Below are 143523 nucleotides of genomic sequence, written 5' to 3' on the forward strand. Positions count from 1 at the left end.
TGGAGGAATGGGAGGCATTCCGTGGTTCAGCAGCCCTGAACGCTCAAGCTCTGTTTTCATACTGTTGTGTTGCGCCATCTCCACTGTCTAGCTTCTGCGAACTGCTGTCTCCATTATGAGTTCATCAAGCTCTTTCACTAGGAAAGGGTGTTCCCTCCTAGAGTTGGTCTCTGGACAAAGCTAAGAAGTCTCCTTGGGTTTATGAAGGGAATTTCCAGCTTGGAAAAGCAGTGCAGTTTCCTTGTGAAGGTGTCTGCAGTTGTCACACAGATCTTGTGGTTAAGTAGTGTCCATCTTGTACTTGGCTCCTAGGGTCTCCATTCCTTGGGATTTTTGAGAATTTCAGTCAAATTTAGGAAAAGACTCAGAACTAGACATTAGACGATGAATCAAGGTATGCAGTCCATGAAGGTCATCGCTAAGAGGTGACCAAGAGTCAAGGACTATAAAGGTACAGCCTATCTCATCTGCACATTGTGACATGCCCATTGGAGAAGGTGGGGGTGGCTTGGAGGTCAAGGGTGTGCACACTGAAGACGGACTGCCGGTTCTTCTTGAAAGGCTTACTGTATCGCATTGTGAGTGCTCAAGGTGACGATGGACGTGAAGTGCTACAAACAGCATCTGGCATATTTTGAGCGCTATGCCAGCCTCATTGTTATTAATATTAACTGCTATTGTTATCAGTTAATATTAATGCCTTAGTCATCGTCAAGAACAATGTTTTAAGAATAGCAATGTACTTTCCTAGTCTCTTCTCAGCTCAACACAGAACAGTTTTGTGACCCCCCAAATTTTGTGTCTGCCACATAGAAGCCGAGCAATTGATTCTCTCAGATGTTATTTGGGGATCATAGCCTTCCATGCTTTGTCTACAGCATCAGCTCCCACAGCTTGAAGGACTCTGTTCCACAAGACTGCCTTTGCTTCAGGTGACGTTTGTAAATAATAGGTTGCCACTTGCACTTCTGATTGTAAGGTGGGGTCCCTACTCCTTTCTACTTGGTCTTGACTGAAGTGTTAGGGGCCTCGTAGAACTCCAACAGGCCTGTATGTCAAGAGAACAGCAAACACATGGGATCATTTAATTTAATCAAAATAGTCCCACTTTATGGAAGACCAAGCACTACCAAAAGGAAGACTATGTAAATTCCTACAGATTTTGAGGTGGCTTTCCTCTGGCATTTGAAATGGAACGAGTGTTAAGCTTGCAAGTTGCTGTGGCATGTAAATTCTACTGTAAATTCTACTGTAGCTTGAATTGTATTCTTTCCCCTGTCCCGATAAGAGCACCTGTTGCTGGCAGGTCGCTCTAAGAGAGGTCATCTTTTTCAATAACTTCATTTGTGAATGAGGAGGTAGATGCTTTAGAAGGTTAAAGTTGACTTTGGTTTTGTATCACACACTAGTCTTCTGTGAGAACTAAGGAGAGAGCAGGGGAGAGGGGAAGAGGAAGAGGGACAAGAGAAAGAGAAGGAAGAGGAAAGAATTACCTCACTCTTCAGAGAAACCTAGAGAAAGAATGGTCGAAAATTATCCTACTTTTCAGAGAAACATAAGCACTACTGAAAGAACATACTCACTGCACACAGATACATGCTACACACTCTACACATACATATATATCACTACACGCACACAGTACACACACAATACACACATACTACACGATACACTACACACACACTACACATACATCAGACATACAATACACAAAATACACCACACACTACACACACACAATATACACACACTACACACACAATATACACACACTACACACACACATACACAAAGAGTATAGTTACTATACTATAGTACCGTTTATACATCTTACTTCTTCTTACTAACGTTATTATTATTATTACTTATAATAACATTACTATTATTTTACCAAGACAACCCTTTGATTGCCTCCATTGATGAGTGTCTACATAAAGTTTGATACCTTCAGATGAGCTCAAGACGCCAGAAAAACCCCGAGAGATGTTCTAGAAGTGGCCCCGGTCTAGAACTTCCTTGCTCTTTGCATCTGCTTCCCTGTTAGCTTCACAGCTGGTATGGAGGAAGAGAAACTTCCTCTGTCAGAGTTGCTTTCCAAGAATAGTTTCTGGGTAAGGCAGTCACAAAGCGTGGGTCCCCACACTAGCCACCTGGCTTGCTATTTGCTGAGGGCTGGGAATGAAGAGTTTCTTTTCAATTTCATCATGCTCTATATTGTATGAATTAATTAGACTTGTGAATTTCACCCAATGACTCCTGAGGAAATAGATATTATTTTAGGGTTTCTATATGAAATAAAATGATGAGAATTCTGTAGGGTTGACTCAGCACTCCCTATAAGCTAGACCTGTCGTTCTGCTAAGAGCACATACTAGGGTTATTTTCTAGGTTTCTTTCCAAACACAGGTCTGCAGTTAACTTAGGTCTTGCTCTCCTTTGTGTATGAGGCTTTTCCTTCAGCATCTCCAGCCACCGGCAGTTTGGCTGATACACAGAACACTGTCTGTTTTATAGAACCAGCCCTGCTTGATTAACCCTCCCTGTGATTTCAAGGCTCTATCACCACCTTGAAATCTTTTCAGCCCTCCACCCTCAGGAACAGGTCCAGGTTGCTCATTAATTGCATTCTCGAGGCTTAGTAACAGCAAATGCAGTCTGGGAAGGCAGGCTTGCTGTTCAGCCATGTGACTGGTCACATCCACAGATGGGAGCACCTTGATGGGCAGGGCCAGCTACCTCAGGTAGTCACCCAACCATCAGCAGTGCCAAGGTCAGATGATTTTGTCCTCATTCAGGGCTGTAGATCCCACCCCCTTAGTCCTCTCACAATACCCACTGTGAGAGCCAAGGGAAAACCAAGCCTCAAGGATGCCTGTTTCTACTCCTGGGCTTAAAGATATGTATGCTGATTACTTATGGTGGCAAAGGAATGCCCACTTCTTACGTAGAAGGCAGTGAGCTTTTCTGTACGTAGAGACATAGGCATCTCCCTTTCTGTACTCCAGCCTCTCCGAAGGAGTTCCAGGGTCTTGTCCTCTGCACTGAATTTTATGAGTTGACTCAGTCTGAAGCCCATTCCTGCTCAAGTCCACCCTCAGCTCTTTCTAGTCTTTGCCCTCACCCCTCTTCCTTCTCTAACTACACATCTGACCCTTAAATACACCCTCATGGTTTTAGTTATTTATTCCCCTCTTTCCCAAATGCCAAATGCATCGTCTTCTCAGTTTTTTCACCAAGCACCTGTATAACCTTGGATGAGCCAGCTGAGCTCCAATATCCTTGGGTTTCACATTACGACACCTGGTCTCCCTCTAGCACGCTTGTTCTCAAGGCCGTGCAAGCCCTCAACACTGTGCCAGTGGGAGCACTCAGTACAGCTCTGAGTCCGAGTTTTCTGGATGACTAAAACTGGGTCTTCCTGTTTGGGACTTACATCAGTTGTGCTTTGTCCAATCCCAGCGAGAGGGCATTCTCAGTAAGAAAGGAAGGAGGGAAGGGATGCGTAGAGAAATGGAAAGGGGGTCTGGGCTGTAGCTCTGTGGGAAGCGCATGTGCAGGGTGTTTGAGGTCTTGGCTTTAAACTCTAGCGATACTCTCTCTCTCTCTCTCTCTCTCTCTCTCTCACACACACACACACACACACACACAGAGAGAGAGAGAGAGAGAGAGAGAGAGAGAGAAAGAGAGAGAGAGAGACGGAGAGAGAGAGACACACCTAGGCAATGCACTCCACACACTCAACACACACAAATAGACTGAAAACTTTTGTTCATTTTTGTGTCCTATTTTCCTAATTATCCTTTTCTTCTTCCCTATCACCATATCATATTTTCATATGCCTAGATTATTTTTGCATGATACAGCAGGCTGATGTTTTGTTTTTCTTGAGAAGTTTAAATAGTCTGCCTCTGTACTTATTTCTTCTCTCAGCTAACTTGAAGGGCGAGGTGGCATCTAACTTGTTATTTGATTTTACGTGTGTAAGAAAAAGTGACATTGGTAGGTACACCTCATTATACAAGAGTGGTCAGCCAGCCAAGTGAGTAAGCACAGGGTCGTTAGTAGTCAAGCAAGGATGAGAACCCAGATCTTCATTCCCTTAGGCAGGGCGTAGCTGACCCTGTAGATACAGTGTCAGTGATCAGTTACTCCTTCCTGCCTTTCAGGGTGCTTTAAGGTTTGACTAACACCATCAAGTTCTTTCCTAGGTCAGGGCAAAGGAATTTGTGTTTTTTATAGATTTAGGGAAAGCGCTGCTGTGGCAGCATCGTCGCCCCTCTCTGGACCCCAGACTAGGAGTTTCTCTACAGACTTTGCTAAATTGAAGCCACATGCAGAATGAAACCAGCTGCATCCCATGGCAAGTTTAACAGGTGTGTGTGTTAGGCATTCCGAGGGGCTGGGTAGGGAAGTCCAGCCCTGTAGCCGTCCTGCAGGGTTCCAGCAATCTGCATGCGAGTTCTGACTTTAGTGCTAGAAGTATATGGATGCAAATTAAGTTCCTTAATCTCTCCAAACTTCAGGGGCTTTCCTGGAATATGAATGATGGTGATCTGATGGTTTTTTTTTCTTACAATATATAGAGCATGATCTATATACTATAAGATTGGACTCGGGGAAGGGATTAGAAGAAGATGAAATGGCTATTTCTTTTCAGACTCTTCCACCGAATGCACATCCAGCCAATGGACTGCCTTAATTAACTGCTTCTCTTCTCTTCTATAGCACACACATACTTCAGTGTTATTAGTGGTTAATAAGGCACTCGGATTTTCCTGCAGAAGATTGCATGCCTCCTTGCCATTTGTCATTTAAGTTTCCAGCATTTGGTTGGGAAATCTTTAGAAAAGGAAGTGTATAATTATTCCTTTGGGCTCAGCAAAAGAAAAAGAAACCTACCAAGCTGGACATCATTTTTAGCTTCGTATTGCCTTTTTGAGAACTGTGGTTCAGTTGGTTTCAAACCAATGAAAGTTTCTTGGGGATAAATGTAATGTATATTTTCAACCCTGGCAAAGATTATGTCATAGTTCTGAGCAGCTATATACGTTTTTTCCTAATATGGCAAAAGCTTGGAGGAAAGTTTCTCACTTTTTGAGTAGAAAAAATATTTTTTGGAAAAAAAAGAAGAAAGTTCTGACCTTTTGGAATAACATAAAATGCGTGTGGTACTTTGGTGGAATTTGGTACAAGGTCACAGAACATGAAGGGGCAGACACAGGTCTGGCACTGGGGGATTCTGGGGAGTCAAACCTGATGTCTTCACTTCCAGAGGAGCATGGGTGAATGGAGACAGTAAGTAAGCAGACAATCACTCTATAATTAAAAGCTCTAGAGACCATAGTGGAAGAGATGCCAATGTAATTTGTGAGACGGGCTAGCCTCATCTTTCCAAAGAAGGCAGCCAGCTGAAAAAAGTACATAGATGTTTAAGGAGGTCTGAATGGGCCTTGCAGTAGAGGGAGCTAGATATCTCAAAGGAACAGAGGTTGAGAGGTAGGGTTAAGGCACTTCAAGGAATCACATAAAAAAAACAGAGAGGAAGGCTCAGGGGCAGAGGCAGGGGCCCAGGGTACCCCTGGAGGCTGGACTGCTGTTTTGAGGCAGTGAACAGTCATCAAATGTACCTCCTAGGAAGGAGCCTTAAACGGAGAGAGGACCCTAGGTCCGAGCCCACCACTTTATTAGATAAATATGGAAACTCTGCCGATGGAGAGGTTTCTCATGGCTGCACTGGTCATGAGGGGTTGATGGCATCCACATGTCTTTATATATTGGAGTGTCGGGCTGGGTGGGGGAGGGTGGCCATCACAATGAAATTCAACGTTGACCTTTGAAAGGCAGATTCTCATAGGAACGTTTGGCCAGAGATTTATCACGGGGACTGTACTGTTTGCGCCAATGACCCCAGCATGCCTCTTTGCATATTATTGCCTTTAAAGGAAAGGCCATCACTCCGTAGAACACGCTCTTTGGTTATTTTTAAACTGTGTGGTAGGGGGAATTAGTGGAATTCCTAAGGTCATCTCCAGCTGTTTTTCTCCAAAAGACCAGCTGAATATTTCATGAGATTTGCTCATTAGGACTTTCATCCTTCTGTGAAGGATCATACTGGGTCTGAGTCAGGGGAGACTGGGGAACAAGCAAAGGGAGGGAGTTTGAGGGAAACTGAGCTGTTGCTGCTGCTGCTGCTTTTGGCATTCAATACTAACCTTAAATGCAGTTCTGCATAAAGGTGGCTATTTCTCTTACCTTCTCATATGCAGAGCATATCTTTCTGGCAAATGACCATTTCCTTGAAGGATGGCTGGAACTTGAAGGGTCAGGGACCAGCTCAGGATGATGATGTCTGAGCAAAAGTCCTGACCAAATTCCCAGATAGTTCACACCATGCAACAGTTACCATTAACACAATCGCACTTCTGACTCGAGAATGTTACTCAGGCCAGATATTCCTTAAGACTTCTAGGAGGTTTCCAAATGGTATTTGAGAAGATCTATGGCTATAATACTAGTCCTTTTGGGAGCTAATTGAAGGCAGATGAAGAAAGCGTTCTTCATTTCCTCTACAGGGTACTGTGAGCCCTTCTGTTAGCCAAACTAAAGGGCATCTGCTTGACGCTCAAGCTGTGTTAGAAAATTAATAGGTACATATAATTGTGCAGCCCTTTGTTTACAAAATGTCTTCGGATATGTGCTATTGGCTCCCTGCAGTGTTTCGGCAGGGGAGGTTGGCAGTGGTTCATCTCAGAGTGGAACAAATGGAACCTTAAGTGAGTACCTTATTCCTGGTCAGAAAGCTCTTTAAGTGAGTGACCACATTTCAAACAATATGCCGTGGATTTAAATCACATGATTTTCCTTCGTGACGTAGCCAAATGGATTGAGAAAGTGGGGTGAGGGGGCAGTTTTCTTTCTCACCATAGAAGTGGTTTAAGGTTATCTTTAAAGGGAGGAAATTCTGCTGCTCATATGTCTGAGCATGGATGGAGAATCCATCTCATGGCTTTTTAAACATGACCAGTCAAAACATCTTTGTCTTACCGCTTCTGGAACAATGGTTATTGTTTGAAGTAGTGTTCAATGATGTCACAATAGCAATGCACAATTATACGCATGAAAACAATACCTATTTATGACTCGGCTGGGGTAAATCATGGGTTAGTAGCATTAGCTGAAGACGGATTTCGCAAAGTGTCCATCTTAAATTTCAATCAGGGGGGCTGGAGAGATGGCTCAGAGGTTAAGAGCACTGGCTGCTCTTCCAGAGGTCCTGAGTTCAATTCCCAGCAACCACATGGTGGTTCACAACCATCTATAATGGGATCTGGTGCCTCTTCTGGCAGAACACTGTATACTTAATAAATAAAATCTTAAAAAAAAAATTTCAGCCTGGCGGTGGTGGCGCACGCCTTTAATCCTAGCACTCGGGAGGCAGAGGCAGGCGGATCTCTGTGAGTTCGAGACCAGCCTGGTCTACAAGAGCTAGTTCCAGGACAGGCTCCAAAGCCACAGAGAAACCCTGTCTCGAAAAATCAAATAAAAAAAATTCAATCAGGGAGAAGGAGGAGTTGGCTCAGTGGGTAGTGGGCTTACCATCCGAGCATGAGGATCTGAGTTTGAATCCTCAGCACCACAGCATAAAAAAGAAAACAAAAAGCAAAACCCAGGTGCAATGGCCCCACTTGTAATTGCGGTGTGGGGAGGGGGAGACAGGCAGATAGCTGGAGCTCACTGCCAGCCATTTGGAGTGACTCCATCTCCAAAAAGTAAGGAGGAGAGCGATTGAGGAGGACACTTGGCATTGACGTCTGGCTTTTCCACACACCACTACACGTATGCATATGCCCATACATGCGTGTCTGTGCATATAGCTACATACATGCAAAAGAATTCTAACACCGAGGCTGAGAAATCCAATTTCCTTATCCTCTGCTCTGAAACATCTGGAGGTGAGGTCCTCCTTGTCCAGGTGGGCAGGAAACTTAGAGGAATGCTTCAAAATGCTTTTAGTACCTTATTTAGCACTTAAAAGATTTTTTTTTCCACTACCATGGACAAGAAGCGAAGTGGCTTTTAAAAATGGGCTAAGAGAACTTGTCCTTTAAGGAGCGTGTGTGTCAGAAGTGCACTGAGAAGTGACAATAAAGCTGATGTATTCACTAGTGAGCAGCTAGCCGTCTGGACACCGTCTGTTGGCTTTATTCTTCTTAGCAACATAGTAAGGTTGTTATGACGTCCACTCTACAGGCAGGTCTGAAGCTCAGGGAAGCGAGGCGGCTTTTGCTGGGAGAGTGCACAAGGCTTGTATCGGTCTACCTGACTCCAAAGACTGTGTTCTTTCTTTCTAGATGAGATGCAGCAACATCCCAAGGGCACGGCGAAAGAGTTAATATTGCCGGATCGTGGTGGGGGTGTTGGTGAAAAGGAAGTGGGTTGTAGGAGCAGTTTCGTGGGGGAGGTGTCGTTCAAGCTGGGACTTGACAGATAGAGAAGGTTTGACTATATGAAGATACTCGAAGGTGTTCTAGATGAAGGAAGCAGCATAAACAACCACCAGGCGATGGCTCGAAGGGAATGAGTGAGGAATGGGTTGGCTGGAATTCAAGGGCTAAGAAGAGGCCTATGGGAAAGTTGACTACCGGCCTTCGAATAAGAATGTCGTTAATACTAGGATAAAGAATCTGGCTTTTGCATCAGGGAAGCTCTGAAGGGGGTGTTTAAGAAGGAGCAGTGGCATAACATAATTACATTGATGGTTTTTGAGTCTGAATCTATTGGATTACTTAATAATCCAAGACCAATGGAGGAGGAGGCTGGAAGTAGAACTGGAAAGAAACCGCAGAGTTCACTCCGCCCCAGGAACAATTAGACACGGGGAGAAAAGTGTTGGTTGTTTACTTTGGAGGCTGTATTTAGTCAGGGTGCTGGGGAGGTGACTTAGTGGTAGAGATCTTGCCTAGAATGTGTAAAGCTCTGGGATTTATCCCCACTCCTGCAAAACAAAACAAAGCAGGACAGAACAACAACCAAACACTAAGCACAAAACAAAACAAAAGCACCGGAGCTTAGGCAGCACTGGGGATCCAGAGATGCGCAAGCACGTATTGCTGCCGTGCTCAGCTGGGTGGCATAAAACACCTCAAGTGTGAATTACAGGAGTCGTGGGAGCTAAAATCAAGGGGTCAGTGGAGCTGAGTTCCTCCTGAGGATTTTGTGGAGAATGTTTCCTCGTTTTCCCAGCTTCTGGAGGTGGCATCCCTGAGTTCTTCCTCCAACTCCACAACCCAGTATCACACCCACCCCCGCCTCTCCTGGTTGTCCTCTGCCCTTCATAATGACCCCATTGGCTCTACCTAGATAATAAATCATGGATGTTCTCCCTATGACAAGATCCTTGATGCCATTTGGAAGATTCTTTTTGCTACATACTTATAACATATTTACAATTTCTTTAAAATAGCCTGTGGAAATATTTGAAAGAACATCGTTCTGCCTACTGTAGAGTTAACAAATACATATGTGGACGATAACAAGAACATTTTTATATGCCTCTTGTGATACAACTTGGCGTGTATGGGTGTGTTTTGTGTGTGTGTATGTGTGTGTGTGTGTGTGTGTGTGTGTGTGTGTCTTTGAATTGGCTTGATTTTCCTCTCTACCCTCTTTCCCTTTATCCTTTGATTATGCAATGAATGAGGTACCAGCTATGTGTCAAGCAGCATGCTACACTTTGGGGGCACAGTAATGCCAAATAAAACAAAATGGTAGACTCAATGAAGTTTAAAATGTAGAACCAGAATCCAAGATATCATACTTTTGACTTATGGTATGCTAAAACGGGGTCAAAGCCTAAATGGGAAGACTGAGAAATTTTGACACTTTAAGAATGAAATCCTCTCACCCACTTTTTGTTTATCCATACCTTCAAGTTAGAAGACCTTTTTTTTTTTTTTTTTTTTTTTTTTTTTTGGTTTTTTCGATACAGGGTTTCTCTGTAGCTTTGGAGCCTGTCCTGGAACTAGCTCTTGTAGACCAGGCTGGTCTCGAACTCACAGAGATCCGCCTGCCTCTGCCTCCCGAGTGCTGGGATTAAAGACATGCGCCACCGCCGCCCGGCTGAAGACTTTTTTTTTTTCCCAAGTTAGAAGACTTTTGAAAAGTCTCTTCAAAGACCTCAGTGGTGGGGTCTGCGTGCATATGTCCATAGAAACCAGCAATTTACTCCCTAAAATGGGTGGGAGAGTGGGAGAGGGAAGAGCATCCCCTGAGGTCAGAGGAAAAGCAGTGGCAGTCATGTTCGAGCCTCAAGGCAACATGGAAAGGGGAGAGCTAGGAAAATGCCGGAGCCTCCTTGCAAAGGGCTGTTTACGGGGGCCCTCACTACTATACCTTCAGTTTTACCTATGACCAAATATCAGCATCATGATAACCTTGTCCAGTATGCTGACTAACCTGAAGTAGAGACCAGGAAACTAACCCAGAGTCCTTAAAGGTGTCTCCAAAGACTCACAAGAGGACGGTTGTCTTCCAAGAAGAGTCAAGTCAGTACGTTCAGCTACAGCCTAGCAAGGCTTTATGGCAGGGGCATAGAGAATGCTCATGGCCGACCCTGGATTGCAAAAGCTTCTGTTTAGAAAACAAGGAGGGCGAAGGGAAACCTTGCACATTCTAGGAGCTGGTGTATCTTTGATGGGATGAGGGTGGGGAGCCTGAGGTGCCCTAGGACATCATAGCTTTTGAGGCAAGGTGCTATGTGTTGCTGATGACCTGGCAACATCTTTGGTGTCTTCTTAAAACTTGTGTCCCGGCAGCTCTTAGGGAGACATTCATCTCAGGGTGCCGGTGCACAATGCTGGACTCAGTGGCCTAGCTTCATGTTTTGTGCCCTGGATACTTCACTTGCTTCATTTTTTTCCATACTGGATTCAAGCAGGGTTTAGAGAGACCAGTTAGTTCAATGGTCTCATCTCTCCCTCTACATGATAGTCACCTGGAGCCTGTAACCAAAATCTCCCAGGTTGGGTCCTACGTCTGACCTGTTACGAGAGACTCACGTGGGGGTGGGTAGGAGCAGGGAAAGAGAGTATAAAGAAGCCTAAATGGCTTTCTTTCTTGAACATTGTAAAATTAGTATGCAGAGTGAAGGGTCTCACGGTTGCAGTCTCGTATGTGTGTCGTATTGAATCTTGTTCTGATTTAGCCATCTCTCCATTGCCCGTGTCCGTGTCTCCCGAGCATTCTTGATAGGGCCTTGCCTTCCCCTGGGAATTTTTTTTAAAGTTTTTCAGGTGATATAGTAGCAAGCTTTGGGAACCCCAAGTTAATACATAGGGAGAGGGTCCCTCACTCCCCGCCCCCCAGCCTGGCTGGAAATGGACATAACTCTATCCAAATGAGGCTTTTAAAGTCTCAGCTATCGACAGCTCCAGCTGAGTGAACTTGATATTTCTGAGCTAATTCCAGTCTAGTTAATGAATCAGTGGGCTCCTCCACTCTGTTCCTTTAGCTATGAAACCTTGCAAATAATTAAATCTAGAATGCCTCTGTAGTTCCTCTGTCAGGAATGCTGTGGAAAGGCAGGCCGGCTCATCTAATCAGCCGTGCTTCCGCCGGAATGGGATACGGCCTGTAGGAGAAAAGCTTCCTTGGAGAGGCCTGGCTCTGATGCTAGGCAGCTGTGCAGCCCGAAACACGTGTCTAACTCATCCTCTTTGTCTCAACTCCCTTGTCTGCTCAAAGAACTCGTGAAGAGGCTGTGAGGCAGCTGTGACCGCTGGATGGGCGTGGGCGCACCCTCTCTGTAGTGTAGGGGCTGCGGGCCGGCTTCCCGCCACCCTGCTCCCGGCCACTGGCTAGCTTATGCCCCGAAATAACAACACACAAATTGTATTCTTTTAAACACTGCCTGGCCCCTAGTTTCAGCCTCTTACTTGCATCTTGACTAACCCATATCTAATAATCTGTGTAGCACCACAAAGTGGTGCCTTACCAGGTAGATTCTAGCGTACGTCCATCTTGGGCTGGAGCTTCATCGCGTCTGGTTTCTCTCTGAGGAGAGGCACGGTGGTCTGTCTAACTTAGGAGAGGCGTGACATCTGACTGAGCCATCTACCTCACTTCCTTCTTCCTGTTCTGTCTACTCCACCCACCTAAGGGCCAGTCTATCAGATGGGCCAGGCAGTTTCTTTATTAATTATCCAATGAAATCATCAGATAGATAGAAGACACACCTACATCATTTCCCCTTTTTCTGTTTAAACAAAAAAGAAAAGCTTTCACTTTAACATAGTAAAATTACATATAACAAAACAGTTATCATGCAAAAATTAGTTACAATATTTATATCTACTTTATCTTTTATCATAACAAAGGAAAACAACTATAACTAATCTATCTATTCTTCTTCAGCTCCATCAAAGACTCCAGAAGGACACAATATTACCTAAGTAAATAAGAAATATGCAATTTCCAAACTCTAGAAATGATAGAGACATCTCGCTGCCTGGACAGTCACCCAAAGTTCTTTTGTACTGTTGGGGCATCCATCTTCAGCCTTCAGGCCCATAGTATCCAGAGACATTTCCCATGAAGCAGGAAATTTCAAAGACAGTTCAGTCACTATCTGCTGTGTCCTGCAGAATGTCTCGCAGACTCTTTCATGAATCGGGAACCCAGAGAGATCATCTCACCTATAGGCAAGTTCAGCAGTCCTCTCTCTGAGGGTTCTCTGTGTCCAGTTTATGCAATAGTCCAGGCAAGAGCAATTTCTTGCCCAAATGGCTATCAAACTCCATAAGTAGCCTCTTCGATGTCCATCTTCCTCTTGAAGTAGCTGGTGCTGCCAGGAGCAAATGTGTCTCATTGTCATGAAAAGCCCTAAGTTATTAAAACATTTAAAATGCCATATTCTATAGTCTTTGAAAGATATGAAGAATGCATATTTAACTTAAATATATCTCTATATATCTAGAAAATCTAACTAACATGACTACAAGCTTTACTATTATTGATGACTATCCATTAACAACCTATATACATTACATTTTTAAAATGAACTACACAATCACAATACCTTAATCATTATTAGAAATACATATACATATAAAAAATTGACCTTAAATTTAAATCACTAAAGCAAAATCCATATCAATGCAAATTATTCATCTCCATATCATATCCCCCTTTAAATGTAAAAGAACATTTATAAACAATATTTGGGAATATGGGCGCAGTTATCTCTCTCCAAACTGCTTCCTGCTGAATGGGGACGCTGTTAATCAGATCTTTCATGGTGTAACCTGTGTGCCAGGTTCATCTCAGTCATCAGTTGGGTGAAGTAATTTTCTGAAGGTGTTCACAGCAACCTTTCAGGAGGTCGTGGTCTATCATACCATATTGGAATAGAAGCAATCCATACGGTCTCATTTTCTGTAAAAATAAAAGAAGAATCTCTTTTCCAAAGTATCATATCCTTAGATCCAAATTCTAAAGTCAAGGTATTTTCAAAATATCTATCTTGGATTAGTTCAGCAGCATTTATAAACAAATATCTTTTAGCAGCTGTTACTTCTTCCTCAGCATTCAAACAATTCAAAGAGAGCATAATAGCATACAGTATCAAGATTCTCTGTGTATTTTCCATCTTTATGCGACTTTACTTTAACCTCTATTTCTTTTATTTTTACTTTTATTTTTTGAGACAGGTTCTCTGTATATCTTTGACCTAGAATAACTCTTTAGACCAGGTTGTCCTTGAACTCAGAGGTCTACTTGCCTCAGCCGTGCCAGTACTGGGATTAAAGGTGTGTACTACAACACCTTGAACTCAGAGAGATCTGTCTGTCTCTGCCTCCGAGGCATTGGGATTAAAGGTGTGTTCTGCCACACCTTGAAGTCTCACAGAGGTCAATCTACCTCTGCCTCCCAAGTGTTGGGATTAAAGGTGTGTACCGCCACAACAAACTACTTCCTTTCTTTTTACTTTTAAGAACTTTAACCTTTAGCTTGCATATATTTTTAACACATAGTAAACCATTTAGACATTTTCTTCAACTTTGAATCTTTCTTTTACTGTATATCTCTCTTTTTTTCTGACCACATGAGCCTTTAATTTACCAAACAATATAGGTAGGATTAAAGCCGTGGCTTTGACAGCAAGATCCAGCCCATTCCTTAGCTTTCCAGCCTCATGGCAGAGGTACCGGCTGTAGCCTTGTTTATCACCACAACTCTGTAGCGGTTCAAGGTCCCTGCCAGCAAGCAAGCTGCAACAGTGTTAAACAACACTCAAAAGCTCCATAGTCAGGACCGCCTGCTTGAAAGAGTCAGAGTTTGCCCTGGTGGGACGGCCAAGAAAGCTGGCATTTTAAAACGGCACAGCTTTTTTCCTGCTACGGCTGAAAACTGAAAAACAAGCATTCAGCTTTTCATCAACACCATTTAAGTGTTTCGTGGCAGGACCTCTTAAAAGAGCTGCAAGATTTTGCAGCTAAAGCTGAGTCAGGAAGCCTCTCTTAGATGAGAGTGCTTTCTTACCTCTAGCAAGCAAAGCCAAACCTGAGAAATAGCTGCTACCAAGAAAACATGCTTTACTCTATTCTTTCCCAAGCTTTCTCAGGCTTTCTGTAGATTCAATTATCCACGTGGGCGCCATTCTGTAGTGTGGAGCTGTGGGCCGGCTTCCTGCCACCCTATGCCCCAAAATAATTACACGGAAACTGTATTCTTTTAAACACTGCCTGGCCCATTATTTTCAGCCTCTTATTCACATCTTGACTAACCCATATCTAATAATCTGTGTAGCACCACAAAGTGGTGCCTTACCAGGTAGATTCTAGCGTACGTCCATCTTGGGCTGGAGCTTCATCGCGTCTGGCTTCTCTCTGAGGAGAGGCACGGTGGTCTGTCTAACTTAGGAGAGGCGTGACATCTGACTGAGCCATCTACCTCACTTCCTTCTTCCTGTTCTGTCTACTCCACCCACCTAAGGGCCAGTCTATCAGATGGGCCAGGCAGTTTCTTTATTAATTATCCAATGAAATCATCAGATAGATAGAAGACACACCTACATCACCCTCTCCTCTCGCTGCAACTGAAAATCAGTTAACATGTAAAGGGGTGTTTTCAGCTTTTAGTAATTGTTGAACTTTTTAGCCAGTCGTTGGCTAAGTTTGACCTCCTAGAGGGATCTTTTATAGTGATCCCAGGCCTGGTCAGACAGACACACCATGTCGGGGCATCTGAGAAGCTGCGGGTCTCTGGACCTCCGCACCTGCTGTCAAGGCTGATGATCAGAGCTTGGCCACCTGGCTGAGGGAGCGAACTAACTGACTTCCCCAGGCTGTCTTCGGACTTCTACATACGTGTCTTGCCATGCTCATACACCCACGCATACACCCACACACGCACACACACAAAGAGAAGGGGTACGGGAGGGAGAGAGGGTTTAAATAAATAAACTCTGCCAACTTTGCGACTGAACTGGAAATGCTCGCAGAAGCCGAATCTGAAAGCGATGCTGAGCTCTAAAGGAAAAACTGCTCCCTGGAAAGAGCTCCAGATAAAACCCAAATGAGTACCCAGACCAGTGGATGCACAAATCTCAACACAGAGACAGAAGAAGCTTGAAGACCGAAGCCGCGTGGCTTCTCCAAAAGAGCAAGCTCCTTCACAACAGAATTCAGAGATACGAACATGGGTTAAATGCCAGATACAGAATCTAGACGTTTACTTAGGAAGATGGCCCAGAGGTTACAAATAGGCAGACGAATAAAGCTAAGGAAACCAATCCAGGACCTGCAGAAGAAAGCCAGAGGCAGACGAGAGAGGCAGCAATGCGGGTGTGAAAGGGACCCTGAGATAAATGTGGTTCCAGACGGCAGAGCGAAATGAAGCCCACCTGAAGAACGGCAAGCTGGCTCCACCTTGGTGCAGGCGTTCGTGTTCCTGCCTGGTCGCACACGCCTGCGCTGTAGGATATTCAGGGAGGCCTTTCTGCTGGGAGGGAGGCAGGCAAGGACTCTGAGGGTGCTGACTCCATCCTCCGCGTCTCCTGCAGCACCTGTGGGTTGTTCCATGCATCCTTCAACACCGCGGTGCTTTAGAAAGGTTATGAGGCGTTTAGCTCTATGTTCCATGGGGCTTGTATTACTACCAGGAATGAGAGGGCAGAGCTCTTCTTGTTTTTGTTTTATTTTTTTTTATCATATTTTTAGTGAAGTTCCATTCTCTCCTGCTCAGCCACGTTTGTTTCTGTTCCTTTTCAATCATCCAGTGGGTTCCCCTACCCTTTTTTTTTTAGCTCTCATTCTTGATGTCATGGGGCAGCCAGAACAATTTGCTTTTCTTCTGAATAGCTCATCATGTGAGAGCCATTGCTGATGTGAGTTTTCAGCCCCTTGACTGGGGCGTGCGGCCTTGTTTGATACGACAGCTTTTCAGGCAAGCAAAGGATGGGTTCTGGCTCCTTTTTTGTGGCAGAGCATGCTGGGAAAGAGAGTCTTTAGCTACCCAGGCTTTAACCAGCCCGAGTCAAGTCAGCAAGGTGACTGAGGTTGAGGCTGCAACCCCCCCCCCCCCCCCATTTCCTCTTTGCTTTCAGCAAAAGCAAGTGCTGCTGTGGTCTAGTTTCTCTCTCTGGTTCAGTTTTTGACCGCTGATGGGAGGGGCACTCCTTTTACAGATGAGCCACGGCAGGGATGACACACAGAAAATGTCACACCGTCCACATTCAAAGCTCTCCAGTTTCCCTTCTGTGCCTAGGACTTTGAATGTGCCCAAGTTTGGTTTCTGCCTCTTTGAACAAAAGCAGCTTGAGGAAGAAAAGGTTCATTTAGTTTACACAGTTTATCACGGAGGGGCAGACAGAGCAGGAGCTGAAGCAGGGCAGGAAGCTGGAGAGAGAGGCTGATGCTGAGATCATGGGGAAAAGGGGTGTTTGTTGGCTTGTCTCACATGGGCTGCTCAGCCTGCTTTCTTACAGAACCCAGGACAGTGTGTGTGTGTGTGTGTGTGTGTGTGATAGGTGGCATGGTGCACAGTGGCCTGGGCCTTCCCACATAAATAGTTAATTAAGGAAGCCCTTGTTGACATACCTACCAATATCCACCATTCAATCTAATGGAGGCAAGTTCTCCATTGATGTTTCTGCCTCCCAGGTGACTCGAGTGTGTGTCAAGTTGACAACCATCACACTGTGTGTCATCTATAGTGTCCTGCATTCTCACGAGAACTTTTCAATAATCTCCCTAAAGTAAAGAATGCACTCACTCATCCTACACAGGATTCTTAGATTCCTCTCTAAGACAGGAGTTGCCGAGGAGACAGGTGATATTCAAATCCAGATCTGGATAACACGGATTTGCGTGCTTACTCCTGGGTCCTAAAACTAGGTTCATGGGAAGTGGAAACTCTACACCCTCCGCCTGGGCTTCTTTCATTTCTACCAATGCTTTCATTCCTATTTGAGTGGCAGTTGCTGTGGACACAAAACTCTCAGGAATCCAAACCATACCTCTAAGCAGGTGGGTGGCAAATGAGCAACCTTGAGTTTGAGATGGGCTGATATCTACGGTGACACTCTGAATCAGATGTTAATAGAGCACACAGAGGGACTCCAACTTGGTCTAGAGCTGTTGGAGGTGCCTAGTACAGGAAGTAGCATGTAAATCAGAACCTAGAAAGAAAGACTAGACTGTGTGAAGACCCAGTGGCCAAAGGAACTATAGATGCTCATCATAGCTGGTTCGGAAGGGAGAGAGCTTGAGGAAGAAAGGGGTGTGATTTCCCAGGCCACGTTGAGGACTTTTAGCTTCAGTAATTGGACCATGAAAAGACAGCAAAGGGTTTTCAGCTTCACATATGTTTTTGTTGGATCTGAGTCATACATAGAACAATCACTTGGCAGCATGCTAAAGATGGGTGGGAGGCTGAACACAAGGGTAACTTTCTGCTCACTGCTGGGCTACTTCTGGGGATCACATGAATTAGCTACCCCCATGAATACAAGAATTCAGTCTCTGTGAAAACACAGGACTAACCTCAGCATCACTCTATGGAATGAGTACTAGACATGCTGGGTCTCAGCATCATTCTATGGAGAGGTTGAATGGGTATCAGGCATGCTGGAGACACTCAGCATCATCCTATGGAGAGGCAGAATGGGTACCAGGCATGCTGGAAGCACCAGGAAACATGCATTCCCTTCTTCCTTTATCTGCCTTTTTTCAACGCTGCTCCATTTCAGACTGAGAGCCAGAACCTACAGTCCTTACAGCACCCAGTGCAGTCTGGACCACTTCCTCTCTGACCTGCTCTTCCTGTTATCCTTCCTCACTCTCTGGTGCCCAGCCCTAGACGGTCTGTGGGTTTCCCTCCCACCTCAGGGCACTCTGATATCAGCAAGGCGTATCTCTTCATCTTTCTCAAGTGTTGTCCAAATGTCATGGCAGTGAGGCCTACTTTAACCAAACCCCCTTCTCTCACATGGTTACTCGACTTACTCGGTAAAATATGGGGTCTGAAAGCAATTATCGTAGTGGATCTCTCTCTCGGTAACATAAAACACTATTATAATTATATATAGATAAAGGACATAAATATCCATATGTATTGATTAAATATATTTATATATTATATATTTACATATAGTTACACATATATATACATACATTTGTATGTGGTAAAGGAGGTGGCTTTTGTATCAGCTAGGCTTCTGTTGCAAATGTGAAACTTTAGCGGCTTCTAGCGATAAGCATTTGTTTCTTTCTTTTGTAGCTGTGGGTCCGCCAGAGTGATCTTGAATCAGGTGGATCAGGTTCAAGTCTATTACAGGGATGGCACGAAAAGTTAGGAACAACAATAATTTAATGCATTCTAGGTTTTGTTCCTGGTTATGGAAGTTAGTGAAGGCTCCATGGAGGAGATAAGTTTGATCTTCCTTGAAGGACGAGCAGATTCCAAGGTAGACAGGAAGGGTATAGCCTATGCAAGTATATGAAGATTTTAAAGAGAGACTTTTAAAATAATGTAATATATATATATTTTCTGTAATAAATCAAAGGACTATAGGAAAATGAAACAAAGTCATCAGTTTCTGTTTATGAATCTCCAAATTCATATTACAAAGATAATTGGAAAACAGATAGCCAAGCACAATATTGGTGTGGGTGAACATTTACTTTATCTTTTAAAAATTTGTATTAAAATTGTTTTCATACAATATGCTCTTATCATATTTTCCTCTCTCCCTATGCCTCACAGATTCTCCCAACCTCTGTTGCCACCCAACTTCATGTTCTCTCTCTCTCTTTACCAACGAAACAAGAAAAACAAAAAAATGAAAATCAAAACAAATTTAAAATAATCAATAAGAAAAAAATACAAAACCAAGCAAAAAGTGCACAAAAAAGTTGGAGTCAGACTTGACCAAGCACGAGCTTACTTAGCAACAAAAGCATGGGCTCCAAAGAAAGGCAAGAATTTCTTTAGTGGCTACTTTTTGTACGGAGTACAAGATGTGTTCTATTCCTAGCCACCGCTTTGCTTAGCCATTGTGGTCTGCACAGGACACACTAATGCTGAGTATAAAGGAGCGTATAAAACCTCGGGTAGAACAACTTGATCAGTGGCTTTTAGCTAGAAAGCCAATGCTCATGGTAGCTGCCCGGTACTGTTTTGCAGGGTACCTATGCATAAAGTTAATTCACTTGTGTACACATTTCCTCTTCTTCTTAAATGGGCATACTTTAAGGATGACTTAAACCCATGGCTTTGAGTGTCTGTTCCGCATATGCCGCTCTAGACTTGTTAAAAGGAGCCATACCCCAGTAAACCATCCCTAAGATCTTTCCTCATAGCATTTCTTTAAACTTCAGCCTCTTATTTCACCCATCTTTTGGATGCTTCTAGCAAAATAGGATTCTTCCCTATCTTGTGACTCACGAGTGCTGACCCGGGACGGTGGGGGTGTACTGGAACTGTATCTCTTTCTTCCTTTACCCCAGTTTTATGTGTGCCTAGCATTAAGTGTTCAGAAATGAAGAAAGACAAGCTTGGCAGGTTCCTCCAGGCCCTGTGAAGGTCAGAGGTGCAGTTGAGCCGACAGTAACTACAACATGCTGTAGATTTGACCAGGGTGAGCTCTGCTGCACTGCCAAACACAGATCTACGCCAGCGAAATGCTCCCATCTGCAAAGTGGCCAGCCCTCAGACTCTCTATTTTCCATTTCTTTCCCATAATTCCTTGACGCCTGCAGTGGCGTCTCCCTGGGCTGCTGAGCTCCGGCATCATATGTTAGGCAGGAATTTCTAGAGAGGGAACGCCTGCCGCTCAGGTGAGTTGTTAAACACTGACAGGCATCTTTGCACGTCCCATCCCTGTGGTCTAGAATTGGGTGGAAGCATGCTTCTGACACATAGACCTTGAGCTCAGGAGGCTGACAGAACTGGTTTCCTCCTCTCCAAAAGCATCACCTCTGGCCACTTTAAAACGTACCACCAAGTGGTTCTTACAGGCAGGTATTTCTTCTCATTGATTGGTGTTTGCTGTCTTATGATCCTCCAGGTCAGGAATGTCCCAAAGTGGCTGTCTCTCAAGATGGTGATGCTCATGGAGCGTTTGTGTCTAAGACTGGTCCAGAGAGGGTGTGCTCCAGGAATATTGATGAAGGCACAAGCAAGGAACGCTTCTTCTTGAGACCTGCTCATCATCCCACAGACTGCTACTACCTCGAGGGACCTTATTTTTAGGATTTTGATGTCATCTGTTTAAAACTTTTGTGGAGCACGGACAAGACTTTTTAACCCACAAATAAGATATTTCATTTTCACATCCTGCAATCATCTTGGTTATAGCTTTTCTATAACTGTTTTTCCCCTGAGAGTCCCAAGCCACATTCGCTACTATTGTTTTTTTTTTTTTTTTCTGTGTACACTTCAAAATGATTGACTTAAGCTTCCTGACAGAGGAGGAGCAAGATGCCATCTTAAAGGTTCTGCAGCGGGATGCGGCCCTGAAGAGGGCTGAAGAGGAGAGAGTCAGGTAAGAGGCCAGACGAGCGCTTGGGCGTGAGGGAAAGAAGAGGCGGTCCACAGAAAATAGGGCTGTTTTCCTTTTCAGCCGTAACTGGTAGTTTGTTTTGTAACCTAAATTTACACATTCCAATTTTAGGTTAACTTCCTGGACAGAACTTTTCTTCCTGATCTTTCTTTTCTTTTTTTTTTCCTTTTTTTTTCCTTTCTTTCTTTTTTTGTTTGTATTGGTTTTGGTTTTGGTTTGGTTTGATTTTTCGAGACAGGGTTTCCCTGTGTAGCTTTGGGGCCTGTCCTGAAACTTCCTCTGTAGACCAGGCTGGCCTTGAACTCATAGAGATCCACCTGCCTGTGCCTCCCAAGTGCTGGGATTAAAGAGGTGTGCCACCCACCACCCAGCTTCTGATGTTTCTTAATTTACCTACTATGTGCCTGCGGAAATAGGATCTCTTGAAAACTTTAGCCAGGCATGTGGTGTGGACCTGGAGTTTAAGCTACTCAGGTGAGCTGGGACCTACCTCTTCAGCTCACAGTTTGAGATCAGATGAGATCAGTACGGGCCGATGCAGCGAGATCCGACTTCCCCAAACAGAGAGAGAGAGAGAGAGAGAGAGAGAGAGAGAGAGAGAGAGAGAGAGAGAGAGAGAGAGAGAGAGAGAGAGAGAATTGAGATTGAGATAGTGTTGCTATATAATCCGATCTGGTCTCAAACTCAGGATCTTCCTGTTTCAGACTCATGAATAGGGATTTATGAGCATGTGTTACTATGCTAACTTGGCATGTATTTTTATATCTACTGTCTTATTTTTTATTTTTATGTTACCTGAGTTAAATTTTCATTTTTAAAATTTAAAAAAATAAGAGAAGTAGTTCATATTTCTGAATCCTTTGTGAATTGCTCTAACTGGTTTTCAGAGCAAAATGGAAAGTGTTCTCCAAACAGGTCAGGCTTCCGTTTGACTTGGGTCCTTCAAAGAGAAGTGTCAACTTGACCCGCTATCCCTTTCAAATATAACGTACATGTTCCCTGTCCACACCCCTACCACTTCCGCACATCTCCACGGTAGAAGGCACCCTAGAGCCTGGTGTTGCATGACTGTTCCTCATCGTCCCTTCTAGGGTCTGGGTTGGGCCTCCTCCTGTCTCTGTAATCATGGGCTTTGTAAGCCGTAAAATGCTCTGGAATGTAAGTTCGCAGTATTAGCTTAATGGCCCCAACCCCAGTTTTCCAGAAAGGAAAATAAGCTGTGCTCTTATTTCCTGGAGGGCTACAAAGGATCATTTATCTGCATTGACTCTGAACACGAATGCTTTAGAGAACAGCTCAGTTCAGGCACTGTGGCATGTCTGATGACTGCTACCAAGGACAGTAAATGAACAGCACTAGGCAAGTCACAAAGGGCTTCATTTGCTCATCCTTTCTCTTGATCCTGCACTCTTTTGAGCCCTTGAGTGATGGAGCCGGATATGAAAGCCCCAGCTGACGACACGTGGAAATTTGCTATGTGACAGGCGGGTGATTTGCCCAACTAGTAGATGTCACAGGTGAGAGTCGGATCCTGATGGCTACTGACTTCTTTTCTCCCCGAGACATGCTGGTGGAGAATGGGGTGTCAGTTGTGACAGGGAGCTGTGATCCTGCATATGGGATCTCCCATGTCGGCCTGCAGGGCTCTGTGGCGTCTCCCCAGAAATGCGGAAGACTCATGCCAGTTCTGCTGTCAGAACTTTCCAGTAGCGTGAATGCTCCACCCATTCACAGTGTGCAAGCCTTTCGCTAAACTTAATCCTTCGTGGTTCTTGTAACAGCCCGAGCTTTGGCAAGGCAAGGACTGTACCATCCACTTAGAGCCAGAGGACAGCTAGGCCACAGCATCTGCAGTAGTGCCAGGTGTCACGGGAGACCAGCCTTGGGGTCTGCTGTTCCTGAGGGGCCTGGCAGGTTTCTGAGGGTTCCCGGCATGCTGACTTATTGTTATAAAAACATGATAGGAAGAAGCCTAGAGGTGGCAAAAAGTCTTGTGTCAGCCCTAGCTGCTAACACCTCTTGGAAATCTTTTTACCTAGGAACCAAGAATTTCTTGTGGACTTGACCACAGGTGGGACCAGGACCTTAGGACTAGTGACAGCATACACTAGAAAGGGCAGATGGCCGCAGGACTGTGGATTCTACTGGAAGAGCCTCATTTGATGTGTCCCACTCAAGAAGATTCTTACTCCCCAACCAAACTGCTTGAGGGCCAAAGGGGTTTCTAGGGGTGGTTCTCGGTCTCGGCCGGGACAGAGTTTCTGAAAGTGATCCTCCTAGGGCTTTGGCTCAGCAGCCCCTCTGTAATCCTTCACAGTTTGTCTTCCTTCTTTGGTCAGTTATGGCTTGATAGCTCTGGCAAGACACGCCATTGTTAATCTGTCTCAGACATTTCACAGAAGGCAAGATGGCAAAGCAGGCAGGGGGAAATGAATTCCCAGGATCACATAGCTGGTCAGGGACAGAACCACGATCTGGTCTAGCGCCTTACGCCTGTCTCATGCTGCTCACTGAGAGTTTTCTTTCGGAACTGAACAATGAGAGTCCGGTCACGACACAGGGACAATGGAGTCAAATCCCAGCACCGGTAGTTAATCAGCTGTGGCTCATTAAGGCAGGTCACTTAGCCTTCTTCTGAGCTTCAACTTGGAGACTGAGCATGACCAGGTCCTGACTAAAATGCTTCTTAATCTTCCCAGCCTGCAAAGGGCGATGGGACATTTGAATCCTCCTTCCCGGCACTCAGCTTGTGCCTCTCGCAAAAGACATAGAGAATGCTGCTTAATAGTTATCAGGGGATTACTCCTCAAAGTTTCAACTGTTTTTAATACGGTGACATTTAATTGTTTATCTTATAAGTAAGAAACTGCTCTGGATGGGGATGGATTGGTATTTGAAGATGATCGCAGAAGCCACGGTTCCAGCCCTTAAGGAATTTACTACCCCACGACCTTTTATCCATTTAAAGGATTATCGATTGGAAATTTGAAAATCTAAATTTTCTTCTCCTAACATGGTTTTACAATTTCAGTTATCCTTCTTGTCTAAGCCAAGCCCTGGTGATATATTAATTATAGTTAGCATCATTAGGAAGGCAAATCTGCCACAAATATCTACTCTGTGTGTGTGTGTGTGTGTGTGTGAGAGAGAGAGAGAGAGAGAGAGAGAGAGAGAGAGAGAGAATATGCAGGCATGTATGTGTATCATGGTATACATGAATAGGGCAGGGCAGAGGAAAACCTTGGGTATTGGCCCCGCACTTCCATGGTTCTGCGACACAGTCTCTTTTGTTCCCCACTACAGGCATGAGGCTGTGACCTGAGTGATCCTCCTGTCTCTGCCTCCCACCTCGCCGCAGGAGTACAGAGATTGTAGATGTGAGCTGCTGTACCCTGCTTTCTGCTGGTTCTGAGGATGGAAGTCAGGTCCTCATGCTTGTGAGGAAAGCATTTTTCTCACCCAGTCATCTCTGCAGCCTCTGCCCCAACCTCATTGCGTAGCCCAGGCTGGCTTTACACTGTGGTGCTCCTTCCGCCTCAGCTCCTCATGCGCTAGGGTTTCAGTTGTGAATGGCTTTCGTGTGTTAATTGTTTGGGTATTGGGAATAAAGTCATCTGGTAGCCATGAGGCTGTCAATGGAGGACTCTTGCACGGTGTTCTACAAAGCCCAGCACTGATTCAGCGTCCTTGTCAGTGGGGCTGTAGGCAAGGTTTATGTTCTCATTGAAGCTGGTTTGCTACTTTCTGTACATCTAATGCTTTCAGTTGCTCATGTTCAAATCCATGCAAGACACTTTGGGGATGGTGTAGGTTTGTATGTGGCCTTCCGCCCTGATTTCATGGGTGATAAAAATGAGCATTATGTAGGAGACTTGCTCACTTCCTAAACCACCCAAGCCATCAGTGGTAGCATATGAACATGGACCCAGGAGAATATCTTCGCAAGGTCTCTAGGGTGCACATGGGGAGGCAACAGCTCCAGGCTACCCTTGATGCCGCCGCCTCTGTCTTCCGTGCTACAAGCATTGGGCTCAAGTCATCTTGTGTCCCTAACTCTGTCCTGAGTGGAGACGTTTGATAGGTCAACAGAGAAGCAGACATCAAGATAGATGTTTTCCTCTTTTCTACCCTGGCCCCTTTCCTTCCTTGTGGGGAACATCACTACACACACGCGTGTGTAATTTTAGACTTTTATGGTTTGAAAATGACATGCTGCCGAGGTGGCGTTTCCTGGGCTTTGCGTCACCCTGCCAGCAGGAAACTGATGCACACATCTGTGTGCTCACCACACCAGCGCCACGTCCCGGCCCCCACATGCAGATAACCACATCTGCAGCGATGGGCGTGTTTGCAGGAGATACCATCTCAACCGCCACCACATCTTATGATTCTCAGCCGCCTCTTTAGGATGTTGCTTCTTTTTAAGTGAAGGCAGTTTTCACTGAAGGACTGGCTTCCAGGACCTCAGCTGGTGTTTTCCATGAGGGCAATGCAAAAAGAAACCAGGGTTCATCCCCGGGACTGCTGCATGCAGGGAGTCTCACATGCACTTTCCTTTTGTTCTCAGAACAGTGCAGTTCAGCCCCCTCCAGTGGGTGGGGAAATAGATTGGGAGAGGGTGAGCAGCCTGCAGGGTGACCGTCTTGCTGCTCTGACTCCAAAGCCTCAGCAGATTACGGGGATCTGAGATGCGCCCACATCTCGAAAACGCATTTCTTATCTTTAGTTCATTTTCTTTCCAGGTCTGGTGGTTTCCCGATTATCCATCAACGCTTGAGAGAAAGAATGGTAGAAAGAATGACTCGTGGTAACTGCCTTAGAAACCAAAAGCTTGTTAGGCGATACCAAGCAGGGCGGGATTGCTGAGAGCCAAGCTAACTTCTGGGTCCGGCTCCGTGTTACCCTGGGCACGTCTCTTATGTTCTCTGGGCCCACATTATTTTATTAGACAATGAGGCCATTTTCAAATAATTCAATCTTATCATCTTTCCCAGAAGATATTAGGGGGTTGGGAGCGAGGACGGGACTAACTCTGGAGAATAAAAATGAGCATCTCTTTGGCTGGTCTGCTGAGATTTCCTACCCATGTCTGAGAAGGTATTATTGATCAGGTCTTGTCTGTGATGTCAGGCCTTTATCGATCCCATCAAGAAGCTGGAAGTTGGAGTGCATGCATGCACACAGTGAGAAGGAGGTGGGCTGGGGACAACTTCAAATCCAGTCTGGAAAATGCCAACGTTCTTGTTTTCTGCTGCAAGTCTGCATATTCCTCATGCACTGAAAAGAATGGCCACTGGCCATCAGGGCTGTAGGATGATTTTTATGCCCAATTCCCAGAATATGCCTGGTATATGTTAGGAAATTAAAGAATAAGTGAACAAAAGATCATGAAAGGTTAAACATGACAGGGCACGATGGCCACCCCTTGCTGTGGACTAAATCTTCTGTAGTGAAATCAGAAGGAAGAAATGCCATGCACAGGTTAAGTGTGTGCTCACTCAAGCAGAGGTTGTGCAGATGTTGACGGACAGAATGGGGGACTGGGCAGAAAACCACTGGGTGCTTGGTCTGGAAGGCTGGCTGGACAGTGGCATTTTTTTTTTCTTTTTTCTTTTTTTGGTTTTTTTTCGCGACAGGGTTTCTCTGCAGCTTTTTTAGAGCCTGTCCTGGAACTAGCTCTTGTAGACCAGGCTGGCCTCGAACTCACAGAGATCCGCCTGCCTCTGCCTCCCGAGTGCTGGGATTAAAGGCGTGCGTCACCACCGCCCGGCCATGGACAGTGGCATTTTTGGACTGGGTGATGTCTTGCTGCCCACCAGGGTTTACCGGGTGCTCTCTTTATGTTAGGTTAAACATAATGTACGTGTGCAGGATGAACAGTGTCAGTCCCAAGAAATGTACCACTTCCCACTTCAGCTAGGCAGTGCAACAAGAAAATCCAGCGCTAATACTGCTCACTCAGTTTTAAACCAGAAGGAAGGAAAGAGCTATTGGAAGAGACTTTAGCACGCACCACAGGGGGATTATGCGAATGACTGACATCTTTACAAACTTGGTCTTCGATGTCACACATATGGAGTCATTTGCAGAATATTACAAGTGGTCAAGGTATAAAAATCAGAAGTTAGTAAACCCAGCAGAAACAATCATATTAAGAAATACCCAATGGCCCTCACTACATTTGAAAGAATTGTCATTCGTTTGCCGCTTTCAAACAAAAGAGTCAGGAACCCTGTTCTTACCACAACGCTTCCCACCCTCCTCCGGGGCCGCGCCTCTCCACGGACATGACTCATGTAGCCTGTGCTATTTGTGCGCTCACCAGGGCCTTGCAGGCCGTTATTAAGATGAGAGAGTCCAAGAGTTGCAAAGACCTCCAAAGGATCTATTGCACAGTACTTTCCAGCTAAAAAAAAAAAAAAGCAGAGAAACCGGGAGTAGCTCAGCCGTGAGGGTTTGTGGTATGCTGACAGGTGACCGTATTTCATGATCTGTTTTTTTCCTGTTCTGATGAGAGATGAGCAGTCCTGCCTCATCAGAAACCCTCCTGTGATGGTGGAGTCTGGTCCCCAGGAACTTGGCGCAGTGGTGGGATCTTTGTTATCTCTTCTTACTCAGACTAGGGTGGCTGCTGGGCACATAACTGCTGGATGAGTTACTCACTCAGCAAACAGTTACTGGGTATCAGCCCTGTGGCAGTCTCTGTGCTTCATGGTAAGACTATAAATGGTGATAAGGATGTAATCCTTGTATTCAAGGAGTCTGTAGAATCCACGGTTGCCTGGGCAAAACAGATGCGCAAACAGCCTTGGGATCTGTGTGAGTGAGAAAGGGAGCTTTGGTGGGAACAAGGACAAGGGAATCATGCCTTGTGATGCTCAGGCTAGGCCTGCAGCAGCAGGAAGAGGAATGTGCTGGACAGAGAAGCCAGGGGAAGGCATCCAGAGGTCATTGGTCTCTTTATAAAAGCCGGGCACTGCTAAGTGTTTCCAGGCAAAACACTTCAATGAATTATCTCAAAAGTCTTCAAGGGTAGGTCTTACTTCCTCCATCTTTACAAGCAAGGAGACTAAAGTACAGACTAGTTCAGTAACCTTCCCATTGTCATGTTTAGGTAAAATTCAGACGAGGCTTTGGCCCTTTTTGGGAGAGCCTCCCGAGCCCACAGTCTTTCAGTCAGGATTTCCTACCTCTAAGACCTACAGGTCACAGAAGAGCGGTTTCAAGGGCAACAAGAAGTTGAATGTGCCCGGTGAGTGGGGCTTAGGAGAGTCTGCTGGGAAACAACCCCCAAAAGCCAATCTGAAGCCAGGAGGTCAGGGCCTTGTACAGCAATCCCTTCACTCTTCGAGTACATTGCTTTGTACAGCACTAAGCAAATATATATGAAATAAAAACCTTCCTTCCTGGAGCCCCATCTGACCAAGGAGAGAGGTGGATTTTTTTTTCCTTCTGGAATTGGGCAGAATCTTGCTCCTATTGGAAGAAGAAAAGAAAAATAAGAACTACAGCCAGTTGCCCAGCGTGGACTGCCTTCTTAGTCAGAAACCTTAGGCAATAAGCAAGGATTAGCAGCATTTAGTAAGAGCCACAGTCTTTTGGTAGCTGGGGACTGTGAACCAATGATGCTGTGCCTGCCAGGATTTGGACACAAGACGGCGACAAGCACATTGGGAACAGAATCACTTCTTCCCAGGTGACTGGGAGAGGAGGGGAGACCGGTGAAGAGTTTGTAAGCGACAGATGAAGAAGCTGTCCCCTCAGGCATACTTAGGGAAGAGGAGCAGCCATTGCCGGGCCTGGGCGACTGCCCCTCGGGCTCCTTCTCCACTCCTGGATGTGCCTGTGTTCAGTACTCATCCCCTGCCTGGCCCATTCATATTCTCTGGCTAATCCAGACTTCCTACATAGACAAGGAGCATCTAAGCTTGAGTGAAAATCATAAACCCACTTGGTGTTGTCCAACACATTATCTTGCAAGAGTTCAAAGTTTCCCAAAGGCTTTTTATCGGATTTTACTGAGTATTATTATCTCCAGGAGTAAGAAAAGATAGGTTTGAGATTCTCATTGTATTGCCTAGAGAGAGGGGTGTGGAGATTAAAAGACTCATTGATTAGAACATCGTTTTCCCCAACCAGTCTCAACTAGGGATGTTTTAGGAGGGCATCAATTGGTTTGCTCTTTAGGTTTTAGTTATTCTGTGAGCATGAATGATTATGGCATCCTTAAAAGCAATCTCAGCACTGATGGATCTTGCCTGTACCTCCTCGCTTTAGGCCCCTTCCTGTAAGGCTTCCAGTAAAGTCTCTGATAAACTCATTTCACTGAAAAGAGTAGATCCAAGGAACTTCTTATCTCACAGACTAATTATCCATTAAATGCTTAATAGGCCCTTGGCATATGCAGAGTGTGGTTTAAGTGTTGTAATCTAATTCTCAGAGAAACCCTACGAGGTGGAGTATTTAACCTCATTTTACAGATGAGGAAGTGGCCAGAGCGACATTCTCCATCAGTCCTCTCTGGTGTGTCCATCTGAATGGTGGACATAAAAGCCAACAACTAAGAAGTGAGTCTGCCCTTGAGAAGTTTCAGACAGAGTAGTTAAGAGCACTTGCAGATCTTGTGGGGGACCTGGGTTCAAATCCTAGCACCCACAGTTCACGGCCGTCTGTAACTTCAAATCTAGGGGATCCTGACACTCTCTTCTATGGGCAATGCACGTCTAGTATGCATTTACTTACAGACAAAATATTCTTACACATAAAATAAAAATAAAACCCTTTAAAAATCATGCTTGGCATCACTTGATTAGTTTTTCAGTGAAAGCAGAACATTTGTTAGACATCTAGGAGGTTTGTGGCACATAAATTATTAAGAGCTTCATTGTCAAATTTCTTCAGTGTCAAAGTGGGTTGTTTATTTACTGTGGGTTCTTGGCAAGTAAAGCTCTTTTCCTTTTGTAGACATTTGCCTGAAAAAATTAAGGATGACCAACAGCTAAAGAACATGAGTGGCCAATGGTTTTATGAAGCTAAGGCCAAAAGGCACAGGGACAGAATCCATGGCGCTGATATCATCAGAGCATCCATGAGAAAGAAGAGGCTCCCTGTGGCAGGTGAGGTCACAGCCAACATGTGTTTGGGAAGGAGGGAGGGGAAGGATGGGAGACTGGACTCTGCTGAAGGACATCATTTGTGGGGGGGGGGATGCTTTGCATTGAGTGTGTCCTTCTCACTCAAAATCCTCTTGCCTTGGATTTGGATGGGTGAGGATTGGGTTAGGTGACTGGCTGTAGATGAACGCAACTCTTAGGCACTGTGCTTAAATGTAGTAGTATTAGTGGTTGAAGATTATGAGGAATATGCATATCTTTTTTGGCTTTTTCAGTGTGCACATATATACACATGGGTATATATGGATACACATGTAAGTATATGCCCATGTGTGGAGGGCAGATGTCATCCTCAGGTAGCTCTTTTATGATAGGTGCTGGCTATCAAACTCAGGTCCCAATATTTGCAAGGCAAACACTTTATCAACTGAATCCCCTCCCTGGCTCCTTCTTTGACTTTTAACTCTGGAAATATGAAGCCTTCTGAATAGCACAAAAGGTTTAGAGAGAAATCAGGTTTCATGTTCAACATGCGCTTCTTCCATCGCCCAGTACAGTATTTACTGGACTCTTAAGAGTTTATTTAGGGTTCTGTTTATTTTACCACTTTGTTTTTGCCTGCCTGCTTACAGATAGTCAGTCTATCTGACTCATGTCTTATTAATTCATGACTGGTCATTATAAACCTCTAGGTCTAGCTTGCAGACAAAGAAGAAAGACTATCTTTAAAGCATTTAAGATAGAGCAAAGGTTAACTATCTATTTTTAACTGTAGCAGCAATCTGTAAGGTAAGTTTACTTTGCCTATTGGCTTTATTGGGCAGCTTGAGTTAACTTGCCTAAGGTCCTATTATTGCTAAGCAGCAAAACTGGGATTGCAAATCTTTTGACTGCGTCACACGTATTGCAGATAAAGGTTGACTCCTAAGCATGAACAGAGCATTGCCTGAAACTCTTTTGCTTTTCAAACATTCCTAGGCCTTAAGAAATCTTGGGTGGTACTGGTTAGTACTATGGACTCCATTTGCAATTGAAGACACTAGACTGATGTGTGCCAAGACCGGTAGCGGTACATTCCACTTGGCAATACATTTAGAAATTAGAAGCCCCAATATTGCCCATCTTAATACTGATGAAAGCATTCTTGGCACTTATCATGTGACCTTAAGCAATTTGCTTGAACTTTTTGATTCTAAACTTCTAAGTTTATAAACATAGAAAGTACCTCCCACCACATAAGATGGCGTCCACAAAGAACTCAGCGTAGTTCTTGGTCACCGCTCACCACTTGGCTGATGCTAAAGGTGACAGAGATGCAGGTAAGGAGAATGCTGGGTATTTGGAGGCAGAAGAGATTCCTGAAGACACAGCACAGAGGCTTTATGGGGGCAATGACACCTGAGCAGTGTGTTGCAGTGAATTTAGAATTTGGATTTGTAGAGACACCCATGGGATAGGAGGGGCACTGGAGGGGGACCTCCTAAATTAGGATCATTCCTTTGTACCCCAGAGTTGACCATTTTGTTTGGCCCATTGTAGGCATTCAGTAACTGCTTGTTAAGGGTCTCAATGCTTACTCCCACTCTGAGTATCTCTTGACTAAGTAGTCCTAACTCCAGTGTAGGTCAGATTAACCTAGAGGCAGTTAGAACTTGGCTTCAGCATTCTCTAGGGTTACCCACATCTATAAGGGCACATCTATTCTTTCAGGAGACTGTTTTAAAGGCAGGGTTCTGAAATCAAGCAAATCCCCTGTCTTCTCTCACAGCTGTCATTTGGGTCCTGAGACCCAGCTGTTGGTAACCTTGGTACTTATAAGGCCCAAGGCTCAGATCTGAGCCTTTGCTAATAGGAGCCAACGAGAAGGGTATAGATTGTAGAAGTGATAGATAACCTTTCTGTCTATCATTTTCTGTTTCAGCAGAGCAGAGTAAGGACACAGCAATGAGGGCAAAAGAAAGCTGGGTGAATAACGTCAACAAAGATGCGGTCCTTCCCCCAGAGCTGGCTGTTGCAGAAGAGCCGGAAGATGACACAGCTCCAGTAGGCCCAAGGTAAGCCGGAACTTGCGGGTTTACTGCTGTGCTCTGTAGGCAGATGTGGGCTTGGGGTACAGATGAAGGACTGGAGTCACAGGTGTGGAGACGGGTAGTGTTTGGGGGACTTCTGAGCTCCCGTGAGAATGGAGCCTGAACCAGACGCTTCCCTAGCTTTCAGAATTTCCAGATCTCCACTGTGGTATCAGGGTATTACGTGGTTGTTTCTTCCAGCGCCAGGAGTGGTGGTTTTTCATTCGTGTGTAGGATTTCCCTAGAGTGGGCTGAAGAGGTCTGTGCAGGCTACCGTTCCTCTAAGGGGACAGAGGAATGGCAATCATACCGTTATGTCTAGTGTGATGGGAGAAGCTCAAGGACGGGAGCCAGGCAGGACAGATGGGAACAATAAAGACCGGTCAGAGCTGGTTCTCATGTATGCAGGACAGTGGGCACATCGTAGATAGCAAATGCCTCTTTAAAACGCAAGGTGTCCTCTGTATTTTTGTTTTTGACTTTTTGATGGTTTTTATCGGCCGTTTGTCCATCCTTTCCAAGAAGCAGCCACCTGGGAGGCTGTGTTGTTCCACTTGTGAGGCTGAATCAGTTGTTTCGTGTCCTTAAAGGTTTTCTCGTTAGCGCGGCTCTCTTGAGGGGACAGTTACTGCCTTTTGGTGAGGAGAGCTGTTGCATTTCACCGCGAGTGCCTCAGTGCAGACAACTCACTTCAGAACCTCCTACTGGCGCAGAGTCAGTGTCTTCGACAGTGGGGCATACTGAGTCAAGGCCACGCGGGAACAGAGATACTTCCATCGTTTAAGGGGAAGGAAGGGTGTGTGTATAATACAGCTACCAACAGGCATTTCAGAGTCAGTTATGGGTAAAGTTATGCCAATGGGTATTGGCGTACTGACTCTAATGAGGTGTGTCTGCTAATCGCCTACTTCCCGTGAGCAGAGGGTGTTGGTCTCCCCAGGACTATTTGTAACGTTCTGTTTCCTCTACGCTGGTCTGCCATGTTGGCTCGAGGTTGAGGCACCTTGTTAATCACTTCTGGTTGGTATCATGACCATAGAGTAATGCCCACTTAATTTCTTCAGCCTCTACTTCCACTGCTATATAATGAGATTGATAATTGGCTAACGGAGTTAGTAGGAAGCCAAATAGCTAGTAAACATAGAATTCTTAACATAGCTCATAGCACGTACTAGGTACTAGTAAGTAGAGATGTGAGCTCTTGAATGTAGCATTTCGAGAAACTCAGGACACTCTGTCATTTCTCTCGGTGTCCTCCCGCCCCTATCGCCATTGCCTGCTCTGCCCCTGATGGGTAAAGTCCTCATTTTCCTTAAAAAAAAAAAAAAAAAAAAAAAAAGATGAGGCCTAAAATATTAGAAACCCTAGTAGGAAAGTCATAGTATTAAGCAGACATGACCAAGAAGCTGGGAGCAAATCTTAGAATCTGGGCATGATTGGGGCTAAAGAGCATGGGGCATTAACCAGCAAGGGGAATAAACATCACTGTAGAAGAGGCAAGAAGACACACTGGGAACTCAGAGGCAAACAGCTCGGTCCACAGTTTGAGCAAGCCCAGACTTCCCATCTTCCCTCCAGGCTCTCATTACATCTCAAAGGACTTAATGGTGCCCAACTGGGCTTCCTCATGCCCCCTAGGCTGGTGGGCATTCCTCAGGCTTCCTTCTTCCCAGGCAAATATAACATCTGGGATTTGAATATGCACTGTCATCTGTGTGGCTCTTTTTGATCTTATCTGTTAAACTGGACTGGGATTGCCTTACTAGGATGTTGTGAGATTAACTGAAATTCAGTGTGGGAACCGGCTAGCATTTCTCAGGAAGAACAGAAATCGGCAACTTCCGGGTAGCATTACAATTACACTATTATGTTACACGGACTGTGTGATTGGGAAGGCAAGCACACAGCTGTTCGTCGTATCAAGCATGCTTTGCTCAGTGAAGGCCGGTTCTGGGAGGCGAGGCACGGGTGGTAATCAGTCAGCTGTACAAGGAGTTACTTTTGACTTCCTCCTTTTTGTGTCAGAGGCCGCCATTTCTCTTGGTATCGATCTCGGGCAACGCTTCTCACTTATGCTTTCTTAACCTTTGTGAACTGGGTGTGCTAAGTGTGTTTTGGGGCCCGTCCTTCTAGACAAAGTCGTTTGCTATCGAGTGACTCAACACCTGTCAATATTTTCTTAGCCAGGAATGAAAACTGGGAGGATGGAAGGCTGGATAGCGCAGTTTCTTAGGCAGGCATGGTGGCAAGGTCTTTAATTTTGTTATAGCCATGAGACCGTGGAGGGCTCACCTATAAATTAAAATGCTATGGGTGACCGGCAAGCAGTCAGATGTGGGCAGCCACCTCCGTTCTTTCTGAACTCACCGTTGTTTACAGCTGTAGCGCTGGGAGAAGCAGGAAGGTTTATAAACAGAAAACACTGGTCCCTGAGGGCAGCGGACAGAAATCTGGTAGCCAGCAGCTGTAGTCCTGATCACTAGCTTAGCTGCATGGTCTCTGCTGAACTTCATAAACTAACACAGAGGACCTGCTTCATTTTGCTTTTACACTTTGATTTCTAAACGTCTCAGGCTGATGCTTTCTGTCAAATGCAGAAATGAATACAGAAGGGAAAAATGGCACATATAGATCATTGTCTACTGAGCATTTTGACAAAGGGTCCTTCACACATTTTGACAATGGTCCTTCACACAGGCTCTCAGTCCCTGTACTTACATCACCATGGATCAGTGATAAACACTTTATGGATTGCCACTGGTCCATGAACCCCACACTGATGACGTATCGTGTACCCTCCTAAAGTCATCATTGAGCATGTGCACAAAAGGCCATAGAACATGGCTTAGTCAATGTGGGGCATACAGAATGCAGACCAGGGATGCTCTTCCCTCTGTGTCAGACAACTACCCACAATGAAGTGCAGCACATTCTGTCTGACATGGGAAACCATCCTTTGTTATCTGAGAAGCAAGTATGGGACCCTGGGTACCATGGAGAGTCTAAGAGGCATCTACTGACCAGGACCTTTGATGTCTCCGCTATGGCACTTCTTTGGCTTAAATAAACCTAAAAAGGACAGACCTTTAATCTGCCTCTGCGTGTCTGTTCCTGTAATAGCACTGTTTGAGACTTACCCTCTGATAGCCTCTATTGTTTTATCTCTGGAACGGCAGAGAGGGTGACAGAAACATCTAAAATATCAATACTCATCCGGGTGCATTGTCAGCTTCCAGTCCTTTCTCCATTTTGTCCTTTCTCCTCTTCCTTGTCACACACCCCTCAGATGCCTGGGAGTGTCATCTTTTCTCATGGAAGGCTATAACATGAATTTGATAATAAAGAATACTTAACTGTCCCCCAAGGACTCAGCCTATGTGTTTCGAAGTTTCCATTCTTTTGTTTTCTTAACCATCACCTTCCTGAAATGTGGCCCAAAATGTATCTGTGCCATCCTGACAGGTAGGCCAGGTGGTTCCCAGCTGCGATGTAGCACAAAGAAGGTCTAGCCAGGCAGGGATCAGACATTTGTTCCCTGTGTACTGTGTCCTATGTAAGCTTAAGTAGGAAACTTATTAGGACTGATGGCTTCTAAAAGTTATGAGTTACTTTGTGATAAGCATCCTCTTAAAGCTCGTAGTCTTCAGCCAAACTAGTCAGGAGGGCCATTGGGGGTCCTGGTTACCTCAGTGCCTTGGTAAGAAAGGGGCCTAAAAATTAAATGTTATCAATAGAAGTCAGTGACTTCATTAGAGCCAAGGAAATACTTCGACAAATCTAAACCACAGAGAAAGAGTAAGGAAAAATAACAGTGGGAAGGTGAACAAACAGATGAGTAAAATGGATAGTTGATAAGATCATGAATTTTTTTTAATATTTATTTTTTATCACGTATACAATATTCTGCCTACACGTATGCTCGCATGCCAGAAGAGGGCACCAGACCTCATTACAGATGGTTGTGAGCCACCATGTGGTTGCTGGGAATTGAACTCAGAACCTTTGGAAGAGCAGGCAATGCTCTTAACCGCTGAGCCATCTCTCCAGTCCCAAGATCATGAATTGTTAACTAAAGAATAAATGATGAGGGAAGAGATGAATAAAAAAACAAATCAGGAAATAAGTTAATGAACAAATGAAGTGGTTTGGACTCCAGAGAGTAAGTAATAAAAAGAAAAAGAAAGAAATGGAAAGAAAAAAGTCCTAATGGAACCAGCAGCCTCCAGATCCCAACGCTTTGTTTCAAGAATGTCTTTCTTAAGAAGTGGAATGGAGAGAGGGTCAAACATGAGACCACTCTGGGTCAGCTAGACAGACACTGTGGTCCTTGTAAGGATGCAGAGATGTCCAATAAGACAGAATGGATGTGTTGTTTGGATGTGTGGGTTCTCAAGCACTGGTGATCAGAGAAAGGCGGAGGAGGCTTGGAATGCATTCCGCAGTCGACAGAACCCTGGGATTGGAGCACTGAGGATGGAAATCAGGAAGGCGTGGCGTCAGGAGGGAGGCTGGCTGCTGTCAGGATGTGTACTGCCCGCTCGCTAAAATCTCTCTGGGGCACCTTTCCAGAAACTAAACTCTTCACCGTGCTATTTCATTCCCTGACCCTGCCGTATTTTCTCCTGAAGTGGTCGGGAAATGAGGAGGTTAACTTCCCAGCATCCCGTTTACCGTTGGATCGGGGGGAGGGGGGGGGGGGGGGATTAGATGCTCTTTTGCGTATCAGCATGGGGAACCAAAATGGTTCTTCAGTACCTGCGTTTCACTTATACTTGCTCTACCACCAGCCTCCCTCTTGCCCTCTGTGGAGCAAGAACCAATAAATCCCGACTTCGTCTTGGCCTCTGAAATAGCATTGCTTTTTATACCAATGACCTCTTTCCTGGAAGGCTATCGTTATACCTATCTAGCGTGCTCTACCAGAAGAATCAGCTATTTTCTAGGACCCCCAGTAACAAGGTCGGTGGAAGCTGCAAGCTTGCCCTGGAGGAAGATGGTGGGTTGTTGAGCCAGTAAGCAGGACAACCCATTTGAGAATACTCCCCCGAAGAATTGATAGGAAATCCGGTAATGGGAATTAACTTCATTTTTAAGCTGTCTGGCCCACAAGATTATTTCTATTGAGCTCTCAAGAGAATATTTAATCTTATCAGATCTTTAGATTTGCTCCAGTCAAGGCAATAAAAATGCTCTAGGCCTCCTGCTTGGATAGGGACACTTGTGCTCAGCGGGTCTGTAGTGTGGACTGCTGTAGTGTCTCAAGAAGTGTGTGTGCTCACAAAAATACTGCTGACTTGAAGGGCTTGAAGTATATTTTTAAATTCACTCCATGTTTTTTTTCCTCTGGGTCATCTCTTCCTGTTTATTTGTTGAAGCGCCATGGAAGACCCCGACATGCTGAGCGTAGAGCCAGATTATTGGGGAGAGACACAGCAGTAGCCTCCAAGGAACTTAACAGCTCCAAATGAGATCAAAATAATTAAAAAAAAATAAAAATAATTACTTGCAGAATTTCTTTCTGGTTCTAGAACAGTATTGACATCTAGTGTTTTAGTTATCTTATTCTGCTAATTTTGTCCTAAGTGTGACATCTGATATTACAGGTCCTTTTTGGAGAATGTGGGAAAGAAGTTACAGAGCTCAGGCTCTTCCCAGCTTAAAAATCTTATCGTGCAGCTCGGTTTGGTGGTGCACACCTTTAAACCTAGCACTTGGGAGGCAGAGGCAGGTGGATTGTGAGTGCAAGGCTAGCCTGGTCTACACAGAGAGTTCCAGGACTGCCAGGTATATACAGTGAGACACTGTCTCAAACACACACACACACACACACACACACACACACAGAGAGAGAGAGAGACAGAGAGAGAGAGAGAGAGAGGCTTGTCATATAAAATATATTGAGTATCTTTTATTTTCATGACGCACTCTGGGAGGAGTAGGATTCTAAGGACGAAATATACACAGTCTCTGGTCATAAAGGACTATATCCCTAGGAAAGATACTGCTTCTTTGTAAAGATCTGTTGTCGTGATAGCAAGCAATACCAGGCAGGGAGCAAATTCTCAATCCAAAGGGCTAATAAAAAGTGTCGTGATGGGAGGGGCAATTTGGATTGGACTTGAATATGATAGGACTGATCTCAGCAGACCATGAGGTGGGGGTTGAGTGGAAACAGCCAAGAGTCACGTGCGTAGGCCAGCTGCTTTGTTGGACTTGAGAACCCTGCAGACTTCTGTAAGGGAGAGACAGGTTTCATCTATAGTGGGGACAATCACGATGCACAATTTGGCCCCCTGGAGCCTGGAGGCGTAGGAGCTGAATTTCCAGGTGTGGAGGGCTTATAGTATCGAGGTTCTGCTTATCCTTTGGGTAGGGAATAGATGGCAGGAAAGCATGGCTGTCCCTTGAGGAGCCCTAACCTCTGTAATTGACTCAGATCCTCAGATTATCCAACTGCTTTACTTACTAAGGGAGCTCACTATTCTGAGCTAGGCATCTGCTCTGTATGGTTCATCATAGTACCTACTGGCTCTTTGTAGAATGAAGCGGGGCTTTACACAAAATAATTACACAGAAACTGTATTCTTTTAAAACACTGCCTGGCCCATAGTTTCAGCCTCTTATTGGTTAATTCTCACATCTTCCTTTAACCCATATTTAGTAATCTGTGTAGCACCACGAGGTGTGGCTTACCAGGAGAGATCTTAACCTGCGTCCATCTCGGAGAGGAGAAGCATGGAGACTCCCTATGGCGACTGCCTGAAGCGTCTCCCCACTCCTATTACCCAGCATTCTGTTCTGTCTACTCCGCCTACCTAATTTTCTGTTCTCTTAAAGGGCCAAGGCAGTTTTCTTTATTAATTAACCAATGAAAGTAACATAGACAGATAACTCTCCTCCATCAGCTCTTTTTCTAAGTAATTTCAAAACATTTTTCAGATTATAATATAATTACATTACTTTCCCCTTTCCTCCCTCACAATGCTCTAATGTAACCCCCTTTGCTCCCTTTCAAATGTGTGACCTCTTTTTCAACTGTTACATATGTGCCCGTGTTCCTAAACACATAACACATCTGTTCATACTGTTTAATGTTACTTGTATGTGTAAGTTTTCAAGGCTAACCATTTAGTATCGGATAACTAATTGGTGTACTCTTCCCTGGGGAAGGCTAACCCTCTTGTTCTCAGTATTCCTTGGCTGCCTGTAGTACTTTGTGTAGGGAAGACATTGTAGGGATGGGCTTTCCCTTGTCAATGCTATCATGTCTATTGGTGCTGTTCTTGTTCAGCTCGTGTTTAGGCAGCAATGCTGGTGAGACTTCATGGGTATCATATCTGACGTTTCTAGGAGGCAGAAGCTCATAGCAAGCTCCCTCTCAGTCTCTTACAGTCTGTATGCCCCTTCTTCTACAATGATCCCTGATCACTGATGTGGGAGTTGTGTTGTAGATATTGCATTTTGATATGTTATGGCTTCCTGTAATGGTCACTGTTGCAAAGAACTTTGCTTGATGATGGATGAATGCATTTTTCTTTGGGTATAAGAGCAAATACTAGGAACACAGTTAGGGATTGTGCTAGTTTAATGCAGCAGCAGTTGTAGGTTCTTCTCCAAGATTCAGAACTTCACTAACACTGGATAGTTGGCTCCCTTTTCCCTACTGGCCTCTAAAAATGGCGCTGGAAAGAAATGGCTTCCTGGTTCTGAGCTGCTGGCCTTCCATTGTATGGACACCAGGTTCACTTGGTGGCCATGCTTGTTTTTGATACTTTGCTGCGGCACAACTTGATTTGACTTTGTGTTCATCTAGTGCAGGGATAGATTTCCTGTAAGGTCCTTCTGTCCAAATTATGGTTCCATTATAATGTCTTCCCTTGTTTTCTATTTTATACAACCCTCCCTTGCCTTTTTTTTTTTTTTTTTTTTTTTTTTTTTGCCTTCATGAGCTCAATCTGGAAATGACACCTCATCTGCCCTACTTTACCTTTGGATCAATAGAGAAGGTGGTGGAAGGAAGAGAATGGCTTCCTTAAGAGCTTAATGGTTTTTCTGTGGAAAAAAAAGAATTAGCAGTTCAAGGATAGAAATAAAAAGGGGAAACCGCAAAGTATCTAGCCCTGGGGTTTAGTGGCAGTAATCTTGGGTGAGGTTCCATGGCTCCAGGGTGAAATATCTCCTTGCCTGGGCTTTCTGTTCCTCCGCCATGTGGTGAGAAGCCATCTCCTTCAGAGGATTTTTCCAAGCTCTTGACTCTGATGTCATTTAGAGCTGGTGGAGATTAACAAAGGAACTGTGGTTCCAGCCAACAGTGACTTCATCTTTTATGTCTAAAGCGAGGCTCCTGGAGCGGGCCTTCTCGGCAAGCTGATTTTCCTCCTCTCCCAGGATTCTGCAACCTACTTTTCTTCTTACTCATAGCCAAGGGAATGACCTGTTCAACTCACCATTTGACTTTCGCCCTGGGACTGCCCTGCCTCTGGATAGTGCATCAGGCTTTAGAGAAGCCTCTGCTCTTTAAACCAGCCGTAGGCATCTCCCAACCACCACTTCTCAATGCCCTTTGGTATTTGTCTCTGTGTCTGAGTAAGACTGCATCTATTAACGTGTTGGATTGGAAGGTCATAGGGAATTGCCACAACACATCAGCCTTTGTGTCCAGCTATCTGATCTGGTCATACTGTCTCTCAGCCAGGTGGCTTTGCTCTACTGAGCCTTTGCTTCTGTTATGTCCCGTATGCATTAGGGGAAACTCTGCTATGGAATCAGGATTTTGTGACTTTATTTCATGCATAAAATCCATTGCTCATTTTCTCATCCATATCTGACCTTAGATTTAGGTTTGAAATGGGTTCGTTTCTGCAAGTTTAAATGGTGAACCTCTTGTGTGCCTGTAGCCTGGAGATCTTCAAGGGTCCTAACAGATGGTCCTTTCTGTCCTTTCTTATGATGTGATTACATCCTTCGCTCCATCATTGCCTTTGTGTTTGTACCTTATCATGGCTGGACTCCAGTTTCTTCTCCCTTCCTGACGGTTGGATCTTATAAACTCCCTTCCTTCTCCTGCCTTAAAAGCCCTTGACTGTGAAGCCATGATCTATGCTTCCTACAGGGGGAGGTTTTACTCTCTGAACGATTGTTTCTTTTGCAGTTCCAATGTGGTGGATCCAACTTCTGTTGTGAGTGATATGTCCCAGCAAAATACATGGAATCCAGCTGTGTCTCTGCCCAAGGTAGATTGAGCCTAGATGTTTAAAACCCTCCTGATTGGCAGGAATGCCATTTTCCTCATCATAGCAAAGCAAAACAAACACAAGGAATTTTGTGATTCATTTTGTGTACCATATGTGCTTAATTTGGGTATTTAATGTAAGAAGTCACTCCTGTGGTGGATAAAGTTGATAATTATGTCTGTGTTGCCAAAGACCCAGATTTCTTTTTGTCCCTGAGAGTTAAGTGTCTAGGGACTGGAAAGGTGGCCTCAGCGTTTAAAAGGTTTACTGCTCTTGCAGAGGTGTTGAGGAGCTCCAATGCCTCTGGTCTCTGTGGCCACCTGCATACTCATGTATCCCAAGTACAGATACATAATCAAACCTTAACATTGTTTTCAAAATAGCCAGGTGGTGACCCATCATTTAATCCCAGGCCTCGGGATGGAGAAGAGCAGAGACAGTAGGCATCTCTGTGAGTGCCAGGCCAGCATAGTCTAGAGAGTTAGTTCTAGGCCTGTCAGGGCTAGGCAGGGAGACCCTGTCTCAGACAGTAAAAAGTAGAAAGCCTGTATGGTGCTGTCGTTCTTAGGCTACTAAACACGGCTTGTTAGTTCTACCATAGTCCTTACTTTTCGGCATAGCGTCTTGCTGATTGGAGGTCCGTGTACGAAACTGCCAATTTGCAAAACAACAACAGTAATCATTCAGACTCAGTCTTGAATTAATATTAAAAATCAGTGGCAGGAAAAGTGTGAACCCTAAGACAGACTGTAGGAAGGCCCTGCTTCAAAACAACAACAAACACAGTCTGCATGAACTTATACCTTTGCTGTCATTAGGATCGGACATAACAGCTGCCAAGCACTTCATGATGACGGAGGTCATTTCATACAGCCGTAATCTAGTATAGCAAGTAGTGTGGTAGGAAGAGCCCTGGTGGGAATCTGACCTGATTAAGAAATCTTGCCCTTAGCCAAGTCTTTGCTCTTATCAATGAAATGTGCTTCTGATCTAATTTCAAAGGACTTTGGCAATGTGCATACTTTATATAATTGTATCTATGCTTTTGTATGACGTATACCGATTTTATGCTAACCAAATTAAACAGTTTCCCTAGCCCCAAACATGCCAGATAATAGATTGGGCTGTTTAAAGCTATCAAATATGTGAGATCTTAGGCATTTGCTAATGCAGGGTTGCTGTTATGACATTTAAACCAAGTTTAATAAACATTATTTTTCTCCAGCAAAGGAAGAATCCATTTAACAACTCCGAGCTGCCAGAAGATCACTCACCGCCACAAACCAAAAATGAGCAGTCAAAAACTGGAAAAGCTGGTTTATTTCAGATTTCAAAAGAGGGTAAATATTATTTTTCTGGACTAGCTATTTTTATCTTTGTTATCCATGGACTGGGGGAAATACTCAGAGTTCCTTTCACTAAAATAACTCCCCAGAGAATGTGAGAAGTCCTGACGGTTTTCTTCTGCTGCTGTGTCCTTGGTCTAGATCTTAGGAACTGAATGTCTGTGCATTCCAGCCCCGGGGCTGTCAATTATTTCGTGACCTCTATGCTCTGAGTTCCCTCACCAGTGACGTGGGAAAATTTCGAACCAAAGGCATGTAGTCTTTCACATAACAGTATTTCTTGCAAGTCTGCCATGTGCTGATACAGTTGTCTATTTGAAATTCAAAGAGGCTGAAAAGAGATTTAAAGTTACCCCCAGGAAGAAATGATAAGGCTTGCTGCTCAGAAGTATTTCATCGAGTGTGTCATTTGGTGGATTTAAGTTTGTCACTTATGGAATTTTACAGGCCAAGAAGAGGGAATGCCAGATAATTTTGTCCCTTCAAAAGCAACTCTAAGAAGATGTCACTCATTAAAAATTAGTCTAGGATGAGAAACAGTTGAACAGTGATCCAGGGCCTTCAATTAGCCCATCTTAATATGTTCCCCTTGGGTACACTTTATAATACACAAAATGCAGGAAAAAAATCACTGGGACCTATTAGCTGTTTACTTTTTAAGCTTTTTTGAGAAGATGTTAGTTTTAGATATTGGGATTTTAATTTTAAACATTGAATTACTTTTTACGGTTTTAATATATGATTTTGAAAGGCTGTGTTTGTGTTTTGTCTTCAGTCTCCTTTGAGAATTTTTCTGAAGACTGTTTTTAGATTGTTTCATGCATGCTTAGTGCCCTCAGAATTCAGAAGAAGGTATCAGATTTCCTGGGAGCTGGAGTTACAGATGGTCGTGAGCCACCATGTGGGTTGTGGGGTTTGAACCCAGATCCTCTGCAAGAGCAACAAGGGTTCTGAACTGCTGAGTCATCTTTCTAGACCCTGAAAACTCTATTTTAAAAGCTTTTATAATCATTGTAAAATATCTCAAAGCAGATAAAACACAGCAATATTTTCAGTAATTTCTTAACATACAAAATAGTGGATCTTCATGTGACATTTTCCACATATATATCACTGTCTCTCGCTTGTATTCTTCCTCACTACCATCTCCCACCCCTCCCTCTCCTTATTAGTCCTACAGATGTAAATAAACCCCCTTCAGGTTTCATGTCACACACACACACACACACACACACACACCTAGATTCCACATAGGAAAAATGTGACGTTTTTGCCTTTCTTCTTATTTCTCTGTTTTTTAACCTCTGTCTGTTTTCTCTTTCAACCTCTCCCTATGTGCTTTCAGATGGTGCCCCTTCTGTGTTCATATCCTCTGTGCGTGCATGTATATGTGTGTGTGTGTGTGTGTGTGCGTGCATGCCATGACACACCCATGAAGGTCAGAGGGCAACACTGTGGACTTGGCTCTCTCTGTCTACTTTTTTTTATGGGTTTTGTAGGATAGAATTCAGTTTGACAATGAGTGGGAAATGCCTTTACCCTCTGAACCATCTCACCAACTTTTGTGTATCAATTTTAAAAGACTGCTTCTTTTCCACAACAATACGGAACAGCAGTATATACAATGTCTATACATACCCTCTGTCATGATTAGCATCTGCCACCAGAGTGGTGTGTTTTTTATGACTATAGAAGTATGTTTACTTTTCTATTGCTGTGAAGAATCACCATGACCCAGGCGACTTATCAAAGAAACCATTTAATTTGGGGGCTTGCTTACAGTTTCAGATGGTGAGACCATGACCATCATGGTGGGAACACGGCAGCAGACGTGGTGTTGGAATAGTACCTGAGAATTTATATCTTATTGGAAAATAGAGAGCAGGGAGAGAGAAAGCTAACTGAGCATGGGGGTGCCTTTGAAACCTCAAAGCCTACTCTCAGTGACGACACACCTCCTCCAACATGGCCACACCTCCTAATCCTTCCCAAACAGTTCCATCAAGTAGGAACCAGACATTCAAACAACCGCACAGATGAACTACTTTGGGACATCTCTGCTCCCCACAGCCCATAGTTCACATCAAGGGTTTGCTCTTGGTGTTTTATATTCCACAGCTTTGGACAGACGTGCAATGCTGCGTTTTCTCCATTGTAGTATCACTGAATAACGTCACTACTGTAAACATCATCTGTGTACCAACGCACGCGCCTGTGCGTGCTTCCCCCATGAGGTCTGCATTTATGCAGCTTCTCTCTTGTTATCTTTACTTGCTTGCTGAATACAGACTAAACTTAGAGCTGCTTTAAAGTGTAGTTCCTCTTCACCTAATATAGCTCTTAATGTTTTAATTTTCAGATGAATTGTCAAAATCAAAAGAAAAGTCTTATACCCCAGATATTTCAAGTCAAAAGGTAGAGAAACCAATGCAACCCGTGTCTCTGGCACCTGAAAATGGGTCTCAAATCAAAGCTCCAATCCCCAAGGCCAGAAGATTGCTCTACAAATCGAAGGACCTCAAGACAGATGATAACCAGTCTTTTCCTAGACAAAGGAGGGACTCCCTGAACGCAAAGGGGGCGCCAAAGGGGATCCTAAAGCGCAACTCCAGCTCCAGCAGCACGGACTCAGAAACTCTCCGCCTAAATTACAGCTTTGATCCAAAGAGCAGAAGCCTATCCCCTGGCCTAACCATCCACGAGAGGATTTCAGAGAAGGAGCCGTCTTTAGACGATGACTCGCCCACAAACTCGCTGGAGCCATTCAAGCACGTGAGATTCTCTGCCGTGAAGGACGAACTTCCTCAGGGTTCTAGACCTGTTCTTGGCCAGGAAGTAGGAGAGTTTACTGTTTTAGAATCTGACAGTTTGCAAAATGGAACAGAAGGTGCTGAGGGCCTAGACAAGTTTCAAGATCACCAAAATCCCTCCCACGGCAAACCTTTGTCTCTTTATCAGTCAGCGCCAAGCCCAAGAATGTCAGAAAGGGAAAGCCACCAGCCAATGTCTTTTGGGTCTGTTCCAAGTGATGGGCTTCCTTGTCACTCAGACTTTGAACCCACAAGACCACAGCCTGTTGAGAATTCACCCATCATCAGTGATTATCAAGATAAATCACCATCTCTAACAAGACTGGAATCAGAGTTGTCCAAAAGCCCTGCCGGTAAGGGTTGTCGTTGCGGGTTACAAAAACTGTCCCTATGGCTTGAGATACCCAGACCAGTTATCCCTGTAGAAAACCAAGGTATTCTTTAAGCATCCCAGCTAGAATTTAAAAAGCTGCTGTGGGACATGAATTTGGTGACATTGCCAAAAGAACCAGAATAGCACAGTGCCTAGCTTATATTTAATATGAGTTCCCTTACAATTGATCCGCTGATGATGATGATGATGATGGTGATGATGATGATGATGGTGATGATGATGATGATGGTGATGAAAGCAGCCAGATGTGATGGCTCAGGCCTTTAGTCACACTACTCAGGAGATCAAGGCAGGAGAATCTCTGTGAGTTGAGGTCAGCCTGGTCTACATAGAGAGTTCCAGAACATCCAGAGCTGTATAAGAGAGAGAGCCTGTGTCGAAAAGACAAAAAAAAACCGATCACTTTTACAAATGGCAATGTTTTGAGTTAAATAAAAGTTATATAGGTGGTAAGAACTAAACAAATTCTAATATGTTTGTATAGAGTAAATATATCATTATTCATCTGCCATAAGGCTGAGAAATCAGACTCTGAGTACTTTTGAGGGAATATCCCTCCAACTACTTTCTCAGGTCCCTTCTAAGTGATTACTGCTTTCTTGGACCTTGAAAAACAAATTGGAAATATAATGTTGTGCACTTTCTCCCATGAAATAAGCCTTCATCCAATCCTAAGATAATGTTTTAATGCCTTAAGATTTTAAACTAGCAATAATCAAGTTTCTAATTTAGTTACCTCTCTTTCCATATTAGGTTAATTCTGAAGTACTTTAGCTTAGCCCTACAGTTCACTACTCTTTAGGAGACAAGGCTCCTTGCTCTTTGTACGGTTTAAAAACTAACAAGTGCTTCTTCAAGCGATGAGAGAATTCAAATGAAAAGAAATTACTAATGATGGACCAAACATTAGCAAATAATCAGGTGGCTTTTACTTAAACCAGTGGTTCTCAACCTTCCTAATGATGCAACATTTTAATATAGTTTCTCATGTTGTGGTGACCTCCTAACCGTAAAGTTGCTACTTCATAATTGTGATTTTGCTTCTGATTTTAATGTAAATATCTGATGTGCAGGATATCCGCTGTGCAACTCCCATGAGGGTCATGACCTTCAGGTTGAGAACCACTGACTTAAATGTTTATCTTAAGGATGAAAAATGTGGGGGATAATATTTCCCTTTGTTACAATTTATACGGAGAAAGTAATAAGGCTTTCCTTGTTTTCAAACTACATCTGCCTCCTTATGGAATGTCTTTGTAATTTTGTATTTAAGTATCTGTCCTGCCGGATTTTAAAATCATGATTGATTATTTACATTTTTGGAAGAAAATACTGTCAGCAAACTCTTTTGATTGGCTCCTAGCTCTCTTAGACACAGAGAGTGCTTATATACAAGTGTATGCCATTCACTAAAAGCTCTTTTTGCTGTTTGATGACTGAAATAACATCTACAAGAAGGTACTGGACCCTCTAGACATGTGACTCGTAGGGGCTTGGTTTTAGCTGTGAGCTTGGATGCAACCAACACTCGTTGTATTTTTACAATGAAAAACAACACAAAGGAATGAAAGACGGAAATATTACTTGACGTTTTAAAAGAACTATTCTTAATTCTTGATGTAACAGCTTCATATGTAAAATACTTAAGAATCACACACAGAACTTTAAAAGTTCTCATCTGTGATATCGCTGCTCAACATCCACTTTTGTTTACTTGTCATGTTATAACCTGTCAAAATTTTTCGGCATGAATATAATTCATAAATTGTATTTATAATACTCTGGCTTTTTAAAAGATTTACTTTTATTTTATGTATATGAGTGTTCTGCCTGTTTCTGTGTCTGTGCACCAGGCTGTGCAGGCCATATGATGGTATCAAACCCCTTAACTGGAGTCACAGATGGCTTTGAGCCACTGTGTGGGTGCCGTGAACTGAACCTAGGTTCTCTGGAAGAACAGCCAGTGCTCTTAGCCACTGAGCCATCTCTAACCCTACCCCCAAGACTTTTGGTTTTTTTGTTGTTGTTGTTTTACCAAGAGTTTATCACAAACATTTTCCTCATTATTAAATAGTCTGTAAAATAGACACATAAATTTTACGACTTTCACAATTATTGACCAATATTTAATGAGACAATGTATACTTAAGTAAGGAAGCTAATATCTACTGTGTATCAGTATTATACAAATCTCTTATATTTTCACATTTAGTCAGAGTTGATTAAAATTAAATATTGAATTTTATAAACTAGTATGGTTTTATTGGGTCTGAAAATGTGGCTGGCTTCATAAAAATTCAGCGCTTCTTGTATTAGGCACACCCCCCTCCATGTCCTGTGCAGCTTAGCATTAAAACAAAAAGGATCAGAGCCTTCCCCACTATCTTAAGTCAGTGCCTGATGAGTTCTTATAAAATGCCTGTGTTCCTGTGAATGAACATCCTATGTACGTCGTGATTCAGGCTCGAAAAAAAAATGCAAACACCCTTCTTTAGACCCCAAGCCGTGGGTTACCTAACAACAAGGCCAGTTTAATTGACTTGGTTTACAGAAGTAACTCCTGACTTACAAACAGTAGAAAAAAATGGGAAATGGTGGAGGAGGATCTTCTGATTAGAGTTCTGAACCTCCAGCATGCAGACCAATCACCAGGACAGATATTTGTCAAGACTCTTGGGCCCTGGCTTCTGAGATCCTGATTGAGCAGATGAAGAGTCAGGCCCAGGAATGCAGATATTCCCCTTTTCTTATCCAAGTGCTCTGGAAAGAATTCGTTGTTTAGTCTCACTTGAAAGTTGTTTGCCCAACTCCTGAAATGGCTTCAGTTTGTGCCCCTCAAAGCCTCCTCTAGAGTTAACGGCAACCTCCCACTGGAGGAAGAAAGCCATAAAGCCAATATGACAGAACTTTCTCAATTTTCAGTTCTATGCAAATATTTGAAAGTTGGAGAAGATTAATACTTAAAATGTAACGTGGAGCAGAATGTAAAACTCACATGGTTTTAAAACCATAAACCATGCACTCCAAAGTCATTGCCCGAGTACTTCTCCACACGACTTTGAGGGTCTATATCTGCTTTCCTGTCCTGTTTCAAGATACTTTTGACAGTCAGTTAGAATATCTTATACCAAACTCCCTGAAAGATGCTGGCATGAGCTGCTAATATTGTAGAAAGAGCAAACCAAAGTGCCCATCGGAGATGATAGCATAAAGGATTGAATAGGGGTCCTGTAAGCAATATCTTATTCAGAAGAGCACTTCTGTGTTGCAGATGAACTGACTCCTTGCGTTGTGCCTGAGCCCTCTCAGACATCAGAGCACAGCTTTAGAGACCATCAGCAAGGTAAGCCCCTTCTCCTGGCTCTTGGTGTCCAGACATCCTCGCGCTTGGGTCCGTGTGCTACTGAGATAAGGAAGACAACTGATGATTCCATATCTAAAGTTCTAGACTGGTTTAATCGAAGTTCTCACACAGAGGACAATATGTCATCCCTCCAGCATCTCCAGGGACTAGATCCCAGACAGCAAACAGACTCAGAACCACAGATTACTGTTCCCTTGATGACGGACAATATCTTTGTAAAAGGTGACTCAAAGTTCCTGCCGTCCACTAAAATTAAATGGAAGCCTGTGGGATCAGATTGGACATTCCAAGAAGAGGGACGTGTGCCGGTTTCTGAAGCTTGCCAAGATGCTGATGCACTTCTCAAATCTAACTCTGCAAATAGGTCCCAACAGGGCACCCCAAAAGAGGGTTCAGATACACTGCAACTGTTTGAAAGACACAGAATCCCAAGTCAAAGGACTGTCAGTATGGATTGTAGCCAAGGTTCAGAGAGTACCGGAGAAGGATGTGGGACAGTTACTCCAAACAGTAGGTACCTCCTCAGTGCTCTGAAAAGATCTGAAGCAGAGCCCCAAGTTCCGTGGAACCCTAACCATACTGGCAGCTTAGGTAAAGAAGAACCCAAATTTCATGTGCCCCAGAAAAGCAAAGGGAACACAAATGTGAATTCTGGCACTTCTGCGATTGTTCTAGACTATAACTGGAAAGATGATCTGGAGGGCCAGAGCAAAACCAGGAACACTTCCGTCCTAAAACCATCCCTAAAGCCAGAGAACGGTGAGCTGCCACTCGCTGCTGCCGACAGTGGACCTTCTTGGAGGAAGCCTGAAGGCCATGAAGAAGCAGGTGAGGGTCTCCAAAACCAAGTGCTGAGAGAGACATACAAGAGCGTGAGTGATAGAATATCCTTCTGGGAAGGAGAAAAGGCTGGAGCTAAGATGAAGGCCAAAGAACCCACATCTTCTTGCAGCCAGGAGCCTTCTTCTGCCAAAGGACACAAGCCTGCCAAGTCACGGGTCGTGTTCATGAGCAGTTCAACTCCAGGCCAGAGTGAGTGTAGTCAAGTCCCTGCTAAACCAGTGGTCCTTGATGAGGATGACCAAACACTCCACCTCTCCAGTTTTTATTCCTCAAATAAACCGAAAACAACCAGACCCCCAATATCAGGTGCATCCAAAACTTCAGCTGACCAGTCAGATAAAGTGTCTCCCCTTCACACTACTGGTGATGAAATATGCCATTCTTTGGAGAAAGACAGATTTGCGACTGATCAATCAAATGCCAGCTTCAAAGTTCTGTCCCTAAAAGAAAGAATGGATGAACCCGATATGGATCAAGCCTATCATCATTCTCAGTTTGAGAATTTGAGAAAGTTTTGGGGCCTGGGAGCCAATCTAAGCAATACAGATAATGATGAGAATCACAGTGTAGCACACACACAGAATCTCGTGCCACTCAACAGCCAAAGATCCAAGGAGTTTGACAGCATGAAATCATCAAGAGAAAACACCCACGTAGAAGAAGGGAGACATTTAAGACAGGGACATATTATAGCAGCTGAAGAGATGGAGACATTAAATTCAAAGGGCATATTCCAAGCACCGCCAGATGAAACCACATTTCCACGAAAACCACCCAGAAAGTTCACCTATCATTTGGCAGGAAATGAGCCTTCAAAGGAAAATGTGAGAAAAAACATGGGATGTCTTGTTGCTCCAGTAATTGAAGAGACAAGGGATTGCTCTGATCAAGAAATTCAAGAATCCATAGTGAAAACAAGCATTTTGCCTCCTGTCTCTAAAGACACATTCAGTGACAGGCTACAGAAGTTGCTGGCAGAAGGTGCGGTTTCAGCAACCCAGACTTCTGGCAGGAGCATTCAAGAACGGCAAGCCCTCCAAGTAGGTGTTTCTGAAAAGAGGACAGGGTCTTATAAAGCAGGTTTTACCGAGGAGAAGGAAGATGTCTCGGGGCCCAAGAAGACCCTTAATGAGCACGTGGATGAAGTGGCAGAACGTCCACAGGTTCCACAGAGCTCCAGTGTGGATGAACTCCTGAAGGAAGCAGCTAGAACTTCATCCACTCCCTTGAAATCCCCATTGGAACTTGTAACTGCTAGGCCCAACTCCCCAGCTGAAGATGACAGGTTGGAAAGGTGGATAAAACAGAAACGCAGTCCTTCAGCAGATCAGAGAGAAATAAAAGCTCCCTCTCCACAGGGTGTTGAGACTTTGGGAGATACAGCTCTCACCCAGAAGGCTGAACGTTGGAACACAGAAGGCAAGCCTCAGCCGGCTGCAGAAAGGTCTTTTCCCCCGGCTCAGTCTTCCCATTTTTTTGAGGGCGTTTCCAGTTCTTCAGCGGATGTGTCTTTAACTCGGAATACTTGTCTTGCATCCCAGGATGGCACATTGCCTTCTCGGGGGGAAATTTCAGAGGCTATAGAGAAAGTTGTTCTTCCCTCTAGACCAACAGAGATGAACATAAATGCTGTCTTACAGAGGCTCCTTAGAGAAGCTGAAGAAGTGAAAAACACACTTCCTGAGAGAGGGCAAACAGCAGACAGACCCTCAAGTCCTCAGAGAGTGAGTCCCCCGTGGGCTGCTATGGATGCTGCTGTTCCAGATACGGACTTCCGTTCCTTTTACACAGCTCCTGATACAGTTTATGAAGGTGGATCTTTCTTATCTGCCGGAATGTCACCGTCAGAGCATCTCCTTAGGTCACCTGTCTCTGCTGTCACTCAGCAAGTCCAGGAGCCTCTGCAGGAAGTGGCAGAGACAGTGAGGGAAACCCTTATTCGGCCCAAGTCGGAGTGCCTTGAATTTAGGGCTGGCTTGGAAAAACTACTGAAGGAAACACTAGAAAGTTCCCTGTCGAAAGGTGAGAAGGATCCAGAAACTGTTTCCCCATCAGCTGTAATGGGCAGTTGTGAGATGTCCCAGCAACTTGCTTCTGAATTCCAGCCTAAAGAAATTCAAGAAACTGTAGAGAAGGCTGAGGCTCCAGCAGTAACTCAGAGTGCCTTTGATGATGGTTTTGAGAAACTTCTTAAAGAGATGTCTGAAGGACCTTGTCAGCTCCGGCTGTCAACTAAAGAAGACAGTAAGAAGCAGCCTTCACAGGCAGAGCAAGACAGGTTCTTGGGGAAAATCCCCCATCTTTATCAGAATACCTCAGGAACCTCTAAGATGGAGGTTAAGTGCAAAGGTTTGGAATCTCAACTCAACCGGGGTGAGAAATTATTAGGAGGAGATGAAGCTGTGACTGGTCTATCAATAGATGTTCGGGGTTACCCACATGGGTTTGGAGTCCCTGAACGCTCCCAACTTTATGGAGACTATGAAACAGAGACCATTGAAACGGTCCAATCTGTAGGGGACAGGGGCAGAGAAAGAGCTGTTACAGAAGGCACAGGGGCTCCCCAGGAACCTGACTTTGAAGAAGCTCCTAAGGAAGTTAGTATGTTCAGAAATAAGCAACCCATTGCTCTCCTGGAAACAACAGGAAAACTTACAGAAATGAGTAAAGCTGAATCGATCCTAGCAATACCACATAAGAGACAAGAGAAAGAGCAGAGACTAGAAGCAAGCTCTGAATCTGAGTTCTCAGATGGGAACACCAGCTCTAATGGGGAGAGCTGGAGAAATACCAGTGAGTGTTTTGGAATTTTTACTCCATAATGAGTCTGCTTTATGGGATCTGTGTATAAAGGATGAGTTTTTAAAGACTGAGGTCCATTTGGTATTCCACCATAATGATATTCTTTGTTGTTGTTGTTGTTTGGTTGAGTTCTCCTAAACTTTTTTTAATTAGAAAAAGTTTTTTCTCCTCTACTCTTTATTTGGGTAATTTGTATAAACACAGCTTTCTTAAAAGGCTGTGTTTCAGAACCATCTCATCAAATCTATAAAATTTTTAGATCCCAACAGTATTTTTTAAATAACTTTTTAGGAGATTAGAAGAGCCTTGAAGACACATACACCATTTGTTTTCTTGGGAATAATTAGGATTTCTCAACTGACACTCCTCCTGGAAGTCTTTGTAGGAGTCACAGGAGGAAAGCTCCACAAATGGACCCAAACTCACCGTGTAGGACAGGTGCTTTAGCAAGGGTGCAGCTAATACCCAGGGCCAAATGCAAGGCTGCAACTTCCCTTCCCTCAGATGCTTTGTGCTGAGGGCCTCCCACCCCATATTTCCTCCCTCTCTCTTCCCATGTGTCTGCAGAATCATCTTCCCCTTCTCAAATATGTTTTCAGTCAGATGAGCTAATTCCACCTGATTCCACCTGAGGCGTTGCCTGGCCCTGCTGCCTTAGCTAAGTTGTCAAGGCTCTTACTCAACGGCTACATTCATCTCAGTGCACTGAGGGTTCTGCTTTCAATCAAGCCCCAAAACACCAAGCTTGCCTTGGTTTGATGTTGATCAACTCTTGGGCATTTTGGCAGAAAAACCCAGAGCAAACTGGAATGAGACATTACCTGATGAGGCAGGGGAGGATGCTCTCTGACTGGAGCATTTTAACCAAAGCTGCTTAACCATATTTGATCATCTTCTTTCTGGTTTGAGAGTGCCGGTGGAAGTAAACGGGCTTTATCAAGTGGATGGCTTGTGAGGTCTGAGTTCTTTGACAAGGAGCTATGGCATCTTTTCTGGACCACCGACCTAAGGATCCGTATGGGATCCCAATCAAATGTTACTGACTAAAAAATAAACAAGAAAAGTGAAATGTTTTCTAAAACCAAGCATGCATGAGAACAAAACCATCCCACCAACTCCACTGAGGTGTTCTCTTACTAATCTGCCCTTTGAGTTGGGTGGGTAAACTGGCCTGTAGGGGGTTTGTGAATTTGCACTCCTTATAGAAACTCTTGTGTAATGTGTGTAACCATTCTTGTGGTACACTAGCATCTTACTGACTGAACAGCGATAACCCATCTAAATAAGAAACAGTAGCGATGACAGGCAGAAAACAAGAGGATATTTTTAAAATTATGAGTCCCTCATGGTTTTTATAGCCTTTAAAACCAACAGGCAGGAAGCAGTGGAATGCATTGGGGAAGAAACTTTCTTCAAGGTTCCCTAGTTTTGATGAACAGCTTAATATGCTGGACTTGTGGCTAAGTTCTTAACCACGAACTACTTTAATATGTTCCTGGTGGTGGCAAGGACGCTTGTCTATGGTCAAATACTTTTGGAAATGCTGGGTTATTACGTACAAGAGGCATCCTGAATTTATTTTGTCTTAGAACCCATTTGCTGAAGGATGCATATTAAGTACATTGGGCAGATCAGGAATGCATTTCAGAAAATTAGTGCCTAGAGAAGTGGCTCATTGGTTGATTGATTGATGGATGGAATTGTTTGCTGACTCAGCTCATATTTTTGACGTCTATATGAGTGTAAATCTTCTGGTCATGGATGCTAATACTCAGGACTTATCCACGATGGAGTTTTCAGTGTTTGAGTGAAATCATTAAGGACAGTTTAGAAAATGTGTAAACTTAGATGTATGTAAGGACTGTTCTTATTACATGATGACCTCTTTTTTCTCTTAGTTATAAATGTATACCTAAATATAATATATAACGTGTTTTAAATATAATAATTAAAATGTCTTTATACATAATGAAAATATAATGTTTATAGATCTAGAGGCATTAGTAAATAACGAAACCCTCTCTACCCTTTAAAATGCTTTCATTAATTAAAGAGTTGATTGCTTTTCTTTTTTTTACCATTTAGTTGGTAATTTTTCTGAATCTTGAATCTAGAAATCCCACTCCTATTGGTGCGGAGAGCTCGCCCGTCATGTGCTCAGCCCTGCACAGATGTGAAGCATCTGAATCTGAATCCCGCCTTCTGTGGTTTTCTGCTAACATATTTTTAATGGCCCCAAATCATTTCATGTCTGTCTTCAAAAACCAGAATGTGAAGTGTGAAGATCCAAGCTGTGACTCAATAAATTTTGCGCCTAAAATAGAGGTGTGGATAACTCAGAAAGGGCTTTTGTATTAGCGTGGCAACCTCGCTTCTCTTGGTCTATGCTTTCGCACGACCAGGAGAATTATCTCTGAGAAGCGTGTTGATAGTAGATCTTTTAATTTCTTTTGTGAAGTAGGGGGAAGTAGGGGAGGCTCGATGTACAATTTCTCTTTTTGCCCTGTGGTTTCAGTGTCCCCTGGTGACAGAGGGGCTTTTGCTCTTGTTGTGTGCAGCCTTCATCAGTTTTGTCTCGTGACAGGTTCAGAAGAAGAACACAGCCCTGTTCTGAGAACTTTGGGAAGGAGCACGGCTAGGAAAATGCCTTCCAAAAGTCTCGACGACATTTCGTCCGATTCAGCAAGTGAGAACAAAGTCTGCCCATTGTCCATGTCTCACCTGAGCTTAAGAACGCTTGTGCACTCTTCCGTGGCCTCACTGCATGCTGGCATGCACCGACCCCCCAGTGCAGGTGCCACCAGATGAGACTAGACCCTGCTTTCCCGGGTGCGCTCAAGCGGCTTGCCCTTTGGTGTCTGAAACTTTGCTTCTAAAATAACTCACGATATTTAATTTTGAGAAAACCAGATTTCCTTGATTGTTACATCCCAGTTTGAGTGTTTAAAAATACACAGGGCTGGAGAGATGGCTTAGTTGATAAAGAACTTGAGGTGCAAGCATGAGTGATATATATATATATATATATATATATATATATATACACACATATATATATATATCTCACTCGTGTGTGTGTGTGTGTGTGTGTGTGTGTGTGTAGAGACAAGGAATCCCCAGGGCAAGCTCATTAGCTAGACTAGCCAAATCAGTGAGCTCCAGGTTTAATGAAAGACCCTGCTTCAATACATAAAGTGGAAACTGATAGAGGAAGAAGCCCTATTCAACCTCTGGCATCCTAAAGCACGTTCATATCTCAGGTACAAATGACACACGTATGCATATGTCACTATGCACACACACACACAAAAATTAATAAAAATACAAGCAAAGTGGGTTTTAACGAACTGCGGTAGCTAGTCATGCCAGGGAAGTTTGTACTAGTAGTTAGCCCCTACTGAATAGTCAACAAGTTGTCTAAGAATTTTCCACAAGCACCTGCCCATGAGAGGCAAATAGTTATCTCCATGTTATAACTGAGGAAAATAGTCAAATAAGAGGTCCAATGTCTTGCTTAGTATTACACAGTAGCCCTGAGGCTCAAAATAGACTACTGTCAACAGTATTTGCAAAGTGACCATATTACATATGACATTTTCCCATGATATGAATTTGAATTAGTCCTTGACTTCAAGAACCTTCCTTTCTCTTCTATCACTCTCTCTTGCTACTCAGATACTTCTTTTGGTACTGGCCAAAGACTACCATGAAGTGATATATCAGGTACTGTTTTATACAGGCTGTTGCTTCCCTGGTGAAGGGGGGAGGGACAGAAGGCACATTGGGACTCACATGCCAGACCAGTAAATTTAGAAGCCATGGCCTCTCGAGTTTTGTTCCTACTATTCTGAAGCGATGATCTGTCCTGGGGTTGCCGATGACCATGAGAAAATTTATTACATAGAAGTTAACCCCTGCCAAACTCAAATGATTGCTGACATTGTTGGGCTTAGAATAAGTTTTAGGCACTCACAATTTAAAATTTTAAACAAAAATTGGAGTTTAGATAGAAAGAAAGGAAAAAGAACTCTGTCTCCAAAACAAGCCATAAAATTCAGAGATTCCCAGGGCACAGAAGAAATATTCCCGGTTCAGATCACAGCTGTGATCCTCCCAAGGATCTTGGAATTTCAGGGTTGGAGGGGACCCTGAAGGTCATTGATTTCAACCTCACTCAGCGGCAGAATTCCCACTAAAGCCTCCTCAACAGGTGGCCAGCCCCCACATCCGCCTGAATGCTTCCAGAAAAGGCAAGTCTAGTCCTTTGTTGGACAGCTCTGATTGTCCTTCCTTATGTTAGTGATGGGCACTAAGGAAAAAAGAAGAAAAAGGCAACAATTGTGCTATTTAATAAAAAACAAAACAAAACCCCTCTTGTCTGAGAAGTATAGGGTTATTTCCATGGTGCAGCTTTAAAGTGCTCAGGAATGTGTAGGGTTAAAAAAAAAATAGTGAGCTGCCGGTATCCCTGCGCGCTTGCTCTCTCTCCCAAATACCGATACCCACTCTCACACTAGCCTGCCAAGATTCCACTCAGCAGCTGGTCCCCAGTTCCATCTCTTCGGTTGGCTTCCCATGCAAGCCTCCCAGAGGCACGTGCAAGCGATGATGCACATTCACAAATATTTGCTAATGACTGTAGGTTTGGGAAGGTGTTAGTCATGGCCAGAATCTTACCCTCTGCCGCAGGATAGAGAGGCTGCTTCAGCCCTGCGCTTTCCCCTGCTGTCAGCGGATTGCTTGCTCTGAGCTAACCCTCTAACCCACGGGAGTCAGTGCACAGCCGTTTGCCGATGTGAGCCGCATTGGGCTGAAATGGAAGCGCCCGCTAAGACACTGACTCAAGTAGCTAATCTAAGGAGAAATTATTTGGGGGAAGACATCTTGGTTGCACCCCCTCACTGCATCTTGACTAATTGCTTCTAACTCCCAACTCCGGGGAGCTTCCAGGGACAATCTCATTGTTCTCTTCTCATCAAGGGTCAGCCACATTAACCATTTGCTAATTTTTTCCTGAACAGATCAAGCAAAAGTAGATAATCTGCCAGAAGACTTAGTACGTAGTGCTGAAGATGGTAAATATCTTTATGTATTTGCATGTTTGTTTGCGTATTGAGTTCTGGGGTGATTTGGGCAGTCACGGGGATGCAGCTGCTGGATAAATAGAAGAACGTCATTTTCCAGTATGTATCGGATAGTGCGTAAGTTGTAAGAGCATACTGACTTGGTACATTTAATACTGCCAGTATTCTTCAGGCTTCTACTGGTGATAACACGAGGATCTCATCAGATGCAGCAGAGAAGCAAGGATTTCTATAAATAGGAAATTATATTTCTGTGGGTATGAGCTAATTTGTGTTACTCCGACTTGCAGAATTCTGAAGGCAGGAAGAGTAGAGAGGGAGCCTGGGTTAAATTGTTCTTGTATTTGATTCTCAAATCTTAGCAGTTAGATCTTTCTGGGCACAACTAACAGTCTTAACTTCCAAGGAAAGGGCTCAGGACTAGAGTAGGAAAATCTGCCCATGATTATATAAATGAATATGGATTGGGGGGTGAGATGAATTGATTTCAAATATCAAGGAGCCAGAAGCTCCCAAAGCATGTATTACTTTTGTTATTAAATTAACTGTGTAATAGATCCTGATGGGGGAGGGGGAAGGGTGGAAATGAGTCTGATTCTTGCAGTTCAGCAGTTGAGCAAATGAATGATTTATATTTGCCAACAGTTCTCAAGTTTTGTGAGCTGCTTTGGCTATAATCATAGAAATATGTACTTAAACTATGCTAAATGCACCACAAGAGCGTCTCGGAGGTAATATTTTTCTTTTTTATTTATAGTTTCCTTGTTTTATAGTTACAACCCCCTCGCTGAAATAAATGAGAAAATGGGTTTAGTCTTTATTTTGAAGATTTAATGAAAAAGTTCAGAGAAATAAGGTGACCTTTCTACAGTCATGTAGCGCTTCAGTCAGTGAGAGAGCGGAAGCGTCATCTCCGATGCTCCTGGCCCGGTTCTTCCTTGCCATGTACGTGCAGTGTTGGAGTGGCTTGCAGGAACGAGAACTCAGGTCTCCTAGGCTGCATCTGAGACTTTTAACTGAACAGGAGATTTTAACAAGGCTAATGTAGGGTCAGACTGGGGCACGACAAACTGAAAACCTGTCAGATGAACTCTGCATCTTCGGCTGTGAAACTAGCCTTTGAGTTTTGCTTTCCTGTCTGTTTAATCCTTACCTGAAATGCTGTTTGATTCTCGATGTTGCTCTTTTGGGTAGATCAAAAGGCAGACCAGGAGCCAGATACAAATGAGTGTGTACCAGGAAGTGAGTAGCAGGACATTGTTCATGGATGACTAAATGTTTCATTCTACGTAACGTTATTTGTGCTAATGAACTAATCCATTAATACCACAGCACTTTTTATTACTATATTTCTGAAGCTTGCAAAAAAAACTATTTCATTCTGATAAAGGCTTATTAAGCACAGTTTACTACTGCCTATTTCAAAAGAATGTATTGTCACTAAGAGAGTTGTATAACGTGTTTACATAAATTGCTATTGATAGGTTATTGACGTCTCTCTGTTCTTTGACTTTGCTCAAAATCAAATGGGAAGATTTTTTACTGTTGTTCATGTTCATTGTTTTATGTTGCATTGTGGATGAGCACACAACAGTAGTCATAAAGCAATTTATTACTTATTAGAATCTCCCTACATATCTAGAAAAGTAAAATTTCTTGTGTTCAGCATTTAAATTATAAGATTCAAAACTGGCTTCAAGCAGTAAATAGTCTATCTAAAAATGGTACACATTTGAATCTATACAAAATAAATGTTTACTTTTGCTACTAATGCCCATCACCTAATTTATATTCACTAGACGACAAGGATGTTTGTTCCCAGTTTTTGGTATCAAGATTATCTACATAAGTCTGACCACTGTCTTAAGGACAAATTATGTATTTAAAGTGGTTCTGTGGGGCCTTATAAAGCAGCCCCCTTTCATGAATGTAGACCCTGTAGGTCTGAAGCCAGTGCTACCCAAGATGGCTCTCAGGTCCACAGTGTTTAGTATAATAACCCCCAACAGCCTTTACTAATGGGCCTCCTGCAGAGAGCAGCTAAGGGGAAGAGCCAGAAGATGGAGAAACAATGTGCTGATGGCTAACATCTAGCTTGAAATCAGAGCCGGCTCCCAGGTCTTCCTGCCAGGGATAAAGGCACTTGAGTTTCGGCACATGACTTGACAAATTCTTAAGAGCCTCCTAGGAAAGTGAGTGTGCCTCTCTGTCTGGCTTCTGCAGACAGAACAAGCTGCCGCCCCAAGGATGCTTATGGCTGGAGACTTTTCCTGTTGCCTTTGAACTGGGAGGTGCTGAAGTCTGGGCATCTGATTTTATGTTGCTGTGCTTGTTTAACATTTTCTTTGAGGTATGAAAACAAAACATAGACAGACATAGGCACCTATAGCTCTGATTTCATTCATAGCCTAGTAGACCAATTATGTGCTGTTACTGTAGGTAAATTCACTTCTTTAGCAATTTTAAAAAATTGGTTCTTACCGTCTTTTCATTAGTAAATAACATATTCCTACCATCAGACAAAAATGAAATGTATGATTAAAAATACATAACTGGATCTCACAAATATGGAACTGATTACATTTGAGTGATGGGTGTAACTGAATCTGACCCATCTACGTCATCCAACAATATACTTTGCTACAATGAAACAACAAAAAGACTTTTATAATCTTATAAAACCATATATAGGACATGGCCTAATCTTGAGTTGTTTCTATTCTAACTCACCCAAAAGTACACACACACACACACACACACACACACACACACACATACATACACACACATACATACACACACATGCATACACACACAAATGCAGATGCACACACACATGTACACACATGCACACAGCCTTCTTTACATATACTTAATGTATTACGAGGAAGTCATATGCTATCTTTTCTTAGTCAGAGTATATTAACTTGATCTATTAAACCAGGCCTTGGTATATTGAAGATTCTTTGACCCAAATGGTATCTTAATATATATTTTTAATGATTTCTTTTTTTTTCTTTTTCTTATTTTTTGATTTTTGAGACAGGGTCTCTTTTTATGTAGCCCTGGCTGGCCTAGAACTTGTCATGTAGACAAGGCTGCCCTTCAGTTCACAGAAATCTGCTTGCCTCTGTATTCAGAGAACTGGGATGAAAGGCATGTGTTACCACACTCAAATAAAACAATTTATTTTAAAATTATAGCTTCTCATAATTCTGAGCGAGGACCATCATCAAATCCATGGTATCAACCTAGAAATCGCTAGATGAGCGAGAACGAGTAGAGACGAGCGAGCGAGAGAGAGGAGAGAGAGAGAGAGGAGAGCAGCATCTCCAGAACGACTCTCTCGATCCCTCTCCCATCTCACTCTCCCCCTCTCCTCATCGACCTCTCTCTCTCTCTCTCTCTCTACTCTCTCTCTCTCTCTCTCTCACACACCCACACACACCCACACAAACCTGTTTGAATTGGGTGAGACATATAGTCCTATTGTCCAAAATGAAGAGTTTTTCAGCCTTCAGCATGTCATAAATCTGGATCTGGTTGGTGGGGGAGGGGAGGGGGGAGATGAACCAATACATCACAGCTCTTAGGGTTCAAAGCTCTGATGTGGAAAAATATAAGCAAAATCAATTCGCATTGACAGGCAAAAGTCTTTTTGGGACTGTGGTCTTTCTCATTTTGCACCCCAGAGTGGCCTGGAACTCACTGTGTAGCCTATGATGGCATGAAGCCTACACAGTCCACTGGCCTCAGCCTCTCCTGTTGCTGGGGTTATAAGCCTGAGCCACCACGTCTGGTAAACAACATAATTCAAGACCAACAAGAGTTGAATAAGAACTAGTGGGATTTTTTTTCCCCAATTAGTTTTCATTTGGTATTTGGTTCAGCTCCCTTGTAGTTCTCTCTGAATACAAACCGCATGCCACTTAACCCATGACTCTATGCATGCAAACGATTGCACCTTTAACCTTTATACAAAACAGCGTTCATAAATGAAAGCCAAGTGTGTTTTCGCCTTGTGCCTGACGCCTGGTGGTTGTGACCAATTCTGAACTCAAAATGCTGCTCTTCAGTTTCCACAGTGCCTTCCCTGCCTGACAATCAGTTTTCCCACCCTGACAAACTCAAAAGGATGAGCAAGTCTGTTCCAGCGTTTCTTCAAGATGAGGCAAGTTCATGTTTTGCACCTTTGAGAAAATGGAGCCCAGTAAGTGGCTTCTCTCTGCCCCCTTGGGCTGTCTGCACTCAACTGTGGCCTAGACCAAAGAGGTCAGTGGGGCTGGTCTCTGCCTCCCAAATCAAAGGAAGCAGTGTTGTTGTTGATCCAGGAACAGGGCAATGTATGTCTCGTTTCCCTCAGACAGCAGTTATTTTGGCCAGTGAAGCCAGATTGCATAGATTTGGGGACGCGAGGCTTTTGTTTCAGAGTAGGTACAAAATAAGAACTTTGGGGAGAAGTGTGTTGCATAAATCAATTATGCAACTGTAGCTAAGAGTTGGTTTGTAGAAGCTCGGCCTAGGATGTATGACTACTTCCAAAGCCCTTGTTAGAGTAATAAGGCAATAATGATACAAATTTTCAAGAGGCTCTACCGGGTTCCACGAACTTTACACTTCTTATTTCATCTAATTCTCCAATGACCGCGGGAGGTCGGCATCGCTGTCGTCCCCAAATATTACAGGTGAGAAAGTAAAGCCTATGGAGTTAAAGCATCGTCACACAGATAGATTGAAGGTGCGTGGTTGATCGGCAGTTACGATTCACCAGACAAGCTTTAATATATATAATTCAGTTTTAATAAAGGAAAGGAAAGGGAACTTACAGATCCAGGGTTCCAGCAAGGAGCACAGGAAAACAAAGAGCAGGCGGGCTGCAGGCCCGCAAGATTTTATAAGTCAATATTAGCCTAAGGGGGACACGCCTTTAGCCAAAGGGGGACACGCCTTACAAAACAAGGTTTTTGGCTAGGCTTCCCCTTCAACAGATTGTGGGCTAGAGTCCATATCTGACTCTCATGTGGACCGCCACTCTGCCACACCGTGCAGGAGTGTGGCTACGCTCTACAATTCAAGTCCAGAGCATGTACCAGGCACTTAATTCTCCTGTTCTTTTCCTAGTGACCAGTTCCCACTACCAGGCAGACCTCAGTCTTTGCCTGAGGTCTTTTGACTTAGTACGGTCTTAGTACGGTCCCAGCTTCTTGCTGTCATGTGACTGGGAGCCTGTGGTCTGTGGTACGATATTTCCAATTCTAGCTATGAAGCAAACTGTGGTGTTATTACCAGGAACAGGCAAATTCTTTGGTTTCACTGAGACTGGCTTTTTTGAGCGTCTAGTTTGTGAGGTTGTTCAGGCGGAGTGAGCTAATGCAGAGAAAATATAAAGCATGGTCCTGGAACGCAGCGAACGGGCGGCAAAGGCTAGCACCTGGGATTCTAGGTTCTGCCCTGGTTTCTGAAGGAGAAGTGGAAAGCTTTATACTCAAGTCAATGCTCTTAGAAGGCGAGACGTGAGCAGAAGTCTGGGTGAGATGTAAACACCACCCTGCATCCACCCTTTGTGTCCTTCTGTTCACTGGGGACTTTGGGTGAACTGCACCTGCAAAAAGTTGGTCCTTACTGATGTTTAAGAGCCCCACACTACAGTTTGGAAAAAAAAAATCACTCATGGGAAGCAGTAGTTAAATATTATCTGGAAGCTAGCCAGCGTAAACACCACGCGATCTCTGTGGTCTTAGACCTTTGGAGATCTGCTCAGGTCTTGCAACAGGGGGTGGGGGTGGGGGCATCATAAGGGTGAAACATAATTTGAGAGGTGAATTATACCAGGTTTTTTTTTTAATTTCTCCTTCAGTTGTAACCTGCTGTCTCAGCCCTCAGCAGGCTGATTGGGTTTGTACACCAGAGATGCTGGAATTAAACTGTATCACTTTACCTTTCAAAGCAGGCCGGGTTGAACTGGACATTAAAGGATTCAGAGATGAAACCAGCCCTTGCCCCTTTGCCAGCTGTCCCTTTGAAACTTAGTAACTTTTGCTGAGTGCCCGCTATGTGAAAAATGCTGGTTCAGGTCAACATCTCCTCCCAATAACTACTCACGATCTGATACGCTAGGTAGGGCATATAAAGTGTCATAAGAGAGGGGAAGGGATTGTTGAGTGTGGGAGAAGGGATTACAACGTCAGACCTATTAAACAGCATGGAGTTTTAGAAATCCTTGAGACAAGATTGTTTTCTTTTCCGTGTAAGGCATTAACTTTTTTCTTTGACTCCCTCATTAATCTGCATTATAATTGGTAGCCATGATGTTGATGTGTAATTGCATGGTGCTGGAATACGCTGGCATGAACTAACTACTCCTCCATAACCCAGGAGCCGCTGCACTGCGCCACAGAGCCTGCAATTCCCAAATGAAGTTGTCATGAGTAATGAACTTTATGAGAAAACATCTAACAAACTTTAAGAATAAATACGGTTGGATTTGTCATTGTTGTTTTTCCTCCTTGTCCCAGATAGATGTTGGGACATATTTAAAATAAGTATCCTATTGCTTTTTAACTTTTAAAGAAATATGTGGAAATCTGGTGAATGGCTAATTTAACATACTTTCCTAAAGCAACAACACGTTAAGTACAACAATAGGGTCACGAAAGGGATGCTTTATGTTTATATATATATATATATATAACTTTCATTGAAACAGGTCAGACTAGTTTTATTGTTTAATTGTGTCTTAAGTAAAAAAAAATGATTTTTAAGAAAGATAAAGCTACAATAATAACAATGGAAAGAATTAAGCATGGTACTTTGTGCTTTGATAGAATTTCATAGATGTTTTATTTTATGATATATACATATATCCTCTAGGAAATGTGGGTATATTAAGAGGGACAAGAAAGTTCACAGTGGTGCTGTTTCTGTAGCTCCCAAGGGTCACCCTGTGGCAGAAAGATCACTGCATCATTCTCTTAGCCAGGCACTGCTCCCCTTAGGTGAGGTCCACTGTGGACCACCACTCCATCCCGAGTCCCCAGCAATCACCCCTCGAGGTCCACCCACCGCCTTTGGGCAATGTCAGACATCAGTGCGTAACAAGATACCGTCCTTGCCTGAACATAATTCTAACGCTGACTCATTCCGAACCTCAAACACGCTGACCTTGCCGCGTTCTGGATTGAAGCCCTGTGTTTGTGATGTGATGTTTTGTAGAACGATGACAGAGAAACAGATACTGCATCCGAGAGCAGCTACCAGCTCAGGAGATACAAGAAGAGCCCGAGCTCATTAACCAATCTTAGCAGCTCCTCTGGCATGACGTCCTTGTCCTCTGTATGTAAATGACGGCTCTATGTTCACCTTGCTGCTGCTCTAAACCTTGCTCTTATGCCCCAGCTCGCTGTAAAGTGGCCACCTGTCTTAGCTCTAAAACTCAAAAGTTGTTTATTTTTAATCATTTGTTATTGGCTTCTGGCTAGTTATATCTTCCTTTTCTCACAGAATAATGGGTTTCATGTACATGATGAAGTAAAACAAAAGTTTTTGATATGCCTTAAAATTCTAAATTGGCAACAGGATAAACCACTCAGTTTTTCTGTGCAACAAATGGGGTAGCTTTAAAAATTCTGTTTGTCTCAGGCATGGCTTTACACATGCTGACACACATAGAACTGTACTGTCATTTAAACAAACCTATCAAAACTTAGACTGAGTCACATGAGAAATGGGATAGTAATTCTTTGCCTTCTGCAAGGACCCAGAAGAAGGTTTTAAATGGAGCTTTTCCGAAGCACAGTTGTTCATCTTTGATGAAAGCGAATGTGATTACATGGAACTTTTCCCATAACGTGAGGTTGCTCTGTGTACACGTAGTGCATGCTTGGAAATATACACATGAAATGGCATTGCCCTACGCTTATTTAAATAATTTTCTACCATCCATGCACGTTTATATAGCTTAGCAGATACACTAGAAAAAATGACACTGTGCTTAAATTCTTACTAGCCTTGTACTTCTGAAGCCCTTAAAAAGCTATTTATATTGATTTTTTCTTTCTGGTAATCTGTGTATGCCCTTGGGAAGGCTTTAAATTCCCTTCATCGATCATATATAGTCTACCCTGCCTGAAGTCTAAAACTGCAGGGCTCAGCAAGTGGCTTCCTAGATTCCGAAGATGAGAAACATGGCAAAACTCCTTTTTCATGCCATGGAGTCTTAAAGGACATGCCGCTGTGATTTGGTGACATCATCTGCGATTTGGGGCCCACAGTCTTTCACATCCTTTGCCGTCAGCCCTTTAGACACTAAGCATGGCCAGCAGCGAATGCCACCTAGCATGAACCCGCCCTGTGTTGAGATGAACTAGCATCTAAATGACTTTTGCGTTGCATTATTGCTTGCCATTTAGGAACAAGATAAATCGTAGGCATATCCTATCCAATTATCTGTGTTGGTATTACCTTCTGCCGTATTAAATTAATTGCTTTCGCGTGCGAGCTAGAGAAGCGATGTTAAGCGAGGACTGTCTGGGATTCTTGCTCGGGGGGTGTCAGGAGTGAGCCGCAGACAAACACCGCCTGTTTCTGGGGCACCCAGGTGAGCGGTAGCGTGATGAGCGTCTACAGTGGAGACTTTGGCAACCTGGAAGTGAGAGGGAGTGTTCAGTTCGCCATCGACTACGTGGAGTCCCTGAGAGAGCTGCATGTTTTTGTGGCCCAGTGTAAAGACTTAGCAGCAGCGGATGCTAAGAAACAGCGCTCAGACCCGTAAGTACAGACCTGGGAGGGCTCACCCATTTTCTCTTGGTTCTCAGTTAATCTGGTGGGACTCAGGGAGTCAAAGCAGTCAAAGGGCAGGTCCGTGTGGGCTTGTGTTTAAAGACGTGTTTGGAAAGTTGGGTTGGGGTGTGTGACTGCACTGGCTTTATAAATCCATATACCAAACATTAAATTATAAAAAATACAGAGAAGCACCAAACGCTCTGGGGGTGGGGGGATGGGGAAAAAGGTCACCTTGTCCTGCTTAATCATTTTCCAAATAAAGAGAGAAGAATTAGAGACAAGCAGTCCATAAACATGGATTTAGAAAGCAGTCAGATCCGGAATAAAACCAGATCCCTGCTCCTTCTGACTTCCAAAACTTTCCTAAGATTAGAGGCACAAGGAACAGACTTCATAAGGTTAATTGTTGTGAGAATGCCCAAGACTTAATAGTAAGGTAGTTTCCGTAGACCGTGTCCCACACAGCCAGGTGTGGCGGTGCACATATGGAATCCCAACACTCAGGAGGCAGGCAGAAGGAGCAGAGGTGTTGCACATCTGTAATCCCAGCCCTCAGGAGGCTGAAGCTGGAGGATGGCGAATCGGATGCAGGCTTCTGCTGCATAGGGAGATCCCTGTCTCAAAGAAAATGAACAAAAATGAAGTTGAGGCCGGGCGGTGGTGGCGCACGCCTTTAATCCCAGCACTCGGGAGGCAGAGGCAGGCGGATCTCTGAGTTCGAGGCCAGCCTGGTCTACAAGAGCTAGCTCCAGGACAGGCTCTAGAAACTACAGGGAAACCCTGTCTCGAAAAACCAAAAAAAAAAAAAAAAAAAAAAAAATGAAGTTGAGTCTTACATAAGAGCTTTATGAGGAATTGCTAATTCACCCTTTAAATCAGATGTATGGTTGCATGTAGTTTGAGAGTTAGTTGCTACATTTTCCTCTTAGCCTTTGAAGAAGTCTGATTTGTGACCATTTTTCTGGGTCAATATGAGATTTTTTTTATTTTATTTTATCTTAAAAGCAATGAACTATTTTATTAAAAAGTAGAGTAATCACAATCATTCCAAACACAACTTACTAAAAGTTAAAAGATGCATATGTGTGTGTGTGTGTGTGTGTGTGTGTGTCCGTTCCTTTTCCTTTCTTTTTTAAGTTTGTTTTAACTTTTACTTTATGTTTCTGAGTGTTTGGCTTGCATGTATATGTATGAACCAAATGAGTGCCTGTTGCCTGCAGAGGCCAGAAGAGGGCACCGGATCTGCTCAAACTAAAGTTAAAAAAGATGGTTGTGAGCAGCCATGTGGGTGCTGGGAACCAATCTGGATCTTAACCTCAGAGCCATTCCTCCAGCCCTGTTCCTTCTCTTTAAACATAATTTTTCTTTATTATTTGATAATTTCACATTATATATATATATATACATATATATATATATATATATATATATATATATATATATATATATATATTTCACTTACTTAAACAAACAAAACCCAGCAGCTTCACTGGCATTCTTCATTGATTTTATACCAAATATGAACCAAGCAGATGTGTATTGACATTAATTTGTCCATAAGATAATAACAAAACCGTTATTTAAAAAAAAGCAATAGCATACAAATTCCACAAGCACCGAAGCCTTTTTGCAACAGGAAAGAAAACAAAAGAATTAAGCACTGTGCTGGAAGTCTGTGGCTGGCTTCCCCTCACACATCAAGTAAGCATCAGGAAAATCAATGGAAAATAATGAGGAGCAGGTGTGGTGGCTCACACCTCGCAGCCAAGCACTTAAGAGACGGATACGAGAGAATCGTGAGTTTGAGGCCAGCTTGAGCTACACTAAGGAGCCCTGACTTAAAAAGATATAAAGGAAATTTTCTTTTAAAAAAAATCTTAAAATAACATTGAACGATCCATTCTTCTAAATTTTCTTAATCCATTTAAGCACTTAAAAATACGAAGGCGCAGACAACAGTTCCTTTCTTTCCGTGTTTATCAGTGTCGGGAGATAGTCCTGCTGCCAGTTTCAATGTGCTTTAAAAGGCAGGCGTGAAGAATACCACTCTTCTCTTCTCTGACTTTTGTGTCTATCGACTTTCTCTTTTAGATACGTAAAGACCTATCTGTTACCAGACAAAGGCAAAATGGGCAAGAAGAAAACACTCGTCGTGAAGAAGAGCTTGAATCCCGTGTACAATGAGATATTGCGGGTATTTCTAAACTCTAAACCACAGATAAAGCTTTGGGGATTCTGGGCATTGAAATAGCCATGTCTGTCTGGATGGCATCTGTCCTGCAAAAATCATCACTCCTGCCTCAACTTTCACAATCTTTGTTCCATTCAAGTGTGTTCCTTTTTATAATTCAGCAGAAATGTATCTTCTCATAGTCCCACAGTTCTTCGGACTGGAATAGTCTTCCTCCCAACCCTTCCTTAGCTGTATCTTAAGCTACTCTTCAGCACGTCTTCCTTAGCTACCGGAATTCTCTGACGTCGGCTGACTCCATAACCTTGCTTATGATAGGCTTTGCCAACACTCAGTACTTTGACACTAAATGTTTAGGTCCACGAGGGCAAGGACTAATCTTGTGATGTATATAGATTGTGTATCTTTGGGCAAATAACACCACTGCACCTCAGATCTGAGAAATCAGGCTAATGGTAATTTTGTGTTTTGGAACTAATGATACTCATCTATCCCCTTTGGGAATCACAGACTAGACAGACACTAAATGAGTTATTGCCTCACATTAGACATTTGACACAGACTGATTTGCAGCACAGTGTTTAGAATACCTACATTCTTTCTCTCCCTACATGTGATATCTATCATGATTAACAAATCATTTAAAGTTGACAACAAGAGACGTGTTCATTCTCTGTTTTTGAAAACTACGGAATTTGGTAATCCTCCAGGAAGAGGGAAAGAAGCAGTTAAGTGATGCTGCCAATCATCCGTGGCTGAATGAGCCATCTGTGGATTCAGGCAACAAGTTTGTAATTATATTTGACTGTGACATATCCCAGGACCCCTGGCTATTCTGGGTTAGCTGCTTCAACCCTATACTCAGCAAAAGCCAGCTAACTTACATGGTGAATTCAGAGAATGGTAGGTCTGATATAACCAAAATGGACCTTCAAGGAATATGTCACAAAGTCAAGTGGAGATTATTTATAGATTGGAAGTACTATTTATTCCTCCCATGATTATATATAATCAAGGGTTGACTTAATTTGAGATGAAAACATGCTAGGTCACTAAACCCTTTCTACTTAGCCATGTCGGGTTGGAAAAAAAACAACAAATTTACTTTTTTAAGAAAAAAACTTTTTTTTTTGTCTGATAACGGGCGATGTGTGTTTGTCAAGCAGATGGTATATGGGACTGTACTTTGTGTGTGATTTTTCTGTGAACCTGAAACTGTTTTAAATAAAGAAGCCGAGCAGAGCATGGTGGTGCACACGTCTAACCTAAGTACTTTGAAGGAAGCAAAGAGGAATGGAAGGTTATGGTCAGTTAATTAGGAAGTTCTGGACAGCCTTGGCTGAGTGAGACTCTATCTCAAAATAACAAAAGGAAAAAAAACCCAGTCCTTGTCCTTAGCTAGAAAAACAGAAGTAGATTCGATGTGGCTGCATTTTTAGAATGAACCTGATTTATGCTGTATCAAGTGTAAAGGTATCCAACAAGGCTGAATAATCGACTTCTGTTTTTAGAAAGCTATTTCTAGCTATGATATTTGAGCCACGGTTCGCCTTTTCCAGCAGAGAGGAACGCATCCGCTTTTGTGAAAGATGGAGTTGTAGCTCTTTGAAATCAGACACGTGGAGTAAGATGCCTTTGTATGCTTTTGAGACCTGAAACCAAACAGAAGAGAAATTTGGATCCCCCACAGATGACTTCTCCTCTCTGTGCCGTAACTTTGGCACAAGGCAATGCTAGTCATCATTTTAATTTTCTCTTCTCCGCTGCAGTATAAAATTGAAAGGCAAGTTTTAAAGACACAGAAGTTGAACCTGTCCGTTTGGCATCGGGATACGTTTAAGCGCAACAGTTTCCTGGGGGAGGTGGAACTCGACTTGGAAACATGGGACTGGGACAGCAAGCAGAACAAGCAGCTAAAGTGGTACCCTCTCAAGAGGAAGGTGCGTCCAGGTTTCATTCTTTGTGCCGTGGGTCAGTGTGGGATCGCGGCTACAGGGAAGAGCCTGCTTGCATTCACCTCACAGTGCAGCGTGGAGCTCGGGGTCATTTGCAGTGAGGATTGAATTTTCTTTGTACATTTAGTAAAGAAAGAGTTTTCAAAAACTATGTGGAGAGCTTAAATCATTCAATGCAAATGTTTGACGTCAGTCCTCAAGGTCATTTAAATGCTCCACTCCTTTGAAATCTGAGACAGAATTTTAGCCTAGCATATGATCAGATTGTCCCTTGAAAAGAAGGTGTCTTGTTTAGAGATAGGGTCTTATACAGCCCAGCTTTTCCTGGAACTTGCTATTTAGCCTAAGGTAGCCTCAAACTCATGGTCCTTCCAGCTTAGACCCTAATTACCACCACTATGAGCATGCTCTGCCATATCCAACTTCAATATGCCTTCCAAGTTCATATTTAATGTATCTGTAGTTAATATAATTATTAATATGATAGGATAGAAATCTAATATTTTAATATTTATGCTATGTCTATTTCTATGATTGCTTCTGCAAAGATTAACCAAGTATCATATAATTTTTTTCTCTTCGTTAATACAGAAGCCATAGTTTCTTCTTTTTCCTTATCCTTGAATTTAAAATGCCTACTGTAGGGTTGGAGATACAGCTCAAGGGTACAGCACTTGCCTATCCTACACAAGGCCCTGGGTTTGATCCCCAGCACAGGAACAAAGATGTGTCTAATAGAGTTAGGGCTTCTTCCACATCCAGGCCAGTGACAAGAATCAAAAGTCTTTTACTCCACTGACTCAGGTTCTGATAACTTTAGTCATATTTCAATGATCTTTGTATTTAAATTTCCACATGATAGCTCTTAAGTGCAGAAACATTCACTTAGGTTTGGCCACGTTTATGTCCTGTTTCTCCTGAGCCTTTCACTGTGTCTCCCACCCAAGGCCTCAGAAGACCCAACTCTGATTAGTTTCTGAGATCAGACAAGAGTAGACACGTTCAGGGTGGGATGACCACAGACCCCTTCCTATATCTGGAGTTCTATTTTATGCCAGGGACTTCTGTTACTTTTAGTTTTCTTGGGTATTGACTGGAAAGTTGATAGCCTTTCTGGCTTTTTTTTCTACTTCATGACATCCCCTTCACGTTTTTTTTTTCGAAGGATATTTTTGTTCAGTTGCAAGGTTGAAAACAATCTCTGTGGGCACTTTTAAAATGCCATTCTGTTGTATTCTGACATGTAATTTACATTGCAAAGTTGGTTATTTATCTATTTTTTTCTTTTAGCTCTTTAGAAGGTGATGCCTTTGCTTTTTCTTTCGGATTTTAGGCCTTTTTTTTTTTTTTTTTTTTTTTTGCCTTTTGGCGATTTTATTATCATGAGTGTTAGTGTCATTTTCCCTCATCTCTCTGAGGTTCACTTGAGCTTCCTGCAGGAACTTGAAGCAGAAGCCATGGAGAAAAGTTGCTTACTTTCTGGCCTACTCTTCCGGGACCGTGGTTAGCAAGCCTGGGGCCACCTACCTACAGATGGTACCATCCATGATGGTTGGGCCCTCCTACACCAACCATCAATCAAGAAAAGCCCTCACAGACATGGACATTGGACAATCCATTCAAGGCCATTCTTAAGTTGAGGGCTCCTCTTCCTGGGTTACTCTAGGTCTGTGTCCAATTAACAATAAAGACTAAATAGCATCCATTCAGCCACCCATGGTTTCTATTTCAAGTACTCACTCTGCTGAAGTTCCTGCCTTGACTTCCCTCAATGATGCACTGAAACCTGCAAATTGAAATAAAGACCCCCCCCTCCCCAAGCTGCTTTGGGGCAGAATGCTTTATGAGAGCAGAAGAAATCACACTAGAGCAGGACCCATGGACTGTTTCGTGAGTATGTTGCAAGGTCTTCAAAGATAGGTAACAATTTTCCATAGTTATAAAAATAACTGTGTAGAGGAAGCAGAGGAAAAACGGAATTCAGAGCAGACAAGGGATCCATTTTCCCAGACATGGGACAGACACGGTCCTGTAACAGAGTGTTCACTAACAGGAGAGGAAAAAGGATCTGTTTCTTACACCTGCTAACATTCCTTTATTTTTCAGACAGCACCGGTTGCCCTTGAGACAGAAAACAGAGGGGAAATGAAGCTAGCTCTCCAATATGTTCCTGAGCCAAACCCAGGTATGCAGTATATTAAAAAGCCCCATTACATACGTTAGGATTTTTAACAGGAGGGGGGAAAGGGCTATATTTTAGCCAGCATCTAGTTTCATCATTTTCTATACTGGCAACGGTGTTGGAAGGGCTGCACATTGTCTAGAGATGTATGGAGTCTAACTCTGAACAGATGACGCACACCCCTGAGGTCTGATGTTGCCGAAACAACTGGAACCCTAGGAGAATAGCAAGTGCTCTGGACTTGGAAGTAGCGTGAATGTTTTCTCTCTCCAGAACTGTTTTTCTCACTTTTTATTAGTTCTTAGAGAATTTTACACAGTGTATTTGGATCACATTCACCCCCCTCCCAGCTCCTCCCAGATACACCTTCCCTGTCCACTCAGCTTGACTGCATGGCCTTTTAACCTCCAGAGAGTGACTGTCCCTCTCTGAGCACCGATTGGTTGCCAGTATCTCCTATTTTCACAGACCTATCTGACCTCAGGACAGTCAGGCTCAGAAGCATACGGTTGAATGTCTACAAACTTGGTCAACTTAGTACCACCAAGCATTAGCTTGTTGCCTTGTGCTATTCCATATGCAAGGAGACATCTTTTCTGGAAAGAAATAGCAACACATTCTGTTTTCCTTGTTCAATTGCAGGCAAAAAGCCTCCTACAACTGGAGAAGTCCACATTTGGGTGAAGGAATGCCTTGATTTGCCACTGCTGAGGGGGAGCCACCTAAATTCTTTTGTTAAATGGTAAGAACATTCATTACTCAAGTTTCTTAAGTTCTCCTGCAGTCTTGTCTTTGCTGGCTGGTATCAATTCTCTATGTCGGCGAGGCTAACACTTATCTGCCATAGATTAGTAGGGATATCAAAGTCTAAGAGTCTACAGCATTGACTCCAAGGCTTTATTAGGTTTTAAGATCAAACCCAAAAGATCATGTCTGCAGAAGAAGCTAGATGTTTTAAACTCATTTGTGCAATGTCTTCTGGGCTACATCTGCTGCTGAGGGGAATTCTTAGTACAAAATAGTTTAGCTAAATTTTAATGCTGGATGTCACACAACTTGTCTCCTCAGTGAACAAGGGAAGATTTCTCATTTCCATGTTTTTGATCTGTTGGCCAATGGTTTGTGGTTTGTTTTAGTTTTCTTTTTGTTTTTATTGTTTTCTTTTCCTCTCTCTCTCTCTCTCTCTCCCTCTCTCTCTCTCTCTTTCCCCACCCCTCTCACCTATTTGCATCAGATTGCAACTATTTTGAGAGTAACTAGTCAAACAAGTCCTAACCAGGAATGAACACATAAGACACTTTAAGTTTCTTCTCTGTTATATATGCAAAATGGCTGGTGTCTAGCAACAATAGCTGAAAAGAAATTAGTGTGGCCTTCTAGCTCTAGTTTTATCTACGGAGATACCACTAGAAGATAAGTTATTCTTATTTAGGTATATGTGACATAGATTTAAAAGTATATGATATTGGGGGGCTGAAGAAACGGCTCAGAGGTTAAGAGCACTGAGGTCTTAAATTCAACCTCCAGCAACCACATGGTGGCTCACAACCATCTGTAATGATATCTGGTGCCCTCTTCTGGCCTGCAGGGACACATGCAGACAAAACACATAAAGTATATGATATAGCCTTACTGTCAAACACACACGTGCTCTACCTAGGTATTAGCTGGTAAAATGTTCCAGATCAGGTCAGGCTCTCATTCTGAGGTGAATCTCAGCCTCCTTGCCTTTATGAGAGGTGGGATAAGCTGGTGTTCATTTATTATTGCCTTAAATGAGACACGTGTGATTACAAAACTATCAAATTATTTATTCTCAAAGTAAAATCTAGCAAACTGAAGGGATTTCTCTTTTGCACTTTTGTAATTTTGGTTGACAATCAGGAATACATGGAAGTTCCAAATTTTTAAGTTATTAGTTTCAGGAAATATTAACCAGTAATATTAACCAGTAGGGCCCAAATTATAACAAAGTTTCTAACATAGAGTAACTATCCCTTTTGGGTATATGACATTTACTGTTGTCACCACATGGCATATTTTCTATATTTATTCCATTTGTTTTCTTATCTATATCTATTTTTAATCTATACAAATTATCTTTTATATTTATATGGTACACTATTGTTATTTTTTACATTTTAATCAATGGTTTAATACAAGATCAACACATTGAGCTAGAAAGAGTCTCATGTCTATTAAAAACTTATGAAAAGGCTGTGTGAGCTTGAGAGTACTCTTATTTTTTATCAATCGATTAATTTTATTTGACACATATTCATTGTACACAGTATTAGATTATATAAGGACATTTTCATGCAAGTACATAGTGTACTTTGAATATTTCTGCCCTCTTCACTTTCTTTGTTTATTCCCTTTGTTTCCTAGACAACTCTGCTTTTACTTTGACACACGCATGCATGCACACGCACGCGCGCACACACACAGATACACACACACACGATTTTGTGTCTTTCTGAGTCTGACAATTCACTTGGCATGACCACCTCCAGGCCTGCAGTCCATCTGTCGTCCTAGTTTCTAAGAGAATCCTGTCATAATTCCTACCAGGCCAAGCACTCCTCATTACCTGAGCACGTGAGTTATAGCTAATTCTAATGTCGGTCTTACAAAGTCAACACCAGCAGTCCCGCTCTGTCCATAGGAAGCAAGTGACTGAGAAGTTGAGTGACCTCCCTGGAAATCACAGCCAGTGCATCTCAGAGTCAGGATTCCAATCTGGCTAGGCTCTCTCTGTGCCCAGTCTTTCCATCATGGTGCACCTTCCCCTGACTTTTACTAAACTACCAGCACAGTGTGTGTGTGTGTGTGTGTGTGTGTGTGTGTGTGTGTGTGTGTGTGTAAAAGCCAGGGGAAGGGGAGAACTTGAGTATCATTCTCAGGAATGCAGTCCACTTCCTTTGAGATAGGGTCTCTCGCAGGCTTGGCACCCACCAATTAGGCTATTTGGTGTGGCTACAGAGACTCGGGAGTTCTTCTGCTTCTGTTTACTTCCTAGCCTGGTTTTAAACGTGTACAGCACCCTGCTTAGCTTTTTGGTGCGGGTTCTGGTTCTAGAATTCAGGTTCTCGTGCTTGTCAGGCAAGTACTTTATTGATCACAGCTATCTTCTTATCAGCCCTATTTATAAAGACTCAGTTCAGCCTTCTTCCTTCTTCAGCCTGATGGGCGCTGGGATTATGACGTGAGCCCCCACAGCCGGCTTCCATACTTTTCCTTTCCATGGCCCAGCTGACAGTTGTGCTGGGACAACATGAATGTTCACTTTCTGAACTAAAACGCCCTAACATTATTTTCTCTTTTTATAGTACCATCCTTCCAGACACCAGTAGGAAAAGTCGACAGAAGACTAGAGCCGTAGGGAAGACCACCAACCCCATCTTCAATCACACCATGGTGTATGACGGGTTCAGGCCTGAAGATCTGATGGAAGCCTGTGTAGAACTCACAGTCTGGGACCACTATAAACTAACCAACCAGTTTCTGGGAGGTCTCCGGATCGGCTTCGGAACAGGTAACGGTTGTGACAAGTTTAATTCTCTATGAGCCAGAATGTGAAAGTCCTCGGGGTAACTGAGCCGGTGAGTGAGAGACCACTGGGGTTGTAAGGACTCTGGATCAAGAGGACCAGCCGAGTCCGGAAAACTCCTTGTGGGGTTCAAGATACTGCTGGTAAGTTCCGAAATCTGAGCTTGGAAGTTCCGACTTTGTGAGCAAATATCCCCGCCTGGTGCCACTAAAGAGTACTCTGCAGCATGGCCAGGTCAGTCTGCCTGCGTTTCTTTGGTTGCATGGCTCAAGAGAGCTAAACAATGATAAGATTATGATGTAACATTCAAGAAGATGGTTGAGCAAGCTAGGGAAATTCTGTCTTCCCACAAACAACATGGCTGAAGGTCTGCTTTGAACAATGATAGCGACTACCATCTCGTGGCTGTAGTAAACGATTTATCTATATTATTATACTTACTCCTTATAACAGTTCCACGGGGCAGTTATTAATAATCCTGAAGGAACTGATATCCCCCAAAAATAACAACAGTAATGACAACAATAATAACAAAAATAACAACTAATGACAGAGGCAAGTTATGAAATTGAGTCTTTTAAGCAAAAAAAAAAAATATTAGTCAGTATTCCCAGGTACTCATCGAGCACAATGGTTCTCAACCTGTGGGCCGTGACCCCTCTCGCAGGGGTTGCATACCAGATACCCTGCATATCAGATATTAATCGTTATGATTAATAGCAGTGGTAAAATTACAGTTATGAAGTAGCAATGAGATAGTTTTATGGTTGGGGGTCAGCACACCATGAGGAACTGTATAAAAGGGTCACAGCGTGAGGAAGGTTGAGGTCCAGTGTTCTAGTGTCGTCTCTAACCCAATACACAATCCTCCCGACTCCTAAGAAAGTTAGCATGCAGCCTTCACGTTTATGTGAGGAGCAACCATCTGGGAACCATGAGGAACTGAGATAGTGAAGCCACTTGGGTACTAAAATAGTTCTTATGCCCTAGATCTGGTCTCCAGGTGTGGGCCAACTCTCCCTTGTCTTCTTCCCCCGTGGTTATAATTGGGGGATGACAAACTCTTTCTCCCCTGCCCACAGTGGGAAACAATTGCAAATACAAAACTTTCTTTCAGGAAAAAGCTATGGAACTGAAGTGGATTGGATGGATTCTACCTCTGAGGAAGTTGCTCTCTGGGAGAAGATGGCAAATTCTCCCAACACTTGGGTTGAAGCTACACTGCCCCTCAGGATGCTTCTGATTGCCAAGATTTCCAAATGACCCTACTCAGCCGATTCCACCATCAAAATCAGATCCCGGGTGGATCTGAGTTGAGTGTTCTGACTTTGTGGACAAATCTCCTCACCCCTTGTCACTAACGATTACTATGCAAGCATCCCCAAGTCGGTCTGCATGCATTTCTTTGGTTGCATGGCTAACAGCGACAAGAGCTATGCCCAACGGGATGGGTGAAGCAACATTCAAGAATGTAGTGGAACAAGCTAGGAAAATCGAACTGTTGCTTCCACACCAAAGAAAAAGTCACCCTTACAGGTTTTACACCCCAATCTTGTGTGGCAGTTCAGGCCTGTAATTTGGTTATTAAACGTTTGCTGGACATACAAATAGGAAGATTATAGGCAAAGCGAAGGAAGATACTCCTGGGATGGGGTGGAGGAAGGAAGAACAGCAGTGATGACAAAGAACTTCATAACCAGACAACTATTTACTTGGAAACCTCTAACAAGACATTGAATTCCATTTCAGAGCAGTAAGACTAAATTTCCTGCCCATAAATCCGCCAGGAGAAACCCCGCCCCCTTCTCAATCTCAATTGGACTTTGGTGCCACCTACTGGTTGCATATGGAATTCAGCTCGTGGCTTATTTTGACTTAATTTCTACTAAGAGGGATGGCAAGTCTGTATTTTATAACAGTATGCTAAAATATTGTGTATAATTGATTGTTTTTCTTATAATTTTACTATATGGAAACAGCATCAAGGTAGTCGCAGATATGCTTTGCTACAAACTTTAGAATATAAATTGTCAATTTTATTGTACTTCCTATGTATAATTTTCATAAGGTATTTTGTAAAAAAAAAACCCTTAGAATAAATTATCATGATTTAAATTGTATTCACAGTTTAGTCTGATTTCTCATATTAAAAATACTTCGTATTGGGAATCTTAAAATATAAATTCTCTAATATGGCTAATTTCTCTATAGTCCTTAATGCAACTCTATGTCTAGGCATTGTTTTATCTAAATGAGCAGCTCTGGTTACTATAAAAAAGCAGAATTTTTATTTTAAAAAGACTTGTTGAAAACTTGCAAGCAAGTCAGCATTTATTATGATGATAAGTTAATATCTTTTTCCTAATTTTCCCTCCAAAGATTTCTTTTGGCCATTCTGATGCATGAAACCTAACTCTACCTTAAGACCCCATTCTGATTCATGAAACATTACTCCAGCTTAAGACCCCACTAGCTTTCATTTCTCAAAACAAGCCCTGATTTAGCGTGGATTTAAGGAAGTCTGGTCAATGAGTGAGCATGGAATCTTATAAAAGATGCCTCATAGATATCATCAAAACCACAAAAGGAAGCATGTGGCTCCTACCTGTCATTCCCCATTTAGTAGACCGAGGCAGAAGAATTGCTTTAAGGTTGAGGCCAGCCTGAGCTACAGGGTTAAACTGGTATAATAATAATGATAATAATAATAATAATATAATAATGATGATAATAATAATAATAATAATAATAATACCAAACCAAAACCAAACAACTCTCTCTCACACACGAATGAAAACCTACTAGATTATTTGCCTCTTTCCCCAAATGAACACTGTAACCTCGAATCCACTAGAGAGCACTAATGTAAAGAATCCCTCCCCTTGTCTCCCCGGGTCTATTGTGGAAGTGATTAACGTACTCTTGGATGCTGAGGAAGGAAATGATGAGTTAACAGAGCCACCCGCTTTGCTCTGCACTGAGGTTGCTCTGGGATGCTGTCATTGCAAGCCCCGCTCTGGCTGGTGCCACAGTCATAAGACAATTGCCTCCCTGCCTCCATTTATCTCTGAAGCCCTAGTCAAATGATCTGTGCTCCTCCAACTCCAGCCAGGACTACCTGCCTCCTCCTGTCCCCACATCCCTTGTCTTCAAGATACCCGTGTGAGCAATGGAACCTCCCACCCACCACAAGGAAACACAGCATGATGGTTTTGTTTCATTTTGTGCCTGTGTGACTTCTAGGACAAGACTGTCCTGAAGACGTCTTACTAAGCACTAAACATACTCTCTTAATCTAGAGATGTGTTGCGAATGCTTGCTGAATACATCAAGGAATTTTTTTTTTTGCAGTTTTCTTGAGTGTTGCACTAGGATTTAATATGTATCTTCACTACTTATTTAGTCACGTGTCCAGTTAGACATGGTAGTCTGCTTACAGAGCAGATATTAATTGTGTAAAGAGTAGGAATGATAAGGTTGACCCTTGGTGTTTCCTATTGAATCAAAATCGAGGTGGGTGGGAAAGGCTTCACATGTAGTAAAAATCAGAGGCTAAAAGGTTGACTCGTGTCAGAGGGACTCCATCTATTTCTTCACCTACTTTTCCTTCATGTTGGATTCATCCTTTTTTTAATGTTATATCTGTAAACAATGTATTTTGGCCAAAATCACACCCCCCCTCATCCCTCCAACTCCTTCTAGACACCCCTGACCCACCACATCTCCATTTTAACTTCTTTTCTTTATTTAATGAGTCGATCTAGTTAGTTCTTATAGCTTGTGAACGTAGGTGTAGGGCCATCAGCTGGAGCATGGGCAGGGTAGCATCCCCAAGGAAAACTGGTGCCCCCTCCCCCAGTAGCCATCAACTGCCAATAATTCCTCAGCTATGGAGGGGGCTCCATTCCCACTCTGTTGTGTGACAAAACTTTCCCTGGGGAGATGCAACATACCCATCTCCTCTGCCCAACCTTCTCTCATCCCATCTCCATCTTCCTAGGACTAATGGTTTGAGCCATCACCTTTGGCTATGTTGCTCTTTTAGACTGATTCAATCTCACATAGCCCAGGATGGTCTTGAACTCACAGAGATCCATCTACCTCTGCCTCCCAAGTACTGGGATTAAAGATGTGTGCCACTGCTGCCTGCCCTCTATGGATGACTCGTGTGGCTAGCTCTGCACTCTGACCTTCAAGCAAGCTTTATTTGTTAACACACAAACAAAATATCACATTTTCCCTTTTATCTAAAATAAAAAGAAGGTGATAACTAATATAAGAAAATCTATATACAATAAGAACAATAGCTATATACAATATATACAGTCAATAAATGCATGAGCAATGTCTAGTCCATTAGCAACAGACAAATTCATAGACAAATTCATACTCCATATCTTATATCTGGCACTAGGCTTTTTGTTTGGTGATCTATGGCTTCTGGGGAGGAACTGGAGAGACAACTGTTCTCATTATTTTGGGAAACTTTTTCTTGTTTTCCCTGTTCTTAGGAAATATATTTTGTAAGTTCAACTTATCATGCCATATAATTATATAGGGCAATTGACAAATATAGTGTTCGCTGTATGCAAAATGAGAAGAGAACCATTCTAATTTTCTGGTCACTTGACTATGCAATTTCTAGTACCTGCAGTGTAGCCTGAGATTTAAAGGAGAGGTGTCCAACGAGAAAAAAGTTACAATAAGTTTACTTACTTTTTTTTTGCTCTTTCCTTTTCTCGTCTTTTATTGATAAAAAAAATCTCCAGCAAGTTTATACAACTATACGATTCATTTTAATAACTCTTGCCACCCCACTCCCCCATTGACGTCATGTTGATGATCCCAATGATCCCTCCCCTCTCCCCCAAGTCTTCTCCCCAGATTCCTCTCCTTTTGTTTTGCTTTCCTTTGTTTCTTCTTGTGACCCACCCACTGATTTTTTTTTTTAAGCCAGGGCAGTCCATGTGACCACATTTCGAGCTATCCAGTGTAGCCTGGTTAATTTACACTTCAAAAAAAAAGTCTTTGGCATCCATTTTTACAAAACTTCAAAAAGTTTTGCAGACCAAACTGGTACAGAGTTTGAGAGTGGTAATAGAGTCTTGACTGTTCCACAAGGAAGACCCTGCAGCCGGTTGAATAAAGAAGCTCTTTTTTAAAAAAAGATTTATTTATTATGTATACAGTGTTTTGCCTGCATATCTGCCTGCAGGCCAGAAGAAGGCACCAAATCTCATTACAGATGTTTGTGAGCCACCATATGGGTGCTGGGAATTGAACTCAGGACCTTTGGAAAAGCAGTCAGTGCGCTTAACCACTGAGCCATCTCTCCAGCCTCCTAAAGGAGCTCTTAACTAGCTGACTGGTTTCTGGGCAAGGCTGGAGCCAAGGAAGTTGTATTCTGTCTCTTGCCAGTGTGTGCTGTATAAAAACAATACTCTAGCCACCATGTTGCTGCTGGCAGAGTTCCCTGACCCTGTTGGGGTGAGAAGGGATAGGGAGGAGATGACTGATGGGTAGTGTGATGTTAGCTTTTGTTAGCTTAACACAAACTGGAGGCATCTCGGAAGGGAGACCCTTAGATGAGGAATGGCCTCCATTCGATTGGCCTGTGGGTGTGTCTGTGGCACATTCTTCTTGATGAAGGATTGCTATGGGTGGACCAAGCTCACTTGACCAGTGCCCCTTCTGGGCAGGTGGACCTGAGTGGTTTAAGAGCACATGATGTGGGAGGTCCTTCTCTATATGGGTTGCTCCTATTCGTTAATGAATAAAGTTGCTTTGGCCTATGGCAGGGCAGAATATAGCCAGCTTGGAAGAGATATATAGAGAGAGAGAGAGAGTAGGCGGAGTCAGGGAGACACCATGTTGCTGCCAAAGGAGAAAGACGCCAGAACGGAACCTTACCCGGTAAGCCACAGCCTCATGGCGATACACAGATGAATAGAAATGGGTTCATTTAAGATATAAGGACTAGCTAGGAAAACGCCTTATCTATTGGTCAAAGAGTGTTATAATTCATATAGTTTCTGTGTGGTTATTCGGGTCTGAGCGGCTGGGAAATGAAGGAGGAGCCTCCGCTGTGCAGGCTGAGCAAACTGGTAAGTAGCATTCCTCCATTGTTGCTGCTTCAGTTCCCGCCTCCAGCTGCTGCCCGGGCTTCCCCTCCTGGCTTTCCCTCGATGGCGGACTGTGACAAGAACTAAACCCTTCCCTCCACAGTTTTTGGTCACGGTGTGTATCTCAACAGCAGAGAAGCCAACCAGGAGGGATGCTAAGTTCACTGTTAGATGTGGGTGGGAGCAAGAAATTCTGCTGTGCCACCGACAGGTGGACCGAAGGCAGAAAATGCCACGATATATGCATTTTTTTTCAAAAAGGTAGAGGAAAGGACTTTAAAAACCTTTTCACCATAAAAACCAACAAGCAAATAAGTTGCGTGTGGCGTCTCATGCCTATAATCCAACACTCTAGAGGTGGCTATGGGAGAATCAGAAGTTCAGAGTCGTTCCTGGGTACATAGTTGGTTGAGGCCAGCCTGGGCTATGTAAGACCCTTTTTCACAGAAAGAGGAAGAAAGAAGAAAGAAAGAAAGAAAGAAAGAAAGAAAGAAAGGAAGGAAGGAAGGAAGGAAGGGAAGGAAGGAAGGAAGGAAGGAAGGAAGAAAGAAAGAACCGAAAAGAAAGAAAGACAAGCAAGAGGAGAAAGAAAGAAAGTGAAGGAGGGGAGGAAGAAGGAAGGGATAATCTCACAGTCACACATGTGAGGAGCCTATTATTAACTCTGATCAGAAGCTGTGTATGTATATATACATATATATAAAATATTGTACAGTGCCCTTTTAATGTGTATAGTATTTACACTTTTATCAGTTAAAAAAGTTTCAAAGTCTGAAACATCCAATTTAGGAAAGTTGATAGTCCTCAGCCCTGCAGTCCATGTATAGACAAGAAATTTGTGATATGGAAAATAATCTCTAGGGCTGGAGAGATGGCTCAGTGGTTAAGAGCACCGCCTGCTCTTCCAAGGGTCCTGAGTTCAATTCCCAGCAACTACATGGTGGCTCACAACCATCTGTAATGAGATCTGGCGCCCTCTTCTGGCGGGTGGGCATACATGGAGGCAGAATGTTGTATACATAATAAATAAATCTTAAAAAAAAAAAAAGAAAATAATCTCTAATATTTGAGACCAAGGGGAACATCTCAACCCCTTTGTCTTAAGTTTTGTGCCCAGTGAAAGCTGAAGTATTTAAACAGCCCTCCAATAGTTACAAGGACACATAGATGTTTTTGTATACGTATAGATGAAGCCTAACTCCCCAACACCATCATTGCACAAAGAGCCAACTATTTCTCCCTCCCCAAGTTTGACAATACTAAGTTTATTTTGAGCACCACGTTCTGGACCTTTCTGTTCTTCAGTTATCTTTCTAATATAAGTATTTCCTGTGCCATGAGAAATTTCCTTTGAACATGGTAATGATCAATAGCTGCTTCTTTTGGGTATTTAAGTTTCAATCTTTTTAATTATTATGAGGCAGACAGAAGAAACCATGCACAAAATATTTTCTTTCAGATTATTATCCCAAGAAAGGGCCCCTGACAAGGGCAATTCCAGGTTCAGAATACAGCTGACTTACTATTAGTATAGATACTCTTAGCCGACTTTTGCCAATAACATAAAGATGATTTCTTTCATCAGCCACTTACAAATCCTGGGTAGTCATAAACGATAAGGAGAAGTTTTTAAAATCAATTTTGGTGGATGAAATACTATCTAACTTTTACTTGCATTTGTTGGAATAATCCCTATAAGCTTTACATAAAAATGTCGGTGTTATCCGACAAGCTAACTAAAGGCATTCGATTTTTACCGTTGGCCTCTGTTCAACATATTTAAACTCGGCTACTCCAGGTGCTAGGCACCCGTGGAACTATCATTTCTTCTTCTTTGCTGATTTGATTGTATCTGTATTGTTCATTGTGTCTCCTTCTGTAAATTTATTTTCCGAATAGACAAACATGGGAGTGCTGAGTGCCTCCGGGTATCCGTTCCCAGACAGCACTAAAGAAACAAAAGAAATTTCAGTTAAAACAGCTGAGCTGAGCACTTGGGTTCTGACTGTCCTTTGTTGCAGCGGCAACTCTGTCTCTACAGACAGCTTGTCTTTTCAGGACCAAGAGGAGAGCTAGGTCTCTGGGGGCTTGCTTTGTTTACTCTTACCAGAAATCAGGCAGGGTCAGGGCCCCGTTGTGAATAAAAACCCGACTTTGTGGTTGCTTCTCCGGGCTGCACAGGCAGAACCGTGGCAGGGAGCTGAGAGCTGTAATTGGTTAATAACAAAAAAAGGGCAGGCGTAGCCCGACCAGATTGGCTCTGGAAGCCCCCCTGTTACCTCACTGCATTCTGAAGGTCTGCCCACCAATTGCAGGACTCCTTACTGGAAAAACCAACTGCTGGAGCGTGCCAAGAGTCCATAGCAACGCCCTTTTGAAATCAGAGGGGGGAAAGACTGCAGTCAGCTCTCAGGCGGAGCGTCTATGCCTCAGGACGGGAAGACGCTTAGGATGGATACCCCACCCCCCGATGAGCCCCTAGGAAAGCAAAATGAAAATCTGCAAAGCCAGGATGAGGAACTGGGGTTTAAGGAAATGGACGGTCTGAGAGAAGCTTTGGCCAACCTTAGGGGACTGTCTGAGGAAGAGAAGGGCGAGAAGGCAATGCTCCGCTCCCGCATCCAAGAGCAGTCCCAGCTCATCTGCATCCTGAAACGCAGATCCGATGAGGCTCTGGAACGCTGCCAGATCCTGGAACTGCTCAACACTGAGCTGGAGGAGAAGAGGATGCAGGAGATAGAGAAGATGAAGGTCCAGAGTGAGCACGTCCAAAAGCTGGAGGGTCGCTTTATGACCCTCGCAGCCAACCACGAGCTGATGATCCGCTTCAAGGATGAGCACAAGAATGAGAACATCAGACTGAAGGAGGAGAACCAGAAGCTGAAGCGGGAGAATAGCAGCCTCTTCAGTAAAGCTCTGAAAGACCAGGAGGCCAAGGTACTGCAGCTTACCGCACACAACAAGGCCTTGGCGGAGGAACTGCAGGCCTTGAAACAGAGATGTGCTCACGATGCTAGCCAGGCTCAGGCCCGAGAGAAGGAGCTGCTGGGTCTGCAGAACCAGCAGGCCTGTGCCCATGCAGAGGAGAGACAGCAGCTGCTCAGCCAGCTGCAGAGCCTCAAGCAGCAACACCGGCAGGCCACCGAACAGATGGCGAAGGACCAAGAGGCTCATAGCAGCCTGAGCCAGGAGCTGCAGGCTAGGCTGCAGACTGTCACTCGTGAGAAAGAGGAGCTGCTGCAGCTGTCCATGGAGAGGGGCAAGGTTCTCCAGAACAAGCAAGCGGAGATCCGCCAGCTTGAGGAGAAGCTGGAGACGGCAGCCATGGCCAAGAAGCACGCCCTCGAACGCTTCGAGCAGGAGGCGGTGGCCGTTGACAGTAACTTGAGAGTTCGAGAGCTTCAGCGCAAGGTAGACGGGATCCAAAAGGCTTATGACGAGCTCCGTCTCCAATCAGAAGCCTTCAAAAAGCACAGCCTGGATCTTTTAAGCAAGGAGAGAGAACTTAATGCCAAACTCCGCCATCTCTTTCCATAAGGGAAATTCTGCCTCCTGTTGCCTCCGGTTAATACTTCAGATATTGTGCCTTATTAGCATTATTGCAAAAGCAAAGATAATTCATTTACTATACTTTTAAGTACAAAACCACTTTACTATGACACTGTTGTTGGTATTGTTGTAAAATTATTAATGTTCAGTTCGACCACCTAGAATACATTTAAGATTAACCAGAGTCCCCACTGTGCCTTTGAAGTTTTCTTAAGATTATCTGTTTCTTCTACCTCACAACTTGTCATCTTCAACCCCAGATGTCTTCTTATTGCTTAAGATTTATGATTTCAAGGATCCCGAAATGAGTGTGCTGTTGTGAAAAAAAAAAAAAAAAAGGAAAAACGTAGCCCCGTTAACCGCTGCAGAGAGTTAGGCCCTACCGTAGCACTGTAGCTAAGATCATAAACAGACGTTAGCCGGTTCGCAGTGAGAAGAGTCTGATTTGATCTGATTTTGTGTTAGCTTGGCAAACCAAAAGTTTTATCACTTACTTGCTTACTGAAATATAAAAGCCAGCAATGTTACACTCATTCTATTGAGCATTGAGATTCAAGTTTGCTAAGTCATTAATTTTAATATTTCCTGCAAGTTTAGCTTACTCCCACTTTCTTGGTTTTTCTCCTGAGTGACAGATAGGATTTAACTGTGCTGTATTTAGACTCTCAGTGGTTTCATTTTCTATTGTGCAATATGCTAATAGACAAAAGCGCCTCAATTTAGGGTAACCAGTCATAGCAGATTGGGTTTGTTTTTCCAGTAACTTATATATTGTTTTCTGTCAATACATTTTCTTGTAATTGAATTTGCATTTCAAAAGTCTAAGCTGAATGTACATACATATATATATATGTACATATATACATACTTAGGAATTTTGTAGGAATAATTCATTTTTGTAGAAATAGTTATTTAACATGGCAGTTAAATGTAGACTTTTGTAATGTTCTTAAAGAAGTAAAGTCTTCAAGTTATTTACCAAATATAATTTATTTCCCATTTCCCTCATATTTAATCATATTATATATGAAATTATGAATACCTGTAAGGTAGATTATTGTTAGTAATTTTTCTCATTCATTTGCTGCCAAGAACACCAATGGTTATATAGCAAGTTTTATTTACTAAAAAACTATTACTTAAAGGCTTTCTTTTTGCTTGTTACTCTCTCTCTCTCTCTTTCTCTCTCTCTCTCTCTTTCTACAGAGAAACTTAGCCCACCCAGGTTGCCCTTGAATTCCCTATGTAATCAATGTCAACTCTGTAAATGAAGAAAGAAGAATGAGAGAATGAGAGTGTGATCGTTGTGTATCAAAGAATTTTATTTACAGATGTGTTTATACTTTTTGTGCACAAGTGCTTTGTCTGCATGTGTGTGCGTGAGTGCTCTGTCTGCATGTGTGTGCGTGAGTGCTCTGTCTGCATGTGTATGTGCGAGTACTTTGTCTGCATGTGTGTGTGTGAGTGCTCTGTCTGCATGTGTGTGCGTGAGTGCTGTCTGCATGTGTACGTGTGAGTGCTTTGTCTGCATGTGTGTGTGCGAGTGCTTTGTCTGCATGTGTGTGTGTGAGTGCTTTGTCTGCATGTGTGTGCGCGGGTGCTTTGTCTGCATGCCTGTGTCCAAGGGGGTTAGAAGGCAGCATCATATTCTCTGCAGCTGGAGTCATGAATGGCTGTGAACCACCATGTGGGTGCTGGGAACTGAACCAGGGTCCTTAACAAGAGCAACCAGTGCTCCTAACGACCAAATCCTCTCTCCATCCCTCGGGGTGTCAAACACTTTTCATTTCACCCTGCGACAACTCAAGAGAGGATGTGTTGTCCCTGTTCTATGAATGAAACAGTGAGCCTCTTAAGAAGGTAGTTTGTCTAAAGTCATGAAGCTCTGGAGAAGCAGAAGTAAGATCTAAACTGGAGGCTGTTGGCCAGGGTGCCATGGAATTCCCTGACTTGCTTTAATCCTTTATAGTCACTGTCAAGCAATTAATGTTTTAACAAAGGATGTCACACTTTTATTCTTGCGCAGGGCATTGCCAATTAAGTAAACAAGTCTATTTTCAGTCTCTAAAATCCATATGCTTCTTCCCAGTATATAAACTACCTTTGAAACACACAGCATGCACGCGTGCATACGCACCCCCCCCCACACACACACACTCGAGAGAGGGTTATTTCTTGCATGCTCATGACTTTTTATTTAACTTCTGACCATTCAAGAATGAGAATCCAGGATAGAGTGTTTTCCTCTATAAAGTGATAGTTATCATTGGAATGTGTAAGTTCCAATTCCAATTGTGTCATTGGAACAAACCCACAACATGTCAGTTGGCTTATTCTAAGCTATTACCTTGAGAGGGAAAAATTTAAAAGCAAAACAACAACAAAACTCTTCTAAAGCAGACCTAACCTTCACACTCACCATCAGTAACCCTAAAATGAATGGCAGCAGAGTGGAGACCCTAAAATTAAACAGTGTGTTTGCTGCATTGCAGAACTAAGCATGACCTCTGGAAGAGCACAAAATCATAAGCCCTTGGTGAGCCCTAAAGGAAAGAGGCTAGTCCGAAAGATGGATGAGAATTTGCAAAGAGAAACACTGATGGACAGGTGAACCGCAGCGTTTTCAGAGCACTGTGCCTGCTTCTGAGAGTGAAAGTGAGTTCAGGCTAGTTCCCAATAAGGGACGGGTGGAAAACCTAGATCTCCACAGCTCCATTCTATTGAACTTTTAAGAAAATGATTTAAAGACTTGAAAGGAGCCCTGGCACCTGCGCCTGTGATTCTATCATGTCCTACTTCTACCAAGACACCTATGGAGTAGCTGTGGCTGGGTCAGGGCACTGACCAGATGCATTTATGAATTGTGAATTGACTTATCTCCCCACTATGAGTCTGAGCAGAACTTTGAAACCTTGCCTGTTAGGCCACCAGGAAAGAGGACTGTAACATGGACTTCTCTCCCTAAAACCTAGGCTACCCAGCCAGATGGTGTGTCTTCCAGCATCCATTGTCCCAAACTCAGCCCTCTGGAAATACTTCAGCCTAGTGTTTTCAGAGGGCAGGTTGCCATGGTTGATTCAAATGAATTGGGCTCCACCACTGTGATGGGAAAGAGGTCAATCTCTGCTGTGCATTGGGGAGAACTAGAAGGAAGGGGCACGAGTATTTAATGGGCCACTAGGTATCTACGTTACTATATCTCCTTAGTTCCCAAGTCCATGTCAGGTAAGGAGTGGGTGCTTTTTCATTTCTCTCTCTCTCTCTCTCTCTCTCTCTCTCTCTCTCTCTCTCTCTCTCTCTCTCTCTCATTAAAAAAAGCCTTTATTTTAAGTGCATTGGTGCTTTGCCTGCATGTACGTCTGTGTGAGGGTGTGTACAGATCCTGGAGTTACAGACAGTTGTGAGTTGCCATGCAGGTGCTAGGAATTGAACTTGAGTCCTCTGGAAGAACACCGAGTGCTCTGAACTGCTGAGCCATCTCTCCAGCCCTCGGGGAGTACTTTTTAAAGGACTTCAATGATGAGTCTTGGAAATATTGCTCAGAATGTGGAACACTGGCTAAGAATAGGCTTTTGCAATTATTTTCCATCCTCCTAAGAACAAACCGATGTTATCATCTAAATGCTAAAAGCCTGTCAAGCCTAATGGCCCAGGCTGTACAGGGGAGTTTCAAGTACCTGTCACGTGTAACCCAGGCTGCACAGGGGAGCTCCAGTACCTGATGTGTGTGGCCCGGGCTGTACAGGTGAGCTCCAGTACCTGATGTGCATGTCACTTGGGAATAAAAGATCTCAAGAGCCAAGCACTTTCCACTTGGAAAACATATGAAGGAAAACATCCCCTTGGAACATATCAATATAATATATGCTATTTCCCTGTCATTCACTACACATCTAATTAACTATAATACCCCGCAAGCCCCAACTCCCCAGGTCCACAAGGGGATGCTGGCCTTAGTTAGCTGCCAAACTGATCTCATCCATGTTCTGATCCACTCTTCTGTGTGCTCAGCTACAGTAATTTTCTCTTTCATGGTAAAGGTTTGACACAGTTTGGATCATAAGTGTCCACATGCTCGTGTGCTAAGGGGCTTGGTCCCAGAGGAAACATCATTGGGAAGTGTTAATGGAAGGTCTTTAGGTAACCGGCTGCTGAAGAGGACTGAGAGACTCAGATCCTTTCTTCTTTCTTTGCTCTCCGACCACGAGGTGGGCGGTCTTGTTCTACTCTCTGCTCCAGGCATGATGCCCTCCCAGGTCCCAAAGCAAGGGGGCTAATTAATCATGGACTAAAATCGCAAAGCAATAAGCCAAAGCAAACTTCTCCCCCTTGTCAACTGTCAGTATTTGGTATAGTTATGGAACGCTAACACAAGATTATATATATTTATTATATCATTCTAATAGCAGAAGGTTAGAAATGGCTTGCAGCATTAAAGAACACATAGTTAACATTTTCCCTTTGTAATTCAGCATAACCATGGAGAAATAGTTTATCTATTACATAATATCTTCAGGATGTATGAAAAGGTGAAACAATATAATATATGCTATTTCTCGGGTCCTGGGCAGAAGAGGATAGGAGACTATGAGTAGAATTTATGTCTATAAGTACAAATGAATGTCAGAAAATGCTAGGGAAAGGACTGTTAGTAGTGTCGTGGGACATAGGGAATGAAGTTGTCAGAGAGAAGACTTGGAGTGAAACTTCTCAACATGAACTTTTTTTTAAATGTCATTTGATTTTTGAACCATACACCATTGTACTTATTTGAAAGACAGCAACATTCAAAACAAAATTAAAGAATCTTCCACATGTCTGCTTAATTTCCAGTAGGCTTCATTTCTGTGTAAATTATTTAAAGCCTGCAGACTTCTCTTTCTCCAACTAGGCAGGCAAGATCTATTTTGGAGCATGCTAAGCATGGCCTGACAGATCTGGGTCAGGTCATTCAGCTGGAAGCGGCTGCTCTCACAAATGTCCAGTAGCATATGGCAAGTCCTGGTGCCATTCTGCACACCAAAAACTGTCTCCTAACTGCTAGCATTTTTCTCTCAAACTTAATGATTGGATACATTTTTCTCACAGATATCCAGATTTTCGTGGATCTTAGATTTTATATGTTTGTTTTCATTATGTATCCATTGTACATAATAATGTATTACAAAAACTATTTTCATATAGGTATATATTGTCCTTCGAGCATATTTCTCATCTCCCCAGCTCTACTTCTGTTGGCCCCTTTTGTTCTCCTAGAAGGTTTTACTTTATGCCACATGTATGTATGCAAGTTGTTTATGTATGTCTATGATTTTGTGTGTCTATATAAAATTTAGAAATGACAAATGAGAGAAAACATGTCATATTCATCCTCCTGAGACTAGCTTTCTTTGCTTAACATGTTAGCCCCAGTCATTCCCATTCCCCTGTAGGACAAAACTTTGTTGTTCTTTATGGCTTACAAAAATATCATTCTGACCTGGTATTGGTGGTGCACACCTTTAATCCCAGAACTCAGGAAGCAGAGACAGGCAGATTTCTGTGAGTTAGGGGCCACCCTGGTCAACAGAGCAAGTTCCAGGATGGCCAGGGAGGTTACATAGAAAAACCCTGTCTCAAACACACACACACACACACACACACAAGAAGAAGAAGAAGAAGAAGAAGAAGAAGAAGAAGAAGAAGAAGAAGAAGAAGAAGAAGAAGAAGATCCATTCTGTCTATAAACATTACTGTAGCAGCAAATTTGTTGCATGGAATGAGCCACTTGTTTGTCCTGGCCACCCAGAACCAAAATAATCACACAGAAACTGTATTAATTAAGTCACTGCTTTGCCCATTAGCACTAGCTTCTTCTTGGCTAACACTTACATCTTAATTTAACCCATTTCTATTCATCTGTATATCACCACAAGGTAGTGGCCTACCAGCAAAGTTTCAGCACGTCTATCTCTGGCTGTGGATCCATGGTGTCCCCCGACTCCGCCCTTTTTTCTCCCAGCATTCAGTCCAGTCCTCCCAGCCTACCTAAGTTCTGCCCTATCAACTAGGCCAAGGCAGTTTCTTTATTCATTAATGGTAAGAACAGCACACAGAGGGGACTCCCACATTACATTACATTTTATCCATTCTTACACTGCCGTGTGCCCTAATTGGATCTATAACTTAGCTATTGTGGCTTGTGTGTCAGTGAGCACAGACGTGAAAATATTTCTGTGATAGGCTTACTTGGTAGTGAAGACACAGGAATGGTCGGTTCATGAGGCAGAGCTATTTTACAGATTTCTGTGATGGATGGACCGGAGTGCAGCCCCAGGAGCAGCGGATACGGGTTCCCTACGGTTCACACTCTTTCCAGCATTTGGTGCTGCTCTATCTCCCGCCTTTCTGATGAAGGAAGTGCATTTTCGGCCGTAGTTTCAGTCTGCATTTCTCTGATGGCTGTTGAGGCAGAGCATAGTTTTACAGGTTTATTGGACATTTTCACTTCTCCTCTTGAGAACCCTCTGTCTATTTCATTAGCCAGTTTATTGATCGAATTGTCTTATTTCTTATTTAGTTTTATGAGTTCCTAATGTATTCTAGATGTTAGTCCTATGTCAGATGCACAGCTAACAGACTTCCCTGTTTCTGTAGGGTGTCTCTTCACAAGACGGCTTCCTTTGCTGAGCAGGCACGTTCCGATTTCTTGCAATCCCATTTATCAATTGTTAGCATCATTTCCTGAACAACTGGGGTCCTCCACAGAACGACTGTACACTGAACATCTGGGGTTCCACACAGAACGACTGTATACTGAACATCTGGGGTTCCACACAGAACGACTGTATACTGAACATCTGGAGTTCCACATAGAAGGACTGTATACTGAACATCTGGGGTTCCACACAGAACGACTGTACACTGAACATCTGGGGTTCCACACAGAACAACTGTATACTGTACACTGAACATCTGGGGTTCCACACAGAACGACTGTACACTGAACATCTGGGGTCCTACACAGAAAGGCCTTGCCTGTATCTTAGAGTGTTTCCCCTGCTTTGTCCTCTAATGGTTTCAGAGTTTCAAGTTTTTGATCCATTTCAAGTTGAGTTATGTACACATGAGGAATAAGGGTTTCATTCTTTTCCATAGCGCTCTCCCTCTCTCTCTCTCTCTCTCTCTCTCTCTCTCTCTCTCTCTCTCTCTCTCTCTCTCTCTCTCTCGCGGCTGTGCGTCCTGCTTTAGACCCTGTGTTTCCCCTGCTTTGTCCTCTAATGGTTTCAGAGTTTCAAGTTTTTGATCCATTTCAAGTTGAGTTATATACACATGAGGAATAAGGGTTTCATTCTTTTCCATAGCGCTCTCTCTCTCTCTCTCTCTCTCTCTCTCTCTCTCTCTCTCTCTCTCTCTCTCTCTCTCTCTCGGCTGTGCGTCCTGCTTTAGACCCTTTTGTCTAAACAGCTTTACTTGCAAATGTTCATTATAATAAATAGTTGCTCAGGTTCAAGACCTCTGGCCTCTGGCACACCATCAATACCCGGCCCTCACTGAGACTGCTCCCAGCTATCCCACCATTGCCCTGAGTCTTGAAGACCCCGTGGCTATGGTTTCTTAGGACCAGTCCTTTCACGCACTCCAGCAGGGCATGAATGGGGTAGATGCTGGGGTGGGCCAACTCAAAACCCCCGTATGTGGGTTTGGGTGGCAGCTTATTGGATCAGTCAGCGCCACTGGAGCCTCCTCAGGCAAGACACAGGGCCAGCTCTACACCACAGGCGGGCTTTCCCGAGAGGGGTGGGTGGAGCGAGCTGGAGCTTTTCTGTTGACCTTAGGGTAGGGGCGGGGCCGTCTTTCCTGAGTACGGGGCCTGCTCTCTGATGAGGGGTGGGTGGAGCGAGCTCTGCTGCTTACCTGACCTGACCAGGTAGGGGCAGGGCCAGCTCTCCCAGGGTCGGCTTAGGGTAGTGGCAGCTCAGCAGGGCCCTAGGATTTTAACACTCGTGGTTCCCATGGTCCCCTGTGGTATTTTGGTCCATAGACATCAGCACAGATCCCAGCTGTAACGGGACCAAAGACCCAGACGGGGCCTTTGGCAGCAGCTGGAACCCAGAGGTCACCATAGCTGTGGTGGCAGCCTAGGCCACCCAGATCAATATACTCCCTGTGGAAGCACAGCCCTAGGACACCGATATGGTCTCAGGTGGCTGGCCAAACCCCAGGCATCTGCACGGACCTTGGAGATAACAAGAACCGCGGACATCGAATCAGAACCTAGCTACCGTTGGACCAGGGACCCAGACATGGCCCTTTGCAGCAACCTGAGCTGGATGACACCACAACCCCTGCTGGCAGCTCAGGTTTCTCAGGTCGGCATGGCCCTCAGTTATCAACATAACCTCAGGCAGTCCAGACCCTGGGCATTTCCTTGGTCTTTAGTGGTAACTGAAGTCCAGACCCAGACCTCAGGCCTTTGGATACCAACATGGCCACACGTGGTGGCCCAGACTTCAGGGCGTCCGTGTAGCCGTTAGTGGGAACACTGGCCACTGGGGTCAGTGCAGACCCTGCCTGGACGTCACTCTGGCTCCGGGTGGCAAGCAGACCGCCCACGTTAGCCTGTTCCTCACCGCCTTAAGAGTTTTCAGTTCTGCCTCTTTCCACAGCACACGAACCAGGCCGCTTCTTCTCTCCTCTTTCTCCACCAAATATTTGCTCATCATAATGGCGTTTGCCTTGCGGCACTGGGTAGGCCGGTGGCTGTGTTTCAACCACCTGGGCCATGAGGACCGGAATGAATGTTCTTAATGGAACATCTTCTAATGGAAACGGAACTGCAATGAAACCTTTGTAGATTGTATTCATTAATACTAATTGCTAGTTGTAATGTCACTGTACTAAAACCATTAAATGAATTTAGTTAGAGCAAAGTTATGTCAATGTTACTAAGGAACAAAATTCCCAATGTTTGAAGGCAAATATTAGAGAAGTTAAATAAAAATATTTTAGTCTTTTATTATTTATTTATTTATTATGTATACAATATTCTGTCTGTGTGTATGCCTGCAGGCCAGAAGAGGGCATCAGATCTCATTTCAGGTGGTTGTGAGCCATCACGCGGTTGCTGGGAATTGAACTCAGTATCTTCGGAAGAACAGGCAATGCTCTTAACCGCTGAGCCATTTCTCCAGCCCCAAATATTTTAGTTTTGCATTCAGATAGGTGATATTCTAAATTCATGATATCTTTCTTTTACCAATACTTATTTCTTAGCTTGGTCAACTGAATGATTGAAAGCAAAGGCAGCCCAGTGCTATGAACAACCCTAAGGCCATTTTTGTAGCTCCTAAAAGGTCTTTCTACTTAACGCCTCTTCTTGGAGGAGAGGCTGAGTCTGTATCTGGACTAGGAAGAGAACATGTAGTTATAGTAAAAAAGCAAACATAAATGCCATTATGTCAAAATTTCAAGATCTTAGTTGGAGGGTGTCAGGGTCCGATGCCCCAACATTTTTCCCACTCTAGACCCGAGATATTTAAGACACAGTTTACACAGCAATATGGGAAGGGAGTCTCAGGCTTCATTCAAATCCTGAGGATGACCTGCGTTTATTATTCAAACACCTTTTATCCCCCAAGATAAACTAAGGTGGAAGTTGATTAACATTCTGTTTCTGGGGTAGCAGGATTGTAGTCACGCCCACAGCTCCATCATTAGCTTGGAATTCACACCTCTTCTCAGGCAATCTACATAATTACAAAGCAAGGAGGAGCAGATCCTGAAATTTTGTTTGGGTAGCCCAGCCTGTCTGGAAGCTTACTTCGTGACTGCTCCGATTACTAACCACAGCCCGAGAACTTGGCTGTCAGTCACACCATGTAGAAATATGGGCCTACAGCAGGGGATTTAAAATGGCCAAAGAGAAATCTGAGTATCAATGTGATAATATTGAGTGAACAGACAGAAGGACCCATGGAACTGAATCGAAGACCCGGATATTAATCCACACACTTTCGAACACCTGAGTTCTGATAAGGATGCAAAAAAAAAAAAAAAAAAAAAAAAAAAAAAAACCCAAATCAAATGGAAAAAAGAAAGCATATTTAACAAATGGTGCTGGCAGAACTGGATATCAACATGTAGAAGAATGAAAATAGATCCATATTAGATCCATAGCTATCACCATGCACAAAACTCAAATCCAAATGGATCAAAGACCTCATCATAAAGCCAGCCACTCTGAACCTCATAGAAGAGAAAGTGGGAAGTACACTTGAACACATTGGTACAGGAGACCACTTCCTAAATATAATCCTCGTAGCACAGACACTGAGAGAAACAATTAAAAATGGGACCTCCTGAAACTGAGAAGCTTCTGTAAAGCAAAGAACACAGTCAGCAAGACAAAATGATAGCCTACAGAATGGGAAAAGATCTTCACCAACCCCACATCAGACAGAGGTCTGATCTCCAAAATAGACAAAGAACTCAAGAAATTGGTCATCCACAGGGGTGAAATGACAGGATACCTATGATTTATTCTTACATATGTCAACAAAATAAGGGAGGAGGTGAAGCAAGTGAGGCCATATATTGTTAAATATGGAGAAAGGATGGTTCCATAGGGAGCTACACATTATTCTCTTCACCTTGTGCCTAACGTACATTTTTCAACATATAAAAAATATGTAAAGTTCTGGAGTTTTTCTTCTTTTTTCCCCCCTCTTTTCTTTCGTGCTCGTTTTTTGAGAGAGGGTCTCACTATGTAGCTTGCCTATCTTAGAACTCACTGTGTAGAGCAGGCTGGCTGTGAACTCAGATCTGCCTGCCTGTGCCTCCCAAGTTTGCAAGGCAGGAGACTTCCTCTTTCTTTTTCAGGTCAGATTCAAACCAGTCCTTTTTTTCTGAGGGTGTACTTGAGGTCCTCTATTGGTATGTAAGTTAAGCTTGGAGATGGATTTATTCTAGTCACCATGTGTACTATGAACTGAGTTTTCCAGAAAGAAAAAACATATTTCTATGTTAAAGATTCCACATGTTTGAAAGATTGATCACAACTTGATTGTGCAGTGCTGTGATGTTGAAACTCCATAGTGAAATTATCTTGGGCTATTTTGACTAGGCTTATTATTCATTGACCACCTTTATGCCTGGCCTTATAAACTTTCAACTATTATGCAAAAGTGTTTGGAAAGTATTGATTTAACAGACCAGTAGCTTTCCCCCCCACCCCCCGACTCCAAAGCTAGGAATTTTATTAAACAACTCTGAGAACAGTAACAGATATTTCCTTGCTTTGCTGTAATCTGCCTACCTGAAGTTTCCATCAACGTATTTCAAAAATGCCTTGCTTTTTGTTTGTCTGTTTGTCTGGAACTATTTCCAAATTGAAATGTGTCATTCAGGGCATCCCGAATCTCATGTTCCTGGACCAGCACAACAATAAACTATCTCTTCTTACTCCCATTGAGTGGCAAGTAGTTTGCCTTGACATGTTCACATGTTACATGTGAACAAGTGGAGTGTATTTAAAGGAGCCAGGAGGCAGAACCAACCTGACAGATGGACAGACATGATAATAAAAATTGCCAACTTCGAGCTTCTTCCTCACTACGCTTACCTGTGATAGAGGCCTGGCCTGCTTTTTCTCAGGCCAGCAGCTCGCCTTTCCACGCTTTCCAGCTTACTGGTTGAAGCTGGTCTGCAACATGTTTTCCTGAAGCTGTAGGGCTGTCAGCTCCTCTTTTTTTCCCATAAATTGACCAACCCAAAATGGGAGGAGTGGGGACAGATCCTTGGCCACCAAGAATACCTGTGTGTGTGCTTCTTTGTTTTTAATAAAATTTACCTGCCTGCTATATTTCCATTTTTCCTGCTTTTAATTCTTTAATTAGTAGAGTCAAGCTTGACCAAGACACCCCTAGAAGGTAACATCTCTCTCTGTCTCTGTCTCCCCCCATCATGTATGTGTGTGTGTGTGTGTGTGTGTGTGTGTGTGTGTATGTGTGCATGTGCACTTTCAGGAAGCCCAATCTATTTTGAGCTTAATTAAAATAACTGAATGATTCCGTGCAGTCCTGTTTAGCAACCAACCTCTCCTCCTTCTCTAATTCAAGCTGTACTTCCATTGGCTTCTCTTTGGCAAACATGAGCTATAGTGCGGTGTTTTTTTGTTTTTTTGTTTTTGTTTTTTTGTTTTTTTTTGTATGGCATTTGTAAACACGTCAAGTCCCAAATCCCTTAGGAAACTAGAGAAATAGCACAGACAAGCAAGAACCACAGATTCGGAGTGTGGTGTTTTCTTCAAGACAGCTGATTTGGTCTTCTCAAAAAAAAACAAACAAACAAACAAACAAACAAACAAAAAAAACAAAAAAACCCAGTATTTTAAAAAGCAGAAAAAGCAGAAGGAATTGCTAGTTTAACAAATGAAGGAAACAAAACCAAAAAACAAGGACAAAACAAATATCAAAACAACAGACCAGTAAACAAACAAGCCATCCAATCCCAGCAAATCAGCTAATGCCCGTTGCAAAATACAAATGATGTTGATAATGACGATAACAATAGTAATAATAGCTGTGGTTGTAGTATGAAAGAGTATCTGAGACTCAGGGCTTCTGAATGTCACCCAGAGAGCTATTGCATGAGTACTTAGGTTATTTGAGGTTGGTAACACTATTTAGGAAGTCTTTTGTTTTAGTCGTGGCTATTTCCTTACGTGTTGTTTTGCTTGCAATTTAGGGAGAAACGGCAAAAATAAAGTGTTCTCAAATCGTTTTTTTATATATATAGATACATCAAATATGTCTAGAGGTCAAGTGTTGGATGGTCGAGTTTGGTACTGGGTAGTCCTGATGGATTAGGGAGTGTGTGTAAACGCAGCTTCCATGGTTTTTGCCACTGTTACTATGACGTCACCGCGGAGTTCGAAATCCCGCCCCTGGACAGCTCTCGCAATCTCGCGATACCACGGCTGGCGGCGCGCGCTGCGGTGGGCGGGGCGGGGAGCGCGGGTAGCTTCCGGCCGGGCCGCTGTCTGGGTGGCGCGGCCGGGTCCCCTCGGGTGTCGCCGCTCCTCGCGTCCACGGCCGTCCCCCCGCCCCGCGCGGGGGGTTGGGCGGCCGCGGGAGGCGACTCGGACCTTCCCGGTGCCTGCGGTTCGTTCCGCGCCGTGGCTGTGCGCGCGGCGGGGCGTGGGGGGGCGCCCGAGGTCGGCGGGGCTGCGGCCTAGCCGGGCCTGCCGCCCGGCCCCATGAGGCACAGCCTGACCAAGCTGCTGGCATCCTCGGGTCGCGACTCGTCGAGTGTCCGCGCCGGCCGGCAGGACCCGAGCGCGGCGGCCGCGGAGGCGGAGACCTCGGCGGGGTCGGGATCGCCTGACCGCAGGCCGCCGCCGGGCGACGGGGGCGAGTCGGAGGCGGCCCGGAGGGGGAGCCGCGGCAGCGTGGCCGTGCGCGCGCCCGCGCCGTCGTCCCCTCCAGGGAAGATGGAGGAGGACGAGGAGGACGCGATCGCCATGGTCCCCAAAGAAGAGCCGGAGGACATGGACTTTCTCTCCGGGCTGGAACTGGCCGATCTGCTGGACCCTCGGCAACCGGACTGGCATCTGGAGCCCGGGCTCAGCTCGCCCGGGCCCCTGTCCTCGTCCGGCGGAGGCTCGGAGAGCGGCGGCCTCTTGCGGGGGGACGACGATGACGAGAGCGCGGCCGCGGAGATGCAGCGCTTTTCTGACTTGCTGCAGAGGCTGCTGAACGGCATCGGAGGCTGCAGCGGCGGCGGCGGCGCCGGTGGCGAGCGCGGCAGCGCGGAAAAGAGGCGGAGAAAGTCCCCGGGAGGAGGCGGCGGCGGCGGCGGCACCAACGACAACAACCAAGCGGCGACCAAGAGTCCTCGGAAGGCGGCGGCGGCCGCGGCCCGTCTCAATCGGCTCAAGAAGAAGGAGTACGTGATGGGGCTGGAGAGTCGAGTCCGGGGACTGGCCGCCGAGAACCAGGAGCTGCGGGCCGAGAACCGGGAGCTGGGCAGACGCGTGCAAGCACTGCAGGAGGAGAGTCGCTACCTGCGGGCCGTCCTCGCCAACGAGACGGGACTGGCTCGCCTGCTGAGCCGGCTGAGCGGCGTGGGACTGCGCCTGACCACCTCGCTCTTCAGGGACTCGCCCGCCGGAGACCATGACTACGCCCTGCCGGTGGGGAAGCAGCCGCCAGAACTGCCCGAAGAGGACGACGCGGCGGGAGGAGTGTGTCTCCATGTGGACAAGGATAAGGTGTCGGTGGAGTTCTGCTCGGCGTGCGCTCGGAAGGCGTCGTCTTCTCTTAAAATGTAGGGTCAAGTAATCTGCTCTTTACCCGCGGTTACCCCTTCTGCTCCCTTACACCATGTCAAACACCTTAGTGGGACATCTTCACCGGACACATTTCAGAGGCGGAAAAAAAAGTAATATTAAATCTTTTAAGTGTTTAGCTAAAACGCATGAATGTGACACTGTAACCAACTCCTAATGATAACCTGTGACTATTAAATCTCTCTGACAGTTTCTTTTTTAGGTGATTTCCTTCCTGCCAGGCTCCGTTGTAGGGGTTACAGAACAGTCGTTCCCGCCTCCCAACCTGGTAAGGATCCATCTCTTCACGTAACGCTCATGCTCTTCTGCTTAGTCTGCTTTAACGGGCAACATCTCAATTTGTGTGTGTGTGTGTGTGTGATATTTTTCGTTTGTTTCTTTTTATTGAAAGGTGGGAGGGGAATCTTCATTTGGGCCCTGTCCACCCTGGAAACAGACTTGTGCTGGTCAACGATGTACTTAAAGTTGCTTCTGATTGAAATAGCTGTTAAATGTGTCCCCTTGTTCAGAGTTGCGTGTCCCTAGCTCTTCTGTCCCCAGTGTGGACATGGCCTTGGAGGACATCGGTTCCAACTGTACACTGAAACCTGCTAATAGAGATACAGTTTGGAGACAGTGAAACAGGTGAAGTGAATGGAACTTCCGAGTTGTACCCGGTGCAAATTGGAATTCCAATTGTAGAGCAACTTTTCAGAGGTTGACATAAGTATTTGAGGCATGCACAAATGTGGTATTTTTCTGGAGATGACAAATCTCTTAAAATACTTAAGAATGCCTTCTAGTTTACAGTAGAAAATACAGAAATACAATCTATATAAGATCCTTATATTGCATCACTTAAGTTGGAAATTAACATACTCTTCAGATTTCTGGAAGAATGATTAATGAAATGTCTGAGGACCAGCACAGTAATGATCACTTGAGTATGAAGAAATTGTTGGAAGCATTTATTTTTGTTGTATTAAAATTTAGACTAAATTGTGTATGTTTAGATATTGAAAGTTATGAAATGTGAATGAAAACATGTAAAGTGAGGCTTCACAAAGAATCTTATTTTCCCTATTTCAAAAACTTTTCACTTTGTAAAATTAAATATTTCGGGCCACTTAATCATATGATTGATACTGTTTTTTCCGGAGGTGGAAAGTATTTTTCCCTTGAAATACTGTTTATTGTCCACTTGTCTAAATCTGTGTTATCATGTCCTAACGTGCAAGAGGCATTAAATTCTTTGTGAAACATCACTGTTTGATAAAGGATATACGTATTTAGCATCCTTGTTTTTCTTTGTGCTAAAGTGGATACAGCTGTTGGGGCAGAAGAGACGGGACCAGCTGCTGGCCACATTTCCTGCTTTATTTTAAAAGGTAGTATAAGAAATAAGGAAGAAGAGGTAATATCAGGGCTTCTGCTGTCTTTTGTTTTTAAAATGTTCATAATTAAGTATTTTCCAGCAGTCCAAAGATGTAAGTTATCTTACACATAAGATGTTTTCTTTTGTTATTTGTTTATGGAAATGGAATCTTGTTCTTGCACAACTAACTGTAACTGTTTTATTGCTAGATAATATGATTTGAGACTTAGATTAGTCTCTGGTTTTCAGTATATCACATTTTGTAAAGTTATCCACTGCACTTGAGCATGAATGGGTAGTAGCCAATCTCTCACAACTTGGAGTGATGGACCTGCTTCTTCAAGGGCAGGAACAAGCCCCCACAATGCAGCTGCATGGATTTTAGTGCCTACTGAATTATATATATACATATATATATATATACATATATATATACATAGAGATAAACCAAAAGTAGTTGGAAAATTATTTGAAATGACTAATTTGTGCTCCTTCTGAAATATGTTAAATGTAGCTTTTGAAACAGAAGCCTTGAATTGAAATTTAATACTTGAACATTTTTGTATATTTCTTTGTATATAATTTTGTGCAGTACCAATGACAAAAATATGGTGTCATAATAAAATCAGGTTTGTTGATCTTTCAGTTATGGGCTCAAAGAATTTATTCATCGTTAGCATGACATTGGGAAGTAGTGGATGAAAATAGGAAAATCCAATTCTTGGTAATACAGACTGTGATCTTAGTCAAAAGGTTCTGGAAGCAGTAAGCTTGTTTTCCTAAGAATTACACCATTTCCGTGGACTGTTCTTAACATCTGCTTTTCCTGCATTCAAGGTGTGGGTTTGGGAGATACAGTTTCTGAATTGGGATGTTTTGAAATTCCAGTACAGACTGTAGAATGTCATTTTATAAATTGTAGTTTGGGGAATTAGAGCTCTTGACAGTGGCAAGATTAGAATGCCTGAATTTGAAGCTGCTTTGTTAGGGTCCCCATCCTTTAGTAACTGTCTTTTCTAGTTCCATTTCATTGTTTCTTTCCTAGTTTGGGCAACAATGGTTTTTGTCATTTTTTTTCTTTTTTTTGTTTTTGTTTTTTGCATCAACTCATGGTCTTGTTTTACTTGGTAACTGCATGTATTTAGGACCGATTAGGGGCTTTAAATTTTCTCATATTTATGTGTAAGCATATTTTTCTGTAAATGTTTGGGTTTCTCAATTTACAACAGTTGTTTAATTTCATTGTGTAGTAAACAGTATCTTAAAGTGTCCTGTTCACTACTTGTTAATTAAAAATTATGATTAATATAAAACTGTTGTCTTACTATCTTTAGAAATTGTGTTGTGAATAATTAGTATTTTGATAGAGAGTTCTGGAATATAAAATAGATGAAAATTTTCAGGTTCCATTGTATTTAATGTGATGGTTGAGAACAAATTAGCATTTGGGGAACTATTTCGAGTTTGATTTCTGATTTGTACCTATGTAGTAAAAATGATAGAAAACCTAAAGATGTAGCTTTTTAATCTCTGTCTTCCTCTGGAGGTCAGTATTCATACATGAATTAACTAACACATATTGGCATAGTATTTCTATAATGGTAACTTAAGTTTTATCCTTTTTAAACCAGGCTTAACTAAAAAGTACATGTTTGTTAAAAATGTAGTCACACCTCTGATATATCCAACAAAGTATTCAAAATATTTTAAATATCTGTGCGTTTTATACTCGCTAAATTAATCTCTTTCTCTTCTCTTTAAACAGCTTAGCAGTATCTGCAAAAACGAATCTTTTCCTACAACCTGTTAACTGACTGGACTGATGGTAACAGTAATTGTGGGAGCCATGTCGGTCAAAAATTTGGCATCTGCTGCAAAACATGAATGCCATTTCCAAGTTCCCAAATTACCTCTATACTGATTACACTTTCCAGAAACGGAGATATGAAAAGATTCTCTGGAATGCTTGAAAGACTTAATAGAAATCCATGAGACTAAGTTAATTTTGGAACAAAATTACATCTTTTTGTCCTTTCATGGCAGTAACACTAAATTTATTGCATACTTTTTAAAAAAAATTGTAACTATTGGAGAAGAGAATTATAGTGTTTTATTATCAGGAAACATTAGATTTTTACACAGTCAAGAACACATTCTGTGGATTAGAGTTAGAGGGTTAGAGTGACATAAGTAGCCAGCAGTGGTCACAGGACTCACCACGGGTTTGTATTTCTGGAATGTGAAAAGCTGCTTTGGAAGATAGACACCTTGCTGAGTAGAATAAAGTCCTCAACCTAAAGAGTAGTGTTTTAAAATAGATATTTTGATTGTATATTTTTTTAAAAGTGATTATAATGTGTGGGTAGTACTGCCATTTAGGGTAACATGAGCTTGTGTGAAATCCCAGGTTTGGCATTTTGGACATTGAGTACTTGATCCTGTTTGAATGTGTTGAGGCTTCTGATGAATGACATAGTTTCTACTGTTCTGTTAAAATTTCTGTAGTGTTTGTTCTGTAAGGATCTCCATATTTTGGATGATAATGGCTTATTTCATATTACAAGTAAAAAACCCATTCAGAACCCAATCATTTTTTCATTATTGTTGAATTATGCTAATACGTTTTTCATCTGTTTTAGACTTTTATTTTTGGCTCACGTGGGAAATAATGCAGATAGAAGAGGGAGATGATGGGAAGTAGTGTTATTACACTATAACCATGATATTCAAGATCCATTCAGGTCCTCTGCTTGTCTTCTTCACCTGTGTGTTCAGTGTCTCTAAAGCCAAAGAGTACAGGAAATTCCTGCAGGCTTCTATTTAAAGTAGCCAATGCTACTGTAGCCGAAGATTTAGGTACTTTGGTGTCAAGATGCAATGTGGATAATTCACTAGAAATGCGTATCTTAAGAATACGAAGTTATGTGGTTGAGGGAGTAGATCAAGTGCTCACAGATACAATTTTTTTTTAAATAAATGATTCTTCAAAGTTAATAATATTCGTGTTTTCCCCCTTTGTACATGTCGATTCTAAGTTGTAAGACCTACATTTATATTTTTATTGTGTTTCTGGGTTCTTCCCAATGCCATCTATATATTAGAAATTAAAAAGGCCTTTCATTATGGCCACTACAGAGTTTTTCATATATTTGAATTTATATACCATTATGTGTGGGTTCAGTATTTAACCAGTTACCCTGTTTTACAATACTCCATATAATTTTTGTTGATTTAAACTTATTATCTGAAAATATTTTATGTTAAGAACTAATTTATAGATCTAGTCACAAATTATGTTTGGAGCATTGTATAATTCTGTCAGTGTAAAAAATTTTATTATAGCTCAAAAGTGTTTCCAAATTTTTATTATCCTGCTGGGGTCAAATTTCTAGACCCTTCTGGCTCTTAACTGAGTTTGGATTTTAATATGTGTATACAAACACATATGTCTACACACACATACACACATATATATATTTTACATACAACAAATAAGAATATTCTTTAAAACAGTGTATCTGGACAGAGCAGATTGTAAAATTCAAAATACTTTTAATGGTTGTTAACTTTAATTGGGGTGAAATCTTAATCATTGTCCTCTGAGGTCTGAGCTAGGAAGGGCTCAGTTCCTCTAGGTTTAATGTTCCTCACAGTTCGTGTTATATCCCTGCCTTCTGAACAGGGTTTTTGTAGACTTGTAGCAGTAGACTAAGCATTTACTGCCTAGTCCCCATTTCTACCAGTTTAAAAAGAGGATTTGACTATGTAGCAGAGGGAAGAGTTCAGGATCCTTTTGTGATAGAAAGTTAAACACAGGCATAGTTAGTATTAGGAGTTCAGTCCTGGGGCCATTTCAAGCACAGTAAACAGTTTGTACTCACCAAGTCACATGGTTGTACCACTGAATTTTCAGTTACTTTAGTTGATTATACCATCTGTATATATAAGGAATCTAATTTAGCAATTATATTTAAGGGTTATGTTTTTACTTTGATCAATTGAATTACTCATTAAAAGAGAATGTAGGTGGATAGTTTTGTATCAGAAAGCCTTTACTTTCGCTAATATTCCTTGTAAAAATAGGCAATTGTGTACAAAATACATTTTGTCTTTGCAGTTCTAAAAGTTAAGCATATTAAAACTTGGGAAGCAAGAGAAATCATGACTAACCCAAGGGAAGATACAGTAATTTTTTTCTTTTCCCTCATAATTATACTTAAAAAAACAATATACTTAAAAAATAAAGACTATTTCATGTGCTCTTTGAAGGAACAAATCATCTTGCATTCCAGAAACTAGGCTAAATTTCACTTACAATTTAATAGCCTTGTTTCGTTATTGATGGAGACATGGTGTGCAGTGTATGTAGGTCAAGCTAGTCTCAAACTTGGGACAATGGCCCTGCCTTTTCCTCCCAATTGCTAGGCATGCCTGGGTAGTTTGCTTTACACAGAAGCCTATTCACATGCCAAGCTGCCTTTTCAAAATTAACAAGTCACAGTATCTAGAAGGAATAGTTAAGATATACTTATGAACGAAACCATACTTAGTATGGTTTTAGGGACGGTTACACTCTTCTGTGGTGACTAGCTGCTTCATGGAGAATTGATCTAGTGTGCATTACTGAGACTGTGTTCACAGCTCACTATCTTGGAGACTTATAGCTAGTGGCTCATATTAACAGTACGGGTATTTATCATCACAGAAATTGGACAGTGTGCATTTGATGACACCATAGTAGTCGTTTAAACAAGGCTACAAAGCCCTTGGGAAGAAGACAGCAGATGACTCCAGAAACATACATGATCTAAGGAAATGACTTCATGAGCATACTTCAGAAAGCAAAAATAGGGACAGTTGGCTGTGAGCGAGGTCACTCAGGAAGGTAGTGAATTATAGGCTACCATGCTCAGCACCATACATGGGGAGAAAAGCTCGAGCCTGAGAGTCTGAAGAACTTAAGGTGACTTTATAAACCCTGTAGCTCCCAAGACGTAGGCTGGAATTGATCCTTTGAGTAAGATGAATTGTACTAATGGAAACAGCCTAAACAGAATAATAAAGCATAAGTAACATGCTGTATTTATAAGTCAAAAAACAAAACAAAGTCAAAAACAACCTTTTTCTTCCCGTTTGGCTTTGTTCATAATTGCTATGTAGTTATTTCTCTTCTTGGCTGTAGACCAAACTAAATGTTAATGTAAAGGAGTGGTACTGGCAGTGGTTAAGAAACAGTATTGGACAAACTAGAGAGATTATATGTTCTTTTAAATTTGTTTTCTGAGCTAGGATAGGTCCTCTTGCATGCCAAACAACCATTCTGCCACTAACTTACATTCCCAGCCTCAAAAGTATACCTCTTTAGTTTTTATTGCTGATCTAACTTTCGTTGCTCTGTAGTCTCTCTTTGCAGGTCAGAGTTGTATCTTGTAAAAAATTACAAGTCTGTATTTTTAATATAAGAAACAGATTATTTTATTTTTGTTGTACATATTTGCTTTAAGTCAGTGAATTTCTGAGCCAGGTTCAGGTAGCTGAAGGGCCTTTATGAGGAGATTATATTGTTTGCACCCAAGGTATGCGGCAAACACAGTCTGAAGTACAATGGGAAATACCATCTTTCTACAGACAGGCTTAGAAACTGTAATCCAGTAATTTAAGAAGTTTCCTTTCTGTGGCAGAGGGCTTGATTCATACCTGTAAGAAAACATATTGATCATCGGACATGTACATCTTAATAAGTCTTAAAGTAATTTTAAGGTAAAATTATCTAAAAGACAATGGGAGTCTTCCTTTTTTATTGGCATATATTCACTGTTGGCAGCAATGGGTTTCATAGCCGTTTTCATTAATGCCTTCTCTTCAGTCTTAAAAATGATTCTGGTTTCTTGTGCCTCTTTAGTTCCCCTCTGGAAGTGCACAGAATAGTCAGCTCCAAGAGTTCAGATAGTAACTGGAGTGATTACAGGTAGCAGTTTGCAACAGCATTTTTCTTTAGGACATGTGTGGAACTTTTTTTTTAAAAAAAATATTTATTTATTATGTATACAACATTCTGTCTGTGTGTATGAAAGCAGGTCAGAAGAGGGAACCAGATCTCATTACAGATGGTTGTGAGCCACCATGTGGTTGCTGGGAGTTGAACTCAGGACCTTTGGAAGAGCAGGCAATGCTCTTAACCTCTGAGCCATCTCTCCAGCCCTGGAAACTCTTAGACTATTTTATATGAACAGCTGTTACTGCTGGACCTACCGCACCCAGACTGGCTTGTTTGTAGCAAGGATGGAGTGCGCTGAAGGCAGTGCAGGAACTGCAGAGATGCAGCATGACAGAGAACGGCTTTAACACCCCTGAGAAGGGAAACACTGCCTCTGGTCTAAATGACTCAACAGGACAGTATATTTTTGGTCTTTTTAAGTTCTGAGTTCTTTAGGTAAATAAAAGTTTTAAAATTAGAAATCAGTCCTACCTGGCAGCAAGGCTTCCATTCACAGGAATAGCCAAAAGGACAGGGTATACACCACCCATACCAAAACCGACCAGTGCGCCCCGGGTCATGGCACAGGCCTCACAGTTCAAGGCACCTGGGGGAGGAATGGCGAAAGTGATGCTCAGGATGTTTGAGCAAACGTGACTTACAAAGCAGAAGGTTTACATTCTATTTTCAGTGACAGCAGAAAAGACCTTGTAAGTCACGCTCCTGTATGAGGACATGCTTAGCATGTTTAAGGCCTTGGGTGGGAAATACTGAGAAACAGGAAAATAGCTAGACTTGATCTGGATTCTTAAACATTTGAATCAGTATTAACAGAAAATAAAACAAAAAATGCCTTCCTTGGCCCCTACAATGGTATTTTTTTCATTCAGAACAATCCTATACACACACGGAATACTCAGGACACAAGGCAGTTTTAAGGAAGTTTTTTTTTTTTTTTTTTTTTTTTTAACACTAAATACTACACATGCACAGTGCTTCAAGAGATGACAGAATTGTATTCCCACAACATACTTTCCTTGAGAGAACTTCATACAATGTGGAAATGAGCAGAAGAAACAAAGGCAGCACTACGGGAATGAACTATGACTGTTGTACATGTACTCTGCTTTGTTGGCACGATCAGTTGTGTAACAAGACAGCAAGATTCAGCCTTCCCTGAGGACTGCATTATAGCCTACAGCTATTCAGTATTAATATTTTGGTACTAGGATAGGGTGTACTAAGGCAAACTAGGGATAACAAATAAAGCATACCTTCATTCAAAGGTAAACTTACAAAACCTGTGAAAGTCAGGCTCGCTGTCATAAATGGCATCAAGGCCATTGGTAAGCTAGAAGCTAGCCGAGCTTGTGTCACATGCAGGATGCGCCGGAAAAGACTGTTTGCTATTAGGCCACTGAAAGCAGCATTAAGTCCGACATATATGGATCCATGTTGAAGCAGATACCTGAGGGCAAGGAAAAAAATAACTTGTTTCCACGATTTGGTTAAGTTCTTCAATTTTGATATGTTACAAAACTTACTAGCACACTGGGAAGAATTAGACATCTCTTCCCCTTACAGGGCCATAAAACCAAAATTAAATTAGTGTCACATCTACATTTCTAGTCTAAAAAGGCTTTTGAATTCGGGCAGCATATAAGGATGCAGTGATACTAGCTACATGCATTTTGTGATTTTAATGAAGAGCCTTGCCTGAATTATATAAGAGGGAGCAGCGGGAGATGCCTGGCTCTTTTGAGTTCATATATTTAAGAATACAACACCTTCTAAGGTGTTACTACTGACTTATACCCTTTGTGTCTATAAAGAACTTGCTTATACACACAGATATATATTCAACTTTGTTTCAGTAGTATGGAATTAATGTATTTCCTTTTACTCTTCCCTTAAGTGTTAATATTATCCAGATTAGGAAATTGGGGTAACTAACATTTAAGTGAAACATTATACTAGGTAGTTTACAATAACTCAGTGATGAACATTTTATTGGTAATTTGAGATAAGTAGAGAAACAGATTTTATGTCAAAATATATGCTCTATATGTCTAGTTTTGGGGAGAAATGCCTAAAAGCACCAGTACAACTAGAATTGAGTTACACAGTCTGCTTTCCAGCATTTGTGTTGTGATCTGCGTTGTGGCTCCCTGGTGGATGTTTCTCATTTTTCAACCCATCAGAGTAACCCTAAAGGTGTCTCCCCTAGGTCCTGGAGTTTGTGCTTATTTTAAAAGCTTTCCTAGGACATGATACTGAGCATTTGTGTGTGAGATGATGCTTTCCTGACCTCCCACTTGGCACTCACCATGCCTGCCATTTCATTCACTGAGCACTAGTTCCATAAGGTGGCTTGTTGCTACAGGGACAAGAAAAGCTGCATTCTACCGTCGAGATTCTCCTAGTTGGCTACATGGGAAGAGAGTGAATTGATGTTTTCACAGCTCTAGAAATCGCTCAGGAAATTCTAGACAGCTACAGCCCCAACTTGAAAAGCCTGTTTTTTGTAGGGGTTAAAGAAACAGGGAACTTGAACACTTTTGCAAATATATAAAAGTCACAAAATGGGAGTCATCCCTATTTAACCGTAGGAGCCAATGCTTGAAACAGTGGCGCTGGAACCTGCAAATAATCACTTTCTCGTCTTGCGACTAATCTGTAGTTTGCTGTGGCTTTAAAATGAAACATTTTTATCGTTTCCAAGCTAAATCTTAACCTTCCAATACCAGCTCAGTTCCCAGTGCCCTTCTGTAACTTGTTGGAGTGCCCACTGGTGGCCGGGTTTCTTCTTGTTTCTGTTGTCATCATCTCAGTTCCTTAGGACAGTCGTCCAGGCTTTCCCTACCTTGTGCAGGTTTTCTGTGCATCTCAAGAAACAGCACCAGGAAACAACTAAATGGGGGTGTCTGTGGGGGTAGTGGTAAAGGGCACATAGCTGCTGAAATTTATCAAGTTCTCAGCTACTGCTCAGTACATAGGTTAGGTTCTCTGCTGTAAGACGGTAAGTGCCAGGGCTGGAGAGATGGCTCAGAGATTAAGAACTTTGCCTGCTCTACCAAAGGTCCTGAGTTCAATTCCCAGCAACCACATGGTGGCTCACAACCATCTGTAATGGGGTCTGGTGCCCTCTTCTGGCCTGGAGACATAGACACAGACATTGTATACATAATAAATAAATAAATATTTTAAAAAAAGACGGTAAGTGCCAGCAAAAAGTGGAGTTGGTGTGGTTTCCACACTGGAAGACGCAGCAATCTCCAAAGTAATATTTTACGTCTCAGCTCCCCTGTGATGTAACCAGAGTAACTTAACTATTCTGGTTCTTTTTTGTTTTTTTTTTTTTTTTTTAAATATTTGTTCTCATTACAGATGGTTGTGAGCCACCATGTGGTTGCTGGGAATTGAACTCAGGACCTTTGGAAGAGCAGGCAATGCTCTTAACCACTGAATCATCTCTCCAGCACACTATTCTGGTTCTTTTCACTGGTGCCAATCGCCTACTTTAAATCTATTCCCCAAACTGGCTGGAATAGACAATAACGTTAGTTGAATCAGATTTTTTCTGCTTAAAACCCTGCGACATCTTATAGAGACATTTTAATACTAAGGGATCTTACCTTTCTGATTCCGGAAGTTGTTTAATTTTTCTGGATATGATATTAAATATTAAGTCGTCTTTGATAGTACTTTGTTTATGCTCTTCCATCTTGGACTAAAAAACATAAAATGCCATTTTAAAATATATCTAGAAAGAGTCTCCTGAGATACCTTCGAAAGTTGTAGATTAACTTCATAATCTGAAAAGTCAGTGTATATGCAGCATACTAACAAAACATCTCCGCCCGCCCTTCCCCCCAGGAAAGCACAACAGAAGCCTGAACATGAAAAACAGCGAATGAGTTTCTAAGAAATACACTTCACAATCTTTATTTCCTAAGCAGTTTATAACAAACATGAAACAAAAATTATGAAATGTTTAATTCAGACATGATGACATGCCTGTAGTTGCTGCACTTGGCTGGACCCAGGACTGTCCTTGGCTCCATGGGAGTTTGAGGTCAGCATGAGCAACATGAAAATTTACCACAGGAACAAAACCCAAAGAACTGTGTTCAGGAGACAAGTGGAAAATGAAACTACCAACCAGTACACTTTGATAAAATGTTAGCCATTAGGCGGATACTAAAATCACATAGATCTATCAGGTACTTGGGTTAGTTAACATTAGACAATGTCCTGGAAGCAAGTAGGAGGCTGTGCCATGCTGCCGATGGAGCTATAAATTGTATTTCAAGTGAGTGTAACCACTTTGTTAAGACCATTTGGGGTCAGGAAGTGGCACTGTTGGAAAGGACAAGAATTAGGGCCTCAGGCTCTCCAGCTCTCACGAAAGGTCTCCAGTTCCAGGGAAATGGATACCCTCTTCTGACTTCCATGGGCATTGCAGACGTGTGTACTAGGCCACACTTGGACACACATATACACATGATTAAAAATAAAATCTGGAGCTGGAGACACGGCTGAGCAGTTAAGAGCACCAGTTGTTCCCACAGTGCCGAGTTCAATTCCCAGCACCCAGCTCACAACTATGGCTCCAGGCCAGGGTGATCTGAGGCCCTCTTCTGGCCACTGCAGGCACTGAACAGACGTGACAGACACTTTAGACCGAACACAGCCCACATGCCAGTAGTTTGCTGATCTCTGTACCAGATAGAGTGAATGTCAAAATGGCAAACGAGTTTTTGTGTACAGATTCAGCTCTTTAAAAAAAAATACTTCCGGGTGGCAGTTATGAAAAGCAAAGGCCACCTGCGGTGACCTGTAACACTAGCCTTTGGGAGGCGGAGGCAGAAGGTTGTCAGTTTCTGAGCTACAAGCTATTTCTCAAAAAAATAAATCTAAATACTACGCATATTTCCGAAAATGTCTGCATAAAAAATGGAATACCGGAAAATTAAATTTAGTCAAGGTTACCCTGTATGTAAATTGACAGTACTGAGAAATCCAGTAAGGCGTTCCCCTCTAGGGTGGAGAGGGAGGAGGGGCTCAGCACACGCAGCTCCCCCGCCGTCGTCACCCGGTGCAGCTGCGACAGTGGCGTAGTTTTACTCACCGCTCCGCCGGATGAGCGGCACCTTATGCCCTCCTTCCAGCCGCCGGTGCTTTCCTAGGGTCTCCCGCGCCCGGGTTCACCACAACCTTCCCTCGGGTCGCCGGGGCGCCATCTTTGGCCGACACGTGATCACGTCGCTGCTTCTGCTTCCTGGGGAGGAGCTTCCGGTCCGGGATCAGCGGAGGGCGGGCGGCTGAAGAGGGCCGGGTCCTGCCGGCAGGAACCGCCGTCCCCCGGGGCTGGAAGCCCGAATCCTCCCCAGCTGGGCACCAGCCTGCTTCCAGCTCCCGGCGGGTGTCGGCTGCTCCGGCAGTGAAGTTAGCCCAAGACTTTTTTGCTCCATCTACGGTCGCTAGAATCGTCAACTCTCTGTACCACGCTGTGCTGTGGGTGACTGTCAGCGCAAGGGGCGCAATTCCATGCAAGCCCTCGTTTGCCTCAAGCATTCCCGGTATCCTCCAGAACACTGCTTAAACAGGGTTGGGTGAAAGTAGTGTCAAAGTAACTGTTCAGAAGCAAGGAAGCCGGGCGGGATAGCGCACGGTTTAATCTCACCATTCAGGAGTCGGGGACAGGGGGATAGCTGTGAATTCCATGTCAGCCTGGTCTCCACAGTGAGTTCCAAACAAAGCACCCTGAGGATCTAGGGTCTCTCTCTATAAAGTCCGCACAACTGGTAACCCTTGTCATGAGCCATACCTCTTAAGACTTCTGTCTCAGTTCTCATCTGCTACATTCTAGATCCATAAAACGGGAAGAGACAAAATTCTTTAACTGGTTATTTTGTAAAGTTGTGAATAGTCGATAAAAATGCCTATCAAATTGCTTGGCGAGTCCTTGGGTTTTATCATATAAGAATGAGTAGATACCCCGGAAAACCTGAGAGGTATCAAGTCAATTCTAGTAAAAACCAGAAATTACTTAGATTCTTGTGGAAACAAACTCGGTCCTCTGCAAGCAGCTGCTTTTAACCACCGAGCCCTTTATCCTGGGAGTAGGCTAACGCTGATACTACTGGCTGTAACTGAACAACTGTTCACTTCTCACTTTTTGGGGGAAAGTTTGTATAATTTTGACATTATTTGAATGTTTGGTAAAATCACTGGAGTTTCCTTAGTTGGGAGGATTGTAACTCTAAATCCAGCATCTATATAGACATTTGAGTGCTCTACTTACAGATATCTTTTAGATTGAACTTCGTAAGTTTTCACAGGACAAAATGAAATGCCCATTTGGTTTAAAATTTCAAAATTATTGTATTAAATTGTTCTTAAGCTTTTCCTTATTGCTTTAATATCTGTGGACCCTGCAGTGACCTCATGTGTTTTCTCTTTGGTGCCTGATTAGTCTGGGTAATGGATTATAATTATTTTTAGCTTCTTGAAATTTCAGTTTTTTGTTTCAATGATATTTTTTAATATGGGTTTTTGTTTTCAAATTGAATTTTTTTCTTCTATGCTATTTATTATCTCCTTTCTTATTTTTACCCGAGACTTAAGTTTTCTTCATTTTCTTCTAGTTTCTTAAGGACGTGCATGGGTGAGGTCATTGGTTTGAGATTGCTTTACCCTTTGGGATGTGTCATAAGTTCCCCTCTAAGTACCTCTTTTCTCCCACAGCTTTTTGAAATTTAAAATTAAAATTACTTATATTCAGCTAAAAAAATCTTGTAATTTCTCTTAAGTTTCTTGATCATCTGGAAGTGTCTTGGTTTTCTGTTTTTAAATTTCTGGTTCAGTTCTTTTATAGTTGGAGAACATGCTTGGTAGGGTTTGAATCCTTTTAAAATGTATTGATATTTATAATGCAGATTCTGCTCCAACTGAGTTTTTCGTGTGTACATGAAAAGAATATGTACTCTTCTGTTGTGACAAGAATTCCAGAAAGCAGCAGGTAAGACAAATTGGTGATTGTGCTCCTTTGCTTGGAGAGGTGGGGTCTGTGTGGCTTGAGACTCTTGGGAATACAGATGATTCTGCCTCAACTTCCTGAACAGCTGGAAATACAGGCACATGCTACTGTGCCCAGCAGACAGTATTGTTTGAGTGTTCGTCATACTTTCTAATTTATGCCAGCTTTTCAATTAAGTCACGTTACTGAAATTTCCAACTTTTATAGGAAATTTCCCTCTTCTATTCTTCATACATTTTCAAACTCTATTATTATATGATTAAGACCAGTGATCCTTGTGTCATTGTGAAACAGCCTCCTAGTCCCTTGGTGATACCGTTATAAAGCCTGCTTTCATACTGACACACCTACTCCCAAATTCAATTGGTTTCAGTACAGGAAAGGCTTCCCCTTGTGTGTGCACACACGTGTTCCTGCTCTAGAGGCAGTGGGACCTGGGAGAATGGAGATGATAAATGAGGCCTTCAGGAATAAAATTAGTACCCTTAGACAAGAGGCTGCAGAGACACCTTTTGCTCCATCTCTGTGAACTAACACAATAGAAAGGAGTCAGTTTTGATCTAGAAGGCAGGCTAGGGTCACTACCGCCATGATGAAACACCATGACCACAGCAACTTAGGGAAGTTGGAGAAAGTCACATCAAGTGAATTGTCAGACTCAGAAGTCACATAAAATTGTGTGTGTGTGTGTGTGTGTGTGGTGTGGTGTGCTTGTCTGTATCCATGCACTGACACCAGAGGAGGGTGTGAGGTCTCCTCCATCACTGTCCTCCTCTTCAAGCAGGGCCTCTCACTGAATTGGAACTTGTGTCTTTTGGCAGTGCTGGCAGACACAGTCCCAATGTTCTTTCTGCCTCTGCCCCACTCAGCACTGGGCTGCTGCCAATGGCCATCCCAGAGGAGCAGCGGGTGGCAATTGAAGTTTTGGGTGTCAGTCCACTAGGAAGAAAATGATCGATCAATCTTGTTTAGGCAAGGCCACGACATGCAACCCCAGAATGTCTTTTGCTTCTGCTGTGCCTTTACATGTTTGTTGCAGCTCTTTCTCTGGTATCTAGCATGATGTGAGTGGATGTGGGGAGATCTCCACTGCCTGTAGTATGTTTAGCTCTTGGAAACATCCCATTCTCCTGGGCATTTTTATCTGTGGATTGTCAAAAAGGACCCCTCCCTAAGCTGTACTGCCTAAATTGATAATAATAATAATGATACACCCTATACAAAATTTTGGTGAATAAAAATATAAAAGGATATGTTTCACAGGCAGGGCCTAAGAATTTCACCTAAGGAAGAGCATAGCTTCTTAAGTTAATGATTTCAATGAATACAAAACAAAAAGTAAAATCAGCATGTTTTCTATATCCCTTACATGATTAAATAATTTATATATTACAGGTGAAAAACAAATTATCCCAAGGATTTGCATGCATTCATACTCTTCCCAGAATTCTCCTAGTCTGGTCACCCCGCCTATTCTTGCCTGGCTATTGGCCAATCAGTGTTTTATTAAACCAATACAAGTGATGACAAACCTTTATAGTGTACAAGAGCATTGTCCACAGCAGACAACACTAGGGAAACAGGAGTGTTAAACACACAGGGCTGTCTCCTCAAAGGGAGGGATGTATAACCTGTTTGCACCCAGAAGGCTGGGAGTGGACCTTTGTTAACAGCCTGGTAACCTTTGTATTATCTGTGTGGCCAAGACCACATTGGATCCTCCCTCAGACCCTTATTTTGAGCTTGTTTTTCTCAGTCAGCCAACCTATTAGAACCTATCTTTATGGAAGATGTCACTTTAACAGAGAGTTTCGATGTAGTCAAGCTTTGTTGCACACATGAGATTGAGTTAATTATCACTAGGGAACTTTTACTAATTTGTGGTGTGCTTAAATATGCCTAAACTACACAAGGTTAGACCCTTGAAGTTTGAGCCAACACCTGCTGCTGAGTCTTGCTGAATTGAACTGCCTTCTTTCCTGTCTAGCATACTCTGCTGGCCCTGGGGGTTGCAGAGATCCCTCCGACTGCCGCCCAATGCATGGGGCTTGACTCTTGGAGAAGGTAAGAAAATCTTTCTGTAAACAGAAGCAGAGAGTAGGAAGGAGTTGGGTCCTCTCACTCAGGGGTCCCAACCGTGAGAGAGTGAAATAAGCACGGTTCTTCTCGGCCCTCTGATGCAAAGCATTTGATGTAATTGACTGAGATACCCGTGAAGATCCAAAGGGGCAAATATTCAGAGCAGTAGCTCTGCAGTTTTGTACCAATGACCATAGCATTCAACCCATGGTTTCCTAAACAAGGAACCATTGATGTTGATATTGGAAGTGCATAGGAGTGAATGCAAAAGGAGCCAGAAAAGGGGGATAAAAAAAATCCCTGTTAATTCTTTTGCAATCTGAACTGCAGTAATGTATTGCTTGGACCCTCTCAGGAAGACCATTAAAAAAATGCCGGCCGACACTATAATCTGACTTTTCTTTGGGCTGTGAGCTCACACAGACTTATTAATTCTAAAAAAATTGGCCTTAGCTTAGGCTTGTTCCTAAACTAGTTCTTATAACTTAACCCGTATCTTTTAATCTATGTTCTTCCATAATTTTGTTACCTTACTCCATACTGCCCATCCTGCTTCCTCTGCATATGGCTGGTGACTCTCTCATGCTTAGGTTCCTTTTTTCTTCCTCTCTCTCCCCAGAAATCCCACCTATCTGCTCCTGCCTAGCTATTGGCCATTCAGCTTCTTATTACACCAATCACAGCTATACATGTACAACATAGTGTACAAATATTCCACACCATGACAGATCTTGTGGACTCTGAAGCCAGTTTCTGTTGGTACTGAGCCAGGTGTGTTCAGGGCTTGCCCTCCTGTGCAATCTGACCAGAACTCAGAGCCCTCCAGCTCTGTGGCCCTTTCTGCTGCTCAGTTCTGGCCCAGTGGGGAGGGGAGTCTGATGGCACTGCCTGAGTTAGGTAGCTCCACTGCTCCATGACCCACTGCAGCTTGGCTGCCCCTAGGCTTTTTGTTCCCTCACAATAGGAATGACCTAGTATTGATTGATCAATGGTTCCTTCATAGAGAAAAATTAAACCAGGTTATACATTACTCCCTTTGAAGAGACAATCCTGTGTCTTTAACATTCCTGGCTCCCCTAATGCTTATTTGTGAGCACAAGGACCTCCTATTTTCCCCTTATGAATTCCTCCTTCAACATTTAGCTCACGTTACTTTCCCCATTACATCATCTGCCTAAACAGTCAACAATTACAACCGCAGGTCCCTCACATATGTGTATCTCTCGGACTATCTTACACTATCTGCTCAGATTTCGTATTCCTCTTCTGAGAGGTCTTTAGGGCTCATTCTGTACAACATGCATAGTCCCAGATACATTCTAATTGGCGAAGGGAAGACCCGAGATGCCAAACCCCTTCCTTCCTTCCTTCCTTCCTTCCTTCCTTCCTTCCTTCCTTCCTTCCTTCTAAAAAAGGACCTATTTATTTATTTATTATTTAGTATACAGATTTTGCCTGCATACCAGAAGAGGGCATCAGATCTTATTACAGCCACCATGTGGTTGCTGGGAATTGAACTCAGGACCTCCGGAAGAGCAGTCAGTGCTCTTAACCTCTGAGCCATCTGTCCAGCCCCACCAAACCCATTTGTATACACAACAAAGAAAGAAGGATGAAACTTGCACTTGTTTTCCACTTGTATTTACCGAGTATCTGATACACAGTAGTCAAAAGGAGCAGCGTTGCTTCTCACTCTTTGACCAGCACCCGAGTCCCTTAGAAAAGAGTCCATTCTACCAGCCTGGCCTTCTCTGATTCTTTGGTTAGTCTCCAGGCACAGATTTTTCACGTAGTCTTTTAGATAAAACATAGTGGTTTAAGCCATGAAATAATCCAAATTTTATCTGTAACAGTAGAGGAGCGCACATTAGTTTCACCCTGGTGTGGCACAGGAGCATCCAGTGGAGCAGGACTCTTCCTTTTGGAGGGGCGGGAACAGTATGATACCTGAGAATGAAAGAGTCGACCATGTCTCTGGACTGATACACCAGTCCTTCCAGTACTGGTCTGTTATACCAAGTATATGTTAGCAGGCTATTCTGTTTGGATTAGCCTGTACCTAAAGAAAATGAAGAGTTTATGAGCACCCCCTGCCTCTGCCAAAAAAAAAGGAAGGAATTGAAGAGAAAGGGGTAGACAGCTTGGTCAGTAAAATGCTTGCCATGCAACCACGAGGACCAAAGATTGCTCCCCAGAATCATCCAGGTTACAGAAAAACAGAAAGCCAGACGTGGTGATGTGTGCTTCTACCCCAGTGCTGGGGAGGCAGGGCAGCAAGGTTCCTGGGCTCAGTGTTCAGTCAACCCAACAGCAAGCTCTAGCTCGGTGGACCTCAACCCTCCGAGGGCTATGATTCCTTATACAGTTCCTTGTGTTGTGGTGACACCCCCACCGTAAGTATAATTTTGTTGCTGTTATGAATAGTAATATAAACATCGGTGCTTTCTGATGCGCTTAGGCATCAGCTGTGAGAGGGCTGGGTCCACAGGCTGAGAACCACTGCTCTGGACCAATGACAGACCCTAGTTCAGAAATGTCAGGTGAACAGGCATAATGGCATGTGTTCAACCCCAGCACCCGCAAAGGCAGGCCGCTTTCTGAGTTCAAGGCCGGCCTGGTATACACCACATGGTGGGGGGCAAGAATAAAGTAAAAAGAGAAGCAATGGACAGACTTACTTAACTGCCAAACGTCCATTTGTAAGAAACGCCAGAGCAGTGGGATATGTGACACCACATATTTCGCCAATCAGTATACTTCTCCAAATACAGTCTTCCTTGCTTATGTTACCTGGAAAGTGAAAGCACAGTTGGTTTCCTTTCAAGATTTAAGAGAACACTAAAATGAAGCTGTCTCTCAAGGCACAGTTGGTTTGCTGTCTGCAACCACAGTTCAACAGTGGAAAGAACGTTAGGAATCCAGTCTGTCACTTCACAGGCTGAAATGGATCCTTGCTGTGGATAACCCTTTTGTATGCTGTGAATATGTTTTATTCCCTTTGGTTAATAAAATAGCTGATTTGGCCTACAGGAAGGCAAGACAGAGCCAGACGGGAAATCCAAGCAGAAGATTCAGGGAGAAGGGCGGAGTCAGATGCCAGCCAGCTGGAGAAGCATGAAGTATTACAGCTCAGGTAAAGCCACAAGACACGTGGCAAAACATTGATTACTAGAAATGGGTTAATTTAAGTTGTAAGAGCTAACTGGTAATAAGTCTGAGAAATAGAGCAAACAGTTTGTAATTAATATTAAGCCTCTGAGTGATTATTTTAAAAGCAGCTGTGGGACCGGGCGGGACAAAAAGCCTCTGTTTACACATCTTGCTTTAAAACTGTACTTATTATACTTTAAAATATGGAGAAATATCATTTATGTGTGCTTTTTTAAGAAGCAATGTTCCATAAGAATACTAAGCTATCACATCCGATACCTGAATTCTAGGTGGGTATATAAACGTATTGTTTACTATGTGTCAAGTAGACGCTAGGTACCAGGAATATAAGTGTCCCTAAGATAGACCTTTTGGTGAAGCATGGTGTTACATATCTTTAATCCTAGCTCTTGGGAGGCAGAGGCAGGCAGATAGAGTTTGAGGCCAGTCTGGACTCAGCCTTGTCTACAGAGTGAGTTCCAAGACAGCCAGGGTTACAGAGAAAAACCCTATCCTGAAAAACAGAAAGAGAGAGACAGACACATGGCTTCTAGTCAGTATATTAGGGAAGAAAGTCATTTAGACGAACATTAAAAAGAAATGCTAAGAGGGGCTGGAGAGAGACCAGTATTTGAGTGCACCTGCCATTCTCATAGAGGACCCGCATGGTGGTTCACAACCACTCCATTATGTACTGAAGAATTTACATTCACCTGACTGCAAAGGATCAGTTACAAAGAGCTTGAAGGTCACGATGGTAGACAAAAACGGAAGGGTAGCCAAGGATACATAGGTCTTCAGGGCTTCTTGCTGAACCTTGAAACTCTGTCTCAAAAGGATGTTTGCCAGTACTCCAAACGTTGCATTAGTAGTCCCAAAGTATAAAGTTCCAAAAATATAGGGGCTGGTAGGACCAAAGAAAAATACTAAGATTAACACAACGTTCTTGAAATGGATCTATTCTTTCTTCAGTAGTTAAAAACTATAGCATATTTACCCAGCATCAAATATTTCTTGTTATTTGTAGGCACATATTTCTATATAGTATGGCAGCCAGGCTCTAAAGCCATAGGATGACACCTGAGATGGTTACGTAGCCTTCCAGACAGGCTGTTGCTACCCTAACAAAAGGTCAGGATGTTGCTCTGCTCCTTTCTTTGTAATTTGGAGGATGCCTGAGAAGAGGTGCTAATTCAAGCCTACGTGACTGAGCTAGCATACAGAGCACGAAGATGTGACAGCAAGCACAGGTAGATGTGGACGTGACTAAAAGCCACTCACCTGGTTACCTAGGAAACAGAATGCTAATGATTTTACCCCTCAGTTTATGTTTTGATATATAAGGCTGTTTGGAAAATAAAGCGAGAGGAAAATTCTTCAGCATGTAAATTCAGGATTTCATGAGGGATCACGGAGAGTCCCTTCCAATAAAGCTATGTGAGTTGTGTCTTTATTCCCACGCCGGTCTAGAGAGATAATTTAGGGGTCTGGTCAACAGAAATAATTTAGGGTCTGGGCTAGCACTGGACCCTGACAGTTATTAAAATAATTGCCTCCAAGAAAAAAAAGTTTAAGAACATCTAGAAAAGAAAGCTATTTTCACTTGGCTAGCCTGTCTAGAAAAGAACGAGTTGTGAATTGGGCCAGATACATTTGAAATAATTTGTCTATGGTTTATGAAACTTCACTGAACAAAATCTGACAGATTTGGTTTAGCTTAATTCTGGCTCATACCCAAATCAATAAAGCTCTAAAATTTAACCGTTGTTTACATTATTCTTGAGGTACATGAATGTGCATCAGGGAGGGGTTACATGTGTGCAAGCATGAATATGCATCAGGGAGGGGGTGCATGTGTGTAAACATGAATGTGTGTCAGAGAAGGGTTCATGTGTGCAAACATAAATGTGTATCAGGGAGGGGCACACATGTGCAAACATGAATGTGTGTCAGGGAGGGGGTACATGTGTGCAAACATAAATGTGTGTCAGGGAGGGGCACACATGTGCAAACATGAATGTGTGTCAGGGAGGGGCACACATGTGCAAACATGAGTATGTGTCAGGGAGGTGTACACATGTGCAAACATGAATGTGTGTCAGGGAGGGAGGACATGTGTGCAAACATGAGTGTCAGGGGGGCGTACACATGTGCAAACATGAGTGTGTGTCAGGGGATGTACACATGTGTAAACATGAATGTGTGTCAGGGAGGGGTACACGTGTGCAAACATGAATGTGTGTCAGGGAGGGGCACACATGTACAAACATGAATGTGTGTCAGGGAGGGGGTACATGTGTGCAAACATAAATGTGTGTCGGGCACGGGGTGCATGGATGTAAACATGAATATGAGGTTGATACTGGGGACTGTCCATCCATGAATGTTCTTTACTAATTCAGGCATGCTCAAAGACTACTAGTTTTGCCTGCCAGCTTGCTCTGGAGATTGATTGTCTCTGTCTTCTAAGGCTGGAACTGCTGTATACCTTGAATTTCTATGGGTTTCTGGGGATTCAGACTGTAGTCCTCAAACAAAAAGAGCTTTGACCACTAAGTCACCTTCCCAGCCTTGCTAAACTGACTTGAATCATAACTGCTCATCAGTAAAAGGTAAGTACCCTTCAAACTGGTTTCATGCCAATTGCTTTTAACTTAAAAAAAAAATATCTGTACAACTAATATTTCAGCAATAAGTTTAGGTATTCTTTTTGTTTAAAAGAAGCAAAAGAATGGGCTTTGTTCCCAGAACCCACATCTGAGGGCTACAGTAGCCTCTAACTCTAGTTCCGGGGGATACAATGCCTCTTTCTAGCCCCCCTCCCCCATGTGCATGTGCTCACATATATTGCATAGTCACACGAACACACAAATAAAAATAATATAAAAAGAAGCAGAAGAAATTATCCAGTCTAACAAACCACTGTTTCAGTCCATTGATATTCCCGTCCAGTTCTTAAAGGTAAATAACTAAATAAAGCACCCTTCGTAACAGCTCAGTGCGCAGCTTTTTCCTTCTTCATGAACTGTTCGTCAGTTGTGTTTTCAGAACTTTTGGAACGCCAGTGCTGCCAGTGTTCCTAAATACATGAACATCCAGATGATTCTCTTTCAGACCACTGTTCAAGACAGCAACTCAGGCTGCCAGTGTTCCCAAATACATGAACATCCAGATGATTCTCTTTCAGACCACTGTTTAAGACAGCAACTCAGGCTGCCAGTGTTCCTAAATACATGAACATCCACACAATTCTCTTTTAGACCACTGTTCAAGACAGCAACTCAGGCTGCCAGTGTTCCTAAATACATGAACATCCAGACGATTCTCTTTCACACCACTGTTCAAGACAGCAACTCAGGCTGCCAGTGTTCCTAAATACATGAACATCCAGATGATTCTCTTTCAGACCACTGTTTAAGACAGCAACTCAGGCTGCCAGTGTTCCTAAATACATGAACATCCGGACGATTCTCTTTCACACCACTGTTCAAGACAGCAACTCAGGCTGCCAGTGTTCCTAAATATATGAACATCCAGACGATTCTCTTTCAGACCACTGTTTAAGACAGCAACTCAGGCTGCCAATGGAGAAAGTAATTGCAAGAGAAATAGTGAAAGACAATAGGAAAAACACTTTTGCAAAGTGTTACAGTGACTATTAGGAAAAAGTCCTAAAACGGGCGGCTCTGCCAGCGTTAACGAAATCCAGTTAAATCAGATCAAACCATTTTAAAATGCCCATCGTTTTATTAAATATGGTGCTCTTGGGTGGCTGTGCACATGGTGGGGAGACGGAGCACATACAAACCCGGAACAACTTGTTTCTCCTCTGGAAGCCCACTTAAACACCCTGTGGGAGTGGTCCTGGGGGAGGAGTCAGGACCTGGCATGCTGGGATTTGGAGTCCAGTCTAATGCAACTCCTGGGGGGGGTGGCCTGGGATGAATGCCAGGGGCTGGGGCTATGCTCCAGACTTAACAGTGACATTACCCATAAACAAATTTTGAAAAGACAAACAGAAGGAGCAAAAAGCAAGCAGTTTCTTAAACAAGCCTCAGAGGCCATGGTAATAGAAGGGACACGCAAGTGCTGGCTCGGTCATGCGTGTGTCTCTTACTGTTGACTGTAATCAAACTTCCTCCTTATGACTTCAGCAATCATTGGTCTTGTGAGTTTTGCATCTCCTAGAGAAGGAATCAGCCGACCATGTGTATAAAGTGCCATCTTGATATCCTAGAAAACATGAAGTTCCAGAGTCATAACAGCTCACCATGCTAACATGAAATAAAACTTTTTAGAAAGCCATATTCATGCTAAAAACATTTAAGAGTCTAGGAATGTTCTGGGTATTGTGGTATCTGCTTTTAGAATCACAACATTTTAAGGAAATGATCCAATCAATATTTACTGGGCTTTTATCTGTTAAGACAATGCTTTTTTTTGAGTTAAGCAAAAATTGGGAAAATGATTATTTCTGTGTTTACATATGTGGCAGTTTGAGTAAGAATGGTCCCCATAGGCTCATATATTTAAATGCTTCTTCATCACGGAATGGCAGTATATGAGGACTTAGAAAGATTAGGAGGTGTAGCCTCATTGGAAGAGGACGTTGAGGTTTCAAAAGCCCATGCTTTTGAACCCAGAGGTTTTCTCTCTCTCCCCTACCCCCAGCCTCCAGCTGCTGGTGGATCAGGCTGTAAGCTCTCAGCTGCAGGCCCACTAAATGCACTAACCCCTTGAAACCATAAGCCAGCCCTGGATTAAATGCTTTACTTTACAAGGGTTGCTGTGCTCATGGTCTCTTTGCAGCACTAGAACAATGACTAAGAAAACAGATTAGAAAACAGCTTCAGTCAGGCCACTGAGATGATCTTTTTCTTTCAGTATAGCTTCCTCTGTTCATTCCCAAAGACAGAAGGCCATACTTGTTTACCCTCTCCTAGCCGCAGAAAGAGTACTTGCTTGTCGACAGCAATCACCTGTCTTTTCTAATGAAAGGCGGAGCTCATTTTGTAGATTATTTTGGGGTAGGGGTGGGTAAGAGCAAGCCAGAGTGCTTTGGCAAATAGAGAAAGAGATGGCAGATGGGTACTGGTCTAGCCTGGCAGAGATAGTGCGTCTTGGTTCTCTCGGACTTGATCTTGTACATTGAGTTTCCTGCGGCTGAAGCAAGGCCTTTGTCAGAAACAGCTCTGGTACACCATGAAGCCTGGACTCAGGGATTGTAAAGTTTCTGTGTGCCATGTGATAAACAGATAGCCCAACATTGAGAGAACACAAGGGTTAGGCCAATTAACTGGTGAAAAACTAAAAAATAAATTTCAAAATGATCTTTTCTGAATGTCTGGCTATGGGTTGGACTTTTAGGTCTTCGTGGGAACATTTGTTAAATTCTTTGGTACTCTGACACTATGCAGCTTAAGACTTTTTAATTTCATCCTAACAAGGAAATATGAACACTTCTTGCAAATCCAAATTTCTGGTTGCAAAGGTTTACTTATTTCATCAGTGAGAGGTCTACAGTTTCAAACTTCAATGCTTTTTATTTTTTGTTTTACATTTTCTGGATTAGTCAATCACTACAGATTACATGTTAATATTTCTCAGTTAAGAGCATATATTAAACCTCAAATTAATGAAAAACCAATGGATCCAGACTCCAGGAAGTCAATACACACCAAGTATGGTTTCCTCGATCTTCATAAAGTGGTTTATAATAGATCAAAAGACCAGTTTCGCTGCCTCAAAACAGAATGGTATTCAAGTCAGTTCTTTTCCCTTAAACTATCTGAGGAAGATGGAGGGCACAAAATGCTTTACAAATTAAAACTTTTTAAAGGGACTGAACTGAAATCTTTTGCTCTCCCCTGCTATCCAAATGGAAGAGGAAATAGTACTTTCTAAGGGGGATTCTCTACCTAATCCATCTAGTGTACTATGAAGGCATATATCAATAACATGGCTATGAAAAAACATTACAGAATTTATTTTTCTGCTCTCATCCAATTCACTGAGCAGTCCTCCCCAGCACCGGTGGAAATTTTCCAGGCCCTTGAAACAGCTCTGGGGATAGGGGTACCCAGAATTATGGTTGCAGGACAGTAAATACTGAAATAATAAAAAGTGACGACAGCCAATATTTTTGGCACCTGGTGTTTGTAAGACTTTCACTACCCTCTCCTTGATTAAAGCAGACAATTAACTTTCCCAGACGTTTATACTTATTTTTGTGGTGTTGGGATAAAAACCGGGGCTTCAGGCATGGTAAGTGCGCCATCATAATTTCCGAAAGAAGGCTTTCAACAAGCGTTGACATGGAAGATTTTTGCCACAACCAACTTTTGATTTTTGAACTAAGGAAGTTCAAAGTCACCCAACCGACCACATCCCAGTAAGTGCATTTGTGTATGTGCATGGCTTGCAGCGTGTTTTACAGTGTGTTGTATTCTTACGTATATTTTCGAATTGACCTTCAGAATTTTACCCAGCATTCTCACATGATTTATCCAGTACTGGTGTAAATCAGGTTCCCAAGTAATCAAAAGAATTAATGTCTTTAAGAATCCATCACAACCTGTCCGTAAACCAGGACAAACAAAATCAATAAAGATAGAAATCTTAAACAGAACGAGAGCAGTAGTGGTCGGGCCGTGTGGGGCTAGGTGAGAAAGTACTCCTAATTAAAGACAAAGCTTGTAAAACGTCCTCGAGAAAAAAGAACAAGCTACATTGAACCTGGAGGAGACTTCAGGGTTACGTGGGTAGGAACTGGACACATGATCACGCCCTGCATAAAGTCGGGGCCGCTTCTCTCTAAGTGCTCAGATCCTTCCCGTGCACCATCTCCGAAGGGGCGACCCACACCGCCCCAGCTTCCCGCCTACCTGCGGCGCTTCTCCATCTCCCCTCTGCACCGCACCGGCAGCCCTCAATTCAGACCCAGCTTGCGGCTTCGACGCCGCCATCTTGGAGCGTCACGTGACCGTATGGAGGGCGTGGCCGGAGCGCCTGGGGTGGGACTTGCAGCTGACTGACAGTTCGCTCTCCTGGCGGAGCCGGCTCCCACCCAGCCAAAAGCCGCGCCCCCAGATGGGCGGAGATTGGGAGTGGCGTCCGGAAACTGCAACTGCTGATTGGCTCCGAGGAAGGCGCAGGCGCCCGAGGGCCCGCCTCCGGCCCGCCTGGCTCGTCCTTCGCCTGCAATTTGTCTGCTCGGCCGCCTCTCGGCCAACCTGGAGAGAACCTGAGGCGGTTCGGGCTCAGGCCTGTTGCTGCGCGGCTTCTTCTCCGGGCGGCTGGGGTAGTCGAGCGCTGGCAGCTCGCTCCCCCGGCCTGGTCGGTGTGTTAAGGCTGTGGCTTCTCGGGGTCCTCCCTAGAGCCTCCCGGCCGCCTCCCCAGCGCGGCCAGAGCAGCACGGACTAGCTTGCTGGTCCCCGTCTTCAGTCCCCCTCACAGTCCACCCTCCAGCCCCGCTCCCAAAGGGTCCAGTTAGAAATCCCCTCTCCCCCTCTTCCCCAGAAGAGCCCCGGTCGGCCAGACTTTCAGGGGTGGAGGGTGCTACGAGGAGGCCAGGCGCGCTTCCGCGCACGTGAAATGCCCAGCAGCGTCTCCCAGACCAGCAACCCCCGACCCTCCAGTCTCCATGTCTTAGACAAGCCAAATTTGAGAGTTATATAATTTCTAGTGCTGCTGTTTCTCTTGCCCGAGGAAACACTTCATCGCGTGGAGGGTGCAGGACATTTCGGTGCTCTTCTGTATAAGATCGGGGTGTGGGCAGGGGTGGCCAGCGGTGGCAGAGAAATGTCTTTTCTGCAAAAGGAAGGTGGGTAGATTGGAGAGAGAGAGAGACTGAGAAAAGGGTGGATGTGGAAGCCAAACAGCTGCACTCCCATTTAGGCTATCGCGGACTATTTGCATAGTGTGTGATCGTATGCCTAATACTACTACAGCGTTTCTGAAAACACCTTTGGGGTAAGGTTTGGTTTCTCCTCTCCAGCAGCCTCAGTGTTTTTCTTTGCCGGCTAGGGAGCTGTTTGGATGCAAAGAGATGGCAGGATGTGAATGACTCCAGTGTGAAGAAGTCGCCTTCGCCAAATCATCCTGCATCAAGTGCCCATTGAATAGCGCTGTCACTTTAATGTCTCCACGCCAAGGGATTGCTTTCCTCCTTTTTCCATCCCCTCGGTGAATACACGGGAGGACCGGAATCAGAGGGGCATTAAGGATCAAGCACTGGGGGCTTGGAGAGCACAGAAGAAAAATATCCAAGTGACAAGCTGGATCCTGTTTTACTGAGGGGGTGAGATCCGGAACCATTAAACAGAAGGGGGCCTTTGCATCTCTGTTCTGCCCCAGAAAACTGTTCAAACTCACACACCCTTTAAAAGACTAGTTCTTAAAAGTATTTTTGAAGGAGCGAGTTTAAACATTTTCCTTAGAATTGATGCTCTTTATTACCAACCATTTCGATCATGTATAAAGACAACGATCCTAAAATTGGTTTGTGCCTTAAATGAGTTAGTCATTGAACATCCAAAAGTATTGCTGCCGGAAGAGAGAAGTTTTAATAACATTTTCTATGCATATAATAACTTTCTCAACTTTTAAAACAAGAACACATATTTTACAAATATTGAAAAACTTTTTTTCCCCTCTGAACGCCGTGGGCAGTGTAAAGTGTTTGGTTGTGGAAAGATGCATCGTTATTTTCTTTATTTGAAATAGAGAAGACACAGCCTGGCTATCAAGGTTGAAGCGGGAAGTGGTTTGCAACAGTTAACCTGGCTCCACCTCACTTCAGCTGGATCAAGCAGAGACTTGCAAAGAGATCTCGAGTCCAGTGTCAGTGGAGAGACCCAAGAATGCCAGTCAAGAAGAAAGGTGGGCTATCAGGTTCATTTGAGTTTTCCTTTTCCTGGCTATGGTGTTTGTAATTTATATTGCGTTCTATTGGAGAGCAAAAATTTGCCTGGTTTTGAGTAAATACTCTTTGCAATACTATCTACTCAGTAGTACTTTTCCAGTAATATTTTGATATAGTAAAATTAGGTGACATTGTAGACATGTGAATTAATAAACCAGGCAGTTGGTGTCACCATTTACAGTCAGAATAGACTCAGTGCTATAGATGTGGGGTTTTCCTTAGCTTGTTAGAGCTCAGCTTAAATAATACTTAAAAAAGAAACTGGTTCAATGGAGATCTTCCCATAAGCTTAATATTTATTGAATGATTATGTAGTTGTAACAGATAGCAAGGTGATTGTGTTTATCCTGAGAAAAATTATAGCTTTAGTATTTACAGTTAAAATAGACTTTATATTTGAGTTTATTACACTGTAAGCCTTCACTATTGTGGTAATTCACAACTATATAATGATTTATTCCTCATTATTCAGTAACATGGTTGGGAAGTTCCCTCAAATAAGGCATGCTCTTGCTTTTTTCTTCCTTTCAATAACCGTTGTCACTTTGATCAAAATCCAGTGGGAACATCATTTATTATAGATCAGAGACCTTAAGGGTTCAGTTTAGCCTAGATCTATCTGAGATGAACTTTATTCCATAGGACCCTAGTGAAATCAGGCCTTTCTGTTTTTTAAAAATGACATTAGTAATAAACTTTGTGAAGAGTTTTGAATCAAAATTAAGAATACCCTTGAAATGTGCTGTTCTGTTATGTTGATTGCTACAATATTGAACCTGAGGCCACCCTAAGACATTTTTTTCATATAAAATCTAGAGAATTTATATGGCCTTTTTATGTTACTTAATTCATCTGCTTGTGGGTTTGGAAGATGTATTGAGAAATCACAGTCAATGAGTTGCTTTTGTCTAAAACAGTCTGTGTAAAAGGGCACAGTGCTATCTAAAACTATTGAAACATGTAGAATTATGCTTTTGCACCCTGAGATCGAAAAGTAGGCTTGTTTCTTCCTCTGTAAGACGACTGGAAGGGGTGAGCTGTCTTTGACTCTTTGGAGCTGTACCTGGCCATGTTAGCTGTTATTGGTTTATGTGCAACAAGAAGGAAAGGCATGGGAAATATGGCCAATAAGCAATGTCCTTGATTTCTTTAACACAGTGTGTGTTTTTTACTCTTCCTACCATTTCTGCAGACAATTTTCTTGAGTGCCTTATTATTATAAATGACAGAGAGAAGGAAGAAAGGAGGGAGGGGGCAAGAGAGGAGGAGAAATCACAATGTTCTAGGTGTAACTTTATATAAGCAGAGTGAACTTAAGGGGTCTAAAGCCAATAGACTCAGTTTCTTAAAGGTTATGATAGTGCAAAAACTCCTAGAATTTGTTGCCATATTATTGAAAGTTAATGTTTTGTGAGAAAATGTTGCATGTGTTATATTTGTCTTCCTTTTCGCTTTAAAAAGTGAGTTGATACAATGGTTTGAAATTTTAAAGGCAAGTTCTTCTAAAGGGTACATATTGGACTATCACTAATGTATCAGCATTATGGAAATAATTTAATGAATTGGTCTAGGGAATTTATATTGTTTTTGATTTTAAAAACTTGTTAGTATTCACATATTTTAGATAGAGACAACTAGTCAATTATTGCATGGGTTTTGTATTTTAATTGCTAAGTTTGCTTTATCTACTGCTTCTGCAATATAAGAAAAGTGTTTTGAATTTTAAATTAAATTCTAAGGTCAGGTCATCCTTCATTCTTCATCTTTATCCTTCATTGAATGCCTTTCTCGATTTATTGTTACATGGTATAGATATGCGAAAAAAGAGCTGGATGTGTGATGTAGAATAATTATCCCCATTGGGTCAAGTGTCTACTCGGACCCAAGTGTCAGAAATACCCTCACCAGAACGTATTTCCATGTGGTGCTCACTTTGCTTATTTCTCCATAGTAGAGAGGATACTTCTGCACTGGTGACCTGGGACCATGATGGGTATGGGAATGGCTGTGAGATCTCTCCACACCCATTGGAGGGACCTGTTCTTGGCCAGCAGCAATTGCTCACCTCGCTCATGCCCTTCTGCTTTGTGGCCATTATGGCTTCTCTTCCTGCCTTTCCCCTTCACGCTGTTTTTACAGAACTCAGTTTTATCAGCTGAAGACTCTTCTGTTTTGTTGTTACATTTTTTTTTTCTTGATTTTTTTTTTAAATCCCGGATTCTATTATCTATAGTGGTAACTTGATTTACTCCTACCTGAACCTATAGGACACTCTTTGACATATTTTAGTTTGTAAAAATGTAGAGTTAACCCAAGGTAAGATAGGATGCAAAGATAAGATGTGATGCAAGGGCAAGGGTTGAAGAAGCTTCTCGAATTGAAAGAACTTCATATTGAGTTATTAATCTTAGAAAAAGAGTTAGTGACAGCTTGGGCTTCATGCTTTCAGTAGGCAGTTGTCATTTCAAGTTGTCCCGGTAACTGTTTAGTGCAATGCAGTTTCATTCTTGAACATTTTTGTCGTAGTTATTCTATGCAGGAAGGAAATCATTCCGTTTCATGAGCGGTGATAGACGCCCCTTTCACTTCTGTGGTTTTGTACAATGCTTTAGTTCTCTAGATGTCTCCCGGTATCTTTATGTTGACTTACAGCTACCCTATTATTAGTCATTTACAGGATACTCTTCCCCTCTGAATTCTTTTCGTGCAGTCATTCTCATATATAAAGAGATGGGCAAAATATATAAAGAGATGTTTACCATGTATGGCAACATTGTTTTCATGTTCATTCTTTGGCAATAAATCTTCAGGAAGCTGAATAGTACCTATTCTGTTGCGTATAATTTAGAATTCTAAAAATGCCGATGTTCTATATCTTATGAGCACCCTTAAAGTTGGGATTGGTATTTCCCGGCTATAATCTTTTGTGGCCTCGCTTTTGGGTGACTGTATCCTTAAAGGTGTCACTTCCGAGTTTACTTGGCAAGGGGACCTAGTAACTGTTCCCCTTATTCTTTCTTCATTTAAAGTTTTCTTCCTCCATTCCTTGTTTCTAGCACTTTATGGCTTAAGCCAGTTGGAGTGTATCTCCAATTTACATTTGCCTCCCGTTATTATCTATGTCTGCTTTTCCCATCTCTATCACTTCTTTCTGTTTTTTTTTTTCCTGAGTTTTTGACCTGCCTGCTTCTGTCTCTGGTGTGTGAGGATTACAGATGTGTGTTACCACATTTGACTTCTAGTTTGTTTGAAGTTAAAGAAATCTTTTGGAAGTTATAGATAGAAATACATATGTATGAACTTATTGATGGTCCCGAATGGCTGATGTTTTTCCTTTTTATTCATGTTTCTAAATTTATCTTTGATCTTTCTTGTTTGCCACAGCTGGGCTTTATCTAGATGACTTGCCTAGCCCACAAAACTTCATTTTCAACTTCATTTTCCCTCAAAACTAATAAAAACTCAAAAGAGTTATGCCTGGATTTGTCCAGAAAAGGTTGAAAAAATTATCAAAGGTTTGAGAGTTCTCTAAGTAAATAATTTACTTAGGATGTCTCTTTGAACTTTAAATTCTCTGAAGTCATTATCTTGGTGTTGGTAGAGAAGGTTTGGAAATCATGAAGTAATACATTCTTTTTTTAAATTTATTTATTTATTATGTATACAATATTCTGTCTGTGTGTATGTCTGCAGGCCAGAAGAGGGCACCAGACCTCATTACAGATGGTTGTGAGCCACCATGTGGTTGCCGAGAATTGAACTCAGGACCTTTGGAAGAGCAGGCAATGCTCTTATCCACTGAGCCATCTCTCCAGCCCCGAAGTAATACATTCTTGATGTTGGAACGTAACTGTCAATCCAGCAGGCATAATGACAGAATATTCTTGACAGAGACATAAAAAATAGTTTTTGTGTTCACATACTGATTTAGATGTATGTTAGGAATCAAATGACAGTCCTGAGGTAAATTGATCTATTAATTGTTTTTATTTTGTACATATCATATATTGTAAGTTGCAAATAATATAGTAAAGACTTTGTAATAGTAATGACATGTCACACATAAGATATAGGTTTCGGGGAGACTGCTCAGAACTCCATTCAAAACAGAACATTTAATCTTCATTTTAAACTTGCTACTACTTACTGTTTTGGGTAGCAGTCTAGTTAGTGAGAATCTGTACATAGAGCATTGAATTTAAAAAATATTGAATTAAGGGATTCACCTCATTCCTCTTTGGTCCCTCATTATTATATAATATTTACTGAACTGTAAGATTCTTTTGTAAACATATGTTCTCTTTATATCCCCCTTTTATATTTACAGTCATCATGCCAACAATTACTAAGTACTTTATCATAAGGCTGAGATACACAACACCTTTTATATTGCAAGCTCAGAATCTATTTCCTGGTCACAGTTCCAACTCAGGAGTTTGTAGCAGTGAAGATACAGGACTCTGCATCTTCAATGTAGGTTGCTTTGTCAGCAAAGAATCATGAGTTTCACCCAGACTCTTCTGTCCAGTCAGACATTTCAAATTCCAGCTAGTAAGCTTTCTGTATGGGTTCACTTTTTAGTATGTTTTGCAAAGTTATTTCAAGAATTTTGGCCAAGTCACCTCTAATCTGAAACAGTTGTTCCGACACCATTTATTTTAGTCATTTTTAATCAAGAGCTGGCCATGGTGTTTCATGCCTGTTATCCAGTTTCTTAGGAGGCGGAGGCAGGAAGATTGGCATAAGCTGAGGTTACCCAGGGCTGCAAAGTAAGCTCCAGATCAGCTTTGACTTAAGAGTTGAGACCCTGGCCGGGCGGTGGTGGCGCACGCCTTTAATCCCAGCACTCGGGAGGCAGAGGCAGGCGGATCTCTGTGAGTTCAAGGCCAGCCTGGTCTACAAGAGCTAGTTCCAGGACAGGCTCTAAAAAAGCTGCAGAGAAACCCTGTCTCGAAAAACCAAAAAAAAAAAAAAAAAAAAAAAAAAAAAGAGTTGAGACCCTGTCTCAAAAACAAGCCAACAAACCAAAAAGATCAAGAAGAACAATGCAAAGTAAAAAAAAAAAAATCTATGAAAATGAATTATTTAATTTAAACTTCCAAAGAGTATGAATAAAATTTTGTATTTGGACAATACTATCTTGGTAGCCCCCATGGTTCTACCCAACCCTGTTTGGGTATGATTCTAAGGCTTTTATTCAAGTGGGACTGTCATTTTGGAGCTCTGTAATTGAAGTTGGAGAGTAAGATTTGAAAGAGATTTCCTAGATTCTCTTTTAAATTAGCTTTCATAGGTAATGATCTAAAATACTTTAAAAGGTATAAATTTAGAGCAAATTAATTCACTCTTTTGTCCACCCGGTAAGGGGCCATCGAGTTCTTACCATCTGTCAGCTGTGTTTTAAAGAGGCAAATGGTATTTATTCCACCTGTGCTTTTATGATTATTTTTAAAACCTTAAAAATTCTTTTATGTGTATTAAAGTTTTGCTAGCATTTATTTGTATGTACAAAGTGCATGCCTGGTGACTGTGGAGGCCAGAAGAGAGTGTCCAGTACTCCACGGTTAAAGGTGGTTATGAGCCTCCATGTGGGCACTGGGAACTGAACATGGGTCTTCTGCAAAAATAGCAAGTATTCTTGTCCCCCGGGAGCCATCTCTCCAGTTCCTGTCTTTGTGATACTTGGCATCTTGTTAGGACATGGATGTGGAAGTGAGCAATTTCAATACTTACATAGCTTTGTTAACATGCTCTGCCACGGAAACAGATGGAGAGGGCCCAAGGCCGTCTAGGGAAGACGTGGTATTTAACACAAGCTACAGAAAATAGTGGGACTTTACCAGTCAGCGTAGAGTGAATTATGTCATCTTATCCTCACCGCCTTCCTCCTTCTCTTCCACAGCACCAGCAGGATACAGTGGAAAATCCAGATCATTCTCAGAACACTCCTCCTCTGTTTCTGTTCAGAAAGGGCAGGCCTCTCATGGGTGTCCACAAAGCATGGTAGGACGAAGTTCCTCCCCTTGTATTAAGGCTGGGCAAGGCCACCTAGTATGAAGAATAGCTTCCCAAAAGTCAGTTAAAGCTTTAGGGACAGCCCCCCTTCCCACTGTTGGGAGCCCCACATGTAGGCCAAGCTCCACAGCTGTCACATGTATGTAGAAGGCCTAGGTCAGTCCCATTCAGGCTGTCTGGTTTTGGTTTAGTCGCTATGAGCCCCATTTGAGCCCAGGTTAGTTTTTTTCTTGTGATGTCCTTGATGTCTCTGGCTCCTACAATCCTTCCTCTCTGTCTTCAGCAGGATTCCCTGAGCTCAGCCTAATGTTTGTATCAAGCCCATTCTTGCTGCTGTGGGTCTAAAGGTGTGTGTGTGTGTGTGTGTGTGTGTGTGTGTGTGTGTGTGTGTGCATGTGTGAGTGGTGTGTGTAGCTGTGTGTGCCTGTTAAGTGTGTGTGTATTTCAACTGCTTTTCTTCAGGTAAAGAAAGGCCTGGAGAAGTCCCTCTGTACTTGAGAACCTCTCATCTCTGTGATAAACTTTATTTAAAGGTTTAGGTATTTTGAAAGCAAAACTGGTATAACTGAAAATTCAGGGTTTTTTTTTGTGTGTGTGTGCTGTGGGTCTAAAGGTGTGTGTGTGTGTGTGTGTGTGTGTGCTGGCACATGTCCCTGCACCTTGATGCAATAAAGCACCAAACCAGTTATTTACTTGAATGAGAAGGAAAGAAATGGGGCAATTTGAGGAGAGAAAAAGTTGACTTTTACAGAGTGTCAATTTCCCAAATATAAAATACTTGGCATGCCTTTTTTTTTTTTTTTTTTTTTTTTTTTTTATCATGAAGCCACTGCGTGGCCCGTAAAAATGACCCCTTTAATCCCTTCTCTCCCTTGCTGTTAGTAGTTTCTTTTCTTCGCCAAATAACACTTGTAACTTCACTTTTACAAAATGGGTGGTAGAATTAGTGCGAGAAGCTTGTCCAATGCTGTACTCCTGTGAGGTGGGACACTCAGGAATGGTGAGCAGGGTCACAGTGCAGCCGAGGCTGCTGGGTGCTCATCTGTGGCATTAACTGGTTAAAGTTACAGGAAGTAAATCGAGAGCTGAAGTTTAAATTCTTTATCTTAAAACATAATTGTGCTAATATTAACTCTGAAGGTTATTATGAGAGTCAAGTACCGAGTTCATATAAAACCTGCTCTATAATAGGAAAGTGCTATGCAGATACTTGCCATCAGGGTTACAAGGTCAAGGTTCACTCCCATCAGTGACAGGGTCCAGCTTTGGGAAGCAACATAGCTCAGATGTGGTGGTAACATGGGTGATCACACATAGAAAATGCCACACTGTGCGTCTTTGAAATAGATCAGGACAAAAGTTCCTTGTATTATTTCTCATTGACAGATGCTAAAGTGATTTGTAAAATACAGTATGTACAAAATAATTTTAATTTGTACTCAAGATCTGCTCTGCCTGGTCAGATGTTATCTCTAATATTTAAATTCTAAGTCATTTTTTAGTTGTTAAAAGTGGGGCAACACATATTTCAATAGACAGCAGAAAAGAAGTTTTATTTAGCAATTTGCTGTGTTCATCTCTTCTGTTGATTATTAATCTTCATGCTTGTTGTTCTTCTCTTCAGCACTTCTATTTATTATCTGAAAAAATGCCTTCTCTGAAAGGAGCAACGCACCGTTTTATACTAGTGTCATTAGATTAGTTTAAATAGACTATTGTGGGCACTAGATATTTGTTAAAGTATATTATCCCCCCCCCCTTTTTTCTTTTTTGGGCATGAGAGTAATTTCTAAGGGGGATGTATGAAAAGGAAATACCATGACCCTTCCCTATTAGGCCAAGTGGCAATATGGTATAACATGAAAGTATAGGCTTTGGTACCAGATAGACCCAAGTTGAGTTGCTCTTTCTAGCACCTTGCTGGTCATAGAGCCACAGGGCAGCATTATGATTTGGTCTTAAATGTCTTCCAGAGGCCCATCCACTAAAAGCTTGGTCATCAGCCCCTGGAAGCTAGCCTTGGTTGCCTTGCCTGGAAGACAGAGCCTAGTGGAAGGACAGTAGGTTGTTGTGGGTGTACACGTGAGTGGCATTAGGACGTCCTACTCGTCTTTCTCTTTCTCTCATGACTTGCGAACCATGGGTCCAAAGAAACAGGGTTAAGTGAGCATGGTCCAAAAGCTCCAAAACCACAGGCCAGAATGAGTCTTTCCCCTTTATATTGATTTTGTCAGTGGTTTTTTTTCTATGGATTGAAAGCCAACTGGTGACTTACTTTATTTATTTTGATCTAAAGTTATCAAATTTGCAAAATATATCTATTAGCATTTCTTGGGATGCTTGCGCAGATTAGATAAGATGATGTATGTTTAAAATTATCATTGCCTAACAAATAATGACACATTTTTGTTATATCAGTTTTTTAAAAAGTTAATACATTTTTAAAAAATGTTTTTGTTTAGTGTGTGTGTGCAAGCACATAGACAGAAGTATTTGTTCCGCCTAGTCCCGCCTAGTCCCGCCTAGTCCTGTAGCTATCCAGTCCCAAATAAACACACAGAGGCTTTTATTAATTATAAACAGTTTGGTCTATTGCTTAGGCATATTACTAACTACCTCTTACACTTAAATTAACCCATAATACTTTTCTGTGTTTAGTCATGTGGCTTAGTACTTTTTCTCAGTAAAGCATTCTTACCTTGGTTCTTCTGCATCTGGCTAGTGATGGCCTTCCTTTCTTCTTCCCAGAATTCTCCTAGTCTGGTTGCCCCGCCTATACTTCCTGACAGGCTACTGGCCAATTAGCATTTTATTAAAACAAATGAGTGACAAATCTTTACAGTGTACAAGAGCATTATCCCACAGCACAAGCACTGTGTTCTTTGAGCTAAATCATCAGGCCTGTTTTATTTTCTTGAAGTGTAAATTTTAATATCTACACTTTTTTATTGAAAACTGCATTTTTATACATTATAACCTGACTACCTTCAACTCCTAGATCCTGCCCAACTCCCCACCTACTCAACTCCAGGCTCTTTCTTTCTCTCTTTTTCTCTTTAGAATACAAACCAGACAAACAAAATAAACAAACAAACCAAAATGATAAAACAAAAACAAAGAAAAAACATAAAACACACACAACCATAAAAACCCAGATGAAAGTAATTTTCTATTATTATTCATTACTTGCTTACTTTCGTATGGATATTCTTGACTTGAAATAAAAGAAAACAGCTTCACCAGTGAGAAGTCAGCACCTACAAATATTCCTTTCCTCCTGCTTCCTTCCTCCCTCCCTCTCTCTTCCTCCTGCTGCTTCCTTCCTCCCTCTCTCTTCCTTCTCCTGCTGCTTCTTTCCTCCCTCTCTCTTCCTTCCTCCTGCTGCTTTCTTCCTCCCTCTCTCTTCCTTCTTCCTGCTGCTTCTTTCCTCCCTCTCTCTTCCTTCCTCCTGCTGCTTTCTTCCTCCCTCTCTCTTCCTTCCTCCTGCTGCTTTCTTCCTCCCTCTCTCTTCCTTCTTCCTCTCATTATTTTTTTCTTTTTGAGGAAAGGTGTGACTTAGACCTATGTGGTCCTGGATGAGCTCAAACTTGTGATTCTCTGGACTCAGCCTCTGGAGTTTGGAATTAAAGATGTGTTCCATCAGGACTGACTTTAAATGTTTCATAATTAAATGTTTATTTTCTAGTCATGTCTAATAAGTGGTAATAAAGGGTTGTGGCTATTCAATTTTTCATATATTCATTAAAATAGTTTGAAGACTGTTATTGCTGATCTCTCTCTCTCTCTCCACACACACACACACACACACACACACACACATATATATATCAAGTTGTAGTTAAAATAATATGTCTTAAACTAAAAATATGATTATATTTCTCTTCCTCTTTTTCTTTGAGTCTTCTGTGTCCTGGTCCTCCTTCTTTGGTATAAGATCAAACTTGATACACATGATATCAATGTTTTTGCTTTCCTGGTATCTGGTGTCTTACAACATGATTTTACATTGGTTTAATCCTTCACTTTGGTACATTATTTAATTTTTACTTTCAGAATAAAATGTCTGTGATGTTAGACTATTGCCTTTCTTGTTTAGTATTGTGTGCCCAGTGCCTTAAAAATGATGAGATACTAAATAATGAATAATGAATAAAAAAATTTAATTCATCTTATAGGACAATAGAGCTATTTTTATTCGTGTTATTAATATAATTCCTAATTTAGTAAACATATGTGAAAGATGCTTAGCATTTAATTCAATATTCTAAAATTCATAAATAAAATCAATGTCTGAATGGTCAATATGCTAGTGGGTTTTATGCCAACTTGTCACAAGTTAGAGTTATCTGGAAGGAGAGAGTCTTTATTGAGAATATGCCTCCATTCGGTCCAGTCTGTAGGGCATTTTCTTAATCAGTGATTGATGTTCCAGAGCCCAGCCCATTGTGGGCGGTGCCACCCCTGGGCTGGTTCTATGAAAAAGCAGGCTGGGAAAGGCATGGGAACAGACCAGGAAACAACAGCACCCCTCCATGGCCTCTGCATTAGCTCCTGCCTCTGGGTTCCAGCTCTGTTTGAGTTTCTGTCCTGATTTGTTTTGATTGTGATCTGTGATATGGAAGTGTAACTCAAATAAACCCTTCTCTTTGGGAGAGGTGTTTTATCCCAGCAAGCATAAATCCTGACTAAGACAATCAAGTTTGTTTTCTATAGACATGTGGCTTCCTGGAGGATTGAGAAGGGTTTTGTGGAATGGACACTCTATTTGGAACCCAAAGCATTAGGATTCAGTTACAACTCTGCTAGTTAGTATCTCTGTGATTTTGGATTTGTGAATTTCAAGTTCATGTGAAATAGGCACAATATAACTTGTCGGTGGTAGGGATCAGGTAATGCATTTGAAATCTTTTCTAAATTGTAAAAATGTTGAACAACTTATATAAATAGTATTCCATTATTCCAAGTGATTTACTCTGAGGCTTTTTTTTTTCCATATTACATTCACTTTAACCTCTATGGTACTCAGAACTTCTTTTTTTTTTCTAACGATACCACTCCTGTGATCTGTAGTTTGTTTTCAGCTGTGGAAAATGCTGAAAATCTAATTACCCATCCCGAATTATTTATAACTTTTTGGCAATGCTCTTCTTATACCACAAACAATAGAATTGAACCTTAATTAGCAGACACATGATCAACTACAACACCAGTTATGTAACATTCAGTCTGTCCATGGGTTGCATAGTTTGCAGAAATTTCTCCTGTGGAAAATGGTACTCACTCTCCATTTCTTCTTTTAAGTACCTTCATTCATCCAAATTTTATTTTATTTTTCTGGCACATTTTATTTAGAGAAGAAAATACAAAAATCAAAACCATCATCTGAACAGTTGATGTAACCATTGAAATGGGCATCAATTAAAATGTTCTAGATTGCATGGTCATCAAGACTTCCTATGTTAATTCACCTTCTAAATATCTGTAAGCAGTTTTTATGTGTGTGACAAGATCTTGCTCTTATATCTATTATTTTGTTCAATTTATAATCATTGCATAGCTGTGTAGTTTTGGATTACCCTCAAGATCCAACTCCCATAAACCAGGGAAGACTTGCAGGGCAGAACGGGGCTGACATCAGGTGAGAATCATTAACACTAATCAAAAGAAGCACAAGTGGTGGCACCCGCCCTGGCTGCTGACACTCAATCCTAAATTGTCTAGGAGGCCAATCTGTTTTTCTTCCGTGCCTGCATTTTGAATGTCAGGTTTTTCTTATACTAGGACGAGTGGCATGAGTTTTGTTTTTTGGAAAACACTCATCTGTTTTGAGTCAGTAGAATGTTTTCCTTGAGAAAATAACCCATAGACGTTAACTAAACGAAACTCCCTCACTAATGAAATTACATTGCAGATGTGATTATAGGAATGTCTTCAGTTTGGTTTTGAAAATTGCCCTTTACGAGAACAAAAGATGGAAACACCTACAAAAATGCCACAGGGTGACCAGAGAAACAAACACTAGACAGTCTGGCTTCAAAGTTATAATTCAAGGAGAAGAAAAGAGTTTCTGATGGCAAGCGATAGAAAATTATGGCTGCTTACCAAGGGGAAGAGCAGGACTAGGGCTTCAGGCATTCAGACAGCGGGTGACTAGGGGACTGTAGGCCACAGAGATATGCAGAGGTATAGTATAGCCTTGGTAGTAAGCAGTGGGCAGGAACAGGTTAGGAAGGAGGACAGGAAACCATTCATTCCTGAGATATCTCTGCTTTCTTACTGTGAAAAACAAAAATAAAAATATTTCCTTCCCCTGACCCAACATTGTTAACAATGTTCCATGGGCTCAATTTGGATTGGAATGTAAAATTAAAAAAAGATTGTTTTTAAAAAATAATAATAATAAAAGATGTTACATAGTAAACCCTGAGAGCATTTTTAAAGTTCTGAAGACAGGCATGGTGGTGTGCTCCTATAATCTCAGCACTTTGGGGCTGAGGTTGAAGGATAGTGAGTTTGAGGCCAGCCTCAGCCACATGGTTAGATACTATCTTTTAAAAAGCTATAGTTCTATACCAGTGTGTTAGCATATACGCTTGTTACCATCCTTTGTTAATGTATCCTTTTAGAATGAGAGAGAAATCCCTATTCAAAACAAAAACTATGTAGATTAAGTGGGTGCCGGTTATGCTTCAATGTATGTATACATTACATAGATTTAAATTAGGCGGGGCATATTATTTATGCAATCACTTAGTGTTTTTTTATGAAAAACCTTTCTCCCAGCTTTGTGAAATATACAGTACATTATTCTTAGTCACAGTGCTGGGTGGTGACAAGTTTCTTGCTCCTGTGTCACTGCTCCTCGATACTCACTGACCGGGATCCCCTCATCTGTCTTAACTCCTGTTCTCCTGTTCTCTGGAACTGAGCATTCTGTTCTGAATTTTTGTGAGTTTGTCCTGGGAAAAAGGAGGGTGAGCTCATGCAGCTTGTCTTTCTGTGTCTGGCTTTTGGGGTTAATGACTTCCAGTGCTGTCCATGTGGTCACAGATGAAAAGAGGGTTTCATCCTTTTTATGGAGGGACAGTGTGCATTGGATAGATATGTAGGGACAGTGTGCATTGGATAGATACAGAGGGACAGTGTGCATTGGATAGATACGTAGGGACAGTATGCACTGGACAGGTATGGAGGGACAGTGTGCATTGGATAGATATGGAGGGACAGTGTGCATTGGATAGATATGGAGGGACAGTGTGCATTGGATAGATACATAGGGACAGTGTTCATTGGATAGATATGGAGGGACAGTGTGCATTGGATAGGTACATAGGGACAGTGTGCATTGGATAGATATGGAGGGACAGTGTGCATTGGATAGATATGGAGGGACAGTGTGCATTGGATAGATACGGAGGGACAGTGCGCATTGGATAGATACAGAGGGACAGTGTGCATTGGATAGATACATAGGGACAGTGTGCATAGGATAGATATGGAGGGACAGTGTGCATTGGATAGATACATAGGGACAGTGTGCATTGGATAGATACATAGGGACAGTGTGCATTGGATAGGTATGCTACATTTCCTTCTTTCGTCCATCAGCCAATGGACACTTGTTGCCTTCTACTGTCTGTTGTGAGTAGTGCTGTATTGAACACAGGAGTTTCAATTTCTCTATGATGTCATTTCTCATGGAAACATGCCAAGTAGTGAGGTGGTTAGATCATAAGGTTACAGCTTCAGGTTTTTGAAGAAATTCTATATTGTTTTCTATCACTCCATGATTTGCACTCCTACTAGCAGTGTACATGAATTGCCTTTTCTCTACTTCTTTATGAGCACTTGCTATTTTTAGTCTTTTTGATAAGTGCTCCTCTTACTGGTGCAGTTTCAAATAGATCCTTGTGATGCTGATTTGTGTTTTCCTGAGGATTAGTGTAGTACTGAGCATTTTCTTAGGTATATGTTGGTCTTTTGCATAACTTTTTTCCCCTCCCTCTCTTTCTCTTTAATTTTTGGTTTCAAGCTTCCAAAATGTACTGTACTCAATGCTCAAGGAGAATGAAGGGAGGGGACGGGAGAGGTGGGAAGGGGAGGCAGGGAGACATTTGCAAAAAAAGGAGCTCTACAGTCCAGCTGTTTGCAGCCTCATAGCACATCCTCCAGTTACAGGGCAGAAGAGGCAGACAGTAAAAG

The 143523-nt window shown here is 42.7% G+C and overlaps 5 protein-coding genes across 19 annotated transcripts; 3 read left to right on the forward strand and 2 right to left on the reverse strand.

Annotated features, from left to right (window-relative positions):
- Positions 1-20930: 20930 nt before the first annotated feature.
- Sytl2 (synaptotagmin like 2) lies at positions 20931-78815 on the forward strand. 12 transcript variants are annotated; one of them, XM_038313558.1, is made up of 19 exons: positions 20931-21046; positions 30029-30180; positions 32099-32231; positions 41398-41479; positions 42705-42819; positions 45185-45988; positions 49301-53035; positions 55623-55724; positions 58060-58113; positions 59317-59364; positions 62199-62293; positions 65335-65454; positions 66719-66888; positions 68995-69097; positions 70864-71034; positions 73156-73234; positions 73874-73973; positions 76561-76766; positions 77899-78815. In XM_038313558.1, exons 1-19 carry the CDS (start codon positions 20946-20948, stop codon positions 78042-78044), a joined length of 6516 nt encoding a protein of 2171 aa, XP_038169486.1. In that variant the 5' UTR covers positions 20931-20945; the 3' UTR covers positions 78045-78815. The 12 variants fall into 12 exon arrangements, with proteins under 12 accessions (XP_038169486.1, XP_038169485.1, XP_038169489.1 ...); XM_038313557.1 differs by having other exon boundaries at positions 49301-53029; XM_038313561.1 differs by having other exon boundaries at positions 49301-49372.
- Positions 78816-85327: 6512 nt separating this feature from the next.
- Ccdc89 (coiled-coil domain containing 89) lies at positions 85328-86440 on the forward strand. The gene has a single exon (XM_038313363.1). The coding sequence runs from the start codon at positions 85328-85330 to the stop codon at positions 86438-86440; it is 1113 nt and encodes a 370-aa protein (XP_038169291.1).
- Positions 86441-99495: 13055 nt separating this feature from the next.
- Crebzf (CREB/ATF bZIP transcription factor) lies at positions 99496-105129 on the forward strand. 3 transcript variants are annotated; one of them, XM_038314076.1, is made up of 4 exons: positions 99496-100759; positions 100972-101049; positions 102080-102148; positions 103901-105129. In XM_038314076.1, exons 1-2 carry the CDS (start codon positions 99690-99692, stop codon positions 100985-100987), a joined length of 1086 nt encoding a protein of 361 aa, XP_038170004.1. In that variant the 5' UTR covers positions 99496-99689; the 3' UTR covers positions 100988-101049; positions 102080-102148; positions 103901-105129. The 3 variants fall into 3 exon arrangements, with proteins under 3 accessions (XP_038170004.1, XP_038170003.1, XP_038170007.1); XM_038314075.1 differs by having other exon boundaries at positions 102080-105129; XM_038314079.1 differs by having other exon boundaries at positions 99498-101049; positions 102080-105129.
- Positions 105130-107585: 2456 nt separating this feature from the next.
- Tmem126a (transmembrane protein 126A) lies at positions 107586-113398 on the reverse strand. The gene is made up of 5 exons (XM_038313676.2): positions 113244-113398; positions 111748-111842; positions 109387-109580; positions 108605-108719; positions 107586-107832 (listed from the first exon to the last, which is right to left on the reverse strand). Exons 2-5 carry the CDS (start codon positions 111834-111836, stop codon positions 107640-107642), a joined length of 591 nt encoding a protein of 196 aa, XP_038169604.1. The 5' UTR covers positions 111837-111842; positions 113244-113398; the 3' UTR covers positions 107586-107639.
- Positions 113399-118858: 5460 nt separating this feature from the next.
- Tmem126b (transmembrane protein 126B) lies at positions 118859-127401 on the reverse strand. 2 transcript variants are annotated; one of them, XM_038313675.2, is made up of 5 exons: positions 127268-127401; positions 124501-124616; positions 121097-121287; positions 119912-120023; positions 118859-119077 (listed from the first exon to the last, which is right to left on the reverse strand). In XM_038313675.2, exons 1-5 carry the CDS (start codon positions 127346-127348, stop codon positions 119074-119076), a joined length of 504 nt encoding a protein of 167 aa, XP_038169603.1. In that variant the 5' UTR covers positions 127349-127401; the 3' UTR covers positions 118859-119073. The 2 variants fall into 2 exon arrangements, with proteins under 2 accessions (XP_038169603.1, XP_038169602.1); XM_038313674.2 differs by having other exon boundaries at positions 118859-119180.
- Positions 127402-143523: the final 16122 nt, after the last annotated feature.

Source organism: Arvicola amphibius, chromosome 12, assembly GCF_903992535.2.
Source record: "Arvicola amphibius chromosome 12, mArvAmp1.2, whole genome shotgun sequence".
NCBI classification, from domain to species: Eukaryota; Metazoa; Chordata; class Mammalia; order Rodentia; family Cricetidae; genus Arvicola; species Arvicola amphibius.

Coding starts and splice junctions, on each gene's coding strand:
- Tmem126b (XM_038313674.2), bottom strand. CDS start 127,348: ATGGCGGCGTCGAAGCCGCAAGCTGGGTCTGAATTGAGGGCTGCCGGT. Junction 121,288..124,500: donor AAGTTTGATTACAGTCAACA/GTAAGAGACACA, acceptor TGGTCCTACCAG/CCCCTATATTTTTGGAACTT. Junction 119,181..119,911: donor AATGGACGTTTGGCAGTTAA/GTAAGTCTGTCC, acceptor TTTCATTCTCAG/GTATCATACTGTTCCCGCCC.
- Crebzf (XM_038314075.1), top strand. CDS start 99,690: ATGAGGCACAGCCTGACCAAGCTGCTGGCATCCTCGGGTCGCGACTCG.
- Ccdc89 (XM_038313363.1), top strand. CDS start 85,328: ATGCCTCAGGACGGGAAGACGCTTAGGATGGATACCCCACCCCCCGAT.
- Tmem126a (XM_038313676.2), bottom strand. CDS start 111,836: ATGGAAGAGCATAAACAAAGTACTATCAAAGACGACTTAATATTTAAT. Junction 109,581..111,747: donor CAACTTCCGGAATCAGAAAG/GTAAGATCCCTT, acceptor CCTTGCCCTCAG/GTATCTGCTTCAACATGGAT. Junction 107,833..108,604: donor AATGGAAGCCTTGCTGCCAG/GTAGGACTGATT, acceptor GTTTTCTTACAG/GTATGAATCAAGCCCTCTGC.
- Sytl2 (XM_038313558.1), top strand. CDS start 20,946: ATGATTGACTTAAGCTTCCTGACAGAGGAGGAGCAAGATGCCATCTTA. Junction 45,989..49,300: donor GTTGTCCAAAAGCCCTGCCG/GTAAGGGTTGTC, acceptor TCTGTGTTGCAG/ATGAACTGACTCCTTGCGTT. Junction 53,036..55,622: donor CTGGAGAAATACCAGTGAGT/GTTTTGGAATTT, acceptor GTCTCGTGACAG/GTTCAGAAGAAGAACACAGC.